We start from the raw sequence: 144179 nt of genomic DNA on the forward strand, positions 1-144179 counted from the left end.
TTTCAAAAAAGTTGTCTTTTGAAACATATAGTTTGTTATTTTTGAAATCAAAGCATCTGTAGCCTTTTTTATTTTCCCTATAGCAAAAAAAAAAATCAAATTCAATCGCCTTTGGGGATAACTTATCTCTCTTATGTACGAGGACAAAACATTTACAACCAAAGATGCGAAGGCGATTGAAGTCGGGAGGAAATTTGAAAAGTTTTTCATATGGAGACATTCTTTAGTTTAAAAGAAGGCATTCTATTGATTAAATATATTGAGGTCAAGACGACTTCGGCCCATTTTTTTTTTTGAAATATTTTTAGAGATAAACAATGTTCTAGCACTTTCGATAATATGTCTATGTTTTCTTTCTGCTAGTTCATTTTGTTGTGGAGTTCTAGTGTACGATTTTTGATAACAAATTCCATTTTGTTTTAAATAATTTTGAAATTCGGTAGACAAATATTCTCCATCGGAATCAGATCTAAGAATGGATATATTACTTTGAAATTGATTTTGTATTTTCATATGAAACTCTTTAAAGAAGGAAAACACTTCCAATTTATGCCAAAAAAAATAGATCTAAACATATCTAGTGAAGTCATCGATGAAAGTGACATAGTAAGAGTAACCACCTTTAGACATAACCGGAGATGGACCCCAAACATCCGAGTGCACTAATTCAAAAGGTCTTGTAGAAAGAAATGTTCTAGTTGGAAATGGAATAGACTTTATTTTTCAAAAAATGCAATACAACAACAACAACAACAACTACGCCTTCATCCCAAAACAATTGGGGTCGGTGATATGAACCAAAAAAGAAAATCATTTTGGGTCTTCCACATGAATCCTTCTCCTCCAATCATTTCTATCCAATGCCATGTCCTCGGTGAGGTTCAAAGCATTCATATCCTTTCTTATCACCTCCATCCATGTCTTCCTAGGCCTACCTCGACCTCTTTTAACTAATATATTTTCTCATTTCTCCATCCTTCTAACTGGAGCATCATTAGGCCTTCGCCGAATATATCCAAACCACCGTAAACGATTCTCTTTCATCTTATTTTCAATGGGTGCAACGCCTACCTTTTTACGTATCTCCTCGTTCCAAAAACTGCAATCTTTGCAATTAATGTCTTTATCCTTACAAAATTTGTTTCCAAATGGAAAAAGATACATTTTTGAATAACTTGGATGTCCAAGTCCTTTATGCCAAATTTTAATGCTTTTATCTTGGACATAAGTACAAAAAGAGTTTGTAGGAAGGTTTAGATGATCCATATGGTAGATATCTCCCTTTCTATGGCCTTACCCAATCCGCTTCACGGACTTGAGATCCTGCACAAAGCAACCATTAGATGAAAAAGATATTTCACATCCATGGTCGACAATTTGGGAAACCGAAAAAAGATTCAAATTTAGCTTTGGAACAACTTTTACTTTTGAAACAAAAAGGTTTTGAGAATTTTTAGAGTTAAGTGTTCCAGTACTTGTGATTTTTAAAAAAGTCCCATCGGCCGTAGAAACACATGAACCTTTTGAATTGATGCATATATCGGTTAAAGCATTTTCATGAGGGGTCATATGAAAGGATGCTCCAGAGTCTAAGATCCAAGAATACGTACTGGGTGATGAAGTAGACACAATGGCCGCACCCAATGTGGAGGAAGTGGCTTTGAGAATTTGTTGTAGAGCCATAGATATTTGACCAAGTGTTTCTTTGAGGTCTCCACTCTTGCTTTTATCTTCTTTGTTGGTGGTAGATTCTTCAAGAGAAGCCACCTTAGCCTTGAATGTTCTATTTAGCTTTGGGCAAACGGGTTTGATGTGACCCGGTTCATGACAATGATGACATACAATAATCTTTCTTCCTCCACTATAGTTTTCTTGTTTTCCAAAGTGTGGTGGTTTATAAGTTTTGACATTGTTGCCGGGTTTGGATACGGCAAGCACTTCATCAATGTTCTTACTCATGCCAAGCCTAGCTTCCTCGTGTGTGATTTCGGCTATGGCATCTTCTATTGGAGGAAAAATAGATCTAGGGAGAAGTGATGACCTAACTTGCTTAAATTCGGGACGTGGTCTAAACAAAAATTGGAATAATCAATCTTGTTCTATTTGTTTTTGTCTTAGTTCAACATCCTCCATAGCAACCCATTTTGGCTCTAAAAGAGCCAACTCATCCCATAGTGGGTTTAATGCACTATAGTAATCTTGTATACTTGAATCACCTTGTTTGGTGGTTCTAATTTTTTCTTGCAAAAAATATGCTCTTGCAAGGTCTTTTTGGGTATACATACCCTTCATAAAGAACCAAGCCTCATTGGCTCGACGGAATTTAGCTATATTTGCACATACCTTGAGTTCAACATTGTTCATGAACCAAGGATCTTGGCATGATTGCTTTCCCAATCTTCAATTTTCCTTTGGTGGTCTTCAATGGCTTTGAGCATAGCATCACCCTCAAGAGCCTTTTTTTGGTGTCCTTCAATCTTGGTGAGCTCTAATTGAGGTTCCAAAATAGAACCCATTACATAGCCCCAAAGTGTCTTACCTTTGAGGTTGTTCTCCATTACCGATGCCCACATCATGTAGTTATTTCCATTGAGTTTGAAGGATAGGTCGATTTTGGATTCCATGATGCCACCAAAGTGTGTAAAGAATAGAGACAATGAATGTAAAGATGAATATTACGCCTTTTCTTTTATGAACCGAATGGCTCTGATACCATGTAACGAAGTATGCGGAAAGATAAAGAATGCTAAAAAGGCATTCACAATGTCCAACAATAGACAAATACACAAAGGGGATAATAGCCAAGTCCACTAAGGGACAATACATACACACACTTTAAGAAAAGCACAAACTAAAATATAAAATCTCTTTATTGAGAGAGATAGAGCACTATGACTTAACAAATACAAGGGGATTCACCCCTATTTATTCAAAAGAAAAAGGGAGGCCAAAAGGGGGCTCCCAAAGAGTCGTTGGGAGCCTCCAACGGTCACGCCCCCAACGACTCTATTGTGGGCCCCCCTAAGGGCGTGTATTATAAACAAAACAAAAAAATAAAAAATAAAAAAGGAAAGTGGAAAATAAATAAAAATAAAAAAACAATTGTGAAAAGACTATAATACACCTATTGGGTATTATAGTATAATACATATATATATATATATATATATTTATCTATAAATATATATATATATATGTATTAATACATATAATTTAACAATAACTTCTTGTTAATGCTTTGTTAGATGTACTTTTCACTTATTGGTAGTCACTAATATGCTTATATTTTTATGTGCAAATTTGTTATTTGGTGGTGTGAGAAATGATTACCATTTATTTAACAAGGGGATCAAATATTCTTACTCTCTTAGGTATTAATATTGATCCAATATAGATGTCCACACTTGCAAAATGCTATGGTTGCACAACACGATGATATGAAATTTCAAAACTTATGAATAGAAAAGCTAGGCCTCTTGGAATTTCTGCTATGCCAATATATCTCATCTCACTTTCAAGATGCCTTGTTGTGTGGAAAAAATAATAAATTTTTTTTATAAAAGTTCTTTTGGAAAAAGAATGAACATATAACTGATATTCAGAACAAACTTACCATTTAAGCAGTTCAAGCATACAATCAACAATTTCATGCTAAATCAAACATTTAGGGATGCATGAAATCAATGCTAAACATTTATGGATACATGAATCAATGCAACACGCTTGCATAACTTTTTAAGTTAATTTATCAGAATTGCTTTTGCATGCATGTCTCTTTTTAATGTACACATTTAATTTTCAATTTCTTATGAACCCGCAAATACTCAAAACATACAAAGTTCTCGAGGTTCAAGGCAGTTCCCAGTCGTAGCTTAAGACACAATTTGTATTTTAATTTCTGAGTTCCACACTTGTTTCCCGACCGATATTAGGAATCATCACCATCAATCAGAACATTAAGAATCATCACTTAATGCGGGGACATCAAAAAAATTATCATTCATTGATGTCACTTTCTTGGTATACCAATAACTATAACTGAGTCAACAACACTACCCCAGGCAAAGTAGTTAGAAAGTTCTCTACAACCGTGGCCGGAAACATGAATCACACATCGGGTTCTTGGGAACAACAAATGCACACAGTGTTTAGTATCCTCACAGTTCCCCATGACTGCCATCGAAGGTTCCTACCCTTTTAGAAGAACACGAGAGAATAAAATTATTACTCTGGTCTCATTTATTAATTAATTAAGAGTTCTTTATACAAGAACAATTATGCAATAACAAATTCGGGCCTTTGCCTTATCAATTTAATAGTGTAATTAATTCAGAAATAATTTCAAACAAAATTATTTTGCAATGCATTTACAGTTTACTATCTCATGAGTAACACATGCTCTTGGCCTCCAAAGGCTCATAAGTGGTTCACACATAACTACTACGTGAATTAAATAGCATTTCCCATCTCACAGTAACAACAATCATCCATGAAAACAATTTAATGTTTACAGTTCACAAGACATGATATCAAAACATATTCATGGCCAGTGAGCGAATACAAACTTTATAAAGCACAATCAGATCTATCATGTTGGTCTAGAATCCAAACTTTTTGAGACCGACCAGTTTCGATACTCATTAGGTTCAGATTCAATAAAATATCCATGACCAACTAGATTTCATGATTCCAAAAGAAATCAGATTTTAGGGATAACATAAGTAAAATTTTAATTTTTCAAAAAAACCCTTCCTAATTTATTCAACAAAACTGTACTCATATTTAAGGAAGCAAACCCGATACATAAAACAAATCATCATGTATGCAATGCCACAATTACTATAGTCATATTTATAAAGGCATGACAGACACAAACACTAAAATCAGATTGCAACATAGTAATTCACATGATTGAATTTGTGCATGCCAAGACTAAAACAGGAAGTTAAACATGGTATGCATAACTAAATCATTGGAAAAAGAATCATACACCAAAAGATTTCCTGGATGTGCAGACTGCAGCACTATATATATATATATCGATCGATGGTTGCACTGATCGAAATATATATACATATACATATCTTGATCAATAAACATATATCCTGTTCAATATATGCATATATATATACATATATATTGAATGACCCATCTTAATGTAGAATGGATTGGGGACAGGTCAGCGGACTCATTCAGGAGTCCCCCATCAGCATACCAGTCAAACTTGAAATCCAGACCCATTGTTCCTTTGGATTTCAGTCGAACTCTTGGGCCCTGTCATACCCAACAAGAACTTGGTTCAAACTGATTCTTGTGCACAGCTGGGCATGTACCTACTAATCCATAAATCAGTTCGATCCAAACCCAGAAAGAGATCTGTCATGGGTCCTCAATGATAACATCAAAACATGTAGGTTTTAGAATCCAAAGTCAGAATCTAAAAAAAATTGTACCTGTTAAGGTATATGATCAGTTTTGTTTTACTAGATGGTGTGCGTATGATGCACACCAACATAATTCAGATTTTCTTTTGTGAGTGTGCACTGTAATGAAATGGTGATCATCTATAAAAGCACAAAAGCTTACAATAGGTGTCTATTGGAGACATTACAAGCACAACCCACAAAAAGGGTATAAATGGAAGAACACAAGATAAAATAATAATCTTTAGTTCATATGAAAAATGCTTAAGAAGCATTCATTACAAAGGAGAGGGAATCACCCCTATTTATACAAGCAGAGAGAGGGGGAGAACGACTCTTTTCAAAGAGTCGACCTAGTCCAACGACTCTATTTATAGCCGTTAGACTAGGTCCAACGATTATAAATCTAGTCAAGATCCAATGTGATCTTGACTAGATAAAATGTCTAGTTCAAAATGAACTAGACAAAAATAAAATAAAAAGAATAAAGAAAAATAAAATAAAATAAATAAAAATAAAAATAAATATTATATTATTATATTATATATATTACATTTTCTATATTTTTAACTCTCCCTCAAACTTGCAGTATAATGAGTGAAAGTTTGTTTAAGAGGAAATAATATCTAGGATCAGCGAGAGGTTTGGTGAAGTCGTCTGCTAATTGATATTTTGATGTAATATATGGCAGATCAATGATTCTATATAGATACTCCTCTCTGACATAGTGACAATCTATTTCAATATGTTTGGTGCGTTCATGAAATGTTCAGTTGCTAGCAATATAGATCGCACTCTTGTTGTCACAGCACATTCGTGAAACTTGTATCACTTCAACTCCTATGTCAGCTAACAGACGTCCGAGCCAACCTACTTCCATTGTCGTGGCGGCCATGGCTCGGTATTCAACTTCGGTGGACGAAAGAGAGACCTGCTGCTTTTTGCATCGCCACAAAATCAAACATTTACCTAAGAAAACACAAAAACCAGTGGTTGAGTGCTTATTATTGGGATCACTTCCCCAGTCAGCTTCAGTATAAGCAATGAAATTTAATGAAGATAAAACAAACAAAAAGAGGCCTCATGAAAGAGAGGACTTTATGTATCTAACAATACGCCAAACTGCTCCCATGTGAACAGAAGTAGGAGTGTGCTGAAACTGGCTAGCTATGTGTACAACTATGTCATAGGGATTCGACCAACCAGGTGCCGCACCCGCGTCGATGCGACATAATGAGACGTAGGTGCGGGACCCAGTGCAGTCAACCCGACCCTGGGTGCGGTCAGCGCACCCAAGGTCATATATGTCCAACTTTTGGACTTAAAAAAAATATCCCGATGGAATGGGCTTGAGGATTAGGGCAAAACGGTTTTTCCTTCTCCTTTGCTGAGCTGCGACACCCCGATGCCGGCGATGCCTACCAGCTACTTGTAATGAAAAGAGGCGGAAGCACCAATAGAGCAAATGTCACTCTTAAAGAGTGACCACTAAAGCCAAGAACACAAATACCAAATGTGCACACACAAAAACTCTCAAATATGAAAATGACTTAAAGTCATAAGTTGGATATTATTGAAGAAGAGAAGAGAGAGGGGTATAAAACCCATACATGAGAAGGAGAACACCTCCTCTATTTATAGAGGAGGGAGGCTCTAAAGAAGAGACTACAAGGGGGCTCCCTTGTAGTCGTTGGGAGCTCCAACGGTCAGAAATATGACCGTTGGGGCCCCAACGACTACAAGAGTGGGGCCCCTTGTGGTCATCCTAAAGTGAAAAAATAAAAAGACAAAAAAGTAAAAAGGAAAAAGAAAAAAGGAAAAAGATAAAAAAGAAAAGGAAAGGTACAATGACAGAATTACAATAATACCCCTATCGGGTATTTCAATAAATTAGAATATGTATATATATACATATATGTATACATATACTTGTATATATACGAATGTATATATATAAGTATATGTATATATATATATATATATATATATATATATATATATTTTAACACGCCCCCTCAAACTTTACGGGGAGAAGACCGAAAGTTTGCTAAGGAGAAACATGAATCGTGGAGTTGGGAGCGCCTTGGTGAAGAAGTCAGCTAGTTGATGCTCTGAAGTAACATATGGTAATGAGATAGTCCCTCTGAGGTATTCGTCTCGAACATAATGGCAGTCCATTTCAATATGCTTGGTCCGCTCATGAAAGGTGTGATTACTAGCAATGTAAATTGCACTTTTGTTGTCACAGCAGAGCTTGGTGGGAGTAGAAATGGGGACGCCCATGTCAGCAAGGAGACTTCTGAGCCATACGATTTCCATAGTTGTCATTGCCATGGCCCGATATTCAGCTTCAGTGGATGATAGTGAGACCTTCTGCTGTTTCTTGCATCTCCACGAAATGAGGGATTCACCTAAAAAAATACAAAGACCGGTTATTGAGATACGATCATTGGGATTTCCTCTCCAGTCAGCATCAGTAAAAGCAGTTAAGTCAAGAGAGGAGGAAGAGGATAAGAAGAGTCCTTTGGATATAGTATTTTTGATATATCTGACAATTCTCAATACGGCTGCCATATGAACTGAAGTAGGTGCATGCTGAAACTGGCTTACTGCATGAACCGCATGAGCAATGTCAGGACGTGTGATGGATAGATAGGTGAGAGATCCGATTAATTGACGGTAGGGGGTTGGATCCTCGAGAAGAACACCATCTTCAAGTCTCAGTTTTGCATTAATGACTTCAGGAGTCTCAACTTTCTTTTCATCAGATATTCTTGATTTGGCACAAATTTCAGCAGCTAATTTCATCTGAGATAAGATGTATCCTCGTGGGGAATAAGCCACTTCAATCCCTAAAAAATATCTCAAATAACCAAGGTCAGACATATCAAAAGTGTCTTTTAACATGGTCTTTACATTATCTACTCCCTTTATGTCATTCCCAGTGATGATCATATCATCAACATAAAGCAGAAGCATAATAATGGAGTCACCTGTCCTTTTAACAAAAAGAGCAGTGTCAGTATAACAAGAAGAAAAACCTAAATTTATTAATACATTACTAAACCTATCATACCAAGCTTTAGGAGCTTGCTTAAGACCATATAAGGCCTTTTTTAATTTCAAAATTTTTCCATTTAAATCCATACTCGGAGGCGGTTCCATATATACTTCTTCATTTAAATTACCATTCAAAAAGGCATTTTTGACATCTAGTTGAAATATTGGCCATTTTTTAACTGCGGCTATAGCAATGAGAGCTCGAACACTAGTCATTCGAGCAACGGGGGCAAAGGTTTCATCATAATCTACCCCATACTCTTGGGCATATCCCTTGGCTACCAACCTAGCCTTATATCTTTCCAATGAACCATCACTCTTAGTTTTCACTTTAAAAACCCATCTATATCCAATGGGTTTCTTGTCATTGGGAGGATCAATGATTTCCCAAGTTTGTGCCTTTTTAAGGGCATTAAGTTCAAGTTGCATAGCATCATTCCAATGAGCATATTGCTTAGCATCATTGTAATGAGATGGTTCATGAAAGGAGTGAAGAGCAAGTAGACATGCTCGAAAATTAGGCGAAAAAGAGTCATAAGAAACAAATCTATTTGGTATTTTAGAAATCCGATTTGACCTTCTTTGAGAAGTCTCTTCGATGGAGTCATTTTGGGAAAATCTTTCAAGGGCACAAGGAGGATTCCTTTCATTCCTTCTAGAGTAGACTTGTATTTGTCTTGAAACATTTTGTTCTAAGTTTTGATCATCGCTTGGATGTTCAACAAGATCTTCACTAAGGGATTCATTAGGATCAATATGATCATCTTTAGGCAATAAGTCAAATAAGAATGAATAATCAATATTTTCATTTGGTTGGTGCAAAAAACCACTTTCCTCTTCAAGGAATGTGACATCTTTAGAGATATAAAGCTTGTTTTTAAGTATGTTAAAACATCGATATCCTTTTTGTTTTTCGCCATATCCCAAAAAAATGCATTCAATAGCCCTAGGGGAAAGTTTATCATTCTTGTGGGTTAAAACAAAACATTTACATCCAAAAATTCTTAGTCTTTTATAATCGGGAGACATATTGTAAAGTTTTTCAAATGGAGAAAGATTTTTCAAGGAGGACGAAGGAGTTCTATTGATAAGATATGAAGATGTTAGAACCGCTTCGGCCAAAAAAGATTTTGGAATGTTTCTTGAGATTAATAACGTTCTTGTAGTCTCTATTATGTGCCTATGCTTTCTTTCCGCAAGGCCATTTTGTTGCGGAGTATTGGGACAAGAACGTTGGTGAAAAATTCCATTTTCTTTCAAATAGGTTTGAAAATCATTGGACATATATTCGCCTCCCGAATCGGATCTAAGAATAGATAGATTTCCCAAAAATTGGTTTTTGACCATTGCATGAAATTCTTTAAAAAAGGAAAAAACTTCGGATTTACGACTTAGGAAGTAAATCCATGTGAATCGAGTAAAATCATCAATAAATACCACGTAATACGAAAAACCACCTTTAGACAAAATAGGGGAAGGTCCCCACACATCGGAATGAATAAGTTCAAATGGCCGAGTGATAAAGTAACTTCTTTGTGGAAATGGAATAGCTTTAGATTTCCCAAAAATGCAATCTTTACAAGTCATGTGATTGTCTTTACAAGTATTGTTCAAAAACGAAAAAAGAGACATTTTTACAAAATTTGGATGGCCAAGTCTCTCATGCCATATTCCAATACTTTTGTCCTTTACAAGATTGCACGATGGCTTAGATGGAAGAGTAAAAAAATCCATAAAATAGAGGTCACCCCTTCTATGGCCTTGCACAATCAGCTTCCGTGACTGGAGATCCTGCACGGTGCAATCCTTGGGTGAGAAAGAGACTTGGCATCCATGATCGGTAATTTGAGATACGGAAAAAAGGTTTAAATTTATTTTAGGAACGATTCTTACTTTAGGAACAAAAAAGTTTTTAAAATTAAGGGATCCAATACTTTCAATTTTTAATGATGTGCCATCGGCCGTTGAAACACAAGAAGATATAGGTTCGGAAAAAACATTTGAAAGAGAATTTTTATGAGATGTCATATGAAAAGAAGCACCGGAGTCTAGTATCCACATACCTGGAGGAGATGAAGAGTAGGCAATGGCGGCCCCAGATGTTGAAGGAGAAGCCTTGAGTAGATGTTGGAGAACTTCGGAGATGTGATTTAGAGTTTCTTTGATATCTCCTTTGGTGCTTTCTTCCTTCTTTGGAGAATCTTCTCCAACCGCAACAACTTTTCCTTTAAGCTTTGGGCAAACCAGTTTTATGTGCCCCGGTTCATTACAATAATGACATATAATCCCCTTTCTAGGTCCATAGTTATTTTTGTTAAAGTGGGGAGGTCTATATGCTTTAACATTAGATCCGGGCCTAGTAACGGCCAAAACATCATCACCCTTAATGCTCAAACCAAGTCGAGTCTCTTCTTGACATATCTCGGCAAGGGCATCTTCAATAGGTAGGGCTTTGCTTCTATGGAGAAGAGATGCCCTTACTTGTTCAAATTCCGGGCGAAGGCCATGAAGGAATTGAAAAAAGTGCTCCTTTTCAATTTGTTCCCTTCTTAGCTCAATATCTTGTGGAGCAACCCACTTAGGCTCAAGAAGAGCAAGCTCATCCCAAAGGGGGGTTAGAGAGCTAAAGTAGTCCCGGACACTCATGTCCATTTGTTTGGTAGAACGGATTTTCTTTTGACAAAAAAATTGTCGAGCAAGATCCTTTTGGGTATACATACCCTTAAGGAAAAACCAAGCCTCATTGGCCCTTCTAAATTTGGCAATATTAGCACAATTTTTAAGATCTACATTGTTCATAAACCATGCCAAAATTTTGGCGTGGTTACTTTCCCAATCCTCAATTTTGGATTGATGTTCATTAATGGCTTTGATGCGCTCATCGCCATCTAAAGCCTTCTCAATCTCATTTTCAATTTTGGTGAGAACAAGAGAGGGTTCGGGAGTAGTTCCCATAACAAAACCCCAAAGTTTCTTACCTCTTAGGTGATTTTCCATAGCGGAGGCCCACATGAGGTAGTTGGACCCATTTAGCTTAAAAGAGAGCTCCACTTTAGAGTCACGTTCCATCGGCACCAAATATTCTTCTCTTCTTCAAAAGCTTTGAGAGGCACGCGTTCCAAGATGATAAAAGAGAAGCCCAATCACCAACCGAGCTTTGATACCATGTAATGAAAAGAGGCGGAAGCACCAATAGAGCAAATGTCACTCTTAAAGAGTGACCACTAAAGCCAAGAACACAAATACCAAATGTGCACACACAAAAACTCTCAAATATGGAAATGACTTAAAGTCATAAGTTGGATATTATTGAAGAAGAGAAGAGAGAGGGGTATAAAACCCATACATGAGAAGGAGAACACCTCCTCTATTTATAGAGGAGGGAGGCTCTAAAGAAGAGACTACAAGGGGGCTCCCTTGTAGTCGTTGGGAGCTCCAACGGTCAGAAATATGACCGTTGGGGCCCCAACGACTACAAGAGTGGGGCCCCTTGTGGTCATCCTAAAGTGAAAAAATAAAAAGACAAAAAAGTAAAAAGGAAAAAGAAAAAAGGAAAAAGATAAAAAAGAAAAGGAAAGGTACAATGACAGAATTACAATAATACCCCTATCGGGTATTTCAATAAATTAGAATATGTATATATATACATATATGTATACATATACTTGTATATATATATATATATATATATATATATATATATATATATATATATATATATATATTTTAACACTACTACCGTTCGACAAATGTGACGTCTTCATCTCCAAGGTACATATTCTCTCTCATTCTCTCCTTCTATCTCTCTCTTAATCTCTCTCTTAATCTCTCTCTCTCTACTGGTCTCTCAATCTCTCGGCAACCTCTCTCCCTCTATTTTTTTCCTATTTTCATACTGCATGCCTCTCTCAACTCAATCTGTTAAAAAATACTGGCAGCTGGCCGTATGACCCGTATGGGGGTCTGTTAATTTTTTTTTGCTGCTTTAAGCAGCCATTATGCAAAACATATTAAAAAGGGCTTTATCTTTATAGTAGAGGTAGAGAAAATATGCAATCTTCTCTTCCTTTAGCCATCTCCCATCTCTTCCTCTCTATGCCCACCCTTGCATCAGTCTAAGAAGCTCAGTAGTCGATTGCTCCGCCCCTTAACCTTCTGTCATGCTGGCCGAGCCGAATTGTAGATTGTTAATTTGATTTATTGCATGCATGATGATGAATTGTTTTAATGATATTATGATAATTGTTTTTCATTTCATTAGTGTTATTGTTGTTAACTGTTAAAACTTAAAAATTATCTCTCTCTCTCTCTCTCTCTCTATATATATATATATATATATATATATATATATATATATATATATAATTTTTTATATTTTTGCCCTCTCGCACCCCCACACCCAAGTTTTTTTAAAGTGCCGCATCGCCGCACCCGCACCCATGTGACATAGGTGTACAACTTGTGCTATATCAGGTCTAGTAATGAAAAGATAGGAAAGTGCTCCAATAAGTTGTCTGTAAGGAGTGAGATCATCAAAAGGTTCTCCATCATCGATTTTCATTTTGATGTTGACAACTTCTGCAGTATCCACTTTCTTATCGTTTGTAAATCCAGACCTGAAAACAATATCAAAAACAAATTTAGATTGAGATAATAAATACCCACGAGGGGAATAAGCAACTTCAATTCCTAAGAAATATCTCAATAAACCTAAATCATTCATTTCAAAATGAGTTTTAAGAAGCTTTTTAATGTTTTCAACTCCCTCTTTGTCGCCTCCGGTGATGATCATGTCATCTATATAGAAAAGGAGAATAATAATCCCTGCATCAGAAATCTTAATAAATAAAGCATCGTCAGTCAAATAGGATCAAAATCCTATATCAAGCATAACATGACTAAACCTGTCATACCAGACTTTTGGTGCCTGTTTAAGACCGTAAAGAGCCTTTTCTAAAGGATACTAATACCAGGTGGTGCTTCCATATAAACTTCTTCAATTAGATTTTCATTGAGAAAAACATTTTTGACATCCATTTGAAATATCTGACATTTTCTAATAGAGGCTAAGGCTATTAGTGTCATGACAGTGGTCATTTGAGCAACTGGAGCAAAAGTTTCTTCGTAGTCGGTTCCATACTCTTGGGCATACCCCTTGGCCACTAATCTAACTTTATACCTTTCAAGAGTTTCATCACTCTTGGTTTTAACTTTGTAAACTCATTGACAATGTATATGTTTCTTGCCTAGAAGAATATCTTGAATAGTCCAAGTGTTAGCCTTTTCTAATGCTTTCAATTCTGCCTTCATGGCTTCTACCCATTCTGTATAGTTTTTGGCTTGCGTATAGGATGACAGTTCTACATATGACTGTATTAATGCAATAAATGCCTTATATATGGGTGAAAAAGATTCGTAGGACACAAATTTTTTGGGAGGTTTAGAAATTTTGGATGACCTTCTGGTTTGTACTTCAGACTATTTTTCTAATGCACATGGAAGATTGGATTCTCTACGTCTTGAATATTGTAAACTGATGTCCCTATGGGTTTGCTCTTCATTATCAACATTATGTTTAGAATCAATAGTACCTTGATCATTGTCTAAATCGTATTCATGGTCACATTCATCAGATTTCAAAGTCAAATTTGTCAAAAAAGAATATTCGGTTACTTTCTTGGTCTTTTCAAATTCAAAGAAACTTTCTTTTTCCAAGAATGATACATTTCTTGATATATACAATTTTTCATTTTTAAAATCAAAACATCTATAACCTTTTTTATTATCTGCATAACCTAAGAAGGCACAAGAAATGACACGTGGGGAAAGTTTATCATTTTTGTTGGTGAAAACAAAACATTTGCATCGAAAGACTCTTAATCTAGAGTAATAAGGAGATAATTTAACTAAATTTTCAATTGGAGTTATATTTTTCAAAGAAGATGACATTCGATTAATGAGATAGGTAGCAGTTAGGAAAGCTTCTACCCAAAACTCTTTTGAAACTTGATTTGCTATTAATAAAGTCTTAGTGGTTTCCATAATGTATCAATGTTTTCGTTCTACTTGACCATTTTGTTGTGGTGTGTTGTTAAGATCTTTGATGTGTGATGCCATGTAAATTTAGATAGTTTTTAAATTTTTTTGACATAAATTCTTCCCATGAATCAATGTGAAAAATGAAAATATCATTTTGAAATTTATTTTTAGCCATTTTGTGAAGTGTTTGAAAATGTGAAAAAACCTCATATTTATGCTTAAGTAAATCCAAGTATGCCTAGAGAAGTCATCGACAAAAATTACATAATATGCATATGTGCCTTTTGATATGACCGGTGCAAGGCCCTAAACATCTGAATGTATTAACTCAAGTGGTTTACATGAACCAAAAGTTCTATCATAAAATGATAATCTTTTTATTTTGCCAAGAAAAGTAAAACTTTCAGAATTATAAAATTTTCCTAAACTTGGAAAGTATTGGATTTTAGATATATGAGGTTGACTAAGTCTTTTGTGCCATCGATCCAACTCTAGTTTCTGAACATTATAATAGAAGGCATTATTGGGTAATTCCAAAAAGTCCATATAATAGAGTCTTTCTCTATGACCTTCCCAATCAGCTTCCGTGACTAGCGATCCTGTACCCAACAACCATGAGAAAAGAAGGAGATATTGCACCCATAATCAAATATTTAAGAAACAGATAAAAGGTTTAGATTTAGTTTATGAATATATCTAACTTCTGGAATAAAGAATTTTTTGAATTTTTGATTTTTTTCAAAATTACCTATTCCTTTTATTTCAAGAGATGTACCATTAGCTTTGAAAACTTTTGACACACTTGAGTTATCGTTAAGACATTAAGACAAACTATTGATATTTGGGGTCATATGAAAAGAAGCACCAGAGTCAAGGAGCCAATGAAAGTTACCGAGATTGGAGAAGGATGAAACAACTGCTCCGGTTGAGCCTTTAGTTGAGGAGGATACTTCTTTATGAAGAGGTTGAAGGATCTCCATTAATTGAGCCATAGATACATCTTAATTGATTTGATTTTTTGATTCCGAACCAACAAATGCAACTTTCTTTTTTTCTTTTCTCTTTAACTTAGGACATTGAGGCCTATAGTGCCCCAGTTCATGACACTGGTGGCAAATGACTTTTCTCTTGTCAAAATCACTATTTTGTCTACCAAAGTGAAGCGGCCTATAAGTACGTACATAATTTCCTGGTCTAAATATACCTAGAACGGAATCGTCTTCATGCTTTGGAGTATTCTTCTTGAGTCTATTTTCCTCTATAGTTAGTTCCTTTATAGTGTCAATGATAGAGGGGACCTTTCCTCAATGCAAAAGTGCCGATTTGGTTGTTTCAAATTCCGGCCTTAAAGCATTTATAAATTGCTAAAAGTGTTCCATATCGAGTTGCTTTTTGCGAAGCTCGATATCTTCGAGACAATGCCATTTTGCCTCAAGAAAAGCCAACTCTTCTCAAAGTTTGGATAATTCATTATAATATTTCTTAATACTTTTTGTCCTTTTGAGTTAAAGTTCGTTCTTTGTCTTGCAAACTGCACACACGTGCAATATCTTTAAGGGAATACATATTCTTAAGATATTCCCAAGCTTTATCGGCATGCTCAAATTTGGCTAGACTAGAGCATTTCTTGATGTAACACTATTAATTGGCAATGACATACTTTTGACATACCTTATCCTCCATTCTTTTCATTTTTTATCATATGTAGCCAAAAGCCTTATTTTTCTCTCCTTCTGTGAGAGGTACTTCTTTCTCATTCTCAATTTTTGTGAGAACTAGTTTTGGTTCCGAATCGTAACCATTTACTATACCCTACAACCCTTTTCCCCAAATCACTTGAATCACGAACAAGAGGATGAATCACTCTTTGCTAAGGAGGCATAAAAACCGAGGTGAAAACTCTCCAAGATCTAGAAGCTTCTAAGATTTGATACCATGTAATGAAATGGTGATCTTCCACAAAAGAACAAAAGCTTACAATAGGTGTCTATTGGAGACACTATAAGCACAACTTACAAAAAGGGTATAAATGAAAGAATACAAGATAAAATAATAATCTTTATTTCATATGAAAAATGCTTAAGACACATTCATTACAAAGGAGAGGGGATCACCCCTATTTATACAAGTAGAGAGAGGGGGAGAAGAACTCTTATCAAAGAGTAGCCATTGGACTAGGTCCAACGACTATAAATCTAGTCAAGATCCAATGTGATCTTGACTAGATAAAAAGTCTAGTTCAAAATGAACTAGACAAAAATAAAATAAAAAGAATAAAGAAAAAATAAATAAATAAAAATATAAATAAATATTACATTATTATATTATATATATTACATTTTTTATATTTTTAACATGCACAACACCCTCCACTAACCTGGTTTGCATGTGTGTGCACAACACACACCACAAACCTGTTTTTTTTTTTTGCACATGTGCGTACAGCACACATACCTCCAAGGATCAGAGTCATCAGACCTTGATGACTGAACACGCAGATCAAAAAGAAAATATCACAGGTTTAATTTATACAGTACCTGAAATAAATCTGGACAGGAGCATTATGTATAAAATTCTATATAATCTAAAAATCTATTTACGCTACAAGCATCAAGAACTTATATCCAGCCTCAACCATCAGCCAACTCCCACACGCATGTAAATTTCATGCTAAGATGTATTTTAAAAACATAACCAGCTTAGGTTATTAAAGCCCTAACCAAGAAAATAAAACGCAAGTTCAGATTTTGAGATTCAAACAAAAAATAAATAAAAATAAAACAACTATAATAAAATTGAACCCGATTCAATAACACACAGACTAAAAAACAAATCATGTTTATGCTAACTGAAAAGAAATCGTCAGTTTAGAACTAACAACACACACACATACACACACACACACACACACACACACACACACACACACACACACACACATATATATATATATATGCTGAAAAGAAAGATCAACTCAATCAACATAGTTTCATATTTGATAAAATTGATAAATCTGTATAAACATATACATATTTGATTTCTCTCTCAAACCCATACTTGATTCAGTCCACGCAAATCCCTCCACTCATCAGAATAGAGAGAGAATCCCGTACCTTGCTCTTCGGATTGTGAAAACATAAAGTAAGGAGGAAACATAAAAGATACTCTTCTCTCTCTATTTTTTTTTTCAGCTTAACATTTTTTAGAGGGGTTTAACCTCTCTTCTTATAGTGAGGGAGGCTTCCTCATTAGGGGGTGGCGCCCCCTCTAGAAGGATATGCTCGGGGTAGAGTTCTACCCAAGGTAGAACTCTACCCTATCATAACCTCTATTATTATATATATATATATATATTTTACTTATATATATATGTTTCTTAAAGTTTTAAATTTATTTTGTTTTAAAAAGGTATAAATGGATTATGGGTATGGGATGGACCCATGATCCAAATCTATATCCATTTGGATTTCAGACCATTCATGGCACTAGTCAATATGGATCCTGGACTAGATCCAAATCCATATTGACGTCAACCCAATTGTATATAGGCCGGTCGACTCCGATCCAAATTGAAAAAGACCCAAAATAGAGGCTGGTCTAATTAGAAAAACGCATTTTTTGGACCAACCCATATCCAAAATCGCCAAATCAGATCTCCTACGAGATCTACGGTTCATAACAGATCTAAACGGATCTAATTAGGGTCCTAGTTCCATTTAACTCTTGAATTTAACTTTATTTTAACCTGAATTTTGCTCGAATTTAAAAGTTAAAAACAAATAAAATTTCACAGGTATTACATATCATATATAGTTATCTTCAATGGGCCCTGGACCAGGTCTGATCCCCCATTGACGTAAGCCATATTTATTATTTTGAACATTTTTGACATATTAATTATAATTATTTAATTAAAAATTGTATTTTCGAGCTTAAAAATATAGGAAAAATTCTGAGATATTACATATACTACATGGGTTTTTTGAAAATATCCAAGAATACCTTTTGTTATAATCTTCAAAAACTAAATTTGGATTTATGACGTAAAAGGCTTGGCCATCCTAATGTATCCAAAATTCAGTATTTTTCAAAGATAATTTTTTTTTGTAATTCTGAAAATTTTACATGTGGAGATTGTATTCTTAACAATCTTGACAAAATGAAGAGATTGCTATTTCAAGAAAGAACCTGTCTTTACACGACTGCTTGAATTAATATATTCGGATGTTTGGGGCCCAACACCTGTTATATCTAAGGGTGAGTTTTCATATTATGTAATCTTTGTTGATGATTTTACTAAACATACTTGGATTTATTTTCTTAAACACAAATATGAAGTTTTCACATTTTCAAATATTTCACAATTTGGTCAAAAATAAATTTAAAAATGATATCTCTATCTTTCGCACTAATTCAGGGGAAGAATTTTTATCAAAAGAATTCAAAGATTACTTAGATTTAAAAGGTATCACACATCAAAAATCTTATCTTTGCACTCCACAACAAAATGATTTAGCTGAAAAAAAACATAGGCATATCATAGAAACTACAAGAACTTTGCTTATTGCGAACCAAGTACCTAAAGATTTTTGAGCTGAAGACACATTAACTGTAGTTTATCTCATTAATAGAATGCCATCCGCTTCTTTAAAAAATGTATCACCAATTGATTTTTTTTTAAACTAATTCTTGATTATTCTAGATTAAGAGTCTTTGGGTGTAAATGTTTTGTTTTTACTGATAAGAATGATAAGATTTCTCCTTGTGCTATTCCTTGTGTCTTTTTTGGGATATGCGAATAACCAAAAAAACTATAGATGTTTTGTTTTAGAAATAAAAAGTTTTATGTTTCAAGAAATTTGTCTTTCTTAGAAAAAAGGTTTTTTGAAATTAAAAAATCTAAGAAAATAACTAAGTATTCTTTCTTATTGGATCTAATTCCAAAGTATGACGATTGTGATGTTGATCTTGATGAAGATCAGGAAGTTAGAAATGATATAGTGAGTGAAGAACAATCCATGATAATGAGATTAGAGAAGGGCAACTTCATAAGGATCACAGTTGTATCCAATATTCCAGATGTAGTGATTCTGAACATCCTTGTGCCCTTTAAAAATACACTGATAGTGAAAACCATATAGAAATACAAACTAGAAGGTCATCTAGAGTATCAAAACCTCCCGATAAATTTGTGTCTTATAATTCATTTTCACCTAAGTACCAAGTCTACATTGCATTAATATTTTCCTATATAGAATTCTCGACCTATGTTCAAGCAAAAGAATATTTTGAATGGGTAGAAGCCATGAGGGTAGAGCTAGACGCCTTAGAAAAGGCAAATACTTGGACTATCCAAGATATTTTCCCAGAAAAATACCTATAGGTTGTAGATGGGTGTATAAGGTAAAAACCAAGAGTGATGAAACTCTTGAACGATACAAAGCTAGATTAGTTGTTAAGAGATATTACCAAGAGTATGAAGTAGATTATGAAGAAACATTTGCCCCAGTTGCTAGGATGACCACTGTTAGAACCTTAGTAGCCCTAACATTTGTGAGAAGATGACTAATATATCCGATAGATGTTAAGAATGCATTTTTTAATAGGAATTTAGTTAAAAAAGTTTATATGGAAGCACCACCTGGTAAAACTATTCCTAGAGAAAAAACTCTTTGTTTGGATAAATCCCTTTATGGTCTTAAACAAGCACCAAAGGCATGGTATGACATGTATACTCAAGTTATGTTTGATATTGGGTTTCATTCTTTTCTGACTCACACAACTTTATTTATTAAGATTTCTGATGCAGGTATTATTATTCTCCTCTTTGTGGACGACATAATTATCACCAGAGGGGACAAGTAGGAAGTTGAACACATTAAAAAACTTCTCAAAACACATTTTGAAATAACTGATTTGAGTTTTTTAAAATATTTTCTTGGTATTAAAATTGCTTATTCTTCTAGAGGTTATCTGTTGACTCAATCTAAATTTGCTCTAGATATTGTTGCTAGGTCTAAAATCTCAGATGATAAGAAGGTTGACACTCCCGAAGTTGCCAATACTAAAATGAGAATTAATGATGAACCACTTGAGAATCCAACATCATGCAGACAGCTTATCGGGGGACTTTCTTATCTTTCAATTATAAGACCTGAAATAGAGCATGCAGTTCACACAACTAGCCAGTTTCAACATGCTTCCACCCCTGTTCATATGAGAGCAGTTTTGCATATTATTAGATATATTAAAACTTCTATTTATCAAGGCCTTTTCTTATCTGCTTCTTCTCGTTGATTTCATGGCAATGTAAGAAACAACAGAAGGTCTTTCTCTCTTCAACTGAAGCAGAATACCGAGCTATGGCTACAACCACTATGGAGGTGGTCTGGCTAAGAAGATTGCTGGCTGATATGGGCATCCAGATTAAAGGAGCATCACGAATGTATTGTGATAACAAAAGTTTTATCTACATTGCCAGCAACCAGACCTTTCACGAACGAATCAAACATATTGAGATGAACTGTCATTATGTACGAGAGAAGTATCTACATGACACTATTGATCTTCTCTATGTTACCTCCGAATACCTACTGGTAGATTTCTTCACCAAACCTCTTGCTACTCCTAGGTTTCACTTTCTCTTAGGCAAACGTTCGATTATCCAACCGTAAGTTTGAGGAGTATTAAAAATGTATATACATTGTAAAAATACATATGTATATATATACATATATGTATTTCTATATATATATATATGTATGTAACTGGGATAAAACTAGGTTAGTTTATTTTTAACTAGGTTAGTTCTTATTGGATTAGTCAACAATTGGTTGACTAGTCAATAGAGCCGTTGGACCAGCTCCAACGACTCTATGGAGCTCCCATAATTGTCTATAAATATGGGATGAATCCTCTCTTCATGTAATGCTTCTTGCATGGATTCCTATTAAATAAAATTAATATTTTTTTATTTATGAGTGTTTCTTGTGTGCCCATTGAGTGGGTTTTGTGTGTGAGCCTATTTTATGGTTCTTTATGATATTTTTGGTGGATCTTATTGTGGCTCTTTTGTGTATCCACTTTGGTGATTTGGAGAACATTGTTGGATGTTCTCAATTCCTTATACGTGGAACGTTGTTTGTGTTTTGATGCTTGAATTCTTTGGACTAGTAATGGTGCTGATCACATTCACCAGTCTGTTCTTTTTAATTTTATTGTGGTAAAAGGTCAAATTAGGAGAAAGCAAAGTTCCACATGAGGTAATAATAGAGATTTACCTCTAAATCCAGAGTAGATGAAAAAGCGGCAAAGCAGATACAATCTTTTGATAAATGAGGTAGAGATTAAAGTTTTTGAGAAGGAAGGTAGTAAAAATTGAGCAAATAAGAGCACTTTGGTCAAAGGTGGCATAAGCAATCACAGCTGAGAATCCAGAAGTTGTGATTGTTGGTTACAAGGTCAGTCTTTGAACAATGTTCACAGGAATCAAGGGAGAAGTATTCACAAATGAGAATCACAATCTGAGCTTGCACTTTCTCATGTTTCACTAAACTTCAGAAAGTAGTCTGTTGTGATTTGCATTCACAGGAAGTTGAAAAAATTGATGAACGACAGGCACCACAAACGTGCCATAAGAAAATATAAGAATAGAGCACTTGAATGAATTCCTTGAACAATTACATATATAACTTTGTCAAAACCTGGTTCCAAGTATGAGGTGGTTGTTTTTTGAAGAATTTTTGCCTTTTTTATTCATTCCATATTCTTGGGTAATATAACTAGTGTTTTAGTTGGATTTGCATCAGCAAGACTCTCTCACCAACTTGGTGTAATCTTAATTTTTAAAGCATTCTTGGTTTTCTTTGTTGGGAAAACCTATCTAGTGTTTTTTTCTCCCATTTGTAGAGAACAGTAAAGCCTTTTATCTCTATAATTCATCTGTTAGTGCATGTTTTTTTTGAAAGGCAAGCTGGGGTTAGGCGGCCGCCCCATGTGGCAGAGGGATTCAATCCTGGGCCTTCAACTTGACATAGGATCCCGCTTACCACATGGGATACCACCTTGGTGGTCTGTTAATGCATGTCGCTGCAGTTTATAGTCAAAGAATGTTAATCAACTAATCCTGGTGGTTTAAGTGTAAATTCTGTTCTATTTTTGTCATTGACTATGAATCTGCTGCTAAAGTCAAATTGTTGTGGGTGATTTGCTGCTGTACAAATTTTATGTTATCTCAATAATTCTGATTCTGTTTATGCACTCTTATTACAGTTTTGTTGAGTTGGATTTTTCATCTAAATTAATTTTTCCAGGAACCATTATATTCGAGAACACATGGAGATCGAATTCCTGTTTGAGAGTGCGCAGATTCTTTATGATAAACTGGAAGATTTAAGCTTTGACAATGATCAATATGAAAGTCTTATATCACGCTTTATACAGCTGGTAGGACATTAGATTTTTCTTGAATATAAATAAACATAAAAACACTTATTACAGTGTTTGAGATTTATTTGAAGCCTCTGGATGCAGGTTGATTTTGGATCTGATATGGAGTACCATTTGAACTTTTTAGTTGATTGCCGAGCTGCTTTTGGTAGAACAGATCAGCTATTGGTTTGTCTTTCTATCGTGAGAAAATTTTATTATATATGTCATAATATCTTAAAGTTCTGTCTTGTAAAACCCATCATGCAATTCAGTTGGCACAGAGTACGTGCTAGATTAATCTAAATATGTTCTGCGTATTTTTTTTCAAGATCTTGTCTTGTACATGAATGTGGTTGATGAATTATATATTTGGTCACTCTTGCTGATTTTAGTTTTGCAAATATTATAGAAAAAATGAATCTTTTCCCTTCCCGTTTTCACTTAAAACCTAGTAAATTGTATTCATATCTCTTACATATTGATCTTTCTGATACACACTACTGAGAAGAGGTTCACACAATATAGGATACATAATCACTTTTAAATGTGTTCCATATTTTTTGGGATACATCTCTTCCTTGGCCATTCTATCTAATTTGATATTATTCGAAAGTATTCCCTGCATCAATGATATGATACACTTGTTTTTGTTACTAAGGCTTTGTCAACTATTCCACACCATTTACAGACACGTTGTCCACATAGATAACACACTTGTGTGTTTACCAATTGTAACCTCACTGAATATAGTGATCCATCCTATTGTTGATAATTTCAAGCCATAAAATGCTTTGTTGAGCTTGTAAACTATTTCTTCTTGCTTAGTTATGAATCTGGGTGGTCATGCCATGTTGTTTATCCTGATGATGCTGTACACTTCAGGATCCTTTATGATGATGAATGGAAATAATATTTATAGAATTAATAAATGTTAGAAACTGAAATTTAACAGAATCCTTTAATGATGACACATGTGAAAAGAAGTCGTTTCTGGGTCTTGAACCCAAGTCGGGTCTGTGCATGACCCGATTTATGTACTGGATCGGATCCAGATCCAAATGATGAAAGTCTGTTGTGATTATGTATATTGTTAGAGGGTAGTTTAGTACCCTAAAATTATGTATTAGTTATATACTCAATCTCTAATACAATGAAAACACGCTGGAACCATTTGACGTGTTTTGCAGCCTCTTCTTCAATTTTCGTTTTCTTCTTTCCTACACAGGTGAATGTGGAGGTCTTCACGTTTTAACATGGTATCACAGCGGTGTTGAAAGCTGGGCCTGAGATTGCTTTCCATAAGGAATGCCCAAAGAGATAATTTGAGTTCTTCAAGTCAGGAAAAATATCTCTATCCAACCCGATTTCTGCGTGCATCTTCTTCCCCTTCTCTTTCTATTCTATTTCGGTTCTGGTAAGAACCCGATTTCTGGGTACGTCTCCTCCCTCATTTCTTTTCATTTTGGATTCGGTAAGAACCCTTTCAGCGTGCGTCCTCTTCTTTTTCTTTTCTGTTTCGGTTCGGGTAAGAACCCTAACGTCTCTCCTTTCTGTTTATCTTCTTCTTTTCTCGTTTTGACGTCAACATGTCCTTATCTTCTTCAGATCTGATTCTCTCATAATCAGTTAACTGATCCCAGAGGCGATTCTCGTTTTTGGATACCTCGATCTGCATATTCAGTCGTTAAGATTAATGCTTGTGGTATTTCCTGTTTTCGAATTATTAATACCCCTGTTTCATGATTTATCAGATCTGGAACCACTTCTGCGTTGATATTCATTATTGAGCTGTTTAAGTCTGAATACTATACACTCTGAAATCAATATTGTGCTGCCTCAGTTTGCAAGATCCTGTTTCACGTTTTCACATTGACACTGATTCATTTTTTGATATTCAGGTTTTGTTTTGAAAACTGTTTAATCAGTGACTTGACTTTTCTGATCATGCCCGAATATAATACATTTGCCTAAATAAAAAAAAGGCAGGATATTCGAGTGATTGAATTTCTGTTTGATTCAGACTTTTCCTTTATCTTTCTTTCTCTTCTTTTCCACTATCTTTGCAAATGGACTCACCCTTCCCACAACCAGGCCTTTCCTCTAACTTTCTTAGCCAATTGGTCTCTGAAAAGCTGAATAATTCTAACTTCTTGACTTGGAAAAGGCAGATTGTTCCTTTTATAAGGAGCTAGGATCTCTCTGGTCATCTGGATGGATCAGTCTCAACACCTCCAGAATTCACGTCGCAGGAAAAGACGGACGATAAAGGGGCACAATCCATTGTTCTCAAAAATCCATATTATGTTGCTTGGATGAAAAGAGATCAAGCATTAGTGGCTTACATCACCTCAACACTCTCACAGGAAGTTCTTGTTGCCATTCCCGATGATTGTTCAACCAAAGAGCTGTGGGACAAGTTAGTTCAGACATATTCGCAGATCTCTGAAGCAAGAATTGTAATAACCTGAAAAAAAAATTGTATTGATTTGGGCCGGATTCGGACCCGACCCGAGACCACCGCCTCTCACTGTCATTAAAAGACAACGAGGCAGGCAGGAGGAGGGTTACGAAACCCCCCTCACCGCCTCTCGCCCTCTCGTCTCTCCCGACTCCCATCTCTCCTCTGCGTTGCCGAGCACCGCCACCGACGTCGGTGACCTCCCTTCTCCGGCAGCCTTCCCAGGTACGCACCCTCGCCCCTCCTCTTCTTCTCCTCCTTCGTCCGTCTCTCTCTCTCTCCCTCTCTTTTCCCCTTGTTTCTCCGTTCCGTAGGGAGGGGGGGGGAGCCACCTCCCTGCTGCCCTAGATCGCAGGGGAGGGGCAAAGCTCCCTCCCTGCGACCCCTTTTAGCGAGGGAGGGGCGGAGCCCCTCCCTGTGTCGTGCAGGGTAAGGGAGGGGCCGATTCCCCTCCTGGTGCGCTTTGGTTGCAGGGGTGGGGCCGAGCCCCCTCCCTGCATCTTTGTACGACAGGGGAGGGGCCGAGCCCTCTCCCTGCTACCTTTTACGGCAGGGGAGGGGTTGAGCCCCCTCCCTGCTTTTTGTTAAGGCAGGGGAGGGGCTGAGCCTCCTCCCTGCTCTCTGTTCCTCTAAGAAACCGACAGGGGCCTTTGGTCCCTGTCTCGTTTCCCTGTTTAGCAAGCCGACCGGGGCGGGCCTTTGGCCCCTGCCTCCGCTCCCAAAAGCTGCAGGGGGGCTGTTGGCCCCTGCACATCTCTCTTCCTCTGCTCATTTCCTGGCAGGGGCCATCGGCCCCTGCCCCTTTTTGCTGTTCCAGCAGGGGCCATCAGCCCCTGCCCTGTTTATTTCAGCAGGGACCGAAGTTCCCTGCCCTTTTTATCTTTTCCAGCAGGGGCTGATGACCCCCTGCCCTTTGTACTTTTCCAGCAAGGGCCGAAGGCCCCTGCCTTTTTAAATAACCAGCGGGGGCCGATGGCCCCTGCACCTGTTCTTTTGGCGGCAAGAGTCGTTCGGCCCTGCCCCAGCCCTATGTATCAGAGAAGTTGAGTCTTTTCCTTGTTTTTGCTTTTGTCTTGGTTGCATGTTAATATCGTATATTTGCAGCTACAACGGATTCCGCTCGCGCTCCGCGACCCGAGCCGTCAATCGTTTATACCCGCAGACGCCAGCAAACTTGCAACTCTTCGAGATAAGGGAAGATTGCACATAAGACTTGGACAATTGAATTGAGTTCAATTAACTAAAAAGGACAATTAAATAAATATATATGCATATATATATATATAATATATATATTTATACGAGTACGCATTTAACTCAAGGACGCGGTTTCGCGATCCTTGTCTTTTATTTTGCCGTTGCGCATCACGCAAAGGTTTTGCGTTGCACTCCTGCTTACAGTCCTTTACTTTGCCGTCGCGCATCGCGCAAAAGTTTTGCGTTGCACTTCTGCTTACAGCCTTTACTTTGTCGTCGCGCATCGCGCATCGCGCAAAGGTTTTGCATTACACTCCTGCTTACAGTCCTTTACTTTGCCGTCGCGCATCACGCAAAGGTTTTGCGTTGCACTCCTGCTTACAGCCTTTACTTTGCCGTCGTGCATCGCGCAAAGGTTTTGCGTTGCACTCCTTCTTACAGTCCTTTACTTTGCCATCGTGCATCGCGCAAAGGTTTTGCGTTGCACTCCTGCTTACAGTCCTTTACTTTGCTGTCGCGCATCGCGCAAAGGTTTTGTGTTGCACTGTTGCTTACAGTCATTTACTTTGTCGTCGCGCATTACGCAAAGTCTTTGCGTTGCACTCCTGCTTACAGTCCTTTACTTTGCTGTCGCGCATCACGCAAAAGTTTTGCATTGCACTCCTGCTTACAACCTTTACTTTGCTGTCGCGCTTTGCGCCCAGGCTTTTGCTTTTGCATATGTGTTACTGTCTTGCTATTGCAGATGATGCTCTGGTTTTCGCTCATTGCATAAGCGTTTGAGGCATCCTCGTCGTGGATGCAAGAGACATCTACCACACTCCCTCTTGCGATAAGAGTTCAGTTGGGAGCGAGCGATACATCCTCGTTTAAGGAGAGGGATACTTCACAAGGATCCTGGCTCTTCGTGTACGCAGTCCTGCAGAGTCGACTTGAGATTTTAGGGAGCTGCGCAAAAGCATCAAAGACTGCCCAAATCAAAGCATTTGGAAGGAGGTGATTGACTTTTGTTGAGAAATCCGTATCCCATCTATCGAGGCCGGTATCGAGTCATGCGAGGCATGTAGATACTGTAAGTTTTCTCCAAAGCCTGCGAATGAGAAATTAAGAGAAGGAAGAGAGAGAGGCTGTAATGAGTCACGGTTTCTCATAATTAGAAACCGTAACCTATTTCATTAATATATAGGCAAAGACCCTAATACATAGCCTTCACAATAACCCTGATAAGTTGGGGTTATTTACAAATATGCCATTATGTTGTGGACATGGTACATACAAGTAGTTTGGATTCGGATCCGGATCCAAACTGTAAATACAAAACATGTATACTACACTGTCTAATAGATATCCCGATAGCGGATGAGATTCGAGATAATCACATTGCCAAATGTTGGCACAAGCTGCTGGTTGTTTCAAAAGACAAAGAATGCCAAAGTATAGTTTGAGAAGCATTACATCTTTGTGAAACACTTCTGATGAGGCTCTTATTGAGGAGCTATACCCCTTTCATCCTAGAGTACTTGTAGTCGTGCACTACACGCTAGTACTGCGATGATCGGATGAGACGGTCGTGCGACCTCGAACAGTGCTAAATACACAATGCTGTAATCACATAAAATGGCCTCACATTCGCCTTCACAGACAAGATGCTCGAGTGGTTTAAAGACCACAACATAGAATGAGTCGTTAGTTAAACAACCCCTAACGCACCCATTCGCTTCTTGTTGTCTGTCAAAAGAGAGGACAGCGGTACAAAACTCCAATGGACAGGTTGTTAACAACCACCCCTACCTCCCTAGTCATTGGAGTTAGGGGAAAGGGGCTACAATAGTTAGTTCAACACTTCTGCAGAAGTTGGATGCATCACTGACACTGTTTACATGCCTTTGAGGAATCCTCTCTCGGCTAAAGTCGTCCCTTTAGGAGCGGACTCAACTAGCTATTCGGGTTATTGAAAATACATAGAATAACAGACGCCCGAACTAGTCTCAGTTGTTTCTACGTTTTTCCTGCGCGTACCCGCAGTCCAGTAATATCGAAACATAAAGTCTGTTCACACTGGTTAATTACTTGCTTTACCCCTTGGTCGAACTGCTTGGTGCTTATTGTAACGTAGCACTTATTGGCTTGCATCTCTTATGATTAATGTAATTGCATACAACTCGTAATCTACGAACTGGTGGCAACTAGGATTGATGTGACCACTTGTCTTATAAGTTGCTTATATATTGTGATATAACTGCTGTCGTATGATTGCTTATGAATTGCTTGCGATGCAATGGTTTATGCCTTACGATTAATTTAATTACTTGCTGATGGACTGAGCCATTTGATGGTAATTGTATGTATTACGAACATTGTTATGAGTGCTTGTCTTATTCAGTTGTTTTGTTTGGCTGTCAGATAGAGTTAGTTACTCTTCGCCTATAGAATCAACTAGATTGCCATATCTGCGTGTTTTCATGTGTCGTTTACGTATGCTTTGAGGTTCTATTTGAGGATTGTAATGTTTCTTGTGGCAATAATACGGTGCGTAGGATTATATGCTTCTGTGTGATGTGATTGTTATGCCACGTGATAAGAAATGTTGGAAGTATGCGATAATATGTTCATGGTTCATGGAACCTTATTAGAGGAATGGGTGATCGTGTGTTTTGTTTTACTATGTGAAGTGATACGATGCATATTGCTGATATACATGCTTGTGCCCATATTGTGGCTACTGACCCCAAGAGCGGTCAGTTGTTCGGAGTAGTCGATTGTATAGATGCATGTATCACTGAGTATGGTATTTGTTGAAGACCTGATCTTCAAAGGATTATCTGCGAGGGCGTGTATGATCAAGACCAGGGAACCAACTAGAGTGGTAGATTCTCTGTGAGGATGTACACTGTCCACGAACGGGTAGCCGCAAAGACGGTGAACTCCTGTGAGGAAGTGTATGGTCCAAGACCAGGAATACCGTCTAGGGCGGAATTCCTTGTGAGGTTATACATTTCCCAGACCAGGTGATCCGACGTTGATCTTGTTGATTGTAATAGTGGCTATCGACCCTGAGAGCGGTTATTTGTGTTGATGCGTGTATTACAATGATTTTCATTGTATATGACATTTGTTGGGGACCGACTTTCCAAAGGTTTCGCTGTGAGGGTATGTATGATCAAGACCAGGTGACCCGACTAGACTGGTAGATTCTCTATGAGGATGTACACTGTCCACGAACGGGTAACCGCAAAGACGGTGAACTCCTGTGAAGAAGTGTATGGTCCAAGACCAGGTATACCATCTAGGGCGGTAATTCTTGTGAGGTTTTACATTTCCCAGATCGAGTAATCCGGCTAGAGCGGTAGATTCTCTGTGAGGATGTACACTGTCCACGAACGGGTAGCCGCAAAGACGAGGAAGTGTATGGTCCAAGACCAGGTATACCCTCTAGGGCGGTAATTCCTTGTCAGGTCGTATATCTCCCGGACTGAGCGATTCGACGTGGATCTTGTGTTTTTGCTTACCATAAAAAGTTATGGTGAGCTGTGATGATCTTCTAAGATTGTTTGAGATAGTCAGTTATAAATCTATAGTTTTGGCTTTCTGTTTTAGCATGATTACATGCAGGACTCGGATGTGAGAATCAGATCGTTAGCGATTTTAGATAGTGATCGTGTCTTGGACCTTCTATGGAAGGGTGGGTTTTTCTGAGAAGTATGACGCCTTAGGTGAGTCATAACAGGTGACAGTTGGCCGCGTAAGGCCTTGAGAGATGGGAATAGATAAAGGTTGTTCAGGACAAAGCGTTTGTTAGAAGTAGTGAGAGCGACAAACGATGACTTGATAATGATAAGATGCAAAGACCCCGTTCTAGGAACGAGAACAAGCTTGTTACGTGGTAGTTCACAGCTTACGATCAAATGAATCGTCTTGCTACGTTTTGACAGTTGCACTGCTTACCGCTTGCACTGCTTGCCCGCTTGTACTGCTTACTGCTTGCACTACTTACCCGTTTGTGCTGCTTACCTGTTTAACTGCATATCTGCTTTAAACTGCATAACCTGCTGAATTAAATGTACTTAATTTGGTTTCCTGTAGTCTCTCTTGCGCACCTACTAGTTTTTCGCAAAACTAACCCATTCTATGGGTACAGGTGATGATTAGGTACACCATGGGCGATGGCGTGATTGCAAGATGGCTTCAGGATTTCTTCTTCCTGCTCTTAGCTCGCGTCCTGGACGTTTTGGGTTTGTAACGGATTTTCCTTGGGATATCCGAATTTTGTGAGTTTTGGTTCTTTTAGCTAACGTGCCAAAAGTTGTCAATTTGCCTTATGAATTAACAAAAGAATAGTCTTCCGCTGATTTTATGAACAAACTCTGGAGGAAAGAGATTTTTTTCTAGTCTCTTGCCTGTTTTCTGAAAGGTTCGCAAGTTTGAAATTTTGAGGCGTTACAAGAATTGTGTTTCTCAAGCGAGGATTTTAAATGATGAAGAAAGATTCGATGTCTATTATGGAGTACCTGAATAAAATGAAAGGCATTACAGATCAGCTGGCTATTGTGGGATGTGTCGTCAGTGATAAAGACAAAGTGCAACAGACCTTGAGTGGATTGGGGCCGGACTATCATGTTCTGGTGACATCTTTGTTGTGTCTTCCAAAGCTTTCAAAATTTGAAGATCTTTGTGCAAAGCTACTACAGTATGAAATGACCCTGAAAGAGTTTTCTGAGGACACCCATGTTCATTCAGGAACTCAAGATGTGCTGGCCACGAGACTGACTTATGGTAGAGGCAGATGAGGAAATTCTTTTCGAGGAAAGGGAGGACAAGGGAGAAATGTCTTTGGTGGTCGTGGTATACTTTCGACGCCCAATATACAGGGACAAAGGCCTATTCCTACCTGCTTCCTATGCAATAAGAAAGGGCATATTAAGGCAAATTGTTGGTTCAACCTTCAAAATAAGGGAAAAACTCTACAAACAGAGGCTAAGAAGGATGGAGAAGTAAAATAGTTGCTATTGGCAGCCTTAGCAGACTTAAATATGAAACAAAATGATAAAGGCATTTGGTACGTCGATTTCGGAGCAGCGACACACGTCTCAGGTGATGCAGTTAAACTCTTGAATCTTACTCCTTATGTTGGTAAGAATAGCATAGTCACAAGAGATGGTTCTCATCACTCCATCTCACATATTGGAAATGCCATTATACCCATGCCAAAATCTCCTCTTAATCTTTCAAATGTTATTCATGCACCTAATATCCAGAAGAACATTGTTTCTATCTCAAAACTTGTTGATGATGTTAATGCTTCAGTTGAATTTACTCCCTCTTCTGTTTATGTCAAGGATCTTCGCACGAGGGAGACATTCGCTAAGGGAAAGAGACAAGGCAACATGTACATCTTCCAAGAAGATCCCTCATTCTCTATTCATTCTGCTGATTCACCCTTGAAGCCTCATCAACATTCATCTTTTGTTCCTTCTAAATATGTGTTCGCCATTTCTGAATGTAATAATCCAACTCTTTGGCATAGTCGTTTGGGTCATTGTGGTCGTCATTTTATTGAAAAACTTATCTCAAATAATTTCATTCCTAAGTCCAGTCTAGGTTCAGAAGCCAGTGAAATAAAGTGTCCTAGTTGTCATTTATGTAAGAGTCATGTTTTGTCTTTCAATTCAATTAATAAGAGAGCTTCAAGGCCTTTTGAGATCATATGTTCTGATGTCTGAGGCCCCGCCCCAATTGCTTCTGTTTTTGGTAGCAAATATTACCTCATTTTCATTGATAGTTATTCACGCTATACTTGGATATTCTTCATGAAACACAAATCAGAATTTTTTGGATTGTTTCAAAATTTTCATTCCTTTGTCAAAAATCATTTCTCTACCAACATTCTCAATTTCCAATGTGATGAAGGAGGTGAATTCTCTTTCGGTGATTTTGTTAGTTTCCTTCTACATAATGGGATAAAGAGAAGAGTGTCTTGCCCACATACACCTCAACAAAATGGAATTGCAAAGATAAAGCATCGACATATTGTTGAGAGTGCAATGAGCATGATGCACGAGACTAATTTACCTATCACTCTATGGACAGAAGCTTTCCACTCCACAGTCCATGTGATAAATCGATTGCCCATGACCATTTTAGAAAATAAGTCACAATTTTTCTCTCTATTTGGGATACACCCTGACTATCATGAATTACGTGTGTTTGGATGTGTTTGCTATGTTCACGTTGACAACTCATTAAGAAATAAGTTTCAGGACAAAGCATTGAAGTGCAGGTTTGTGGGATATGCTGACGACTATAAGGGGTATAGGTGTTATGATTCATTGAGCAAACACGCCAAAATATCGAGGAATGCCGTTTTTGACGAGATGAACTTTGACGATCAGCCCGTTAATCCAAGTTTTCATATTGCTAGTTCAAGTCCCAGTGTTGAGGTGTACTATATATGGTTAAATTCAGAACTCTTCTCCAATGCTAAAGAAGATTGTCCTACAGATTGCAGCCAGAAGGAGATATGTCAGGAGTCATCAAATGTATCCTAACCAGAAGAGGTTACCACACAAAACTTGGAGCCAGTAAGGTATAAGGGTGTTGTATACACCCGGCGAGAGAAAGAGCAAGAGCCCTTATCCATTTCTTGTGATAACGATTTTGGTCCTTCTACTTCCGCTCCACAGATGTTGGACATCAAAAGATCCACCTGGACCTGACACCCACTTGACAGGTGGGTAAGCTATAAAAATTTTTCATTGGATTTTCAACTGTTCCTAACATCCATAAATAAAGAGAATGAGCCTCTCACATTTTATCAAGCTGCAAATTCTAGAAGATGGATCGAAGCAATGAATGAAGCAATGGAAGCTTTACATGAATGTGGTACATGGGAAGTTGTGCCTAGACCACTAGATAGAAATATAGTTAGGTCAAAATGGGTGTACTATTGGGTCAAAATGGGTGTACAAGATAAAATATAAACCAGATAGGAGCATTGAAAGGTATAAAGCTAGACTTGTAGCCAAAGGATTCACACAAGAATAAGGACAAGATTTTGATGAAACTTTTAGTCCTGTTGTTAAGATGAGAACCATTCGTATTGTGTTGGGTCTAGCCATTGAACATGGATGGACGTTGAGTAAGTTAGATGTAAAAAATGCATTTTTACATGGGGACCTAAAAGAAGAAGTCTATATGGAACAACCCACCGGGTATGCAGAACAAGATGCCAATCACTATGTATGCAAGTTGAAAAGAGCTCTCTATGGATTGAAACAAGCTTCTCGGTCCTGGTTCGAGAGTTTTTCGTTGGAAATACAAAAGTACGGTTTCTCTCGGTCTCTTCTAGATCACTCATTATTCATCTACAATGAATGAGATGTGACCACTCTTCCATTAATATACGTCGATGATATTATTATCACAGGGAACTACAGAAGCCATATTGAGGAAGTAAAGAAGCTATTAAATCAAAGATTTAAAATGAAAGATCTCGGTGATCTGCGATATTTTCTTGGGTGGAAGTTGATAAATCATGTGATGCACTTACTCTTACTCAACACAAATACACGATGGATATTCTTAGTAGAGCAGGCATGAAAGATTGTAATCCATTGGCAACTCCAAGCATCGTCCATCAAAAATTGAGTTCTAAAGAAGGGGATTTATATGAAGATCCCACTAGATATCGTAGCATTGTGGGCATGTTACAATATCTGACTTTTACTAGACCCGACATAGTCTATTTGGTAAATCAAGTATCTCAGTTTATGCATGAACCTCATACATCGCACATGGAGGCAGTTAAGCGAACACTTTGTTATCTAAAGGGTACAATTGGTGATGGGTTGGTATACAGGAAAAGTGAATTAAATAAAGGTGGCCATGAAATCATTATCTATGCTAATGCTGATTGGGCGGGTGACCCAAATAAACGATGGTCGGTTATTATAGTTTCATTGGATCGAACATGGTCTCTTGGAGTAGTAGAAAGCAAAAGGCAGTTGCTAGGTCAAGTACAGAGGCTGAATCCAGATCGATGACTGTTGTCACTGCTGAAGCTACGTGGATAAGACATCTCTTAACAGAGATGGGATAACCGATTGTTCGATCACTTCTGTTGTGTGATAATCAAAGTGTCATCAATATGTTCTTTAACCCCATTTATCATAGTCGAGCAAAGCATATTGAGATAAATCAGCATTTCGTCAGGAAAAAGGTTGAAGAAAAGGAGATTGAGCCTATGTTTGTGCGAACTGAAGAGCAAGTTGCAGATATATTCACCAAAGGACTGACAAAGGACATATTCTGGTTTCTAAAAGGCAAGTTGTTCATGGTCCAGGTTCATGCACAACTTGAAGGAGGCTGAAAAGAAGTCGTTTCTGGGTCTTGAACCCAAGTCGGGTATGTGCATGACCTGATTTCTGTAATGGATCGGATCCAGATCCAAATGATGAAAGTCTGTTGTAATTATGTATATTGTTAGAGGGTAATTTAGTACCCTAAAATTATATATTAGTTATATACTCAATCTCTAATACAATGAAAACACGCTGGAACCATTCGACGTGTTTTGCAGCCTCTTCTTCAATTTTCGTTTTCTTCTTTCCTGCACAGGTGAATGTGGAGGTCTTCACGTTTTAACAACATGGTCTATAAGGCATAAAATATGTGATCATTCTTTTTTGTTGCCCAAGTAACTTGAACTGAAGCTTTCTTCTTCTTTTTTTTATATTAAAACCACCCCGACTATTAGAGACCTAGCTGCGCTGGCTCTGCCTGCCGTACTTATGGTCACTGTCCTGGCAGCATAAACCTCTGTGGGCTTATCCCTTGCCCCCAGGGAGTCGCCATGCTTCGGCTTGCACAGGGGGTGACATTCATGGGATTTGAACCTAGACCACCTGCCTAGCGGCCTAGGTCCGATCCCACTATGCCAAAACCATTTCAGGTGAACTGAAGCTTTCTTATCTATGTTTTTTTTCTGCTTTCTCTAGAAAACTAAAATAGTATTTGTGATCCTTATTGGGATTACTTGCAGGTGTTTTCCTTTTCTGTGTTTATCCATTTGTGGCAGGGCCACATTTGTGGTCATGTCTTGAACTACAAAGGAAATCTGCACACCATATGGGAAGTCTGAGGATCAGTTGGCTGAGGCCCCGTACTCTAGGAGTCTTACGTTAATTGCAAAATTAAAGCCATTTTTTCTTGTCTTCCTTTTTTGCAGAATTTATGTATAAAATGAACTCATCTTCTTTGTTGCTTTCTTGAGGCTATGATTATCAGCTGATATGACTATGAGCTTTTATCAAACATCGCATAGTTAGTTTGACATATACTATTTTCTAATGTAGATTATATTCTAGAGAGTGCTCCATTAGCATGTTTGTGTCTTCTCTATTACTAATAGTGAGCCATTTAAAACATTGAAAATGCAGTGTACTTTACCCAGAGTTTTCTCTTTACACTGCTGATGTTTTAATTTGCTTTATAATTTAATTTGACAGGATACTATTGTACACTCCAGCAATTATTTGGCTGTCAGGGTTATGAAAGCATCAGGAAACCGTTCTGATGGTTTTATAAAAGCATGTCTTGCTTTCACTGAGGTCACTATCCTTTCAATTATGGACAATATTAGGCGTGTCAATCTCTCTATTGAAACAGCAGAGGTGCTTATCTACTTTTTGATTTTCATTTTTGGTGTTTGTGCATGTTTGCACCTATGTCACATGGATACTTCATTTTGGCCCCTCGCGTCCCCTCATATACTAGTCATATTGAAAACCTAGTACAGCCGTATCCATGTGACATAGGTCTGCATTCACACAAGTATGTGTATTTATTGCTTTTTTCTTTGGAAGATCTGTATCATTCCTGTTTCTGCATTATCCTTCTTTTGCTATGTCAGATTGCATTGCAGCATGGCTTACTATCTCATACTGAAGGTCTTATTGGTGTTGCAATAAGCAGTTTTGAAAGCATAGACCAGAAAAGTGGTGTGTGTTCTGAACATATTTCAATTGCTTTTGTTTATTTGAATGGTTTGCATGATAAGTGATTAGAGCTCTGAACGACAATTATCCCATATTTTATCTGCATCTGGATTACTACAAATTGGATCCCATGAAATTTCTGATTCCAATAAAACCATTTCAATAGCCAGTTGCTAGAGCTTAATGCTAGAACTGTTATTTGCAAATATTATTGTGAGATTGGGATCAGAATAAGTGACTGAATCAGATGACTGCTAGTCTCATTTTGTGGCATGCTTAATATACTTTTGTATTACTCAATGCTGCAAAAGAGAAAACCTTGTTCTATGCTATCAATTTATGAATAATGATTTCAAGACATTATGATTCATAAATCTTAAATGAAGAAGGAATTAATCGCAAGATACAATACCTATTCTTAGTTAGGCAATTTTTTTGGCTTGATGTGTATGTGTCCCCTTATGTCGTGAAGTGACTCGTGTTTGTGCTGATGTCCTGAAGTGGCTCGTGTTTGTGCTCCATATATTCAGTTGTACAAATATTAGAAAGGTAAATGAGGAGAATCTAAACTTTCTCCAAGTAAGATTTGAGAGATCAACTGTGCTGCATTGTCTTTTATGTGAAAGCCTCCAAAAAACTTGCACTTTTTCTGCATGGCTGTTTAGTTAATTAAACTGTCTTTATCTGTTCTGAATATTATGCACTCCCATGTTTTCAGTTAGCATAGCTTTTGTCTCCTTACATCTTGCTTGGATTTCCTGATTTTAATAGAACATTGAGTATGTTGGTTTTTGCAGGTTCTATTTCCAACTTTGATGCTGAAAGAGTTATCTCCTCAATTCAAAACTTGTGTAGCTTCTTAATCATGGTTCCAGGTTCTTATTCACATGAAGATCCTTCACATAAATTGATGAAGCAGAATAAGTTAAATGTGAAATAGATATTAATATTATTCAAATGCTAAATTAGCAATATAGATATCAGTCTTTCCAATATGTTAATTTTATGATGTTTTCCATAACTAAGTAGAAATGATTCTAAGATTGTTCAAATAGATGGCCTCCAGATGTCGACTCATTACATTTGTCTCCAAGTGATTGAGGATTAATTTGGTGGAAAAAATGAAATTGAAACCCTAAACTTTTGATTATTGAAAACCCTAAAGACTGTGGGGGTGGGGGGTGGGGCACAGTGAGGTGGGTGTTTGGGAAGAACTTTAGGGTGGAACATTTTTGAAGTACAAGTTCACCAAAAATGTCCAAAAGACTTAAATGAAGAAGTCCTTGGGAAACTTTTTTGAAAGTGAAAAGGCAATCTGCTTAAATGGCACAAAGATTATTGCATGATACAGTGTGGGGTAATTTCCAAATGGGTACTTACGTTTTCATCATAATTCAAAAATGTACTTATGTTTTGAAAATTTTCAAAAGTGCACCTAAACTTTCTTATGGTTAATCAAGAAAAACAATGGGCAGTTTTGGTATTAAATTTATAGCAAAATTTTTATCACCTTTAAAAGTTTATTAATCACTTCTCCAAATTTTGTACAATAAAAATGTTTTCACTGTACTGAACTTGATTTGTCTGCTCTTTTAGTTGATATTTTGTGTGATTTGCAAACTATTGTTCATAATGTACTCTTATCACTTATGCCCTTTTTAGTTCTCTGTGCCCTGATTGTTCTCTCTCTCTCTCTCTCTATCAGCTGATTCAGAACATGGTGTATGTAATTTTTTGAGGAGGTTGTTGGACTTCGCTAATTGTATGTTATGGTAAGCTTATCTTTGCATTGGTTAGAGGCCTATTGTTATGAACACCTTTAAATGTTGCAATTTGTTCCAAATCTTGTTGCTGCAGGATGACTCCTAGATTGATAGGCAAACTACTTTGTGCCGTTATCTCAGTTGCTGCAGCAATTTCTCAGAGAAGCCTTCCATACCATGTATTTAGTGATGGGGTATGGCATTTACACATATTTTTCATTTATTCTTTCATATTCAGATGCAAAGAGAGTTAGTGGATGATCAGTTTTTCCTCACATCCAGACATTGATATTGTGATATTTTTAAATAGGTAAGATTGGAAGATATCTTCACATTTTCTATTTTAGACTATTATTCTTTTTATTCTGGAAAAGTCACATGTAACCTTATAATAGTAGCACTTCTTAGTCTTATGTATTCTTTTATGTCCATTTTGTGCCTTGCCCTCCTTTTTGTGTTTGATTCATACAACAAACAACAACAACAACAACTACGCCTTCATCCCAAAACAATTGGGGTCAGCGATATGAACCAAAAAAGAAATTCATTTTGGGTCTTCCACATGAATCCTTTTCCTCCAATCATTTCTATCCAACGCCATGTCCTCGGTGAGGTTCAAAGCATTCATATCCTTTCCTATCATCTCCATCCAAGTCTTCCTAGGCCTACCCCGACCTCTTTTAACTAATATATTTTCCCATTTCTCCAACCTTCTAACTGGAGCATCATTAGGCCTTCGCCAAATATGTCCAAACCATCGTAAACGATTCTCTCGCATCTTATTTTCAATGGGTGCAACACCTACTTTCTTACGTATCTCTTCGTTCCGAATCTTATCTTTTATTGTATTTCCACACATCCATCTAAGCATCCGCATCTCAGCTACACTCATATTTTGAATATGATGTCTCTTGGCAGCCCAACATTCCGTACCATATAGTAAAGCGGGTCTAATAGTCGTCCTATAAAACTTTCCCTTCAACCGCAATGGCATTCTACGATCGCACAGCACTCCAGTAGCACTTTTCCATTTCATCCACCCAACCTTTATCCTATGATTTACATCTCCATCAATTTCTCCATACTTTTGAATGATGGATCCCAAATATTTGAAATAATCATTCACCGGTATATCTTGCTCACCAAGCTTCACTACACTCCCATCACTACTCCGTTGCTTACTAAACCGACATTCCATATATTCAGTCTTACTCTTACTCAACTTAAAACCTCTAGCTTCCAATGTCTGTCTCCATAATTCTAACTTAGCATTAACCCCAGCTCTAGACTCATCAATCAAAACAATATCATCAACAAACAACATACACCACGGTACATTTTCTTGAATTGATCTCGTAAGCTCATCCATCACAATCGCAAATAGGAAAGGGCTTAAAGCAGATCCTTGATGTAACCCAACCGTTATCGGAAACTTGGTTGTCACCCCTCCACAAGTGCGGACATTGGTTACTACTCCTTCATACATATCTTTAATTATACTAATGTACTTGAGAGAAACACCTTTCTTCATCATTGTCCACCAGAGAGCGTCCCTAGGTACTCTATCGTATGCCTTCTCTAAATCAATAAAAACCATATGCAAATCTTTGTTCCTCTCTCTATATCTTTCAATAAGTTGTCTAAGAAGATGTATAGCTTCCATAGTTGATCTTCCAGGCATAAAACCAAATTGATTCTCCGATATCATGACAACCTTCCTCAACCTAGACTCAATCACCCTCTCCCAAAGTTTCATAGTATGACTCATGAGTTTTATACCACGATAGTTTGTGCAATCTTGTATATCACCCTTATTCTTATATAAAGGCACCAAAGTACTCTTCCTCCACTCATTAGGCATCTTATTTGTTCTCCAAATCAAGTTAAAAAGATTTGTCAACCATTCTAAACCTTTCTCTCCCAAGCATTTCCAAGCCTCGATAGGTATACCATCTGGGCCAACTGCCCTTCTTGATTTCATTTTCTTCAAAGCCTCTGCAATTTCTTTCTTTTGAATCTTGCGCATGAAGTCACGATTTATCTCATGAAAAGGAATGGAGAAGTCTCCAAGATCTTGAGCATGACTATCATTAAATAGCTTATCAAAATAATCTTTCCATCTCTCCTTAATCTCCTCATCTTTGACTAAAACCATTTGCGTTTCATCTTTGATACATCTAACCATACCCAAATCCCTCGATTTCCTATCTCTCATTTTTGCAATCCTATAAATATCCTTCTCACCCTCTTTGGTATCCAACTTGTCATAAACCTCCTTATATACCTTATCCCTTGCGTTCCGAACTACTTTTTTAGCTTCCTTCTTTGCTATCATATACTTCTCCAAATTCTCATTATCACGACTTTTACTTAGATTTCTATAACACTCTCTTTTAACCTTAATAGCTAATTTGACATCTTCGTTCCACCACAATGTATCCTTACCTAGCGGTGCACCGCCTTTAGACTCACCCAATACCTCCTTAGCCACCTTTCTCATGCCACCCGCTATCTTATTCCACATAGATTTTGAATCCTCCTCGAGACACCAATCAACTTCTTTAACTACCCGCTCTACAAACATTCCTTGTTTAGCTCATTTCAGTGCCCACCACTTAATTCTAGGATCTATCCTATGTCTATCCCTTTTGCGGCATTGTCTAATTGTAAGATCTAAAATTAAGACTCTATGTTGTGTAGCTACACTTTCTCTCGGTATAACCTTACAATCGATGCAACAACCCCTATCTCTCTTTCTAAGTAGGAAAAAATCTATCTGACTCGTATTAACCCCACTTTTAAATGTTACTAGGTGAGACTCTCTTCCTAAACCAAGTGTTTGCTAAGATCATATCATAGGACAAACAAAAATCTAAAATCCTTTCTCCACTATCGTTTCTTTCTCCTATACCATAGCCTCCATGGATACTCTCAAATCCATCCCTACTAATGCCTACATGTCCATTAAGGTCACCGCCGATGAAAAGCTTTTCTCCATAAGATGTCTCTTGTATTACTCCATCTAAATCTTCCCAAAATTGATGCTTAATGGAATCATCTAAACCTACTTGAGGTGCATAAACACTAATAATATTAATAATATCCGTACCTAATACTAATTTAATAAGTAAAATTCTATCACCCTTCCTACGGACCTCAACTACATTATCTATAAACTGACGACTCATAACAATCCCTACTCCATTCCTATTCCTATTTATTCCTGTATACCAAATCTTATATCCCCAAGGTTCTATCACTTTAGCTTTCTCACCTACCCATTTGGTCTCTTGAAGACATAAAATATCAATCTTTCTCCTACACATAACATCTACTAACTCTACCAACTTACCAGTTAAAGACCCTATGTTCCAAGTGGCTAACCTAATTTTATGGTCTTGGACTAACTTCTTTACCCCCACCCGTCCAACAAAGTGAGGGAACCCTTGCCTATTTGACACCACACCCGGGCGCCGGTGTGACGCGTCGCTTCTGGGCGACGACCTAGCAACCCTTGCACATTTATCACTGCCTCCGGGCCTAGAGAGTACAGCGCGTCGCTCAGTAGGGAACGCCCCCAACGAAATTCTCATATTGGTTCATTTTCATAGGATATGACAAAGTGTTTGATTCATGTATGCATAAAATATGGCCTTGCATATTTTGAGTGAAAATCTACACCTCTTGCTGCTCTCTTTTCTATCATTGTCTGATAGCAAAGATTTTCCATCCTTGTTTTCTCTTGTAGGCTAATTAGTTCATCACCCTCTTAACACCATATAAGTGTAGCGAAATAATGTGCACAAATATAATTATGAATGTGCACAAATACAAATTCACCTAGGGCAATACACAATAAGCCACACAAGGCTCAGAAGAGTCAGAACAAGAGCTTAATAGCACAAGCACACATGCCACTAATGGGCTGAACAGCACACTTAAAAAAATGCTCAAAGCAAGCATAAAGAATATGGGAGAGCTTCCCATATTTATATACAAGGGAGGCTCAACTAGCCATTCAGCTAGTCCACCAGCTACTCAAACTATCCGTTAGACTAGCCCAACAGCTAGTTGGGCTAGTCGCGATGGCTATTGCAGCTTGGACAGAAATGCCCCTAATGGGCAATACTTATTACAAAAATAAGAAAATACAAATAAAAAACCCAGGATACAATCTATAAAACTAAAATACATATATATATATATATATATATATATATATATATAGAGAGAGAGAGAGAGAGAGAGAGAGAGAGAGAGCTGCCTACCTCCCTAGCCTAACCAAAACACACTTTTTGTGGCCGTTGTATCTAAATGAGCCACAAAATGAGGTATTTAATGCCCCTTTTTGACCCAACCCCATGCCTTTCCCCCATTTCGCATGGTCCTCTCTCTATGCATGCTGCACCATTCTGCTAAAGCAGGGGGTCTCCCCGCATGCACACCCTCTCCTTCTCTTCTCTATCCCCGATTGCCGAATGAAATCCATAGAGAGTCTCGCTGGAGATGTGGGTAGTGTGCAGAGGTGAGGCTCCGGGCATGCGTGTGAGAGGCAACCGGACACCAGCCTCCCATCAACAGCTGCAGCCGTAGCCCATTGCCCCTCTCCCTCTCTCTCCCTTTTGCACGCCAAGCTGGAGAGAGCGTCCTCGCCGGTAGGTTTCCCCATGTTTGAGTCGTCTCTCTCGCTCGGGATTTCTATTTTTTTTATTTTGTTTTCTTCTTCGTCATATTCTTCTTCTCCATTTGCCACAATCACCTCTCTTCATGCTGATGACGAACATCGGCGGAGACAAGGGGGTAGCTGTATCATGCATTGCCAGAGAAATCCCTGTTAGAATATACATATCTTATATATATTCACACACACACACACACACACACACACATATATATATATATATATATATATATATATGTTTTTCTTCTTTGTAATAGGTAATACCCTCTAGGGTTATTGTGGTAATTTTGTACATGTAATAGGCTCTCCCCTTTAGGGGCAGAACTGACCACTTTTTTATTTTATTTTTATTCTATCCTTTACACTTTTGTAAAGGTCAGTTTTGTCTTTAAGTAAATATAGCTGTTAGGAATCTCCAACAGTTATATTTCTAGCTGTTGGGGCCTTTCCCAACATATATGGGTCCTGTTGACCCTCTTGTTTGTATATAAATAAGGACCTCTTGTCCCATTAGATTGTATGCATTTTCCTAATGCATATTTGATAAGTAAAGATTATTTTTTAAAGATTGTGTTCTTGTGTTGGCTTTGTTAGTGCTCCTTTGTGGGTTGTTTTTGTGCTCTTGCCTATAATAGGCATTCTATATTTGAATATTTGAGGATTCATTACATGACATCATTCTTGTGAAACTTTTGTGCGTGTGGACGTGAGATCATGGATTGTGGGCTCGTGGTGTCCAAAAGAAGTCCGCTTCTATTATCTTACTCTCTCTCTCTCTCTATATATATATATATATATATATATATATATATATATATATACATTTTTTTTTTCTGTGGAGGAACGAAAAACCATCATCACCATTCCCATGAGACTCAATGACACCAACTATGTGATATGGGCATCCATAGTTAAGCATCAATTTTGGAAAAATGGTCAATGGGGCTTGGTGGATGGCATCGAGAAGGAGCCAAAGCTAGTGCTTACAAAGAACGACAATGGCAAGGAGTGACGCTTCAAGGAGATGATATGACTAGAGCCGTTGTCGTTTACGAGAAGAGATAAAAAGATTCATTCCAAAACTATGGGGTAACTCATTAATATTGTTGACATAAAGAAGTGTTGTAGTTTGACAAAATTTGATTTTGCTAATGATGCTTGAAAATATCTCAAAGATATATATTCTTTAAAAGATATAGCTCATAGATGTAACCTTCAAAATAAAGTGAGAACCATGACCCAAGGAGACATGAGCATAAGATAATATTACAATGTTCTTTCTCTCCTTTGGGACGAGTTAGCCCTTTTAGAGCCTAAGTGGTATTGTCCCCTAGACATAGAGTTCCGTAAAAACAAATTAAAACATGACATTTTTACCAATTTATTAATGGGCTTAGACCTGAGTTTGAGGGGTCAAGTCAGTCCTCCTTCCATAGTTGAAACTAAAAAAATTAATTATGGAAGAGAATAGATTGAAGAAACCTTCCTCCACCAAAGATGAAAAATCGGTGCTTGCTATGTCAATGTCCGAAAATTACACAAAAGTCTACAAGCCTTCTCACCTTGGGATGAATGCAAATAACTATGATTCCAAAAAGAAAATCATGTCATTTTTGCAATGAACCAGGCCACATCAAGCCTTTTTGCCCAAAAAGGAAGAGAGAAGATAGAAGAGAAGAAAAGAGAGTGGCTTCCATGGGGCCATCATTTGAGAAAGGTGGTGTAGATGAAAGCTCCAAAAGTATTGAAGCTATGTCATTTGCTCCTCTTGTAGAGGCATTACAACTACTAAAAAATCAATCATCTTCCTTTTCCAGTGCGGCTATTTGTACATGTGTAGACCTCGGTAAGACTTCTTGGATTCTTGATTCCGGTACTTCCTTCCATATGACTCCTAATGAACCCATACTATCCGAATGTCATATTAACCCCAATGATTCCTATGTTTCAACTGTCGATGGGACATCTTTAAAAATCAAAAGTTTTGTTATTTTGAAAAACTTATAAAAATAATCAAAATTTTTATGTACCAAACATTATAGTACCAAAAATTGAATTTAAATCTCTATCCGTTTCACGTATTGCCAACCATAGATGTAGGATCTCTTTTTCATCTAGTGGTTGCTTGGTACAGGATCTTCAGTTCGAGAAGCCTATTGGGCGATGCCATTGAAGAGGAAATCTCTACTACATAGACAATTTAAAATTATCTAATCAAGCTTTTTTGTAATTTTGTTGAAAAGAAGGATATAGAAAATTGGCATAGAAGATTAGGATATCCAAGTATGTCAAAATTGTATGTTTTCTTGAAAATTATAATGGAAAAGACTTGGTTTGTGAATATTGTATTCTTGGAAAAATAAAATCTTTACCTTTTAGATCTAGTCATTTTGTCTCTAAAAAACTGCTTGAGCTAATACATTCGGATGTATGGGGCCGACACCAATTATGTCTAAAGGACGAGTATCATATTATGTCATATTTTTGGATGATTATAATAGACACACATGGATTTACTTTCTTCGACTCAAATCCAAAGTATTTGATTGTTTTAAAAAATTTCATAGTTATGCTAAAAATCAATTTAAAGCTATTATTAAAATTCTTAGATCCGATTTCGGAGTAGAATTCTTATCAAATGATTGCAAAGATTATCTTGACTAGAGCTACCAGAAGCTTCTTAGATAAGTGGGAAGCCTGCTTCCCCAAAATTCACTTCGGAAGCGTGATACTCCTTGCTTCCGAAACTTGATGAGAATATCGATTCTTCCACACTTCTCATATGCTTTTCACACGCGTCATCTATTCTTCTTATATGTTCTCTCACTCTACTTTTCATGTTTTTTATGTGTTTCCTGTCACGCTTCTTACTCACTTTCATGTGCTCTCTCAATTGGCAGTCATCATTTTTACATTTTGTTAAAAAATTAATTCTTACTCTAAAAAATCATGAAATTTAAGAATAATCACTTTTATTTTAGTTTTTATTTGCTTTCTATTTTGATTCTCATTTAATTCTTATAGTGTTGTTTTTTTATTCATCGCTTCCCTTCCTATACATTAGGGACTGAAATACCTTTTTTGTTGTTTATTTATTTTATGCTTTTTCAATGTAAACTCTTTTGACTGTTGGAGTGTCGGTCCAACTAGTCGTTGGACTGCACTCCAACAGTCATAAATATGACTGTTCCCTTAATGCCTTGTGAGGCTCTATAAATAGAGCCTCACCCCATATGTGATCTCATGCTTTTTCAAAAGCATTTTGTGAGTAAATACAATCTCTTTTATTCTTGTGAGCTTTGTGCCTTTTATTCTATTGTGAATTCATATTTTTTTGTCTCTTTTGTGCGATTTTTGTTGGTCCATTAGAGACCATTTTATATTTGTGCACTTGTGTAGCCTCTCATTGGCATTGTAATTGTGCACTCTCGTTTCATTACATGGTATCAGAGCATGGCTCTTGAAGAAGTAAAAGCTATCTTAGGATTATTCTACTTGTGGTGGTGCTCTTCAACTCGTGGTCATCTTCCAACTCTACTCAAAAATTCTTGTAACCATTATGGGAGAAAGAGATTCCGCCTTCGTCATCTCCTACAAGCTCAATGAAAACAATTATTTGATCTGGGCAACGACAATGGAGATTCACATCAAGGGAAAAAAGCTATTGGACTTTGTTAGTGATACCACTAATGAACCACAATTCAAATTGACTAGAAGAGAAGGAGATCAAGTCAAAGTTTTGTTTGAAGAAGAAAATGAAAAAGCTTTGCAAGAATATCAAAACAAATTGGAGGATTGGTGTAACGCCCCGAAATCTTAACCCAATTTTTGATGATTTTTTTTTCAATACAACGGAAACCAATCATACCATAGGGCTAAGCATTCCAGAACATTACAGGTGGAGTAAGACCAAAACATTCTTTTCATTTCAATATCAATGAAAATTAAGATCAGAGTCCTCACACTATTCTTGGAATAGTAAATTCAAAATCCTGATCGAAGCCTCATCCTGCAGCCGCTTCTAACTCCAATTCCTCACCTGAAAATTTATAGGAATTAGACTACAACTGTCTAAGTAGGAAATCTGTAACTTTTAATGTGGTATATCATGAATCTAGTATGTAATATGAGTGTCATGTATGATTTTCGGCACATACAAGGATAAGTAAAGATCTATGCTACGACCGTCAATAATTTATCAGAAGTTAACTGACAGGTAACATAAATAGCAACATTTATATATCCCACAACTACAATATGAATCCACACAATTATTCATAAAAATGAAATTATGACAATTCATAATTCAGGTACACATTCATACCACAAGGTACATCCATTATGCATAAAGAAACATTAAACATTCCATGATGCATAATTTTAGTATAACAAGACATTTAACATACATTGAAAGTTAAACATCACGCATCCGCCAAACATATAACAATTAAGGAAACAAATAACATATGCGTGTTCTAATGCATAACAGAAAAAATGCACGACTTATGTGTAATGCATGAATCCTTTTGTTATCTTTCATTTAAGTTTCCCTTTCTATATGCATGCCCTATTAAATGCATACAATTTAAGTTCCTCTTTTTAATTACTGTTGCCCGCGGATACACCAAACGAGTACAAACCCCGAGGTCAAGAAGGTTCCCAGGGTAGCTTAACACACAATTTGTATTTTATTACTGGGTTCCAACTTAGCCCTCGACCGAATCACCTTCGGAACATTAGACCTCCACATCTAATGTTGGGGACACAAGGGATACCCCACGCCCACAAGTGTCACTTCTTTGGTACCAAACAAACTCACAGCTATGACCAACACACTACCCCAAGTAAAGTGGTAGACTCTCCCTAAAAGCGTAGCCAGAAGAAGAAACCTCAATATCGGGTTCAGTGGACAAAATTACAACACACGGAGTTTTTGTATCCTCACAGTCTCCCCAAGACCGGAACTCTAAGATCCTCATTCTCCAGATGGAAGATCCCAGAAAGTATATTACATTGTTCTTAATTATTATCCTTTTATTTAAAAGTCAATTCTTTAAGTTTTGCAACACCATATGCAAAAGTAAGGGTAAAGGCTCGCATCTACCCCTGCGAGAACCATCACGGGACTCCCGCCCGTGAAAACACATAGAACAGTGCAATAAAGATAAAATGTGATTTTTGCGATGCATTTAAACAATTGAATAAAGAGCAACCCAAAGCCCAAGGCTCTTCAGGCCCAACGATGATTCATTTAGATCATCGATGCATCATATGCAAAAATCATAACAATATGCAATTTATGCAATGATACCAACATGATTCAAAATGCACATTCATTCATACCAATTTAACAATGTGCATGAGCTACCGTAATCATATGCATGTGTTCACCATTCATGTGCAAGTGCTTTCATGAAATCACTTAACACACATGCATTCATACAAAATTCACAAGTACATGACAACATTTATGCATGATTGTACATGCTAAGCACACATCGATTTCATGTATGCACATGCACTTGAAACCAATCCATAAATGCACGATAAATAAACATGTCCCATAAATGTAGGCACATGAAACTTTTCATTCATAACTGTGATCATCGCAAAAATTTTCCTCTCGTAATATTCTCTCTCTTCCTCATCTTTTTCCTTTCTAACCTCTATTTTCCTCCTTTTTGAAGGGAGAAAAATAAAAGAGAGAAAAGAAGAGAGAAGAGAAAAAGAAAGAAGAAGAGAGAGAGAGAGAGGAACTCTTTTGCGAATGTCTCACTTGACCTTGATTTTTGAAAAAGATTTTAAAAGATTACTCGCCTTCGTCTTTAAAAAATTGCGGGAAAACTGGGAGACGGGATCCGCTCGTTGGTACGAGGTTCGACCGTTCTTGGCGCCTTTACCAGGGGTAATCGAACCAAGGATCGAATCTATGCCTTTTGCTTTGCCTAAATATAATCTAAGAATTTATTCTAACTCTAAATGCACAAAGAATCATGCTTGTGCGATGCAAGGATGTATGCTCTTTTGAAAAGAATGTTTTGGAAGTTTCCAAGTATTCTGAGATGAACTTGGTAAAGGAGTGAAGAAATGATTGAATCTAGCTTAAAACTTGAGATAGATTAGAGAAGTTCTAAGTCTTTGAAGTAATTTAGAGTTTGGAAGAATAAATGAGAGAGAATGACTTGAAGCTTTGAAAGGAAAAGTGAATTAAGTTTCAAAGTCAGAAATGGACTTTTGAATTTTGAACTTGGATTTAGGAAAGGAAATGAATACTTGAGATGGAATTGAATTTGGATTTTTAAGTTTGGAATGGATCTGAGATAATCAAATGGTATTTAAGAATAGAAATGGATTTATGGAGTTTTGGATGAGATCTGAAAATGGAATTGGATTTGAAATCTAGAATTGGGAATGGAATTGGATCTAAAGATGGATTTAAAATCTGAAATCTGAGATCCGATATAAAATTGATTCTGGATCCTAAGATGGATTTGGATCTGAAGTCTGAGATCCAAATGTAGAATTGGGTTTTGGATCCTAAGATGGATTTGGGTCTGAAGTCTGAGATTCAAGGTGAAATAGGATTCTGGATCCTATAAGGAAATTGGATCTGAAGTCTGAGATCCAAGAGTGGAATTGGATTCTAGATCCTAAAATGGAATTGGATCTGAAGTCTGAGATCCAAATATGAGTGTTGAATCTTGGATCCTAAAATGAATTTGGACTTTGTTAATTTCAGAAGATGAATCAAGAACTTCTAGAAAAAAAAACGAAATTTAAAATATAAATGGATTTCAAAGTCAAATTAGACCTTGAATTTTGGAGTTTGAATTTTGAAATTTAGAAAATAAAGGGGATCTCAAAGTTAAATTGAACTTTGGATTTGATTTGGTGTTTTGAATATAAATTGAATTTCAAAGTCAATTTGGACTTTGAATTTGAAGTTAGAATTTGAATTTTGGATATAGGTTGATTCTAAGGTTTTCAAAGTCAAATGGGACCTTGAAGTTGAATTGAATAGAGTTGAATTTGAATTTATGAATATGATTTGATCTGAGAAATGAATGAAAGAATCACTTGGATTTATGAAAAAGAATTTTAAAATATGATGCAATTTTATCTAAATGATGAATGAATTTAACTTTTTGAAATTGGATTTTGAACAGCTATTCTATTCCTTAAATGAATTAAAATAAGATTGAAGATATAATACATCCTTGACTATGGTCATTGAATGTATTATATAGTAATCTATATTTAAATTCAGATGAAGAATGAAACACATTTGGTGCTTTTATAGAATTTAAAATGAAATTAACTCTCAATATACCCTGACTATGGTCATTGGTATATGTTTTGAGTCAATTTCAAGTTAAATTCTAATAAAAGAAGAAAATATTTAAGGAAGATATGATGAATTTTGAAAACGGATCCAGTGTGGATCCAGTGTTATTTCGTAAAAGACAAAAATCCTAAATTTTGTCCACATCCTGACTATGGCCATTGATGTGGATCATCAACTTAGGATTGATTTACCTATTACGAAATGGTGCACGTGTTATTCGTGTTTCACCATTTGTGAAATTTTAGAAAGACAAAGGAGAAAATATGAGAACAAGTAATTTATAATGTTCGTTCATTCTGATTTAATACAGAAAATGTAAAGAGTTTCATTATATCTAGCTTGTAAAATATCGGAATTAAATGTAATACTATGGAATCTCTATTTTAGAGTGAAAGAATAAAACCTTCCATGTATTTTCTACCAAACAGGGTTAGCACAAAATATGGGAAGATATAGCAAAGATCATATTTGAATTTGGAATGCGAATGATGAAATGAGCCTATATATGCCTTATGCTATTGCATCATGCTTGATGAGACAATACATTGAAATGCATATTTAATATACTACACCAATGGGGAAATGGATATTGAAACGGTTATATGATATATTGAACTTAGTGAGAGAGAGTGTATGTATATGACAATGTTTAAAATGTATTAAGTAAATGCTGAAGGCTAAAACCCATGTTAAGAATCGATGTGAGGGTATGCTACAAAATATTGAAACCGCCACTACATATATTTGGCAGGAAACATTAAGAAAATACAGTAAAACACTTACCATGGAAAGCATCAATTAATGAGAATGGCAAGCGCTGAGCATCGCTACTCAACAATAAGAAGAAACAAGGTAAAACTCATATACAAATAAACAATTTAACTTGATTGTAAGACTCGGATGTAAAACTCAAATATAAAGCATGCAACTACAACATGCTACCTAACATACTCAGTCACTGCTAATTATACCCATACTGATACAAACTATGCTAATCTGTAGCTAGTACTAATATGTGCATAAACAGTGCTAACTAACACACTCTATTAGCTCTCAATACCCAACATTTACACTGATTCATTCATTGCTTAAAGGCTAACCTACACTAACAATTGATGCATATACTAACTATCAACAACCTATACTAACCTACATAGAGATGTTATTACACTCAATACTAACACTAGTGTAAAGAATTACAGAGAACCAATGCTAAGCAGCTAATATACTAACTACAAACTAAGTCAAACAACTAACAATTATTAACAGTTAAGCTAAACAATTTAGAAATTAAAAGAATAACTAAGAATCATAAACTGAAATAATGAAATATAAAGAAAACAAGAATATGAAATCTCAATCAGGAAATGAGCGGATATGAGATCAGAAAATGAGTATGCCATTATGATATGAATATAACAAGATGGTGAAATGATGTACGATGTGCAAAATACACAAGAAATGTGCATGTCGAGATAACCATGAAGGTATGTGAGTGCTGGAGAGAAGGCGATAATGCTGAAGGGTACACAGTGTTGGGTTTATACATTGCTGGACCTACACAGGTTTAGCAAAATGTAACAGGCACAGGCGCTGTACATTTTGTGCAGGGGTAACGATGTGGAGTGGGAAGAAAAAAATAAAACATGGTTGTACTGGGGAGTTGAGTGCAGTAATGGGAAGCTATGAGGATGCTGGTGGCTGGGATGTACTGTTACAACAGGTAAGGATGTGCTACTAAGTGTGGAAATGCATTGTAACAACACAAAACAAAAAAAAAAAAAGAAGAAAAGCTGACCTGCACTCCCAGGTTTCACGCTATCAGATTTTTTTATGTGCAGCTATCCTCTGCACTCTTATGACAATTGCCCTGAGAATCCGTACGATCCACTACTTCTTCTTCAATTACTTGTCAAAATTCTACCAAACTTTAGTTATACAGATAACATCCAGAAGTCACACCCCCTATCAATAGGAGACTGGTTACACCTTTTACACAATAAAGGAAAATATCAATTCAGTGTAAATCAGCAGATTTTAACAGTATCATGACACAAATTCTTGAATTCACCCACTCAAATCTACTGTTTTACCCAGATTTCATAACTCATATTTATTTGCCCCACTCGATCACCGAAAAATGGGGTTGCAAGAATTGATGCACCAAATTGATGTAACTCCAGCATTGAGTATCTGATGTTAGCATGAATACTTGATGCTAGGGTTCTAAACGAAAAAGGGGAAGTTACAGATGTTAAGGAAATATGTAATAATACGAGAATGAACAAGCGAATCAGCAGATGCAATGATATATTACAAATAAACAAAATGTTATTGAGCCAAGGAAATCGGTGAATGAGATTTAATCAAAAGCATTCTTAACATTATCCACAGTAAATAACTTGAATCAAACAAAAAAAAAGAATGATCTAGACAACTAGATTTAACGAAAGGAGACTAACGAATGAACTAAATAAAGGGATGGAGGTGTTAATATTAAGAACATGGAATATACAAGATGAGAAAGAAATATCATAGCAACATATACTGAATGAAACCCGAACATATCGTCACTATACAAACAATTTCAAAATATATAAGAGATAAAACAAATTCTGCCCAACTTTAGCTGAGATAAAATTAATTTGTAAGGCTGTGGGATGCGATCTTACTCTCTGGACTGGGCAGGGCCTTCATGTTCAGATCTTATTAAGAAAACGTAGTGAAGGATCACCTTCAATTTTATAATATACTCCATTGGGACAGTCGTTGGCAGTCACCGCGACAGAGAGCATGAATGTTATAGCCATGGTGGTTATGGTGGCATAGAACCACAGCAGGTATGTGAATTGTTCTGACCTGGATGTCAAGGCTAAAGGGAACAGGGGACTAAAATTTTAAAACAGGAAACTAAGAACATGACAGCAAGTATAAATAAAATACAGGTAAAGATGCAATTAACAAGAACATAACGAGAAGTTAATCCAACATCAGGAATGTAACAGAGCCTTAATCAAATAATCGAAATGTTAATACAGAGTGAAAGACGCTGACACCAGCAATCACATTGAAATTATATACAGGATATAAACCTAAGATAATGAAACGTTGAATCCATGGGATGGTTTTATGAAGCCAAAGTGGATAGGAGCACTGATTTTCAGTGGGACATCTTTTAGTGGAATGTACCAGGCTTTGCTGCAGATCACACAATGATCTCATAATAAGACCGATATCAACTTCAGTCCCACTATGAGTTTATTGGGGAACCTTCGTAGCAGACAAACAAGAACATAACACCTTGATATATCCTTCACAGGACATAGCGAAGCCCCAGAAGGGTCAGGTGTCATAAAAAAAATGTGCATATAGAAAGAATGGAATCAATCATCAAGGAAAACATGTCTACCGCCGATCTATATCATGATACGATCGCCGACGATGCTCAGACCCAAAGACACGTCTAGATCAAATTACCTCAACAGATTGATGTGTCAAATGAAACAAGGAATCCGATCAGAATAAATATGTGAAATGGATAAATAAAAAAAAGAGGAAAACAAAAATGTGTTGGAATGGGACATTCCATTGATTTTGCACGATACAGGTGGATCGGTGTTTGCTATATGCAAAACCGACACCGCAATGGTGCTCTAATGGTGTGATTTAAACTGAAGATACTGAAAAAAAGAAAGAAAAAAAAAAAACGGAAGGAAAAGGGGAATATTTACCGTGCCTTATAGAAATTCTGAAAGAGAGGGGGATGGGGGAAGAGTTTTCTCTTCATAAGCTTTAGGAGGGTAGATCTTCCTGTAGCAACTCCGAAAAGAACATATTCGTTTGGTTGTGCTGGAAATCGTAGATTGACGAAAGTTGAGATGAGAAAGGATCCCTTGCTATCACAGGATCGGATTTCTGCGATGCTGCTGAAGCTCTGGAACTGGAAGGCACTTGGAGATGAGGGGCTTCAAATGTAGGATCGACCTTCCTTCATTGGTGGGGAAGAGAACCCAAAAGAAAGGAAATAGGCAGAATCGGGAGAAGAAAGAACCGAGATGCATGAAGAATAGAAGGGTGCTGGGGTGAAGACGGGTCCCTTGAGGAGAGACCTGCGTGGTCTTTTTAAAGGGAGGGAAGGAAGGATCGAGAGGGTCGTTTGTTGAAGATGAGCGGCTGGAGGAGGAGGGTGCCGTTAGGCATCGATGGCGAAGGATGGTCGCACATGGAGGTTTTTTTTTTGCCATCGAGCGTTTGGGCGAGAGAGGGAGATGAAGGAATGGAGAGAGGGCGGTTGAGGGTTTTGGCCTTCTTTTTCTTACAAAAAACCCTAAACAGCGATTTTGTGGAGGACCCCCCTTCTGATTTTCGGGTATTTACAAAGAGGGGGCTGCCGAGGCTTTTAGCAAAAAAATTTGATTTTTTCAAGAGATTGAACCCATTCGTTTTCCTTGAAATTTTTCCATTTTTTTGGTTTTTGTTTTATTTTTCTATTTTTTGTATAAAAATCCTAAGATTTACGAGAAATAAAGATTTTAAAACTGATTTTTTTGTAGTTTTGCAAAAACATTTACAAAAGAGTCTTTTGAGAATTCGGGTTCTTATTTTTTTGAAATTTTTCTCAAAGCGGGAGATCGGATCCGATTTGGATCAAAATTGGGTCAGAGCTAATACTTTGGGTCCGAATTCTAACGAATCCAGGGGATGAATGAAATTTTTGGTTTAAAAATTTACCCGATTATTCAGAGGATGGAGGTCAGGGGCAAAAAGGTCATTTTTGGATTTTTTGGAAAATTTGGGGTGTTCACAATAACATGTGTTAACATCTACACACATGAACATAACCCGGATCTAGAAATTGAGTTTTTCAGGGTTGCACACATTCATATCATGTATGCACTTCCTAAAACAAACTTTGCAATAACATGATAACAGGCATGCATTCATATCCAACATGCTAAAATCAAACTAAAACATGAGAAGAACTCCATTCATGAGATTAAGTCCACCGTTTCTTATGTCACACGAAAGTTTACATCCATGGTTTTCCTTAAACATATGCCCCCTTGTGCAACTGCAACATGTCCCAACATTTCATATTGGTACATATTTACAAAATACCCATGTAGTTAACATTGCCTTTGAATATCGATCACGCAAAACGTGTTAATCATAAGCAGGTAAGAATCTGGAATCTACAACGGGCAACACACAATGCAAATGATATGTGCATATTTTTTTTTCCTAAAGAAACTTGTACCCAAGTTAACAGCCCCAAGAATCTGTATCAGTTAATCAACTCATATTTCCCATTGGGCAAGATGTCACAACCCGTGTTGTACCAACTATATATATATATATATATATATATATATATATATATATATATATATATATATATATATATATATATATAATCGTGTGTGTGTGTTGGGCTTTTGTCAGAACCCTTAACAAACTTCCTATGACACAACAACTTATCTCAATCATAACACAGCAGCTAGAGTAGGCATGATACAAGTGAAAAACATAACTCATTTAATACCAATGACTGCATGACTGCATGATCCAACCTTATACTCAAACATCAAACAAAAAGGAAAGGAAACCAGAATCATGTCATTTAACAAGAGCATACAGTCCCCCCCCTGTGTCATACTTGTGAATTATACTTAGTGGTCCTTAAGTTATCACCAACAATACCCCAATCATTTTCATTTGTCACTAGAATCAAAATCAGTTAATAGTTGATGTTGTCAGATTATTTCTAGGTAATGTTTATGAACATGGCTTCCAGATATAAGCAATTTACACATACACCCATCATTCTATCAATAAGGCCTAAAACCCAATGTTTCCCAAATGTGTAGCATCACATATTTCCCACTACAAATAGAATGCCTAAACAATATCAAACTGCAAAGGTGTTGAGGTTGAATAACCTGTGTTTGGTTAGTTACGCTCATTTACCAGCCCTAATCCAATAATCATGTGCATACTGTAATGAAATGGTGGTCTTCAACAAATGCACAAATAACTCACAAACAAGTGTCTATTGGAGACACTACAAGCATGACCCTTGAAAGGGTATAAAGGGAAGAACACTTGAAAAATAAATAATACTTTATTCATGAACAAAATGCTTAAGAAGCATGGTTATATACATTGAAGGGGTTCACCCCTATATATACAAAACAATGGGAGAGAGAGGAGAGTTCATTTTGAGCTCTCCAAAAAGAGACGTTGGATTCCAACGTCTCTTAATATAGTTGTTGGACTACAGTCCAACAGCATTTATTATTATAGCTGTTGGACTATAGTCCAACAACATTTATTATAGCTGTTGGACTACAGTCCAACAGCTACTTGCACAATCAAGTTCCAACAGGAACTTGACTGGATCAAAATATCTAGTTTCTATTGAACTAGATGCTAAAAAAGAAAATAAAAAAATAGAAAAAGAAAATAATAAAAGAAAATATAATAATATTAAATAATATATATATATATATATATATATATATATATATATATATATTGCAGTTTACATTTTAACACTCCCCTTCAAACTTACGGTACAATGAGCGAAAGTTTGTCTAAGAGGAAGTGAAATCTGAGAGCAGCGAGAGGCTTGGTGAAGAAGTCTGCTAATTGATATTCTGATGTAACATATGGCAGATCAATGGTTCCATGTAAGTATTCCTCTCTGACATAGTGACAGTCCATCTCAATGTGTTTAGTGCGCTCATGGAATGTCCGGTTGCTTGCAATGTAGATCGCACTTTTGTTGTCACAGCACATCTTTGAAGCTTGTGTTGCTTTAGCTCCCATATCTGCTAGCAATCGTCTGAGCCAAACAACCTCCATAGTGGTGGTTGTCATGGCTCTGTATTTAGCTTCGGTGGAGGAAAGAGAGACTTTCTGTTGCTTCTTGCACCTCCACGAAATTAAGGTTTCACCTAGGAACACACAAAAACCAGTAGTTGAGTGTCTATTATTGGGATCACCTCCCCAGTCAGCATCAGTATATGCAATTAAATTTAATGAAGATGAAGCAGACAAGAAGAGTCCTCGTGAAAGAGAGGATTTTAAGTATCTAATAATACGCAAAATCGCTCCCATGTGCACGGAGGTGGGAGCATGCTGAAACTGACTGACTGTATGAACCGCATGAGTTATATCTGGCCTAGTAATGGAAAGATAAGAAAGAGCTCCAACAAGCTGTCTATAAGGAGTAGGATCATCAAGAAGTTCTCCATCATCAATTTTCATTTTAACATTGACAACTTCTGGAGTGTCTACTTTCTTATCATCTGTAATTCCAGACCTGGAAACGATATCAAGAGCAAATTTAGATTGAGATATCAAATACCCCCGAGGGGAATAAGCAACTTCAATGCCTAAAAAATATCTTAATAAACCTAAGTCAGTCATTTTAAAGTGAGTTTTAAGAAGAGATTTGATATTTGCAACTCCCTGTTTGTCGCCTCCGGTGATGATCATATCGTCCACATAGAGAAGAAGAATAATGATGCCTGCATCAGATTTCTTAACAAACAAAGCAGTGTCAGTTAAACAAGGTTGAAAACCAATATCAAGCATAACATGACTAAATCGGTCATACCAGGCTTTTGGAGCCTGTTTAAGACCATAAAGAGCTTTTTCTAGACGAAGAGCTTTACCCTTAGGGATACTAATACCAGGTGGGGCTTCCATGTATACTTCTTCAACGAGATTCCCATTCAGGAAAGCATTTTTGACATCTAATTGAAAGATAGGCAATGTTCTAATGGAGGCCAAGGCTATTAAAGTTCTAACAGTGGTCATACGGGCCACAGGAGCAAATGTTTCTTCATAATCGATGCCATACTCTTGGGCATATCCTTTTGCTACTAAACGGGCCTTATATCTTTCCAGGGTCCCATCACTTTTGGTTTTGACTTTGTATACCCACCTACAACCTATAGGTTTCTTACCCGGAGGAATATCTTGTATCGTCCAAGTATTGGCCTTTTCTAGTGCATCCAATTCTATTTTCATGGCTTCTATCCATTCTATATGATTTTTTGCTTGAGAATAGGATGATGGTTCAACATATGATTGTATTAATGTAATGGCGGCCCTATACGTGAGTGAAAAAGATTCATAAGACACAAATTTTTCTGGAGGTTTAGAGATTCTAGACGTTCTTCTAGGTGGGACTTCAGAGTATTTTTGTAATGCACATGGAAGATTTTGCTCTCTACGTCTTGAATATTGTAGACTAACATCCCTATGGATTTGCTCTTCATTATCATCATTTTCAACAACAATAGGACTTTGATCATTGTCAAGGTCATATCCAACATCACATTCATTGGATTTTGAAGTTAGATCAATTAAAAACGAGTATTCAGTGACATCCTTGGATTTTTCAAATTCAAAGAAGCTTTCTTTTTCCAAAAAAGATACATTTCTTGACACATAATTTGTCATTTTGAAAATCGAAACACCTGTAGCCTTTTTGATTATCAGCATATCCTAAAAAGGCACATGGGATTGCACGAGGAGAGAGTTTATCATTTCTGTTGGTGAAAACAAAACATTTGCATCCAAAGACTCTTAATCTAGAATAATCTGGAGTTAAATTAACAAGCTTTTCTATTGGAGTTGTATTCTTTAATGAGGAAGATGACATCCTATTAATGAGGTAGGTGGCAGTTAGGACCGCTTCAGCCCAAAAACTTTTTGGAACTTGATTTGCAATTAGCAATGTCCTAGTAGTTTCCATAATGTGCCGATGTTTGCGTTCGGCTAGGCCATTCTGTTGTGGAGTGTGTGAACATGATCTTTGATGTGTAATACCATGTAAATTGAGATAGTCTTTGAATTCGTTGGACATAAATTCTTCCCCTGAATCAGTGCGAAAAACAGAAATATCATTTTGAAACTTATTTTTAACCATTTTATGAAATATTTGGAAGTTAGCAAAGACATCAGATTTATGTTTAAGAAAATAAATCCAAGTATGTCTAGAAAAGTCATCAACAAAAATGACATAATATGTATAACCACCTTTGGAAATAACTGGTGCGGGGCCCCAAACATCCGAATGTATTAACTCAAGTGGTCGTGAGGAAACAAAAGTTCTACTAAGAAATGGTAACCTTTTCATTTTGCCAAGAATGCAGTCTTTACAAGAAAAATTTTCAGAATTACAAAATTTTTCCAAACTTGGAAAATATTGAATTTTAGACATATGAGGATGGCCAAGCCTTTTGTGCCATAAATCCAATTCTAATTTCTGAATATTATAACAAAATGCATTCTTGGGTAATTCCAAAAAGTCCATGTAATAAAGTCCTCCTTCTCTATGGCCTTCCCCAATCAGCTTCCCTGACTGGCGATCCTGTACCCAACAACCATGAGAAGAGAAGGAGATATTACATCCATAATCAGATATTTGCGAGACAGATACGAGATTCAAATTAAGTTTAGGGATATATCTAACTTCTGGGATAAAAAATCTTTTGGATTTTTGAAGATTTTTAAAACATCCTATTCCTTTTACTTCGAGAGATGTGCCATCGGCTGTAAAAACCTTTGACACACTTGAGTCATTTTTAAGACATTCGGATAGACTATTAACATTTGGGGTCATATGAAAAGAAGCACCAGAATCTAAAAGCCAAGGAAAGTTACCTGGACCGGAGAAAGATGCAACTGCCGCTCCAGTTGAGGCTTCGGTTGAGGAGAATACCCCTTTGAGAAGAGGTTGAAGGATTTCCATCAGTTGAGCCATAGACACAGGTGCATCTTGATCTTTTGACTCAGATTCAACAGATGCAACTCTTTTTTCTTATCTTCTTTTTAACTTTGGACATTGAGGCCTATAGTGCCCCGGTTCATGACAATGATGACAAATAACTTTTCTTTTATCAAAGTCGCCATTTTGCCTTCCAAAATGAGGCGGCTTGTAAGTACGAGTATGATTCTCCGGTCTAGATACAACTAAAACGGAGTCATCATCAACTTTTGGAGTACTTTTTCTAAGTCTATTTTCCTCCATAGTGAGCTCTTCTATAGTATCAACAATAGAAGGAATTTTTTCACGATGTAAAAGGGCCGATTTGGTGGATTCAAACTCCGGCCTTAGACCATTCACAAATTGATAGAAATGTTCCATACCGAGTTGCTTTTGGCGAAGCTCGATGTCTTCGGCACAATGTCATTTGGGCTCAAGAAGAGCCAACTCTTCCCAAAGTTCGGACAACTCATTATAATATTCTCGAATAGTTTTATCTTTTTGAGTCATTGTCCGAACTTTATCTTGTAAATTGCATACATGTGCAATATCTTTAAGGGAATACATGTTTTTGAGGTATTCCCAAGCCTTATCGGCATGCTCAAACTTAGCTAGACTAGAGCATTTTTTAATGTCTATGCTATTGATGAGCCATGACATAATTTTTGCATGCCCTATCCTCCATTCTTTCCATTTCTTTTCATAAGTGGCTAACGCCTTACTCTTCTCTTCTTCCGTTAGAGGAACCTCTTTATCACCCTCTTTCTTGGTAAGAGATAGTTTAGGTTCCAAATCGGAACCATCCACTATACCCCATAAACCTTTTCCCCAAATGTGGTGCTTCATAATCGAAGCCCACATTACATAGTTAGTATCATTTAGCTTCATAGGAATGATGGTGATCTTATCATTGTCATCCATCTTTTACAAGGGTAAGAGAGGAATAAATAGGAGGAGAGAGAGAGAAAAAGAAAAAGAAAAGAAAAAGAGTAGACAAAGGAATAAGAGAGGATACAAAACCAAATTTTTTTGTAGCACAAGTTCGCCTTTCTTCAAACAAATCTTCTTGAGCCAAGAACAAGGTGATGAAACACCTTTTGTAAATGTGGCACGGAAATCGAGGCGGAAGCACTTCAAGATCTAAGGATTTCGTAGCTTTGATACCATGCAATGAAATGGTGGTCTTCAACAAATGCACAAATAACTCACAAACAAGTGTCTATTGGAGACACTACAAGCATGACCCTTGAAAGGGTATAAAGGGAAGAACACTTGAAAAATAAATAATACTTTATTCATGAACAAAATGCTTAAGAAGCATGGTTATATACATTGAAGGGGTTCACCCCTATATATACAAAACAATGGGAGAGAGAGGAGAGTTCATTTTGAGCTCTCCAAAAAGAGACGTTGGATTCCAACGTCTCTTAATATAGTTGTTGGACTACAGTCCAACAGCATTTATTATTATAGCTGTTGGACTACAGTCCAACAGCTACTTGCACAGTCAAGTTCCAACAGGAACTTGACTGGATCAAAATATCTAGTTTCTATTGAACTAGATGCTAAAAAAGAAAATAAAAAAATAGAAAAAGAAAATAATAAAAGAAAATATAATAATATTAAATAATATATATATATATATTGCAGTTTACATTTTAACACATACTCATGGGAAAGTATATCCGCACTACAACAAACATGCAATGTCAATGTGCAAAAGCATTGACATGGATCCAAGTGTCCATAGTATACAAGCATCTTTGTCTTGCCTGAACAATGAAATAGCATTCGAGCACCACACAACAACCAGGCAATTAAAAACCAATATAACAGCATGGTACACGAAAAATGCATGGCACATTATTTAAACATGAAAGGTAAACTCTTATCAGAAACATTAACTAATCAATTAATTAAAAATAGAAAAAGCTGGATGAAACACGTGTAGATTGCCTAGATGGGCTAGCCGTTGAGTAAGCATACAAAGCATGAAATGAACCTTAGCATCTTGAACTATGATCGGCATCTCAAATCTTTAATTAATATAGGAATTATACGAAGGCAACCTTTCTTTTTGTCTTTGTTTTTTTTTTCTTTTGTTTTTTTTTTTCATGGCAGTCGAAACCATAGCAAAAATCGAAACCCTTCCCCTTTTCCAGAAATCCAACAAAAACAAAAACAGTCCTCATAAGGAAAATCCGAAACCCCAAATCGTAGATTTGGGGTTTTAGGTTTAGGGTTGACAGAACCCCCAAATCGTGGATTTCTTTTGGTTTCCCACACGCACACACCCGACACACTCGATACCCCAAAAAAATTTACAGAATCCTACCTCTTCTGGCGTGATGGTGGCTGCCGCCGCGAGAGGAGAGGTCCCTGGGCTTCGGTAGCTCCATTGTCGAGTTCCCCTGTCGTCGGGCGTTCTTCCTCAAGCCATGCGACAGAGAGAGAAGGAAGGTAACGAGTGAGAGCGAAATAGAGAGGGTGGAGGTCTGCCGGTGTCGCCACTGCCGAGCTCGGGCCGAGAGGGAAATAGGGAGAGACCGAGCGTGAGGAAGAGAGGAGAGTGGGAGGAAGAGAGAAACGGGAGGGCCTTTGTAGAAGGTTGCCCGAAAAGGGAGGGCTGTTACCCTCACCTGCGGCGGCTGCGCATCCCCCCTCCTTTGCCCCTTTGCGATTTCCCCCTTACGAGGGTTAGGGTTCACTCTGAACCCTAACCACCTTCGTTTTAACGGGCAACCCGTATCAAGTTGCCTTATATTACGTTATATATTTTTTTTCCTTACGTATGCGGGGCGGGGCTTGGGTTCGGGTCCAAGACTCGAGATCCAACCATGAGTTGGATCCGCGACTCACCTATGGTGCAGATCCACAACTTGCCCGATATATGGATTCGCATGTTGGATCCAGATGGATCCAACTGTGGATCCATTTATTAACTTGGGTATATATATATAAGTTATGTTTATTATTATTTTATTTTATTTTTATGATATTATACACAAATATGGACCCTTTATGGATCCTGAATCTGAAACTTTTCTCTTTATTACACGATTGAAACTATGGATCCAAATGATATAATTTGGATCCAAACCTTCACTAGATGAATATGGCTCCAAAATAAACTATTATGGATCTTATATAAAGTTTTCTCCTTTAAGATCTGATTATAAATTGGCAGATCCACATAATAAGTTTTGGATCCATTATCAAATCTAACCATGATATCGAGATTCCAATATCAAGGATCTGAACCAAAAATTAAAATCTACTATTAGGTATTTGTCTGGATCCAATTATCGAAGATCCAAATAGTATTTTAAGGACCCGACATCGAAGATCCGAGCAGGATATCCAAGATCCAATTAGATATAAAAAATAAAACAATGAAAGTATCTGTGTAGCAGCTTCTGAATATGAAATTCAAGTTTATTTGTCTGATAAAATTCACAGTTATTATAATTGGGAAGCGACCAATGCTCAAATTCTCTCATGGTTTATGAATACCATGGAGTTCAAAATCGTCACCAACATCATCAAGTTTAAGAAGGCATCTGATGCATGGATCTTTTTAAAGAGTACATTCATCCAAAAAGATATGGCTAGACTATGTTATCTTCAAGACAAGGTACATAATGCAAAACAAGGAGATAAAAGTGTAAGAGACTTTTACGGTATTTTATCTCCTATTAGGATGAACTAGCCATGTTAGAACAAAAATGGGAAGGTTTGGCTATTGAAATGAGAATATCTCAAATAGAAAGAGAAAATATTTTTTCTTTCCTTTATAGCCTCCGGCCGGTATTTGAGCAAGTTAGGTCATCTTTGCTTCATAGGACCTCAACTCCTTTTATAAGTGAGGCTCTTGCTTAAATTTACCAAGAGGAAACAAGATTTGGAATGCACAAGTCTAATGATGAGGTCCTTGTCATGGCAAGACCCGAAAATTTTGTAAAAACATATAAACCACCTCACTTTGAGAGGAAATTCAATGGGGAAGAACATAATGGAGGAGGATAAAAAGGCAAAATCATTTGTCATCGTTGTAAGGAACTGGGGCATATATGACCGGATTGTCCCAAATTTAAAAAAGTGGCCGCCGTAAGTGAAGAACCTCAAAAATCTAAGAAAAGGGGCAACTTCAATGATTTAATAATTGCCCAAATAGCAGAGGTCGTTTCACAGATTCTTAAAGTCACTCATTCTACATCCGGCGCCGTCATTTTTTCCTCTTATCTTCCGGGTAAGTCTTCTTGGATTTTGGATTCAGGAGTTTCTTTTCACATGACTTATAATGAGTCTCTATTATTCGATTGCACTAATTCATACTTTTCATGTGTATCAACCGTCGATGGTACTTTTTTAAAAGTCAAAAGTAAAGAAAACCTCAACAATATTTCATTTTTTTTTGTTCCAAATGTGAGGGTTATTCCAAAATTAGACTTAAATCTTTTTTCAGTTTCTCAATTTTTTTATTATGGGTGTAAAGTCTTCTTCTCATCTAAGGCTTGTTGGGTGCAGGATCTCCAATCAGGGAAGCTGATCATGCAAGGCCATAGAAGAGAAGATCTTTACTATATGGATTCTTTATGTTTACTCAAAAACTCTTTTTGTAATCATGTCAAAGACATTAATTTAGATCTTTGGCATAAAAGATTAGGGCACCCAAGTATATCCAAATTATCTCATTTTCCATTTTTGGAAAAAATTTATAAAGATAAAGATTTTGTATGTGAAGATTGTATACTTGGAAAAATGCAAACGACCCTTTTTGAATTTAGAACCTCCTTCTCTAATGAAAATTTTGAATTAGTGCATTCAGATGTATGGGGTCTCACACCCGTTATGTCAAAAGGTGGATATTTATATTATGTTACATTCATAGATGATTTTAGTAGACATACTTGGATTTACTTCTTCAAACTCAAATCCGAAGTCTTTTCGTGTTTTAAAAATTTTCATAATCTTGTTAAAAATCAATTTGAAACAAATATTAAAGTCTTTCGCTCCGACTCAGGGGGAGAGTTTCTTTCAAATGAATTTCAATCATATTTAAAAACTCATGGTACTGTATACCAACGATCTTGTCTTAAGACCCCTCAACAAAATGGTATTTTCAAAAGTAAGCATTGCCACGTTATTGAAATTACTAGGACTACTTATTTAAAAAGAAGTTCCAAAAAAATTTTTGGGTCAAAGCTGCCCTCACCGCAATATATCTAATAAATAAAATGCCTTCTCAAATATTGGAAAACAAATCTCCCATTGAAAAACTTTTTAAAACTTCTCCCGACTTAGAAAGGGCTAAGGGTATTTGGATGTAAATGTTTTGTGCTTCTTGAAAAATATAACAAACTCTCTCCTAAAGCTATAAAATATGTTTTTCTTGGATATGCCGAAAATAAAAAAGGTTATTGATGTTATGATCAAACAAATAATAAACTTTATGTTTTTAGAAATGTTACTTTTCTTGAAAATGAAAATGGATTTGATTTTGAAAAACCTAAGGAAGAATCCGAGTATGTTTTCTTATTTGATTTGTTACCTGAATCAAATAATGAAATTGTTGATGATAATGACATTGGTAATTTCGAGTCTATTAATGACTCTAGTGAAGAAAAAGAACCATCTTATAATCTCTTATAATACTCTAGACGAGATAATGGGGAGCATCCATGTGCTTTTGAAAGATATAATCAATCAACAAATATTGAAGAAACTAAAGTTAGAAGATATGAACGAACACATAGGCCCCTAACTAGATTTGTCTCTTATGAATAATTTTCTCCAAGCTATAGGATTTGTCCTCTAGCTATTCATTGATATCATGAACCATCTAACTACAATAAAGCTAAAAACATAAAAGAGTGGGTTGAAGCTATGAAAATAAAATTAGATGCATTACACAAGGCTCATACCTGGTCAATTCAATCTCTCCCCAAGGGAAAGAAGACTATAGGGTGTAGATGAGTCCTTAAAATCAAAACAAAAGTGATGGATCCCTAGAAAGATATAAAACAAGATTAGTTGCAAAAGGATACTCTCAGGAACATGAAATAAATTATGAGAAAACATTTGCCTCAGTAGCCCGTATGACCACAGTTAGGGCTCTAGTTGCAGTAGTATCCATTAGAAAATGACCTATATATCAGCTAGACGTTAAAAATGCATTCCTAAATAGAAATTTAAATAAAGAAGTGTACATGGATCCTCCTCCTGGTTTGACTATTGAAAATGATATGGTTCTTTGTTTTCAAAAGGCTTTATATGGGCTTAAACAAGCTCTTAAAGTATGGTATGATCGGTTTAGTGGTACTGTTTTGAACCTTGATTTTAAATCTTGTTACACTGACACTGCTTTTTTTGTAAGATCTATAGGTACCTCATTTATTATTCTCCTTTTGTATGGTGATAATATGATTATCACTGAGAATGATCAGAAGGAAATTGAAGAAAACAAAATTATGCTTAAAAAATCTTTTGATATGACTGACCTTGATTTTTTGAGATATTTCTTAGGAATTGAAGCAGTTTACTCGCCAAGAGGGTACATTTTGTCTCAAATCAAGTTTGCAGCTGATATTGTTGCGCGTTCGGGAACCACTGACATAAAATATTTCGATACTCCTGAAGTGATAAATGCAAAAATGAGAGCTTAAGACAGAGTATTATTAGATGATCCAACTCCTTATAGGCAACTTATCAGATAATTAATGTATCTATCTATTACCAGGCCAGACATTGCTTATGCAGTACACAATACAAGTCAATTTCAACATGCACCCACATCGATTCATATGAGTGCAATATTAAGAATAGTTCAATACATCAAGAAAACTATATCTAAAACGCTATTCTTATTCTCTTCATCATCTTTAAATCTTATTTCTTATACTGATTCTAACTGGGGAGGAGATCCCAATAACCGTCACTCAACTACTGGTTTTTTTGTGTTTGTAGGTGATTCCCTCATATCTTGGCGATGTAAAAAACAACAGAAAGTGTCCTTATCCTCTACGGAAGTCGAGTATAGAGCGATGACTATAACAACCACTAAGGTCATATGGATGAGAGCACTACTTTCAGATATGGGTGTTGATGTTTCAGAACCTTCAAAATTATGCTGTGATAACAAAAGTACCATATATATAGCCAACAATCACACATTTCATGAGCGAACAAAACATATTGAGATGGATTGTCACTATGTTCACGAAGAATGTTTGAAGGGAACGATTACTTTGCCCTATGTTCAGTCCAAGTTTCAGATTGCAGACTTTCACCAAAGCTCTTCTTCTATCAAGATTTTTGTATCTTCTCAGCAAACGGTGATTTCACCATAAGTTTGAGGGAGAGTATTAAAATATTGTGTATAGATCAAGGGTATTTTAGATATTTTTTTGTATGTTTTTTTAGTACAGTACATTAGGAACTGAAATACCTTTTTTGTTGTTTTTTTGTTTATTTATTTTATGCTTTTTAAATGTAAACTCTTTTGCATTGGACTGACACTCCAACGGTCATAAATATGACCGTTGGAGGCCGTCCAACGACTGTTGGACTGCCTCCCTTAATGCCTTGTGAGGCTATATAAATAGAGCCTCACGTAAATACAATCTCTTTTATTCTTGTGGGCTTTGTGCCTTTTATTCTATTGTGAATTCATATTTTTTCTCTTTTGTGATATTGTTGTTGGTCCATTAGAGACCATTTTATATTTGTGCACTTCTGTAGCCTCTCATTGGCATTGTAATTGTGCACTTTTGTTTCGTTACACTGATTGCACAAGCAGTTTGGGGAATGTGATCTATTAATTAATCTGCCATAATTATCTCTTTTTATATTGATATTTTGCATCTTCACTGAAGACCTATGTCACATGGATACCAATGCGGGAGCAGGACACAATGCAGATACACTTAGGACATAGGGACACGGCCGTTTACATACATAGATGTGTATATGTGTGTGTCAATGTATAAAAAAACAATTTTAAATAACTACATTTAGGAACATCAAATAATGAAACTAAGTTGGAATTGAAATGTAATGTAATTGGTCGCAAATTTTAAAAGAAAAATAACTCAAGTGAATATGAAATAAGTAAATAAGATCATAAAAGAAAATAAATAAAGTTAATGACACAATGTTGACTGTGTGAAACTGATTTCACTTTGTTGATGAAGTATCTTATCATGTCCGTGAAGTGTCCAAGTGTCTTGTCTTGCCAATACAGGATACATATGCTAAGTGAAGTGTTCACGTGACAGCTGAAGACAATATATTTGAAACTCTTGTATTATAAGGCCATATAGATCATGTTTGTGAGCTCATTTCTTATTTAATTCTTATGAGGAAGTTGCTGATGTAATTTATTGAGGTAAAAAAGGTGCACAGGGCTGCACAATGCCAATGTAGTCTCATGCTTCTTTTTTGCTGAAAGGTGACTTTTAAAGTGATTGTAATGCATGTTGTTGCTGCTGCTATTAACTTCATTCTATTCAGGAGCCTATCTTCTTTTTCAAAAGCTGTTTAGACTCATAATAACGTGAAAGCCTTACATAATGTTCATTTTACAACAATATCATGATTCTCTCTTTTAATTTCACTTTTGCATTCTTGCATAACTACTTTCATATGGTTCATTTTGTTTTTCAATGGTTCTAATTTTGTAATTGTTCAGTTCTATGGTCATTTTCCTTTTAGCATGTTAAACATTCTCTTTGGCCCATAGTTCTGCCTTGAAGATTTTTTTTTATGGCAACCAAATTATTTGGATATTTGCACATAGTTCTTATTTTGTGCTTACACATTTAGGTATTGGGAGATGACCTTCTATATATTGGAGAGCCATCTCTTCTTGATGAGCTACTTGAAATCTGCAACTCTGTTGTGCATTACATTGTCAATAGCCTGCAAAAAGAAAGCAACCCTGTAAGTTTTCTTGTTCACACTTTCTTTTAAATTGGTCCCTTTCCCTTTGACATGTAGGCTCTAGTGTTGGTTCAGGTTGCCAGAGGTTCTAATGCACTTGAAGTTTGTTATTGCCTGCTTTCTACTTTTCAGGTATTCTTCTTATAAGAATCATGAGCCATTTGTTATCTTGAATCTGCATCTCATGTCTAGTTTTCTTGAGATTGATTTTTCCTTTTGATGATTATATGTTAAATAATTGCTGATTTCAGGTAGCTGATGTATCTCACATTTGCTACCAACTAATTGATATGTCAAAGTCGAGTTTGCCAGAGAACAATACCTATCTGCAGTCAGCTGTAAGCATGTTAGACAAGTCGTTGGCTAGTTCTGAGCGGACTCTGGCTTGTGGTTCATGAAATGTGTCTCAACAACTGCTTACGGCTGTTTAGTGTAGGTAAATTCTTTTGTGACCGTTGAGGTGCAACCAATAGTGTATATATTGATTGCTTGTTATGATTTTTTTGTTGGTAGTTAATTCCATTTTCTAATGTTTTAATGTGCACATAATGTGTCATGTTCCATGCTGCAGAAAAGTCTAACATGGGATACTTTTTGTATATAAACTGAACACTAAAATGGCAGCGTTTTCTGAAAAGAGAATGCTTAATAAGATTTGGTGGATTCAGTCTAATTCATTTGAGTTATTTACACTTTGTCTTGGTTAAGTTTTTTTTTTCTTTTAAATTAAGTGGTTTTGACAAGCATAATAGACTTTAAATGACGCAGAAAAGTGTCAGATCCTTAAGCCAGGATCAAGGAAACAAATCAAACAGTGGAGAAGTGAATAAAACAGAATCTGGTAGGCCCTATTTCTGAACATATCTAATTCAAAAAAGAATGTTCTTAAGGAACTCAGATGTTTACTCTAGTGCATTTCGGCTATGAGGTAATGCATGCTGTACTTTGGGATGACATACACCGTGTAGACTAACATATTTGATGCTTAAGACCCCACATCCTGAAAGAATATTCATGCATGAAAAAGTCAATAAGAACACCCACAATGGCTCCGCCTAGGGTGAACAACGAGTTCGGGCTCGGCTTGTTTAAGCTCGTCTCGAGCTTGTTTGTGGACATAAATGAGCCGAGTTTGAACATTTGATCAGGCTTGGCCTAGATTAATGAGCCGAGCTTGATCAAGGCACTAAGCTCGAAAAAACTAGATTAGGCTTGGTCGGTCTGGTATTTGTTTGACATGTGATACAGAAAACGATTTTTGCCTTAATGGGCCGAGTTATTGCTTTTTATCAAAAAGTGAATGCAGCTTTGCACTTGATATTCATACTTTTTTTCTGTTGTATCGGAATAGGACGGCCTACCTTTTATACTTTTGCAGTAGAAAAGGATGGCCTACTTTAGTGGGGAGGCTTTGTACCTGCCTCGTATGAGGTGGCGGGTTCAAATCTCGCCCTTTCAAAACCTTAAAATAACTTTTTTATGAAATACGGTTAAACTCGGCTCGGCCGAGATCAATCCTATGTATTTCTGGCTGAGCCGAGCTACTCGTGTGTACCCCTAGCTCTTAAGATTTCAAGCTGAAGGACGTTGCAGAGTTTGACACCTGGGGCATGTCTCTTGCCGCAAGGCTGAAGCAGCTGGCCCTTTGTTGGATGAGGGTGCCATTGGGTGTGTCTACTGTAGCTCGGTAGGACTTTCCAGTGCAGCAGTTCTCCTGACCCGATGCCGGTTTCCCCATGTAATGAATAACAATTTCATACAACTTGTACGTCTGTGGTGTTAAAAAGGGTCAAAATTCGCGATAGAGTAACTCCGCTTGGTCAATGAGATGACGATTCACCAATGTTTTAGCAAATTGGGATTGCTCCCCAATCTGGCATGTTTAAATCACGATTTTTTGCTGACGAATCAACCATTACAGCTACAATGCCATTCCTATTCTTTATGAGGAAGCACATCAAAGTGGTGGTGTCCCCATTTCCTTCAACATCCACTTGTCTACTGTCGATCCAACTCAGGTTTTCATGGTGTTAAGAAACATGTTAGAGCCACTGATGCTTCCGGTAGGATTTTGATTTGGGTAGTCCAGTTCTGAAATATACCTGAAATCCATCCCATTCTGCACCTGAACAGATCTCACCCATTTCGTGCCCCTGCTCTTACCATTCTAGTTATGGCTGGTAACCAAATCATCTTTCTCTCTAGATTTCTTTCTAATTAGTGTCATGGTGAAAGCATAATCGGGTTCCATGTCCACTGCCAAAGAGAAGAGAAAAGAGCTGCCAGCAAAAAATCGAGCAGGTTTTACATGAAGAAAATCTTGTTCAGCATGTTCTATTCGATACTGGTAGGAGAAGAACCTGACTCAGTATTGTTAAAATAGAAAAAGAAATAAAAAAAGAGAGCAAAACGGAGTCAAGATGATTCGGATCAACCCTTTTTTCAATTTCCATTCAAGAGTTCGTGTTTCCATGCCCTTTTGATTTTGAGAGCTCGAGAAATTTCTCTCATGTGTGTGTGTGTGTGTGTGTGTGGTGGGTGGGTGGGAGGGGGGGGGGAGTTGAGATCAAAGGAGCGGTTAAGTAATTTACAATCAGTTCTGATCTTTGAAAAAAAATACAGTAATTTACGGAAGGCCTCTAACTTATTAATTATTTACAAGAAGCGCTACATTTACATTATTACATTCAGCCATCTACTATTTTTAATGCATTTCTAGTACATACCTGAGGTAAAAAATGACGTTTTATCCTTTTTTATCACACAACTAATCTCATGGTCTTTTATCTAATCAGAAATGACGTACATACCAGGCCTGGGTCTGTTTTATCTAATCCTAATCGGACCCAGGTATAGTTTTACCTATGGTAGGTCCAGTCGGACCTGAGTTCAGATCAGGTACTGACTCCTCTTAGTCGGATATGGGTCCGGACCCATCTATTTCTGCCAGAGATCCGATCCATTGACACCCTTAACCAGTGACCAACATCACCTATTCTGATAGCCACTAGGGGATATTTTGATCTCCAACGCATTCATGTGAACTTCCTTGAAGCATTAAACATCAATGGCTTCCCTCCAATCTGACCGTTTAGTCTCGACTAGAGCACCTCCCTCTCTCTCTCTCTCTCTCTCTCTCTCTCTCTCTCTCTCTGTATATGTGCAGCTAATGTATAGTTCTTTTTTTTTTGTGACGAGGAACCCTCACCAAAGTGAAAAATCCTGAGTGAGGCCCCACGACCACCATGCTGCCTTGCGTGGCCCACCTCTGAAAGCTATGGACACACCTGTGTGCCAGCAGGCTTTGATCCAGTGTCTTCATCTCAATGCCCTCACAACCACCACGCTGGCCTCGCGGGCGACCCCCACAGTGGCAGCTAATGCATAGTTATTCCCCTACAGATTTGCAAGTTTTATCCCGAGATACTTGTGGATGTCACCTTAAAGTTCATGTTTTTTCTTCAAATTCTCCACCTTTGCTGTAACTCCAAATATAATCCTGAGTTAATGCAACTGGCAACTCCAATATGGATCGCTATACTTAACCTGCCTATATAACATATCCAATAGGGAAAATACCCTCTGTATATCATACACATTGTACAACTGACTGATTGCCAGATGTTTTATAGCTACTTCTTGGTATGAAGACTCATGATATGGAGAATCTTGCTCTCACCTAAGACCTGACAGAAGAAGTGGATTAAACGTGGATACACCGAGTTTAATTTGACCTGGTGAATGGCCGAGTCGAGCCGAGTCACAGAGTTGACTCAGCAAGTTTCTAAACACTGCTATCAGGAACTTCTTAGCGGTAATGGAAGAGTTCATATGTAAAGGGTAATGCATTGGTATTTATCCAGTTTATCACATGCTCAATAGTATGATCCCTCAAGTACGAACTAGATTCAAGGTATGCTTCCTCTCTCAAATTTTGGATTACCTATTTTTAAAGGCACTTTGAAGGGCAAGTCTACGTGAGTCATCATTAACCAACTCAAGAAAAAAGATTTTAGAGTTGAAATGTGCAAATTTATGTTTGGCTAGTAGGCTTGTCCTCTTTTTCATTACACTAGATGATGTGCTTCAAGCTGCCAAGTTTGATGATTCAAGAGATAGAGATATACAAATTTCTTTGGATTGATGTAAATTATGAGGGGCGTACACACCAGTTGGCATGGGACCGTATAAACCTAGAGAGGAAGATGGTTTGGGGTGCAAGAGCAAAGATTTTACAAAACATTAACTTGGTGTGCTTGTCTAAACCTGCATGGGCTATAGTTAAGGAGACTAATGTCATTGGGCCAAGTTGTTAAAGGTTTAAGTATCTAGATAAGGATTCCGGATTGCTTCTTCAAGATAGTACTTGGCCAGGGGGCTGGAAAAGCATAAAGGCAGGAATGGAAATTATAAATAAAGGTTCTAACTGGATAATGGGCATAAGAAGAAAACAGAATTTTGGTTCAACCCATGGTTGGGCCATTACTCACTAATTTTATTATGATCAGGGGATGACCAATCAGATTTATGAAAGATTATGCTGCATTTTTGTGGTTTACATGCTTGGCCAGTTTGTTTTTCCATTTTGCAGGTCAAGTGATGCCAACCTGAATTTTCCTATCGGCATTGTTGAGACTCTCAACGATTAGTTGGTTTGGAGGGGGTAGGATTCCCTATCAAACAGGCATAGCAACTGCTTGGAGAAGAGCTTTGGTTCCACAAACTGATTTGGTGCAAACATCATATGCCACATGATTTTTTTTTTAACAAAAGAAAAATCATTACACGTAAAAGATTACAAATGTGTTGATGACCACATGATATTTCAGGAGATATTCTCAAGTTATCATGATCTTATTTCATTTTTAACTTATGTGAAAATATCTCTCTTTTTCACGAAAATGTCAGAGAGGACTTTAACCATATCTACCCCCCCCAATACAAAGGTTTATTTTAGTTGTAAATACGTCCATAGCCCACATAATGAATCCTCTAATATGCTTCTCAATGTGATGGCATTTATTACTTTTGATAAGCCTTGTTGCAAGATTTCAAAAGCAAACGTGATGAAATCAATGATCATTTTTAGCCACTCAAAGATTTTTCTTGCCCATAATGTCTCTTGCTCCTAGAACCCAGACCACAAGCCAATCTTTGGCGGCATAAATGCACGAAGTTGCAAGTTCTTCACAGCTTGAGTTCAGTTAGGCATGGTTGGAATTTAGTGAAGAATTCCACTAAAAGCCTGTCAAGTTGTGCTACAACTGGTGATTTAATGAAAGAGTATCTTAACTGCTCATACAATATTAAGCTCATGTCTCTTCATATGCCATCTTTAATGGAAAAGTACACAATCCCCCAGCTTTTTTCAGACGCGTCCATGTGATGTAAACCATCAAGTGACACTTAAGCTATTCATACCATTTTACTAGTCACAGTAGATAGAACCATTGCTTTAAAATCCAGTGATGTATGTAAAATATTGTACATTTTCCTCTACATTACATGGATACCAGTGCAGGAACAAGAAATGATGTGGATACTCTTGGTAGGACATGGTAGTTCTCAAAAATAAAGATTTGGAGACATGGCCGTACACATACAAATATGTGGAGAGAGAGAGAGAGTTTATGCCCTATACTGTAACAATTGCATGTGTTTTTTGCTTAATCCAGACATATAGTTACTTGTTTTGTATACGCTTGCATTCTTGTTCTTCTAAAATCTCATCAATTATGATAGATTTCTATTTTGACTTAGTTTTATTATTTGATGTTTTTAATTATAGTGATTTCCAATTGGTATTCAAGAATTTGCACTTGAGATAATATTCAAGCTTTATTTCTTTGGAACTATATATATATATATATATATATAGAGAGAGAGAGAGAGAGAGGATGGGTTAGACGAACTGTCACTATTGTTTTTTTGCGCTAAACAGATATTTAGCGGCTATCTTGACCGCTGCTAAATGTTGTTTTTTTTTAAGAAAAACAGATCGCGTAGTGTTCAAAGGAAAACCCATTTGAAGATACAGATTTTCCTATATATATATATATATATATATATAACGTGAGAGAGAGTAGCTCTTAGACAGTTTACATCCCAGACACCTCTAAAAGATAGTTGCATGTGCTTTTTGCTTATTCCAGACCTATAGGTGCTTTCATTTCATTAAAAACCATGCATTGAATTGATTTTGGTACAATATGAGCCAGTGATTTTCGATCACTCTAAACATGAAATGTGTTGGACACTAATTTGACGGCGTTCATCAAGTATCCTGGTGTGTCCGAGTGCAATGTCATGTCAACATAGGATACGCTTGTTAAGTGAAGTGCCTATGTAACATACATTTTCATGTTCACTGAACAGCAGTTGGTTTTCTTTTCATAAAACCATGTTGATCAACATAGTGCAACAACACATAATATCAAAGATAAGCACTGATAGATGGTTAATTTCTCCTTCCTTTACTCTTCCTTTTCCAAGTTCAAGTTGATCACTCTATGAACAAAGCCACAAAACCCTCATAAATTAAGAAAAGGAAAAAGAAACATTAGCATAGAATAGGAGAGCCATTATCAGAAGACTGTCAAGGTCAAATATAACCCTTTAACAATTTGACATCATTGAAGCTTGAGACCAAGAAGTGTACACCTATCAAAATATAGAAAAAGAACCAATGTGAAACATAAAACAATAGGGAAAATGTGTGCTTTGCACTACTTTTTTTTCTTCACACGGGAAACAATTTAATTACAGAATCCTACACAATAGATTGGTTAGGCGTATAAACCAAAATGACATGTATTAACATCCCTCCTCACAAATCCATGGCTGACTTTCTAAGAACATGCATGGGATATCTCCCGTGGCAGATGATCAAAGGGATTCAGGGCGACAAACACCTGTAAACAATCCAATAAATAGGGAACAATTGTGAATTTAGCAGCTATTGGCTAGGAGCATGTTCCACAGGTCACCAAGTTGGATAAGTGCTTGCAACTGTTTTCAAGTTGATAATCAACTCGGCTGTCTGAAAGATTGAGAACCTAGTTCTCCACACTGCTTCCTAATGATTACACTGTGCTGGGCAATGTATGCTTATAATGCCTATAGCAATTAAGAGAGCACCTTTTATCTTACAAGATGGCCGCTGTTATCAAGGAACACTTGTTCTACTCATGAAATCTGGCCTATTGCCGAGAATCCATACGACAAAAGACTGTTTTACATATAGCAGTAGGAATGCCAAAAGTTAACAAAAACTTCATTGGTATTATGGCGCTAACATGAAATTATGAAGCATGAGGAATAACAGGTAAAGACCAGACTAATATGAAAAGCTAACCTTAAATGAAGAGGCTGATGATCACCTTGATATTCAAGCAGATTTTGAATAGCAGTGACTTATCAAAACCTACAGGAATACCAATGAAGGTTCTCTCTTTACAGTCAGAACTGAATGAAGCTGAGGTGAGTGCCTGCTGCAGAGAGAGAGAGAGAGAGAGAGAGAGAGAGAGAGAGAGAGAGAGAGAGAGACTCACTTTAAGTTCAGGTCACTTGAAGGTTCAGGATGCTAGTATGCTCCCATAAACAGTCTCAAAATTGTCTAGCACGATGGATTACTCTCAAACTTGAAGTTATACATAAACATGATCGAACTTTAGTGAGACAGCCGATGTACAAGGAGTCCCACCATTGGAAAAATACTTGGTACTGCTGGCTAATGTTAAATCATCACCATTTGTTCTTAGGTCTGCTGATACCTAGTGAAATAAACCAGCAAGTAGGACAATCTTGCAACAGATCCCGAAAGAATTAGTGATCCTATTGAAACAAATGTTTTGGGCCTATTATGTCATATCCTCAGAATGCTTATCACCTATCACTGCAACATCAACAGTCATGATATCAGTGGCTTCCTCAACATCGTTACACATATCATCTCTGACTTCTACATTGTCAATAATCATTTGTTCTGCACCCGACTTGTCTACATGACCATTGGAACTTTCTGTGCCTAATTTGTCTATATGACCATTTGATCCCATGGTACCATTTGCCAAAACTTCATCTGCCCTACTTTTACCAGCTTCCTCAGTAAGATCAACGCAAGCCCCATGGCCATTCCTGATGCCCATACTCCGACCAGCTTCCTCCACTTCATTATTATCTACAATTGCAGAAGTGACATCACCATTTTTGCAGATAGGCTCATATCTCTCTGAATGATCAAAGGAACCTTCATCTCCACTAACTAAAGAACTAAGCATCTCACCTTTCCTGTTTCCCCGTCTGACATCATTGGATGCTTCTCCAACATCACAACTTTGATTTCTATCTAATATCATACTATTGGTCACTTCAGCTGTGGTTTCCTCTGAAAAATCAACAAATGGGAGACCATCAACTTCATTAACATTCTCAGCATTTACCTGGTTACCAGTTTCCAGTATATCATTCCTAGGTGTTTCTTTCTCAATTAGATCTTGTTGGCCTTCTTTTGCCAAGTCTCTGTCTCCAGTTTCCATGACATCGGTGACGGAATGAACCCCATCAGCTTGCACGTCAGTTTTTAATTTGGTAGGGGGCGTTTTGCTACATGCTGGATAATCCATAACATTTAACTGTGCTTGTACATTGACAGCTAAGGAACCAGCATGGTCGAGGATCAGAGAATCATAAGGTGGACAGTTGAGTGCACCAGTCAATATCTGGTTATAACAGGAGAGGCTGATTGATGGTGTGACCGCTACCTGACTGCGACAAACTCTTGCAACTTTGATAACATGCTTACACAGGTTGCCCATTCTTGACCAGTTACAATCACACAATGCATATTCAGACCCAGGATTGAGAATTAAATGGACTCTTTCCTGGTCAGTCTGACCGATTATTTTGGCATATTGATCTTCCAGGATGACATCAGTATTTAGAATTAACAATGCTTGACGCCAAGATGTTAGACCGCCATCCCACTCAAGTTTTCTGTATCGAATAAAATCACTCCTCCCAGCATACTCATCAAGCCAAAAGTACGAATGCACCTTACTTGCCAACTTATCAGCTAACCAATCAGCACGCTGGTACACATTTGGCTGTTTCTCATTTAATAATCTAAGTTTCAATCTATAGTGGTAATTTTCCATTGCAGAACAAGTCTCCTGGCTTGAGAATGGAAAGCTCTTTAATGCTCTAACCCACGTTCCTATCATAAATCAGACAAAGAAGATCATCAAATAAATATTCCAATCTAGAAATCAGTCTTTGCAGAAAGAATAGTACGAACCCATTCTAGGCAACCATGTGGCTGTAAAGTATTCCAAGAAGTCTGTACTGTCAACAAAATCTTCTAAAAAATCCTCGAAAGAATCATCATCACCATGTTTCCTGCATAAGCTATAAACCGCTTGCCCCAACCGTTTAAATATCTCAACCTGTGTTTCAGTTTCAGAACATCTTTTGATGATGTTTTTGTGCCATGCATGTCGAACACGCCAAAAGGAGACCAAAATAGAGCACTGAAACACCTCCCTGCATAAGCACATCAAAATTAGTGCAACTCAGATTGTAAGAGAGAAAATCATCACAGGAACCATAAAAGGATAAACAAGGGGACTGCAGGCCTACTTGATTGTAGGAATATCAGCTCTTGGATCATCTGTTATAAACCCAGCCAGTTTCCATGACTGATCCTTCGCTTGAACCCTATTATAGAGAGCTCTGATCCACTTGTATGAATCAACACCGGCAAACCGTGTTGTTATAATCCAGGCAACAGGGATTAGAATTTTTTCTGGGTTGAAGACAAGAAGGCTATGGATGGAATACTGCACAAAAAGAGACATATCATAGCTATAAACAATATGCAATCAAAGCTAATGCAACCCAGTGGAATAGCACATGATCAAGTTCATGGCTACAAACCAAATCCAAGGCATATTACTGGACATGGAAAACCCAAATCTGCATCATTGGTAATGAAAGAACAATTAAATCACCACAATGTGCCAACTCAATCTGAAGTATCAATTAGGATGGCCACATGTAACGACTCACGGAAGCATGTCAGATCCCTACCAATTTTAATCAGGCCCCATCCCGGGGTCTAAAATAAATCTAGAATGAGACTAGAGGACAGCCAGTTTCAATCACACATTTTCGAAGGCACTTGATTAAGTAGAACAAAGCTGAAAAAGACACATGAAATAAAAAAATTGCAAGAAAAAAGAAATTAAACCTTCGGCTTGTTAGTCCCAAATCTTGCACTGTATGCAATAAGGCTGCGATTGCCAAACTGAATCATCTGCTGAAGTTGCCACTCTGTTTGAAGGCCCAACACGAAAGGTCCCGTATCAGAAAAATCTTCATAAAAGAACACACTGTTCTGATGACTCTGAACCCACAATCCCAGACTAACTACATCATCTGCATCCAATTTGTAAGTAGAACGCCTGATATTTCTCTCCAACGTGCGGACGTATCTATGCGTGAGCATGTCATCTCGGTTACAAGGACCTCCTTGTTTCTCTACCATCTCCGAATGCCTCTGCATTATGCTCTCCACAGGCACCCCGACGTGCAATAAAGACACAATTCGGAGCCGCAGCTCCTCGGAGAAGTCGGGCGCATACATCGCACGAGTACCAGCAGATTTTGCATCCAGCGGACCATGGCAAGGCAACCCTTTCTGATCAACATGCTTCCGCTTGTTGTAGATGATAAGCGCAACCGACGGGTCGTCTACTAACTTCTTCACTATGAAATGGCAGACGCAACCCCTCTTCGTATTCGGTCGCCCGACGGTCTTCTTCTTATGTTTGATGAAGCTCCTACTGGGCCTTGAAACCCCTCCCTTTCTATAATCATCCGGACCAAATGAACACCAATACAGTATGTATTCAAGATATGCATCAACTCTGGGCTTGAAAACCGCATCTTTAGGTCTTTTTCTTCTAGCTTCGACATGGAATCTAGTTGGGCATTCAGGGTTGGAGGATTCTCCCCTTACAAAGTCCTCCACTCTGGAGAAGGGAATGCGGGCAACCCTGTCAACCTCTTGTTTCCATCCTTCCACGTTAGACCACACAAGGTCGGCAGCAGAGAAGTCTAGACTCGGCGGGTTTTGCACAGGAAGCGTGAGGATGTCATCCCACCTAGCCATCTCAGACCACCGATAAAACACCCAACGACCTTCAAACTCCTCCTCTACAAATTAATAACAAGTAAAACATCCAAATGCAATAGGGACGACGAACCAATACTGCAACCCTATCTCAGCCCACCTTTTTTGGATGAATGGGTGTTTCCAAACAGACTTATCCTGAAAGTACAAACAATTTTCGAGTATTGCAAGTTCAGAAAGAGAGACCGATTTCTTCCACTCTCTTCAACGCTGAGCGCTACCCGCTTTCAAATTCTCAAGTTTCATATAAACCGTGATAAAAGAAACAAAAAAGGCAAACCCAATTGGAAACGGAAGCTTACAGATGTGAAGGGTGCTTCTCTCCGCCGCTGAGCAGATTCAAATAGAGAAAAAGCCTCTTCTGTCTGCCCCACAATATCTTCCTCTTTCGTTTCCGCTGCTTGTATCGAGACGAGCAGGAAGGTTGAGGTGTAAGGCCCCGTGTTTTTAGGATAAACGGGAACCAATTTTTTTTCTAGTTCCTGCTCATTCAGGTATCCACTGGGTTAACAAAGTTTTGGGTTTTTTTATATATAATTTTAAAAAGTCTCATTTTGCTATTCAAACAGTAAAAACAATATATATCTTTCCGTTTTTTTTTGTTTCTTCAGCATCTTATATATCTGATGTTTTGTACCAACCAAACAGGTCCTAAGTTTTCTCATGAACATTTTGTGGATTTTGAAATTTTGCACGGATTTTTAATTTTAATAGATTTTTTAGAACTTTTTTGTGAATTTTGAAAATTTTAAGAATTTACATAATTTTGAAAGAACTCCTGAAATATTCCATGAACTTACTAAAAAACTTATCATAAAATCAATGAGAAATCAACCTTCTAAGGCACTGAAGAGTGTGGTGAGGGAAGAACGTGTGGGTGGGAAGAGAGAGAAAGTGTATTAGAGACACAAATGAGAAAATGAAAATGGAAGATACTCCTCTTCTAAGGAGAAAGTTCCTCCAAAGCTCTTTCTTTTATAAGCTTCTCCAATGTTCTATTCAAGTATTTCAAGCTAATCTGTAGTATATGGTAAAGATATTTCTCACACTTACCCTGCTAGTTGCAGGCTGCAACAAATACAAAATCCCTATCTAGCTCACCCCATGATCTCATTATCTCATTTATTAAAAAAACGTCATACCCACAATCTGGAAATTCTTACTGCTGTCATTTACAAAGAAGTTCTAAAACATTCTGAAAAGTTTGAGGCAGTTTTCAGAAAATACACTGAAAACTAAGGAAATTTTGAAAAACTCACACTTCAAAAAATCTCAAAATTTTGAAAAAATCACAAAGAAATTCTTAAAATTCAATGAAAATGAAAGGAATTGTTAAAAAACTATGAAATTCTAAAATTTCGGCAAAATTATAGAGAAGTGTTTGTGCGGTGATCGAAAGACTATCAGAGAGCCTTGCTCTTCGCATAAAAAAGCAGCAAATTTCCTGTTTCTTCAATCATGATGCCTGCTGCAGACATGCCTGATGTGCCTATTGACCAAGCCATGCTACTTTGCATCAATTAACTCTAAGCCTCCATCCTGAGTGAATTTGAGTGTTGAATCTTTTTTTTCGTAGGCTTGTCTCTGTTTGCCGTCTAGACCACCTGAGGATCATCAAATGAGCGATCTAGTGATATAAAGATAGAGAAATAGTACATATGAGGTTTCAGTCATGTGGAAGCCACAAGCAAATGTGGGCACAGATCTTTGAGTATGAAGGATGGGACTATATTTCCCATTGGTGACAATCCATGTTGAGTAGTTTCCACCCAGCAAGATGGCAGAAGGACGAGTAGAAGAAGGCAGAAACAACGAGCAGAGCGCCAGGAAGAAGAAGATGGCGCAGTTTGTCATTGAGTATAGTTTTTGCTCTAGCTTGCCTCTATAGTAAAACAGAAACTAATGTCATGAATGGTCCTCACTTCCACTGATGGCCTGATTGTGGCCGTATGAAAGTAAGAAATTGCTCATTTTTTTTATTGTATTGGGGCAATTAGAGCTCCACCCTCATTGGGTCCTTGTTATTCTCTTTTTAGTTCCCGTAATTATGGGGATTGGTGGGTTTACTTCGTAGGGGTTGAGCCCATTAAGTGTCCCGTGTCCCAAGGAAGGTTCTTCTAAAAAGAAAATGAATGTTTTCACCCCCAAGAAAGAGTCAAAGGAGGTTAAGGTCTGCCTGAGAGTAGGCCTGTGCAAAGCTCAGCACGGGCTCAGCTCTTTTAAGCATGGCCTGGGTTCATCTATGACTGTAAATGAGCCTAGCTGAAACACCAAGCCTAGTCACGATTACTTCACGAACCATGCTTGATTGAGCAAGTGAGCGTGATTTGTTTCTTTGTTGGCACTTGCTTTCTCTCAGTTAGGTCCATGTAAGATACAATTACTATAACACGTATCTATAGAGAATTACTTTATTTATAGAGATTTATTTTACATGAATATTAGTAGGATTGGGACTACTTCAAATGCTTGCCATTGATGGTGTCCAAACTTTTGCCGCAGCAATAGTTTGACAAAAAATATGGTCTTGCAGATTGACGTTCCAAAATGAATTCATATGATGCAGTCAATGTAACCCGCACTTTGTTGGAATTCTCTTTCTGCTCATCTCAAAGTTTCTTGCTTCTGTTATATGATTTGATTAATATGAAGTTGTAACTGCATCAATATATGGGGCTAATTTTGTGAAAATTCTATGCACTCCATTCATGCTAGAATATTTTTTGACTAAAACTTTACTGGTAGTAAGCTCATGATTCTTGGGGTTGAATGAGATAGCTGGATGACTAGGTCACATTATCATAACTAGGGTTCTTGGGTTCAAAATCCATGAGGCTCATTCCCTTAGCTTGCCTAGCAAAAAACGAGTAGAAGAAGAAGAGGCTCATGATTCTCATTTCTTCATTTGTGCAAGTATCCTGTAGGTGCAATAAACAAGTAAAACTTTTCTTCATTCCTTCGTTTCTTTTCTGAAAAAATACAGGTCAGTTTACCAATTGGTGCACCTCACCTTGTGTTGGGACGTTGTAAGTTCAAAAACCAATGGTACGGTTGTATAACTGGTTGGGGTCTGCCTAACCCCAGCTTTCCTATCAAAAAAATTTTTTTTTGACAAGTCAGTTAGCAAGTAGTCTCCGGGGGTTTGCATGACCTCTGATTTAGAGATGACTGCATTGGTTCACAGAGGTCTTTTTCTTGGATTATGCATTTTCTCTTCGCAGAAGTGCTGATCTAGTTGCGGGTAAGATAAGTATATATTCTCCTCTACTAACTTGTACTCATTTTGTTATTTTGGATTTCTCACTTGTCTCTCCTCGGTTATGCTCAGTTCTATACATCTTGAGCAGGAACAGCAGCTTCTGTTTCAGTTGGTGATGGCATTTCAAGAAAGTGAAGAACAAATAGACGGTGGCATGTGGGGTTCACAGCAATGTAAACCAGATTTTGTAAATTTGCCCATTTTTGTTCGTTGTGCCCATTTAAGAGGATCTACGTGCGGTTGTAAGGGTTGTACTCTGCACTCTATTTCACAGAGCATAGCAAAGGTTTAGGCATTTGGCTTTTGGAACTTACGAGATTTCAGGAGGAGCAGTTACCATCTTTTCTCTAAAACCAAGGGATTCTCAGCTCGTTTGCACCATTTTAGGAGGAAAGTAATCTTATCAGATTGGTGATCATAATCAGCTGAATGGTGATTGATATCGTTGTCTTTTTTTTTTTTTCTTTCCTTCTTGTGGGTGTAGCTGTATGAGTATGTATATGTGTTCCTCCTTGATGAAAAAAAATAGAAAAAGAGTGTGCTCCTTCTTCACCGTGGATGTAAGCCTAGTGGCTGAACCACGTAAATTTTGTGCTTCCCTTTGTTCTTTGCTCCTTAAGTTTGTTTTTTAACATGGTATCAAAGCTTAGCTCGTCCTGATGCGTGCCTGTTCAGAATCTAGTCGTTGCCTGTCCTTGTGTTATGGCTGAGTCTCAAGGCAACCAAAACCCAACTGGAAGTAGTTCCAGCAACTTTAAAGGCATCGACAATGATCAAAATCTTACATTGAAGATCACCATTGTGCCTCTCAATGGAGCAAATTATCTGAGTTGGGCCAAAGCCGCACGTCTGTTCTTGAGCGGACGATCTAAGATCGGTTACATAAATGGCAAAATTACTCCTCCGGAGAAATCAGACTCCAAGTATGAACAATGAGAATCAGAAAATGATCTGGTAATGTCTTGGTTGTTAAACTCTATGAAACCTCATATTTCCAATACTTTTCAGTTTCAAGAAACGGCTAAAGAGGTATGGGACTCCTTAGCGGAATGATATGCAAAGCAAAATAATTTGGCACGAGTTTATCAGATCCAACTTGAAATAGCCAATCTCTCAAGAGGAGATAAGCCCATACATGTCTATCTTAGCCAGCTTCGAAGCCTTTGGGACGAACTTATGCAGTATCATCCTGCCACCTCAGATCCAAACACTTACAAACAACGTATGGAGGAGGATAAAGTGTTTAAAGTTCTTGCGTGACTCAGAAATGATTATGAAGCTTCCGAACTTCAACAGTGTTTGTCAAGCCATTCAAAGAGAAGATGCCCGCCACAAAGTTATGAATTCATCTAAAAAAAATATGAGTGACGATAATGCTGAAAAAATGGCTTATCAAACTCAGTCTACACCAGAACACAAGAGCCATGAAAGAGGTAATAATTTTCAAAAAGGATTAAAGCAAATAAGATGCTCTTATTACAGAAAATTAGATCATGTTCATGAAAAATGTTGGGACTTGGTTGAATGACCTCTAAAGGAGAAGTCGACTACTTCAAAACCCATTGATACAGTCAACTTTGTCACAAAGGAGGACTTGGATTTTTTTTTTCAACATTTTTCAAAGACAAATTTGGTGTCCACACAGTCCATCAATAACATGTCTGAAGGTAAAAATCTTGCTCTCCTTACTCATAAAAGTAATTCTGAATGGATTACTGATTCAAGTGCTACATATCATATGACAAACAATCCATCTAATTTAGTCAATCTAGACAAAGTAAGGAAGAAGCCTGTATTCATTGTTGATGGATCCCCTTTAGCAGTCGAAGGCTATAGAATGAAGTTGTTCCTTGACATCAAAAACTCTAGAGTTTTATATGTGCCAAATATTTCTGCAAATCTGATGTCCATAAGTAAGATTACAAACTCTCACAATTGTATGCCAATTTTTTTGTCAAAGGATGTGATTTTTCAGGACAAGGAAACGAAGAAGGAGATTGGTAGAGGGCGTGAATAGAACGGGTTGTATATCTTGGATTCCCACAGCTTGAGTTTACTCATGGCAACTAAGAAGAGAACTTATTATCAAATGTGGCACTCACGCTTCAGACATATTGTTGATCGTACTCTAAAAATGCTGGTTCCCAATGTTTCTCCATATGGTTATGCATGCAATGCCTGTGAGTTATCAAAATCCACCAAGCTGCCTTTCCAAACATCTACCAGAAGCTCTAGTGAATTTTTTGAAGTTGTGCACTCCGATGTCTGGGGTCCTGCCCCAGTGAAATCAATTTTTGACTACAGGTATTATGTCTCTTTTATTGAAGATAAAACTCGGGTGGTGTGGTTGTTCTTTATGAGAAATAAAAATGAAGTGTCAAAACTCTTCAAAGAATTTTACAACCTCATCTACACCCAATATGAAGCCAAAATAAAGAAACTTCACTCAGACAATGGGGGAGAATACATCAATGATGCTCTCCAAGATTTTATGAAAAAAAAGGAATTTAGCCCCAAAATTCTTGCATAGGAACTCCACAACAAAATGGAGTGGATGAGCGCAAAAATCGGCAACTTCTTAACGTTGCAAGGTCACTTATGATTCACATGAGTGTACCTCAAAATTTTTGGGCCGAGGTTATAGGAATTGCCTGCTATATTATCAACAGAATAACAAGTACTATTCCTATAGAAATGCTCCTTCAAAAACATGTGTCCATACGACACCTAAAAGTTTTTAGATGCAAATGCTATGCTCATATTCAAGCTAAATTTAGAAACAAACTTGAAAAAAGGGCAATGAAATGCATCTTTCTTGGTTATTCTAGTAGAAAAAAGGGTTATAAATGCTATGAGCCACTTTCAAAAAAATTGTTTGTCACTCGTGATGTTAAATTCTTTGAGCAAGAGTCGTACTTTGAAGAACAAAATTAGGGGGAGTCATTCAGAAAAAGAGTTGACTTTAAAAAGAGTCCATCCCTTCCTATTATCAGTGCTTATGATGATAATGCTGAAAATAAGCATCACAGTTCCACAGAAAGCTCCCATCCAATTGAAACCTTACAACCTTCCAGTGAGTTAGGACAACTACAAGCAAATGAAAATCAAAATGAAAACAATACTCAGCCCCAAGTTCTTGAACCTGGACAAATTAGAAATATTGAATTACCTACTAGACAATCATCCCGTCCTACCAAACTTCCATCCAAACTAAGTGATTTTTACATGTATTTGTCTGTTGACAATGTCCACTCCATAGAGAAGTACTTCACCCTCGAAAATCTGTCTAAAACCTACAAGATGTATGTCTTGAAAACTCAACTACTTCATGAACCAAAAAACTTTGAAGAAGCCAACAATGACCCAAGCTGGAAAAACGCTATGAAAGAAGAAATTTCTGCTCTAGAGAAAAACCATACCGGGGATTTTGTGCCTCTACTAGATGATAAAAAGGTTGTGGGATGTAAATGAATATATCGAATAAAATGCCATAGTGATGGGACTGTTGAACGATTCAAAGCGCAATTGGTAGCAAAGGGATTTATTCAAACTGAAGGAATCAACTACAATGAAACCTTCACACCTATTGCTAAAATGAGCTCGGTTAGAACTCTTCTCTTAGTGGCGTCAAATAGAAGGTGGGAACTTATGCATCTGGATGCTAAAAATGCTTTCTTACATGAAGAACTTAATGAAGAAGTGTACATGGCATTGATAATGAAAAATGATACATATGTAAGTTAAAAAAGGCTCTGTATGGCTTAAAACAATCTACATGAGCCTGGTTTTCTCGTCTCAGTGAAGCCCTTGTAAAAATAGGATTCAAAAGAAGCACAACCGATTACACTTTGTTTACATCGGTTCGTGACTCTAAAATCACTATTTTACTTGTTTACGCCGATGATATCATAATGACAGGTGATGATACTAACTTCATGCCCCGAGTAAAGGAATATCTCAACAAACTATTTGAGATAAAAGACTTGGGAAAATTGAGGTATTTTTTGGGCATAGAAGTTGCTCACTCAGACAAAGGTGTGTTCTTATGTCAAAGAAAATATGTGTTAGACCTCTTAAAAGAAACTAACTATCTGGGTGCCAAGGTCACTGACACTCCCATGGAGTCAAATTACAAACTAAGAATAGATGGTGGTGATATGGTAGACAATCACTACAAGAAAATATGGAATTAGCGGCGAAAGTTAGCAACGCTAACTAGCGACAGATTAACGAGAGAAACAAATTCATCGCTAAAATGAATACTATTTACGAAAATAGCGACGACATAGGTTATGTCACAAACGTTGTCGCTATTTAGCGACAGATTTGGCGACGAAATAGATTGCATCACTATTTTCGTATTTTGTTGTAATAGTTGTGCCATTCAACGACGGATTTGGCGACGTACGACGACGTAGCGACAGAATAATTCTGTCGCTAAGTCGTCGCTAAATATCGCGTAAATCCCTAATCCCAGCCATCTTTCTCTTTTCCTGTTTCGCTGCCTCTTCCACTGCTCCCACTCACCACCCTGTCCCTCCCGCCGCCCTCTTCCTCCCGCCGCCCATCGGCCTCTCTCCGGCCCCCACCGTCCACCGCTCGCTGGCCGCCGCTCTCCGTCAGCCTCCCACCGCCGCTCAACGATGCACAGGTATACCTTTTCGTCGGCAGGGGGTCGACCCCCCCTGCATTTCCGACAGAGGGTCGATGCCCCTACGTATCTGGTAGGGGGTCGACCCCTGTGTTTCTGGCAGGGGGTTGCCCCTTCGTTTTCGACAGCAGGGGGTCAACCCCCTTGCGTTTCCGGCAGCAGGGGTCGACCCCCCTACGTTTCCGGCAGCAGGGGTTCGACCCCCCTGCATTTTCGGCAGCAGGGGTTCGACCCCCCTGTATTTCCGGCAACAGGGGGTCGACTCCCTACGTTTCTGGCAGCAGGGCGCAGGGGGTCGCCCCCCTGCGTTTTCGGCAGCAGGGCGCTGTGGGTCCCCCCCCCTGCATTTCCGGTAGGAAGGGGGTCGCCCCACATGCGTTTCCGGCAGGTAGGGGGTCACCCCCCCTGCGTTTCCGACAGGGGGGTCGCCCCCCTGCGTTCTGTGAAACAGCATCATTCTGTGAAACTGTGAATGACTCATTGAATCAGTTGTAGTTTGTTTGATGGTTCCTGCTACTCGGATAACTCTAGTAAAGCTAGAGCTAATACGTGCACCAAAGCCCGACTTCTGGAAGGACCGCATTTTTTAGATAAAAGGCATATGCAAGATTTTTTCATTTGACTCGGTTTTTTTTTTCGGCAGGTGGTGACTTCATTTTAACACAGTGTTTTTTGTAGATTTCTCAATGGAACTCGCTTGTGCCCCGCCACCCGTGGTAAGTAAGTGACAAAGACAATGTAAATCGAGTAAATACCCATGGTGAGTAAGTGATGCAAGCGCATCACATGTTATTTAATTTATTGGATGTAACACTTTATTGTTCACACACTCACTTAGTTGTTGATATCTAGGACTGCTTTGTTGGAGTTCGGAGATCATGCTGAGCATGATTTTAATGTATGAGAATAAAAGTATTCTTATTTTTGGAGTACGGATTTCATGTTAGGCATGATAGTAGTTAGCGGGATATTGAAGTGTGTTTGTTGCAGGTACATGTTTGACATTTGTTTGATATGAATGATTTCGATGTATTGCAATGTTTGATGTGATTGTATCCATGCTTGCATGTAGTTACTTTCAATTTGATTATGGCTTCCATGTAAAATTGTATAATGAAAGCATGCTTCAAATGAATGTATCGTGTCATAAATAGTTTGCACATGAAAATATTAAATTATTAATGCATGCATCATAATTCTTGTTATTATATGACATCATATATTGCATGATAAATTTGATATTTTCTTCATCATAGCATTTTGATGATTCTTTTTTAATTGGTTAGGATACTATTCATAACATCATATGACAAAATGACTGCAAACCGTGAATGGATGTACCGTAGGATAGTGGACAATGAGTTATCGCATGAATATATGGATGGTGTTAACAGTTTTATTGAATTTGCAACGGCAAGTGTCAGTACAGTGGATCTCACAGGTCGGATTAGGTTTCCCTGTAAGATTTGTAAGAATAATCGATTTGTAGTACCTCATGGTGTTAGACATCACCTATACAGGAAGGGTTTTGTGAGTGATTATCAGATTTAAATTATTTGAATGTATTATAATACTTAATGTGAATCATTTGTATGTATTGCAATACTTGATGCAAATGATTTGAATGTATTGTAATACTTGATGCAAATGATTTGAATGTATTGCAATACTTGATGTGAATGATTTGAATTATTTGAATATATTGTAATACTTGATGCGAATCATTTGAATGTATTGCAATACTTGATGCGAATGATTTGAATGTATTGTAATACTTGATGCGAATGCTTTGAATGTATTGCAATACTTGATGTGATTGATTTGAATTATTTGAATGTATTGTAATACTTGATGCGAATGATTTGAATGTATTGCAATACTTGATGTGAATGATTTGAATATATTGTAATACTTGATGCGAATCATTTGAATGTATTGTAATACTTGATGCGAATGATTTGAATGTATTGTAATACTTGATGCGAATGATTTTAATGTATTGCAATACTTGATGTGAATGATTTGAATGTATTGTAATACTTGATGCGAATCATTTGAATGTATTGTAATACTTGATGCGAATGATTTGAATGTATTGTAATACTTTATGCGAATCATTTGAATGTATTGCAATACTTGATGTGAATGATTTGAATTATTTGAATGTATTGTAATACTTGATGCAAATTATTTGAATGTATTGTATGTCATTTTTTATTTGTTAGAATATGGTTCGTGGAGCTTACAGTGGTCGTTTATCCAGTAGTATCCAAGCCTAGCCTTCATCTTCACGGGCTTTTGTGATAGGTATATCATTTAACTAATTGGATGCTTGATTAGTTGAAATGTGCATTCTGAGAATTTCTAACGTATTTTTTTACAGATGATGTTTTGCCTGTATATGACCCACCCACACCAGTTGATCACACAAGTCAGGAGCCAACACAGGATGCAGGGTCTTCTCAGTCTGGCACAAGAAGACTCATTCAAATAGTGTATATCGATAATCGACCGTAAGTATTTCGTTTTCACTTATTGCATATCTTATAAATATTTTATATTGATATTTACTGTGTAACAATTCATGTGCAGCACGAGGTTTGAGCCACAAGAAGTAGTACGCGAGATTAGGATTTCACTTCTTCAACATCTACCAGGACCGGTCGCTCAATGGAAAGAGTATCCAAAAGAGGTGATAGACAAATTGTGGTCCTCATTCACGGTATACAGTTATTTGTCATAGTTAATGTGTTTCATATTTAATTTTTTTTATAGTCATGTCTACTAACTTTTTGAAAATCTATATAGGCTTCAAATTGCTTCGCGACTACGGTGGAGAAACATGATGCAAGGAAGGTGTGACAGAAGGTGGCTGCCAATCGATTTGCAGACATGCTGCACAATATGAAGACTGCAGCAAAAAAAACATCTGGCGGAATAGATGGTCCACTACAGTGGAAGGGCCATGGCCGTATTACTATCATGAGAGATTATTGAGAGGGAATGTGCGACAAGTGGGTGAGAGATGCATTTCAAAATCACTCTGCGAAAGCTGCACAAAATCGAGCAAAAATGCCTGAAGCCCATCTACACACAGATGGATCTAAGACTTTTGGGAGCCATCTGAAGAAAATGGTAACTCATCAATATATAATATCAATTTTATAAGTACTGTTGCAAACCTGTTAACTAAATCTTTTATCATTTAACTTCGCAGAAAGCAGAAAAAGGAGACATTATACCATATAAGGATGTGTTTGTTGAAACACATAAACGGAAGATCACGGGAGACTTCGTATAAGAGAAGGCGAGAACGACAATGGTATGTATTTATTCTATTAATAATCATTGCAATATACAAGTTACCATTTTCTTTGTAATTCTTAATTATTAATGCATACTGTAAACATTATTTTGTAGGAGACATATGAGCAACATATGGTAGAGCGATATGGTGATGACTCTACTCAGCATCCATCATTTGATCCTGCAGCATGGGTGACTGCAGTAGGTGAACCCAAGAAGAGTCGTGTGTTCGGGTTTGGGAGTAATATAAACACCTCACCTGTCATTGCTTCCTCCAGTCACGGCTCACAAACTTCTTCTGTTGACATAAGCTCCAAGCAACATCATATTTTTTTCGGTGATGATGTACGCCAGATCGTTAAGGACATAATGTGTGACTACTTCCATGAAACCATCGTCGACGTTCTTCGATCTGAGTTCAACAATTTTTTGCTGAACAGGAGAACTTCGATTGCAGGTGCCTCTCAGGTATGAAAGTTTCATGCAATATATTGCATGTCGTTAGATTTCATGTAACTTTGATTGCCTTAACTTAGGTGTATTGGATATAATTTATTTTAGTATATTTTGTTTATCAGTACTGACCTTTTATATAATATTTCAGTATAATATTTTGACTGCCTTAGAACACATATTAGCATGCTAAAATCACATATATAGCTTTTTGCCTGCCTTAGAGCATATATGAGCATGATATAATCACATATAGAGTTTTTTTTACTGCCTTAGAACACATATGAGCATGATATAATCACATATAGAGTTTTTTACTGCCTTAGAACACATATCATTCATGATAGAATCACATATAAAGCTTTTTGCCTGCCTTAGAGTACATATCATTCATGATAGAATCACATATAGAGTTTTTTGCCTGCCTTAGAGCATATATGAGCATGATAGAATCACATATACATTTTTTTTACTGCCTTAGAACACATATGAGCATGCTATAATCACATATTCAGTTTTTTGACTGCCTTAGAACACATATGAGCATAATAGAATCACATATAGAGTTTTTATGACTGCCTTAGAGCACATATGAGCATGGTAGAATCACATATAAAGTTTTTCTAACTGCCTTAGAACACATATGAGCATGATAGAATCACATATAAAGTTTTTTGCCTGCCTTAGAGCACATATGAACATGATAAAATCACATATAGAGTTTTTCTAACTGCCTTAGAACACATATGAGCATGATAAAATCACATATAAAGTTTTTTGTCTGCCTTAGAGCACATATGAGCATGATAGAATCATATATAGAGTTTTTTTTACTGCTTTAGAACACATATGAGTATGCTATAATCACATATTCAGTTTTTTGACTACCTTAGAACACATATGAGCATGCTATAATCACATATTCAGTTTTTTGACTGCCTTAGAACACATATGAGCATGATAAAATCACATATACAGCTTTTTGTCTGCCTTAGAGCACATATGAGCATGGTAGAATCACATATAGAGTTTTTCTGACTGCCTTAGAACACATATGAGCATGCTATAATCATATATTCAGTTTTTTTACTGCCTTAGAACACATTATTCGTGATAGAATCACATATAGAGTTTTTTGCCTTCCTTAGAGGACATATGAGCATGATAGAATCACATATAGAGTTTTTTTTATTTCAATACATTTTGTTTATCAATACTAACCTTTTTTTTCTTATGTAGGTTGCTGGCGATAATCAGCGTAGCGGAGCTGAAGGGACAGATCAAGGCAATGAACAAAAAGACACACAAAATCTTGGCGATGATTAGATTAATGTGTTGAATTTGTTCTACTTTTTTTTTTGTTTCGAAAATGTAATTGTTGAATTGTAAATAATTAAAACTTGTGAATTTTAAAGTGGAACGATTAATTGTTTTAGTTTTCTTTTATATGTAATTTTATGTGTACTTTGTTTTTTATTCACAGGAAATATAAATTATAGCGCGAGAAATTTTTTCTCGATATTTAATTTTCAAATATTTTTTTTAAATTTTTTTCCTTGTTTGCAACAGATTAGCGGATATATCCGTCGCTAGATATATAAGTTAGCGACGGCTGTAAAGTCGTTGCCAAATTGAGGTCACCGTTTAGTAACGACGGCTTTGTGACGGACGTTGTCGTTCGTTATTCCGTCGCAACTTAGAGACGGAACTGGCGACGGATATACGCTGTCGCTTATTAGCGTCAAAAAATTTGTGATAGAAGATATCTGTCGCTAATCCATCGCTAAGCCGGTTAGCGACGGATTAGCTATGGATTAGCGACAGAATTAAGTTGTCGCTAATCCACTGATTTGTTGTAGTGAATATCCAAAGTTTCCATAAACTTGTTGGGAAACTGATATGCCTAATAGTAAAAAGACCATATATCACTCATGCCGTTAGCGTCATAAGTTAGTTCATTTATAAACCGATGTCCACTCATGTTAAAGCAACCTATAGAATCCTAAGATATCTAAAGGGAACACCTGGAATGGGAATTTTAATAAAGCGTGATCAGCCTATTGAAGTCATCGGGTATGTTGACGCTGATTGGGCGTGTTACCCAAATGATAGACGATCTACATCCGGATATTGTACATTTGTGAGAGGTAACCTTGTGACATGAAAAAGCAAAAAAAAACCTATTGTTGCTCGCTCGAGTGTTGAGGCTGAGTATAGGGCCATGGCAGCATGTACATGTGAACTTGTATGGATGAAATCTTTGTTGAAAGACATAAATATTGAGATTGAAGGTCCTATGAAGCTAATGTGTGACAACATGGCAGCCATTCACATCAGAACTAATCCAGTCTTTCATGAAAGAACCAAGCACATAGAAGTTGATTGTCATTTTGTGAGAGACAAAATTCAAGATGAAACCATTGAAACCTCCCACGTCAAAAGTAACAGACATCTTTACAAAAGCTCTTGGAAAAGATCGACACAAGCACATAACAAACAAGTTGGGGCAGCTTAATATCTGCAGTCCAACTTGAGGGGGAGATTGTTACGAGATTTCAGGAGGAGCAGTTACCAACTTTTCTCTAAAATCAAGAGATTCTCAGCCGTTTGCACCATTTTAGGAGAAAAGTAATCTTATCAGATTGGCGATCATAATCAGCTGAATGGTGATTGATATCGTTGCCTTTTTTTTTCTTTTCTTTCTTTCTCAGGCGTGTAGCTGTATGAGTATGTATATGCGTTCCTCCTTGGTGAAAAGAAATAGAAAAAGAGTGTGCTCCTTCTTCACCGTGGATGTAGGTAAATTCTGTGCTTTCCTTTGTTCTTTGCTCCTTAAGTTTGTTTTTTAACAGAACTCTAGTTTATGTACATCAATGTCAAGGGATCATCTTCAATGCAGGTGTGGACTCTGTGTGTGTGCACGCAGCAGCCAACCCAGAGTTATTCCCTAATAGAATTGCAAATTCTATTTAGATGATTTTGGCCTTCTATGCCTCTAAAAATTAAATGAATAATGCTTGACCACGTTTTGCGTTTGTAAAGTAGAGATATTTTTGGATGTCAACTTAAAGTCATAGGGGAACTTATCTCGGACTCCATTATGGGTCACTATATGATAAACCAACCTATAAGTTATCCAATAGGGAAAATATATCATATGTAGTGTACACCTGACTGATTATCATATGCTTTGTTGCCACTTCATGGTGTCACCTAGAACCTGACAAAAGAAGTGAACTTACGGCAGATACACTTTGCATTTCAGTCCGGGGTTGAGGCGTCATCATATCTAATGATCCAAACTCAATGCAGGTCTCCAATTCCAGGGTTCCCTCCAAAACCTTTACCACCAAAGACATTGGAGGCCTCTTTGTGTAATCGTTCTGCAAGCACCACATTGAAATCCTCATCATTTGCAGTGCTTCTTCTCCATAGCATGACCTTTCCTCACTCGTCATGTCAACAAGGCCCAACAGTTGGTTCTCTTGTGCCATGCCTTGCACCAATCTTAGTAAATGCCTGCTTGGTTCTGGCAATGAAGGGTCCAAGTTCCTCCTTCCACACACAACTTCTATGACCACTACCCCAAAGCTGTAGATATCAGCCTTCTCTGAGATGCTCGCACTCAACCACTCTGGTGCAAGGTAACCTGGAGTCCCTCTCATGGTGGTCACCACTTGACTCTCGTCTCTGTTAATCAGTTTTGACAAACCAAAATCTGAGAGTTTAGCATTGAAATTATCATCCAAGAGTATGTTCTGTGGCTTGATGTCCAAGTGAGCAATTCTCTGTCTGCACTCCTCATGAAGATAGGACAACCCCTTGGCTGTGCCAAGGATGATGTGATGCCTGGTTTTCCAGTTGAGATTTGGCCTATCATCTTCATGAAAAATCCATTTGTCCAATGAGCCATTGCACATATACTCATAAACCAGGAGCTTGTGTGATTTCTTGGCGCAGAAACCTATCAGCCTTACAAGATTCAGATGGTTGATGTGGCCAATAGTTTGAACCTCTGCGATGAACTCCTTAGTTCCCTGCCCCATGTTGTCCAATCTCTTCGCTGCAATTCGTGTGCCATCATTCAGGGCCCCCTCGAAAACGGAACCGAACCCTCCCCTGCCCAGGGTCATTTGGAAATCCTTCGTAGCCATCTTCAGCTCTTCATAAGAGAACCTCCTAGGCATAATTCCAGGCACTTGGTCGAATTCTTCCTTTTCATCCTCTTCTTTTTTCCTATGTCTGATAACCAGAAAAACAAGAGTTCCGGCAATGAAAACACCAATCGTAGAAGATCCAACGGCAATTCCCATGATGGTTACAGCACGCATGTTCTTCCTTTTGTGACGACTATCATTTACCTGCCCGTTTTCATGTTGAGGTGGAGATGCTGGCTGGTCTGCTGCTTTGATAAATACCCACGAAATGTAGGTCCGTCTAGGTAAGGGATCTTTCCTTATTGTGAATACTTGGTTTAACATGTAGCAGTTACCTCCGGTACCATTGTTCTCAGAATTGAAGAAGATGGCCTTACAGGAGCAGTTGTTCAGGCAAGCTTCACGGCACCCATTAAGACTTATGATATTGTGAGCTGATGCACTGGAGTCTATGTAATTGAAATAAGAATAGTTGCCAAAATTCACAAGGCTCTTGTTGGTGGTGTCACTGCAGGAGGTGGGACTGATTTCCTTGCACCCCAAGTCTGGTAGTTCATCATCCAAGTGCTTGAAGTACTTGAATTGATCCTCATCAATAGGTCGAGGACAACTGCATTGCCCTCTTTTGCAAACACCAAAATTGCCACACTTGAGGGGATACAGACATTCATCTGAGTCTGAATTCCCCAACTCAGATGATACCCATTGTCTCTCCTCAGGACTCCAATCATAGATTTTCAACCGGCCATCGGTCTCCAACTTCATGAAATGGCTTGGTGATTTGGTGTCAGTGATGGGGGTGCCACCAGAAGGGGAGGCTGTGATCAAGAACTGGGTGCGGTTGGGGTTGGCGCAGCTAGGAGCATAAAGAAGGTGAAATGGCCCAACTAGGATATTGACAGTGTTTCTATTAGGATATCCACATTTTTTGACGCGTTTGTAAAAATGGTTGAGCTGGAGATACATCTGTGGCGGGTCAGCTTTGATGAATGCACTTAAAGTGTCATTTGTCATGGAAAGATAGTATAAGCCTCTGGATGGGTTTGATGCAGAGGAATTGGAAGTAAGTCTCTGTCCATCTTGCAGCCAATGGCCTGCAACCAGAGTGTCTGTAGGGCGATCAAAAGACTGCCACAAAGTCTTGTTCTTTGCATCAAAGAGCACCAAGTTTCCTGTTTCTTCAATCCTGATGCCTGCTGCAGACATACCTGATGTGCCTGTAGACCAAGCAATGCCACTCTCTGCATCAACCAACTCTAGGCCTCCATCCTGAGTGAGTCTGAGGGTCGAATTTTTTCCCACAGGCTTGTCTCTGTTTGCCATCCAAACCACCTGAGCTTGAGGCTTAACCAGTGAGCCATCTGGTGATATAAAGACAGAGAAGTAGTAGGAGGTTTCAGCCATGTAGAAGCCACAAGCAAATGTGGGGTCAGATCTTTGAGTCTGGAGGATGTAATTATATTTCCCACTGGTGACATTCCATGCTGTTGAGTAGCTCCGACCCAGCAAGATGGCTGAAGGCTGAGCAGAAGAAAACAGAAACAACGAGCAGAGTGTCAGGAAGAAGAAGATGGTGCACTTTGCCATTGAGTATAGTTTTTGCTCCAACTTGCCTCTATGGTAAATCAGAAACCAATGTGAATGTTGGCTGTAGGCATGAACCCATTTTGACAGCTAAGCTGCCTTTTTCACTTTTATTATGTAGGTCCCACCACATACTTCTCATCGACATAGTTGTTTCACCTTTTTTTTTTTGAAAGATACTATTTTTTAAGAAAAGGAGTTTTTTTCATAAGGGTATGAAACAAACGCCTTTTTGCCCCATGTCCCTAGGAAGGTTCCTCATCATCAAAAAAAAAAAAAAACAGGAAGAAGAAGAAAATGAATGTTTTCACCACCAAAGAAAGAGTCAATGAGGCTAAGGTGTGGATGAGGCCTGTACAAAGCTTAGCTCGTCTCGGTTCTTTTAGGCATGGCCTGGGCTCATGTATGACTCTAAATGAGCCGAGCAGCAGGACAAGCCCAGGCTGGTTACTCAACGGACCACGCTTGATCAAGCAAGTGAGCTCGATTTAGCTCTTTGTTGGTGCTTTGCTTTCTCTCAGTTAGTTTCATATAGGATACAATTGTTATAACAGGTATCTATTAGAGAATTGTTTTGTCTTGGAAATACTAGAATTGATGGGTTTAGGACCTTGGGTGACTTGAATGGTGTGTGCCAGTTTAAAAGGGTTTGTGTTTGCAAAAACATCCCTGCAAGATAGCATTAAAGAAAATACAATGAAATATTACAATAAATTATTTCAAATTTTATCATTCTTGTTTATATAATAATACTCAAAGAAATTCTGAAATATCTGTGTAGCTTCGTGTTCCCACAACTTTTTCCCTTTATTTTCCCTCTTTTATAAGCAAGCTGGAGAATAAACCACCAAAAATAAACCGACAATCCGGTTCAAATTTGACGCCATACAAACAAAATATAATAAAATATAAAACAATGTCAAAATAACGTAGGCATTATGAGTGACACCCAATTCTTTAAATCAAAGTCTATATACATATTTGGAAATCCATAACTTCACTAGTATAAGTAGTATATTTCTGGCATTAATAGCGCATTATTGTGGGTCATTTGTGGCAATTGAGGTAAGGATGGTAGTGGAGGCCCCAGTCTCGTCTGAAAATTCTGCCCTTCATCTCTGCACGGGTTTTGATTTTAACCTCTATCCTCTTTTCATGTCCTCCATCCTTGGTCCAAACGAGATGAGGCGGGGCAGGTCTCTGTTTCTCCCTGGTCCACTGCCATCCCTAAATGTATTTTAGTTATTTTACTAACGGGGATCGAGGACGGGGTGGGGCGGGGAAAAGCGTAAGTCTATCCCTGCCTCCATCGATCCCGCACGAGTTTTGATTTTAACCTTCATCCTCGACTCCATACCTGTTCCATGTCCTCCATCTGCAGTTCAAACGGAGCGAGGCGGGCAGGGCGGGTTCCCATTTTCCCAGTCCACTGCCATCCCTACATTGAGGTGCAAAGTTGAGATGTGGGATATATGGGATACGAACGACGCACCTGCACGCGGATTTAAAAAATAAACCCTGTGATAACATGCGCTGTTCACGCTGATATTGATACCAAACATGGAAAAGCAGCATATATGTGCCATCTATGAACTAAAAAAGAAATCGGTGCACACTAAAACCATCACCGGTTATATGCTTTTTACCAAGTTTATGTTGGAAAACGTGGTAGTTTTGGATTGACAAGTAACCTATAAATCTTATTTAATTAAACTAAATAATTTTATTTTATAGTTAAATCAAATTTTAAACATGGTTAATCATAAAATTTATTTTTAATAAATCTGGTCATGACACAATACACTTTTCATTTTTTAACATAATGCAAATTTTACAAAATATAAAAAATAAGTTCTGCACTTTTAAGGAGACCACCATGCACACATCCTAATGGCTACGTAACCTAAACTTCTTTTAATAATGAAAGTAATCCTTATGCATTAAAAAAATATCATTAATATTCAATGGGTATCTTTACGATGCTATGACTAACAAAAAAAAAAAGGCAAAACCTACTATTTGGTAATTGTAGCATGACAAAAAAATTACTAAAGACTCATATGCTTCTGACTTCAACTATCAGCCCTACCCATAAAGCTAAATCCAGGGTGAGCATGTAGCTCACCAGATTGCACATATAATCCGCCTAGCAATTTGGCCATAAAAGAAATGATATTCATACTGGCAAGATTCAAAATGCTAAATCGACAACTAACATGCTAAAAAATAATAACAATAATAAATTGAGTAAAGATCATATGATGTACCTTTTACCTGTACAAGTCCAAGGAAGAAGGAAAAGAAGCACAAGATAAGAACCAACTTACTTTTACCACCGTCAAGAATTGAACGGGCCTCAAAATTTTGTGTTCTTTGGTTTGGGAACAAACCGAATGGGGGTGGACCTTAGGTTTGCCTCTTAGCTCAATTGCACTAGGCTACCCAAAAAGATTTTTTTCAATGTTCCTCCAAAGGGTGAGAACCTTATTTATAGTCAGGAACCCCTTCTCCTATTAAGAGAGAGAGTTCTAGTTGGCTTTATCTCCAACAACACTTTTCAAAACAAAGTTAAACTCTTATTAAGTAATTTTAATTAATAAATTAAGACACTTAAAAAAAATTTGTAGAAATTTCAAAAATACCAAAATAATATCTAACAATTTTGGTTTTTATGAACATGCCCCAAAAAGCATGATTTATAAAAACTTGTTTGGTAAATCATGATTTTGACTCTAAAATTAATTATTATTATTATATATTAATATAATTGACATTAAAAGACATGAGGTTTGGTTTGGTTGGTGTGCTCACACTTAATATTGTAATGGGTATTGGAAAAGCTCTGCTCCAACTTCAACTCAAACAAATAATTGGTGTATTTATTGTCCAAGACCAAAGTTTGCTTAGCTAACTCTAACTCGAAGGTCACCAACAATGTGGTTCTTAACCATTGTCTCTCCAGAGGGCTACCTGCCTTTCACACACTGAAATGTCTAACCGACCTAGAGAGGCAATGGGGGTATAAGCATGTGTGTTGCATACTCCATGGTTTTCTGTCAGGTCTTTGGGCGATTTTCTCATACTGACACCATGAGTAGGTTTATCGTCTGAAGGTCTCTTCTTTAGAAGACCTTACTGCAGAAAAAGTAAAAGAAGACACACATCATTACCTCAACTCACTCAGGATTTATCCCTAACTTGATATTTGAGACATCAAAGGTAGTGCATCCAAAAAATTCTATAGCCAGGGTGCATGTTATAATGACATAATTCATATTTTATTTTAATACAAGCCATAATTATATGAAATAATACAAAATTATTCATGAACATAACATAAATTTATTTATTTAAATATCCATTATGCAAGGCCATACAAAAGATCCAACATCTCCCATTTAGCCTAAATAATTTTTTTAGGAGAGTACAATTTTACACCCATGTCAAAAACACGTTTTACAAATGATCTTAGGTTCAGTGCTTTGGTTAATGGATCTGTAAGCATAACCGAAGTAGGCAAATATGATAGCACAACCTGTCACTTTTCAACTTCATTTTCAATGAATAAATAACGATCAATTATGTGCTTTGCTCTCCCATAAAATTTTGAATCTTTCAACAATACAATGGCATATTGATTATCACAAAATATGGTGACAGACAAATATATGTCCATATTAATCATAAATTTTTTTATCCATATGGCTTTTTTAACTACTTCTATAGCTACATGAAATTCTGCCTCCATAGTAGATAATGCAATACTAGATTGTTTCTTTTAGCACCAAGAGACAACACTGCCACCATATGTGAAAACATAATGAGAAGTGAAAAATCTTTTGTCTAGGTCACTTTGTCAATTTACACTTGTATATCCTTAAACAGAAGGATTTGTACCTTCGTATATAAGAGAATGGGATTTGGTACCTTTAATATAGTGCAATATCTGCTTTATTGCAATCCAATATTGTGGTCCTGGATCACTTTGATATCGACACACAAGACCCAAATTGCAAATTGTCAACTTGTTTGCTTGGCAAGCAAGTTGACTAGTCAAGGTTTGTATTTTTTTTCTTCCTTTTCTTTTTTTTTCACCTTATTTCTATTTTTTTCCTCTTGGTCCAGCCATTCCTCCTCCTAGAATCCTTTAGGAAGGGATGCCCCTCTCATAGAAGGCCTAACTTTCCAAAAGGCAAGTTTTGACTTTCAAGACTTGCCTTAAAATTTGACAAGCTTTGTTTTAAACTTTATTTTAAAGTTTTAAATTGGAGTGCCACATAGGATGGGATGACCCACCTATGGACTCTTACCCTTTCATTAAATTTAATAAATTTGCAAGTTTCATTCTACTAAATAAATTCCAAATTAATTTACTTGAAATTTAAATTCAATTCTTTCAAAACAAAAATATAGGATGAAATGAAATGACACTAAATGAAATTTAATTAGGGTCAAATGTAAATGCATGTCATCTTTTGAATTTCAAAAATACATGTATTTAAATTATTTATTATATATATTCCTCCTAATGATAATTCAGATTCTTCAAAAATAATTTTTGAAGAAAAAGAATTCAATAGGGTCGATGAAACCCTTGGGGCATGTAGGTGTATTTTTTATACTTAGATTTTTTTTCTAGGCCATATAAACCCTATAGTATAAAGCTTAACTTGAATTATCAGTTTTGATTTATTACATAAAAATAAGAATTGCAAAAATTCATGAAAATTCCTCAAAAAATTGCAGGTATTACATAAAGATTATTAACAATCGAGCCAATAATGACATATAAATCATTAGTTGACTTATATCACAGATACACATGATCATAAAAAAAAGTAACAATAAATTCAGCTGCAATAAGAAGCTTAACTAAAAGGGTGTTCTTCTTAATGTCCTGGGCATATAGAGCATTTCTATGTTCAATGGTCATATTCTTTATTTGTAAGAGATATGTATCAACTCTCAACACCTTAACCTTAGAGTTATTGCCCATATAACAGTAATGTTTTCCTGTCACAAAGGATGATATGAGACAATCCTTCATCAAATTTAAAATGATATAAACAACCATATGATTATCTTTTCTCTACTTGTTCTACTAAATGTAAGCTAACGGTCAAGAGTATCCAAAACATACTTCAAATCTTTAAAATTAAGGAGAAACAGGATCTTGAAATGTCACATACAAAAGTTCCCTCAATTCAACTTATCCTCTTTTGGTAAACCGAGTAGGTTACTAGAATTACTACCAGATACAATGACGTATATGAGATAATTATCTATAGGTTATTAATGTAAGCTTTAATACTAATTTTGAAAAATATGGTAGGTTAGGATCAACAAATAGATTATAAAAATATTCGATGCTTTTGTCTTGATGTAATGGGTCTAAGGTTGACTGCACACAAGCATTCAATTAGTGTGATAGGATTGGGGTTGACTATGCACAATTATTGAATACAGGTTAAGGGTTATTGTGGGTAGTTGTTTTTTAGAGAGGTTGTTGCAATAGTTTTGTTAAATGAATGTATGAAAGATATATATATATATAGCCTTTTTTCACATGTTATTTTCATTAGATGAATGCTATGCTATGTGGTTGATGTAGGCAGTTAATGATGACCTCTAAAAGGGTTAAAGTATATCGTCGTAATACAGATCACCATACTTGAAGATGTATATTGGTCTCCCAAAATAGTAGCATTAAAAATTTATACTTTCATATATTGTAAAACCGAATATGTGAAAGAGTTATTGAACTTCTGCTATAGTTATTCTCCTAAAGTAGGTAACTAAAATATATGGATAGATGTTTTGAATGATGATGAAGTAGAGTCAATATTATTTAGCAGCTATATTTACTTAGTTGCTTGCAAAGTTAAACAAGAAGCAGTTGAAAATAATGTACAAGAAGTTGTTGATGAATGGAATGATGATAATCTTGTAGAGAATGTGCATCTATCTATGATACCATATATTGAACTCAATCCTTTGGTAAACATCAAACTATCCTAAATAGTGAGTGATATTAATGTTTCAAACATTGAGCTCAAGCACGTGGATGACATGTAGTTACCCAAACCAATTTGGGATATAGATGTTTGATGTTCAGACAATGAAAAACTTTTACAAACAATTAATGTTCTACATGATCAGAGCAAAAAAAAAAAAACAAAAAAAGACACACTTCATCACCCTAACTCACTCAGGATTGACCCCTAACCTAATATGCGAGACATCAAAGGCAATACATCCAAAAAATTCTAAAGTTGGGGTTTTCACACGTTATAGCAATATAATTTATATTTTATTTTTAAGTAAGTTCATCTTAGTGAGGAAGAATACACATGCCTTTGTGATACATATGTCAACATTTGCTAACAATATTAGATTAGACTACACGGTACAAAATTGAGTCATACAAGAACAATATTAAATTTGATATATATTAAGAAGAACTGATTCACAAATTTTATGTATATCAAATGAATGGCAGCAACAAGTTCATGGAGTTAAGATAGCACACAATTATGAAATATAAATAAGGGCTATACACATTTTCTAACTCGTTTTAAAGAGAGAAAAAGAATACAAAGGCAGAAAATCGAACAATAATACATGCACTTACATTACACTTTCTTTATGACCTGAGATGCTTTGTTAACTCTTCAATAGGTAGTTGTTCAATTGCACTTATATCAATTTCTGGGTCTAGGCATGAGTCCTCCAACCAATTTGAACTTTCTAACACAAGGTCTTCCTTTTTTGCTTGTGATGGAGATATGCTGTAGTGTTTATGAATTCCAAAACAACGCACGTGACCTACTAAGGCCCACATATCAAATTTAATACCAAATTCATCCTAAAGTAACAAATCACATAGACATTTATTTCAAAAAATATATTTTTGAACTTAATCACTTAGGCATTCATTTCAAAAAATATATTAACTAATCACGTAGGCATATAAGCATTCATTTCAAAACATATATTTCAAAACTTAATCACATTGGCACATAAGCATTCATTTCCAAAAATATATTTCAGAATCTAATCTCATAGGCATTTATTTAAAAAAATATATTTCAGAATCTAATCACATAGGCACATAAGCATTCATTTCAAGACATATATTTCAAAACCTAATCACTTATTTGAGTATATTCGCAAAACTTTGATATACGTTGTTTTACAAAGAATTAAAGCATACTTTTCCAATATAAAATTGAAATTGAAAATGCATTTTTTATGTTACAAAAATAGAACTTTATTTCAGTGTTAGTGCATCAATTCAATAAGGATAAATGCAGCTCAAGTATATTTAATGTGTAAGGACATCAATTTAGAAGGGTTGACAATAATCAATATACCATAGCAAAAGCCATTTGCAGGTTCACTTGTCAAGGTGGCAACTTCAAGTTTTAAAGAGAGATTCAAATCCATATCATGCAAAACTCCAATATTTGACAGGCCTTCCCCACAATTGGACATAACCCTCAATGATTGATTCTATATTAAACGAAGGTGCCTAACAACATTTGAGGGAATTAAACATTTGAGGTGCACCAAAATTGCTTGTTATGCCAGCCACGCTATACCAGAATGCAATTTCATCAAATATCAGTCAAGCCAACCATGTTATACCAGAATGCAGTTTCTTGAAAAGAAAACCTTTGAATTATTCAAGAGATTATAGTAGATTAAAGTTTTTGAAAGATCACGAGATCATGCCGCATGAAATTTAAAAGGGTAAATATTTGTAACTAAGTCTTAATAGGCTAATTCACGAACAAGTCAACTTATATTTTTGTGGATATAAGCCTAAGCAATAATGGGTATAACCTACAAATGGAAAAATAAAAAATAGTTCCTTGTCTCATAAGGCCTAGTTAACCACGAAAAAGTAATTGAAGCTGCAATTGTCTCTATATCCAACATTCTCAAATTTTAAGTATTTTCAACATTTTTGAGTAACTTAAAGTTTCTCATTTCTTTTAACTATTTACTTTTAGGCGCTGTTTGGAGAAAATTGATAGGAAAATATGGAAATGAGTTGGAGGAAAACAAATTTAGAAGAAATTGAATGAAATTCACTAGTTTGGCAGCACATAAAACAAAACTTTTGGCATGTGCTTTATAAGAATCAATTCTGGCATCCATCACTATCATCAGACAGATAATGGACAAATTGAAACATTTCTGATAAGAAGAAAGGAGATGCATTAAAACCCAATGCTATCCATATCATATTTCAACTTGAAAAATACAAAGAAATCAATAATCTCAAAATCAAGGCTCACAAGAAATAGGAGAAAAAAAACAATAAGAAAACATCATAAATAAATCCTACCCACATCAAAATTCGATAAGAAAAACCAAGAACACCCCAAAACCATCCCAAAATCAAGATGCCTAGTAAGGTGGATAAGGAAAACAAAGAAGAATTGATAGAAACAAATTCAACCCATAACATGATTAAATTATATATAGTCCAAAAACCAAGAAGCCCAAGAAAGAGTAGAGAAACAAAGAGATGGTATTCTCTACCTTCTTCGCTGCTATTCACAATATCTACAAGGTCAGTGTCTGGCCAATATTTCTTGTCTTCTGATTCTTTAGCCTGTTTTGAGCCTAAGCCATATAAAGAGAGAAAATAAACAATACTTTTGAGAGAGAGAGAGAGAGCAATGCAGCAGCTTCGTGAAAATGCATAACGAAAAACAATTAAGAATACAAGGAAAGGAAAAAGAAGAATCTAATTACCAACCTTTAGCTAATTTCCAAGAGTGAATAAATGACGGGGAATAAATGTTTTGTGTTGAAACCCTAGAAAATCTGATAGCACAAATGAATAATTTATTGTGGTCATCATCAGTGTCACCCGAGCAGGGAGGAGGATCAGGATGTCTGTGATGATGATGTCACCCAAGCAGAGAAGAGGATTGGTGGTGATCCGGCGAGAGAGATAAGGGCGCTTCAAGCCCATTTTAAATACAACTCTATAACAATGACACAACTCATGTCGTTATATAGTAAAATCTTATAACAATGCGATCCAGATCTTGTCGTTATTGATATATAACAGTGAGATTCTATGGCCGTTAAAGATTATCGTCAAAGTGTTTTAATGACAGAGAATCTCATCATTATACATATATCTCTAACAGTGATCTAACTCTCATCGTTATAGATTTAAACTCTATAACAACTAGATTCAGATCTTGCCATTATTGATTTATAACAACGAGATCTTCTGCTCATTAAATATAGTTGTTAAAGTGTTTTAGCGATAATATTTAATGGTCAGATAATCTCACCGTTATAAAGAAATCTTTAATGGTGACACCCTAATGTCACTGTTATAGATATAAACAATAATGATGAGATGTGTGCAGGGGCAAGACATTCAAGGCCCAATCCAGAATGTTATTATTGATGAAACAATAACGACGAGATGCATGATCGTAGTAGAGTAATAATGATACAATATTTATGTTACCGCTATTACCTATCAATTAAGGAGGACAAAACTTTCGCTCTTATTGCTTGATCAATAACACCAAGTTTTTTTCTCACCGTTAAAGAGTTGCCACTATTGACCTTCATTCTTGTAGTGTCGGTTGATACATAATATAATCTTAAGCCACAATTTCATGCAATAATTCATGAACATAACATAAATGTATTTATTCAAATATTCATAGATTTCATTAAAAATTATGCAAGGACATACATAAAAAGCAACAATTTAAAATGTCATGACTGGCCCACAAGGGTGCCGCTCATCTGGTAATGTCACCCAGTTGATGAGGGACACCCATAGGTGGCATCCCTTGCCACAAGGTTGAAGCTAAGTAAAGGACCTCAAGGATTTTAACAACCAGAGGCCTGCCATTGTTCGCTGGGTGATGAAGGGGCTTTTCCCTTGGATTATCTGAAGAAAGTTATATATGACTAGATCGAGCCTCAAATTATTATCCTTTTAAAGTTTGATATTTATTAACATAATATCAATGTCAAATGTGATTAATGGTGATTCTTTCTGCCTTTTTTCTTTAGTTTTTTAAGAGAGATTGAGAATTTAAATATTTATTCTTATTTATATAAAGTGCACGGACTGCCAGTAAGGAACCAAAGGTTCTGAGTACTAGGGAAGTTGTAATAACCATAAATTTTCTCCAGTTATTAAACATATAAATGATAAAAACAAATCATTCATAATCTCGTTGATGAATAAGCCTAGTTAAATTTTGAGGACGAAATTTCTTTGAGGGAAGGATGCAAAACCCACCAATTTTAGATATTTTACAAAAAATAACATTGAATTAAGGCTAAAATTTTAATTGAGATTAAGATAGGATTCAATTTATAATTCAAACATTTATAAGGATTTAGAATAAATTTCTAGTGGAGAATTTATTCTAAATCAGGGTTTTGATTTTTAACTAGATTTAATTCGGGTTTAAGTTGAATTTAACTAAAATTTTGATTTCAATTTTTGAAGTTTTATCAGTTTGGATTTGAACTCAAATTTAATAAATATGTTTGAATATTATAATTAGATTCGAGTTTGATTCAAATCTAAATTAAGACTTAATTAAATGTTAATTCAAGTTTAAAATAAACAATAATTTATATTTTCTGTTGAAATTAAATTTTGAACCTTCGGTTGAATCTAGAAATAATACCTATAAATTCTTCAGGACATTTCTAGTAAATAAAATAATAACTTTTATGAGAAAGAAATATAAATTTATAAATTATTCTAAAATGAAATACAAGAAACATCATATAAAAAATTAAAGTTGATTCAAGTTGATTTAAGTGAAATTCACATTTAGAATCGAATTTCTAAAAAAGATAAAATTGAATAAAATAACTAATAAATTTTATCAAAATGAAATGGAAGGAGATTTCAAACGAATTTAGGATAACTTGATATGTATGCAATGTGAATTCAATAAATTTGAATTTTAGTTTGAAATCTAATGTACAAAACCAAAATGAAATCAAATATTCAAAGCAACAACAAGTCCTGCCAACCCTAGTAAAAATCATTTTTGAGAAAATGATATTTTTAGAAGAGAAACTCCATAATGATAATTTGACTTAAGTATTGTATTAGAGGGTCTGTAGGACTTAGAAAAAAATTTAAATATGAGAAAATAACCCCTACATGCCCAAGGGTCTCATCGACCGTATAGAATTCAAATTTGTCAAAAATTGTTTCTGAGAAATTTGAATTAACCCTTAAAGGCTAATTAAGAAAAAATAATTTAAATCTATGGAAATTCAAAAATTTAGGAATGGATTTTAAGTATGTGTAGGCTTAACTTAAATTTCATTTATTAACATTTCATGTGGATTTACATTTTTAATTTGTGAAAGATTTTATTTGATTTTAATTTGAATTACATTGGAATTTCATTTCATGGAATAGAGTTTAAATACTTAACTAAATTTGATAAAATGGTAGGAGTCCATACGTGGGCCATCCCATCCTATTCGACATCCAATTTAAAACTCTAAATTGTAAAAAGAAAATAAAACTTTAAAATAAAGTTAAATTGAAAGCTTACCAAAAATTTAAATGAAGGACCAAAAAGTCAAAAGTTTTCTTCTTTTAAAAATCAAGCCCCATAAGGGGAGGCATCTAGCCTAGATGGATCTAAAAGGGTCTAGCAAGGGCTGGACCAAGGAAAGAAGAAGGAAACAAAGGAAAAAGGAAAGAAAGAAAGAAAAAAGAAAAAAAAAACTATTTAGTCAACTTGCTTGCCAAGCAAGAAAGTTGATTTTTTTTAAAATGGAAAGGGGGCCAACCCATGGGGGTCGACCCACCCTTCTCTACTTCATATAGTATGAAATATATATCATACTATGTAATAAACATCTAACATATATGATATATAGTATGCTTGCAAAAAAAAAGAGAAAAGAAATATAAAAAAAGTAAAACACTTAGAGATTTGGAAACTTTGCCTAGATTAGATCAAGGGCTGAGATTAGCCCCAACCCTTAACCCTTTACTATTTTTCCCAAGTCTCTCTCTCTCTCTCTATCTCTCCCAATTTTTCCTTCTCTTCTCTCTCATCTCCCTACACCAAGTCTTTGGTGTTTCACCCTTGGCTCAACAATGAAGGCTTTTACGTGCATGAATAGAGCGTAGGGAGGTCATATTCAAGGCTACTGGATGTTTGGAATGGCTGGTTCTTGTGAAAAGAACAACCTAAGCTCGTAAGACCAAATTTTGCCAAAATAAATAGAGGGATCTATGCTCTACTTATGAAACAAAATTTATGGCACGAATTCCATTAATTTTTCATAAGTGTAGACTCTAAACCATGCCTCCCACAAGTGGGTTTGGCTCAAGGCTATCAAAGAATGAAAATAGAATGGGTTTTCGAGAGAAAACCTCTTTAGAAATTGTATTTTTCCTAAAAATTAGTTTCTCAGAAAATAAAACTATAAAATTTCAAATTACTTAGGTTATTCAATAATTTTTTCATAAATCTTGATTTGTGTTAGTAGATCATGTTAGTATAGATGCTCTGTAAAAATTTGAAGGATTTTCATGATCAAATTCCTTAGATATCACATATATGGTTTTATCGGGTTTCTCATAAAAAAATTGGTAAATTTAGTGAAAACTGTGATATGCCTAATTAAGTTCATGCAAAATTTAATTGTAAATTGCAGTGTATGTGAATATTGATATTATAAAATTATTACATGATTTATTGATTTTTATTCATAGGAAAATTACATGATTTACTTATTATATTATGAAATTTACCAAAATTATTTTTGAGAAATTAAGCCCTATGTGAGATGGGTCTATTTTTTCGGTCAAACGACTGAGAAAAATAGATTTGTCCATTGTAGATTATTCTAGTTTAGTGTAGTATGAATTTTATAATTTTTTTAATTTAATTCATATAAAAAAATTTAGAAATATAGATTTGGGTGACCCATTTTTGCCCCACCTGAATATATATATATATATATATATATATATATATATATATATATATATATATCCGGTATTACATATTTTTGACTTGACACCCGATCGATAAATCTCTCATATCTCTCTCGTCCAAATATGTTTTGATGAGTGGTTTATTGCATTAAAAATCTAACAAAATTTTACATCTATTATAAAATTTTGAGCTCTATTCATAGATTGAGCACTATTTTGTGACCGTCAGAACATAAAAGTATAGGTCTATAGTAAAACATTCATAACTTTCTCATACAAATGAATTTTTATGAACAGTTTATGGCTTTGAAAAGCTGACAATTTTTTTTTCAAACTTTAAAAAGTTCAGCTTTGTTCATCAAATGGAATTTTTTTTGTAACCTCTATAATCGTTGGATAGAGTTGGACTTTTTGCAAGTTTGGAACCAGTTTGAGAACAAATCCTCGAATACTTGTGTAATTTATTCATTGATATGCATGACATTATGAATAATTTTCAGACTATATATATGCTTCAAAAGTATGTTTTTATGTAGGAAATGATATGCCCAATATTGAGGCATGATGAAATGTCTAATTAATAAATGTGTTTGCCTATATAGCTATGCGCTAACGGACCGAAAGGACCGACTTGCGAATATATTTATAAATATTTTAATGCTATCTTTATTGTATGTTTATGCATGTTCCTATGATGATGATAATGTGAATATGTGGATGCATGCAAGTTATGAAAGTTATCGCCTTGCTTATGTATATGCACATGTGTTTGCAAAGCATAAAAATGAACATGTTATCGAATGCAATGCTCTAATATATAAATTCATTGCCCTAAAGTGGTTAAATCCTCTTTGATGGATTCAATTATGATGTTACGTGTAAAACATTTAATTTAAATAAGTAAAACATGTGACATTAAAGTAAGAGTTTGCAAGGAAAGGGCAAACAATATATCTGACTTCGTGAAATTCTATTTTGAGCACGAAAGATTGCTCCTCCTCACCCACGAAGATAGGAGAAACCCTCTACAATAGACTGCAACGTAGGGAGAAAAAACTCTGAGTGAAATTCTGATGCATCGGGATGGTGGTATTGAGAGTCTCTCTCGCGTTTGTCATCCTTCAACCAGGACTGGTGAAAGGTGCCCGGCCAGGCTAAAGCCACCCCTGTATGAAAATACTGCCTATGTCATAACCCTGATCTAGGTGTCTGCATGTGTTTGTACCCACAGAGCTAAGAAGTGAATCTTAAATGTATGTGTATTATATAGGCATGACATGTATTATATAAGAAAGAAAAGATAATTAAAGATAAGAATTGGTTCATGCATATGAATGACTTCTGCATTGGTAAGTACATACATTTTTAATTATTCATGCATTTTACTTGCTTAAGTTAAAATAAATGATGCATATTTGGTATTTTTGTAAATAGTATGCTTACTTGAATTATTGAAATGCATGTTGAATTATTTTAGATTTAATTTGATTTAGTGTATAAAAAGTTAGATAAAATTTTTACTTTCGTATTTCTGATTTACTTGTTTAGTATAGCTCTACCCTATTGAGATATTGTATGTGTGACCCTTTGATTTTAATATTTTTCAGGAAGTGAGTAGACTTACATGTGATGGCGGGAGGTTACGACGGGGACCGAGCCATACCTTTCCCACACCTATGATGTTTTGGATTGAGACTGAGATATTTTAATTAGATTTATTTATTGATTAGATAATTATAATTAGTTTTAGATTATTATGAACTTTTAAATTTAATTCATGAATGTTTGAATTTCTAATTCCATTGTTGTATGGTTATGAATGTATACGAGAAGTAGCACGTCAAGTTTTAGTCCTAATAGATTTTTTATTGCTATTTTTATTAAAGTATTTCAAAATAAAAAACTTTTTTTCCATCATTTTCGAGATTTAAAAATTGGGATGGTACAAAAATTATTCAAATTTTGACAAAGCAACTATACTAACATGATCTACTAACCCAAATTGAGATTTATGAAAATCATTGAATAACCTAAGTAATTTAAAATTTTAAAATTTTATTTTTTGAGAAACCAATTTTTAGGAAAAATATAATTTCTAAAGAAGTTTTCTCTCAAAAACCCGTTCTATTTTCATTCTTTGATAGCCTTAAGCCAAACCCATGTGTGGGGGGCATGGTTTAGAGTCTACACTTATGAAAAATTGATGAAATTCATGCCACGAATTTTGTTTCACAAGTAGAGCATAGATCTCCCTACCTCTTTTGGAGAAATTCGGTCCTACAAGCTTAGGTCCCCCTACTTCATTTATATGTTTAATAACTAAAAAAAAATTATGATTATTACATAAGTGACTTCTTGAAAAAACCAGAAGATTAGAATGTGTCCTCCTTAGTCTGCCCCTCCCAAGCACCCCAAAGTACTGGACCACTCTAGGTATCACCTTAAGAAAAATCTTGCCCAAACCCCATTCAAAAAACAAAACTCTCAAATTTTTCCCTAAGTCGTGCATGCATACAAGTTAGTGTAGAGGAACCACTGACATTGATACGTTGAGAGAGAGAGAAGGGTCAAGTTAGGTGGGGGCTTCACTTTTCTTTTTTCTTTTCTCTTTAAAACTTGTTTGTGGTGTTTCAGACATTGTTGTTGGGGGGTGAGAGGTAGGGATGGTAGTGGACCGGCGAAAGATAGCGCCCTACTCCGCCTCACCCTATTTAGACTAGGGATGGAGAACATGAAATGGGGATAGAGGTTAAAATCAAAACCCATGTTAGGATGGAGGCAGGGATGGACTTACACTTTCACCTCATGTCCCGTCAGAATCAGGTTGCCAAAACCAATATACAACCTACATTAGGTGAGATTATAGTAATCAACAAAGTCACTGTGAACAACCACTTGACTAGAAAAGGTAAGACGTAAGAAAGCACAAAGAGGAACAAATTTCTTTGTCTAAAAGACAACTAGATAGAAAGAAAGAGAGAGTGAGAGTTTATAGATTAGAGAGAACTAAGAAGAAGAGAATGAAAGAGCTTGAAGTTGAGAGTACAAGTGAGAAATGGTGTTGGGCATGAGTATTTATAGTCCCAAGCCCACCATCCAAGAGAAAGCTAACTGAATCCTAGTAGGTGGTGACCATCCAAAAAGGCCAATATGAATGGGAGGTGGCCACCCATGAAGGCCAATAAGAGATGACCTGTCACCATGCCAATATAAGTAGGAGGTAGCCATCCAACATGTCCAATAAGAAAAGCCACTTAAGAAGACAAGAACTGACCACCCAACAAGGCCAATATGAATGACATTTCAATATGACCAATAGAAAGGAAAATGGTCACCAACCAGGATATATAAGATGAATGACCTCTCAATAATACTAATAGAAAAGGAAATGACCACCCAACATGGTCAATAGGAATGAAGAGGTAATCAAGACCAATAAGAGGAAAAGTGGCCATCCAATAAGGTTAATAGGACTTGAACAATTTTTTTTCAAATTACTTATTTTCCTCCAAACCCCAATCTTAGAAAAATAGACATAAGCTTACATAATTTTGAGCCAAAAATAATAGTTCCCATGTGTATTAAAATTATAAAATAGGAAATAAGAGATTGTTTATAAAGATCCATTGCATAAATGAATATACTTTTGGGGTTTGAACGTTTACATTAGTGTTACTTAGTCAAGTCAACTTGGGACTTCGATAGTGTTAGCCTTGAATTGAGAGTTCAAAATAACTTACCAAACACTACTAACATACACTTTCACTTCAGATGATTATAGTGTGTCTACTAATTTGTAAAAACCCCACATTAATGATCATGTGCAGTATTCTAGATTCATGAATACTCTACGAACAAACCTAAGTCTCATAGAAGGTTTTCCTCACCTTCACACTCACATAGGTGAGTCCGTCAAAGGTGACAGACCTGTTTAAACACCACATGTATATGACCTATGGATCTCATTACGAGTTCAAACAAACTCAACTTTTAACTTGTAGGTTTCGAGCACTAGTCATCAAGAATGAGATAAAGATTATCTTTATCCTTATATTTATTAGTGCTCATCTAATTACTCTAGTGACTTGTTCTTCTCATTGAACTACTACACTTAGTTTGACCCATATCAATTGGTTGTGTTTCCTTCATAAAGTAATTGTTTATATATGTTGTATACTTATATGTATTAATTTTTTACCAGAAATATTACTACATGCCTTTGTTTGACTATCACAATGCATAGTTATTGAAGTTATTGAAGTTATTGATTTATCTCCTATTGGTATTTTAATTTATGAGATTCCTTAGCCATTCAACTTTTATACTAGCAACAACTAGTACTATTAGTTCTGCTTCCATGGTCGAGTGGCTTATCACAATTTTCTTCTTGGATCCCCAAGTGATAGCTCCAAACCCAAGGGTAAAAATCTATATGCTCATGGACAAAGTTTTGTTGGAATCAAAATTCTACTTTATGTCACTGTATCTTTCTAGTACTGTATGCTCTCTACCGTAGAATATCCCATAGTTCAATGTTCTTAAATATCTCAAGACCCAGTATATAGCATTCTAATGATCTTGTCCTAGATTACTTTCATATCAACTAAAATTGCTTATGTTAAATGCTATGTCTGACCTACTTTCATTCAAAACATATGTAAGATTGCCGATAATACTTAGAATACTCTAACTAGGATATACTACTTTTAATGTTAATTGATAGTTTAACACTATGATTGTACGAAGTTAATACATGTTTACAGTCAAAGTGATTATATTTTTTCAAAATTTTCTCAATGCAATGAGATTATGCCAACGCATAACCATTGTCATGTCAAACTAATTTATCCCTATGAATTACATTAGCAAGTCCCATATCTTTCATATCAAAGTTTAGCAAAAAAAAACTTTTCATAAAATTAATGCAATTCACGCAATTGCATATAGAGTTAATGCATGTTTACAATCAAAGTGATTATATATTTACTCAAAATTTTCTTAATACAATGAGATTGTGTCAACTCATAACCATTTTCATGTCTAACTAATTTAATCACAAGAATTACATCAACAAATCCATGTCTTACATATCACAGTTTAGAGAGAAAACTTTTCATAAAATTAATGCAATTCACACTATTGCTCATAATCAACATATCATCTACACACAAACAAGTGATAATAACATTGTCATAGTCTACTTTGTTATATACACACTTGACAAAAACATGAATCTTAAATCTATATGACAAAATTATATTATCAATTTTTTATGCCATTGTTTTGATGATTGTTTAAGATTATATAGATATTTAAGCAATTTACAAACTTTATTTTCTTGGTTTGTTACTACATAACCTTCAGGTTTTTCCGTATATATCTCTTTATCTAGAACCTCATTTAAAAATACAATTTTGACATCCATTTGAAGGATATAAAGATTGAAAATTGATGCCAAATCAATCAAAGTTCTAATAGTTTCAATTATGCTAACATGGGCATAAATATCAAGATAATCAATTTTAGGTTTTTGCTTAAAATTTTTAGTAACAAGACGAGCATTAAATTTCTTAATAAAACCATCAATTCTAAGTTTTCTTTGTTTGAAACTAAGGGTAGGTCTAACAAAATCCAAGTTTTGTTTTCAAAGATAGAATCGATTTCCCTTTCTACAACTTCTTTCAAAGCGACCATATCAGAAGAAGACATAGCATTAAAAAAAAGATAGATCCCTATCAATCATATAAAGATTAAAGTCTTTGGGTTTTCTCATTTTTTTTTTAACTTTTTTTAATTTAAAAAATTTCAGGTTCATCAATAGTTTCCCTTGAAATTTGGTTCATTTTCAATAATACTAGGAAATTCAAGGGATTTGTAAAACAAATTTTCTCTAAATTCAGCTTGGATAAATTCAAAGATTACTTCAGTTTCAAGATCTATAAATCTATAAGTTTTACTGTTTTGAGAGTAACCAATAAAAACACATGTAATGCAGTACAACCCCAAACTTTAATATACCTTAGGTTTGGTTTTCTTCCTTTTCAAAGCTCATAAAGTGTAATATTAATTTTAAAATAAAAAACTCTATTTAATATATAACAAGCACTAGGTAAAGCCTCACCCCAAATATTAAAACAGAGTCCGAAACTAATATAAGCATTGCATATTAACTATATCTATCAAAGTTCTATTTGATTCCAAATGCAGTTGTGCATCATGGATTTCACAACCTAGCTCCAATTGCATATCTCTCAAACACAGCCTTAGTAATGAACACTTGCCTACTACTATATATTTAATAAAAATGAAAAAGAAATTGTTTTTCATTTTTTAGAAGACAAAAAGAAAATGACATTCTGTATGATTCTTTTAACAGAAAAAGAGAAACAATACCACCAAGAAGATGACAAGGAGGCACCAAGACCAGCATTAAGCTACTAGTCAAATTATTTAAAAAAAATAGTAAAAAACTAGAGGAAAAAAGACACCAACACAAACAGAAAAGTAGTCCAATGCATTGCAGAGAACGACGCTCAATTCTCAAATTTCTATGCCTCTGAAATTTTCTTTGTGTATTCTGTAGTAAATCACTTGAGCTGATCATGAAACCTGCCTTAACTAAGATCTGAATTATAATTGTGCATTTCAAGCACTTTCAGTTCTTGCAACTTGAAATTTTTTTCTTATCCTCTTCAAATCGGCCACCACTTGCCTCATGGTAGTCCTCTCTTCTGGAGATTCCCTCGAACATGACAATCCAGGGTAAACCTGCTAATGAATTGATTGTGTGTTCTACCATCTAGCTATAACAAGAGATTATTGATCACTAGATATTCTGTATTTAGCAAGAGAGAGAGAGAGACACGAAAAGCGATCAACATTACTTAAAAGTGAAACTCAACAAAGAGTTAAATACCACAAGCACAAACACAACAACAAAACATGAAAACACCATTTACACATAAAACAAAAAAAAACCAAACAGAAAACATAAAACTCATCAAGGACCATAGACATCTAAATGAGGATCGGTTGGAGGCAGAGGCAAGTCTTTGAGATATATGCGTAAGATAGCATACACATCAGCCAAGACCCCATGAGTCAAACGATTAAGGTTGAATGGGACATCCCGAAAAGTAGCATCATTTCTAGCAATCCATATGAACCACCACACTGTAAATAACCAAACTCTCCAAATAGTCCACTTCTTTTCACGTCTAATTATAGCAGAGCCGAGGATAAGATCTAACGCAAAGCAGCCCTCCCGCACAACAACTGATGGAGCCCTCTAAGTTTTAGAAAACAATTCTTGAAACACTTTACACTACCAAAAAAGATGTTGTATGGTTTCTTCAACCTGTCAACAAAGCACACACCAACTAAAAAACTGAAACCCCATCCTTTTGATATTGCTATGGGTTTGTATCCGGTCATGAAGAATCAACCAAGTCAATACCTTGGTCCTCGAAGATGGTCTCTTCGCCCATAAAGCATTTTTGGGGATCCAGCCCAGACCTGGAGGTAAAAGAGAACAGTAAACCTTGTGTACTTGAAAAACTCCTGCATTTGAGATTGCGCATTGAAGCCAAGATTTGTCTACCCTCATGTCCAAATTTTTGTCAAAAAACAAACGCAATACCCTAAACCACATTTTTATCAAATGTGATGTGTATAGTTCACGAGGCCCCCGACGAACAGCAAGGAAAACAATTAGACCATATTTCAGTCGAAAGAAGTTTGCACATGCATCCTGTAAAGTATGAGTCAACCAACACTGCTTCACAGCCAATGCCACATTCCTTTTATGCAAAGCAATTTTTTTTAAGCCAGCCATAGTCCTTGGCATAATGATGGAGTCCCAAAGAGAGAGAGAGAGAGATTATGCTTTGATAGTGATTGTAATGTTAAGGAGGGCATCAAAGAAGAACTGAGAAGTCCCCCAAGAACAAAATGCATTTGAGTGTGTCCTATATCTGTGAAGGTGGTTCTTCCTTCAGCCCTTCCTCACTTGAGGTTTCGACTGTGTCCCCACTGGTTGGGGTTTTGCCTACTCCCAAAGTCACTTAAACATTGCCAGCCCGCCCTCTGTACCACCCAGATCAGCTTACCTTCTCCAGCAGCCACCCGCAATCCCTCGCCTGGAACCAACATGTGCCTCCCTTGTTTCTTTTCCATCGCCCAACCTCGCTGCCTTTTTTCCTCGTTGTCCACACCCCTTGCCATTCACAAAGTGATTTGCCTAAGTAGTTGAGATAGGTCGCAGCTTTTGGTCATGTTTGTCTAGTTTTTGCAACCTTTCTTCTGTGGGATTTATGCTAATGGGATGACTCCCAAACTTTAGTTGCTGTATGTTTTTCTTTTAATAAGATTTACTCTTTCAAAAAAAATGCATTCGTGTGTGGAAATGTAAAAGATAACTGATTTTTGGATTTGACTTGTTGACATGATGAGTGAGGGAAGGGCATGTAGGGATTGGCAATGGATTTGGGGCAGGAAGGGGGATAAGCTCTCCACCCTCAGCCCCGTCTCAAAATCTGAAACTCCATCCTCTCACAGCTTTGGATTTTAACCTTATCTCCGTTTCATGTCTTCCATTTTTCCTTGATTCATTGCCATCCCTTACAAGTATTTGGGATAGAGGGGGGCATCCTTGGTTCATTGTCATCCCTTACAAGGATTTGGGACAGGGCGGGGGAAAGCGTAAGTCCATCCCTGCCTCGCCCCGTTTGGACCGGGGATGAAGGGTATGAAACGGGGATGGAGGATAAAATCCATCCCCGCCGCGGAGGCGGGGCGGGGGTGGACGTGCACTTTTCCCCGCCCGCCCCGTCCCCGCCACGATCCCCGCCTAATCCCCGCCCCAACCCCGCCCCGACCACTTTTCCCCGCAATATCCCCGCCCCGCCCCGCCCCATCCCCGTTTGGACCGGGGATGAAGGGTATGAAACGGGGATGGAGGCGGGGGTGGAGGATAAAATCCATCCCCGCCGCGGAGGCGGGGCGGAGGATAAAATTTTGAGGCGGGGCGGGGGTGGAAACCTTGTCCCCCGCCCCGCCCCGCCCCACTGCCATCCCTATTCATGCCCTGTCCAAACAAGATGAGGTGGGGCAGGGCGGGCCCGTTTCCCCCGGTCCACTGTCATCCCTAAAAGAATGCTATGGAGAAGCACTATGGATGATGAGGGTTGTAACAATATCGTTACACCAAAAGGCCTCTTAGATGCATTGATGTCCCAACCAGACTGAAGTGAAAAGTGGATCTATGCCGGTCATCCATTGCCATGGATCTTTACAGTCCATCCCAAGAGGTGGCACACAACGTCAATCAATCAGACAGCTGTACAACCCAAATATAAGTGATAAACTCAAAATAGGTTTCATTCATCTCCAATGTCATCCCTATCTTCATACCCCTCTTTGGGATTTTATTTATGCAAGTTGTAATCAAATCAGCTAAGTCTTTCATTTAAATCAACATTTAAATAGCGGAAATATGACTTTTATGTAGGATTTTTTGGTGATTCAAAAATCAACAGTTGATAAAACACAATATTTTGTAATTTTAAAAATCATATTCTTCATAAAAAAATTATGATTCAATTCTAATTTTTAAATTAATCATGCTCTATAAGGTCACATTTGATCAAAACACCCTGCATCATAAGATTTAAGAGGAGTATGAAGATGAAGGATGACATAGGGGATGACTGAAACCGAACTCGACATACTCAAGATGCTTTTCCCTTTCATTTAATTGTTTCCTTTTATTATTATAGTTGTTTACAAATGCATTTTTCAATAATTACTTCGGCTTAGAAGCCTTAGATGAGCCTTTTTATTCTTAATTGACTTTTTTCTTCTCAAGGGTTTTACCAACCAAAGGCCAACCAATGTGCGGTCAGTGATGGGAGGGTTTTTCCCTTGGAAAATCCAAAAAAAACTTATTGCCCATGAGGGAAATTAAAGCAATATTGACCTAACCACCAAGAAACGGGTTCATATTTTGGAAACGGTTCTGGTGATGGGTTGGGCCTCAAACAATGGCTGAATATTGAGTTTTTTAAATATAGTCTTCCCTCTCACAGCAAACCAAAACCATCCTTCCTTTATCCCATTTTCCAAAATCATTCCACCTTTTTTTAGGAGTATCAATGGGTCAGGTATGGCCCAATCCCAACCCTTATCAGATCCATTAGGGTTAGGTTCTCCTAATTAACAAAAGAAGGGGTCTGATAATTAACTATTCATGTCAGACCCATGAAATTCATTAGGCACATATAGCCCGGTATGGTTTGAAATTCCATATTAAACCTGACCCCCACCTGAGATCCAAGTTAAGATCCGCAATTATTTTACCAGGTATGGACCAACTCTTGTCTACATAATCTTTACTGGCCCATTCTGGATTTTCTTATCAAGGATTTGGTCGTATTTGGATCCGAATCCGTTACCAGCAATCATAGTCGGATCCTCATTCGGACCCACCCATTTGTTGGCAGAGGTCCGACCCACTGACGCCTACTGTTTTTGCCAACTGCCATTTTGAAATATATGAACTTGGAAAAATCAAATAAGATCAGAATGTTTTTGGCTATCGCTCATAAGGCAGAGACAATTACGAATAAAGCCCTTGAATATTATGAAAAGACAACCCTTGAGCGGTTTTCTATGATTTTTTTTTGACCTATGCGAAAACTAGGTTTACAATGCTGAAATTTATATGAACCGAGAACTTTACAATAAATAAGATATTCATAGTAAACAAAAAAACAAAATCGACATTTTTGTGTGGATGAGCGGCACAATCATGGGGATATGATTTTCGGCATCTTTTTTTCCCTCTTCTAGAAAGTTCAATCTGGCTTGAGAGGAAGAGAGAGAAACTTTTATATGGTGATTACCACATCCACGCTCATTGGTTTTGTTTGTATGAAACAAGTTGCAATCCAAATCGAATTCTAAGGGTACTAGGCAAACTGCTCTCTCTCTCTCTTTAATATTTTTTTATTGCACCTTTTGTATGTTATGCGTACAAATAGTAGCATGACTACACACAAAATGTTGTCAGAATTTTTTTTTTTTTATCAAATTTGCTTTTCAAAAAGCAGCTTGAATCGGTACAAATCAATGTTCAGTATCGGCATATGTATCTTATTGGCAGAAAATCGGCATGCATCGTACCTGAATAGGCTATTTTTTAATAAATATAAAAAAAATACTTAAAATTATTTTTTAATAGTATTTTGATGGCTTTAACACGTGTTACGTTCTGATTAATATTTTTTATTTTATTTTTTAGTGGATTAAGAACGATTCACTTGAGTATCGATTCACCTGAAGTGTTGGCCAAACGATTCAGGGCTGATACCGATACTGACAACATTGGTCCAAATCTAAGCAGTCTTGATTGGCCTCTTAGCTCTCAGATTATTCACAACCTATGCCATCTCCCACCCTTAATTTAGTTGCATGTGGGTTTTGTTTAATTCACACTTGTAAATGTGTTTAACAATGCTTATTCTCTAAAAACCAAGTTTTGGATCAAATTGATTTGACAAGGAATTCTCGATTTAGTTAATGAAGTCTTTAGTGCAATATAAACTGTTGAATTTGTTAATATTCTAAAAACACGTTTACACATGAGAAATGTTTAATTTAATACATATTTGTTTATTAAATAAACTATATATATAACGGAAATAAGTTTGGATTAAGCTAAAAAAAACACACGGGAATAGAGAAGAGTTTCGTTCTAGAGAGTATACAAGAATTTGCCACGATCGATGGGCGTTGTCGCCAGAACTAACGGTCGTAAGTGAACGAAGCCCTCCTATTTATTCATCAGCATCAAATCTAGAGCCCTCTCGGCAGCCAGAATTAGAAATCCCCAAACAGAGACATGGCTTCTCTTCTTACCACCTGTCCCTCCTCTTGCACCACGTCTTCGTCTCTCAGATTCTCGTTCCTCCATTCATTTTCCTCTTCAAAATCACGCGACTCATTTCGTATTCGACCGAGTTCGAGCAAACCCACTTGCCTTTCGGCAGCCTCCAGTGGAAACAAGATCGCGTTGAGAGCCGTAGTGAATGAGACGTCTGTTTCTGAGCCACCTCGGGCGGTGGAAGAGCCCAAATCCGAGCTTGTTGCATCGTTGAAGCTGAAACTTCTTGTAAGCTTTTTGCCTTACAATCTATGATCCTCTGTCAAAACGAGTACCCATGTTCTGCTGTTGAAGTGTTTGAGCATATGTCAAGTTTAACTTGGCAAGTTAAGCTAGTGGAGTGCTTCTTAAAAATTCAATTGTTTGGTTGTCGTGGTAGAAATCTAAAAATGGGTTTCGTTTTTGGGGTACCCCATTGTTTCCATTAATGCTGTCATTTGAATTTTTCTTTCTTTTTTTCTTTCTTTTTCTTGTTGTAGTCTTCCTTGTTTTGTTTTCCTTTGATTTATCGCTCCCCAATTTGAGATTATCATCGTATGACCATTTTATAGAGGAAAACTGAGCTTAACATAATTGGTTTCAGTTTGTTTACCCATTGCTAGTTTATTTTCATAATTTTCTTTTGTCATTCTTGCTGATTTGGATATCTCTGTTTTAATTGGTTTTCCGGTTGACTTTGTTTGATTGTCATTCGGTTCAAGTTTTGTAGCTTCCTCGATTAATGCATATTTTTTTACACTTGCTCTCCCTTTTTTAATGTTTCAGTAGATAGAAATTTCTGCTCTTCGAAGAAATTGGCTTAAATTTGTACATGTTTCTATGTGTTGATGAATTCAAGCATGTGGTACAACAGTGTTGCAGTTTTATTTATTTCTTTATATTTTTTGTTTCTAACTTGCATCTTCATGTATGCTCCTCCACCTCAAGGATTGGCTTTTGTGTGGTGACGTTCATTTCATCTGATGTTGTCTTTTATTTCTTTTGTAATTCCTTTCATTTTTTTTCCTTATTCGATGTTGGAATCTGAGTTAGTTTGGAAATCAGAAGCCATCTTTTCAATCTTACTTCAAATGAAAACGATTGATTAATAACATCAGCAACTCTGTCTCTTCTTGTTTTTCGTGGAGCCTGTTGTTGAACTGTTTTATTTAGCAATCAAAATTTAGGAGTCTGATTTTCTGAATTTTATGAGGTGTGGAATGGCTTAAGCTAATTTCTATTCTTCAAAACTGCAATCTTTTTGGCTCTTATGCACCAACATATTTAAAGAGAGAACTATATAAAAAGAATTTAAACATTGATTTGCATCCTGCACCTTTATGTTTCTAAGGTAGCCATTTTGTTGCTTGACAAAAAAGATTATGTCATTTATTTATTTTGTGATGGGGATTGTGATGGTATCTATGGCATGGAAGGTGTGTGGAATTTTCTTTTCATCAATGCAAGAATTTTGAAACCTGAATTATGTATTTTGAATACTGCAGTAGAATCTACAAAATACTTTTGTTGGTTTTTTGTCCTCAATAACTTCCAAAATATTTTTTTTTCATGATAAGTGCAGAAAACATGAAAATGATGATAAAACTGCCATAAAATCAATTTATCATCTATTCTCGAGAAAACATGATTTGTAATTTTAACACAATCCTGAACTGATTATTTTCTTTATATATTTTCATATTTTTATTTACTTTATACCTATATTTTTATGATATTCCCAACAAAAGAAAATTAGGTCCATGATATTTTCCTTGCTGACAATCTTGAAAGTGTGATATAGCCTATCATATACGAAAACCCTGAGAACAATATCCAGGACTATGAAGTAAACCCGTTCAAGCAGCTCAATAAAGCGAATAGTAGTAAGTGGATAAGAGTGTGGATTTTCCTTGTTTAGCAAATGTGCTTAAACATTTGTGGTTCACATCAGTATTTTAAAGCTTGATGATGAAGCCAACCATCCTGAATCCAATTTGGTAGCTACCATACCAATTTGGATCAACTTTTGTTATCTTGCTTCTAATTGTTCTCCATCATTCCGCAACTGGGTCATATACTTGGTCTTATGTCAATGTCTAGAGATATTCTTCTTGTTATGTTTCTATGGACCTGAAGTCTAATACGATGGCATTATTGTTTGTCATTGTCATTGTCATTGGAGCATAATGATTGAACTCTTCATATGGTTGGTGGTGTAAGTTTTATGAAATAGATTTTTAAAAGATATTTTTGATAAAAACGTTTTATGCAAGCCAAACACCAAATAATAAAAACCGGCTCACACTAGGGTAGAGTTCGGGTCGAACTCAGGGAACGGAAAAAAACTTTGTATTTCACATAAATCTACTCTTTATTGCTTTTAAAATAAAAATAATTAATTAACTAATCACCTGAGAGTACGGCCCTCTGCGGAGGGCTTAAACAAATAATAATTAGTTACATGCCTTTTACAAATTCAAATTAATAAAACAAACAATCATAATCTAAAAGAAAAGAAAAATAGGGTCTTTAGTGCTTGAGCTTTGAAAAGACGTGTTTTGTTCATATTGGGTCACGGGTCAAGGGGTCCAGACCCGTAATCATGTCCTTTCATTAATGGCACATATGTAATTATTACATATTGTAAAAGGGTATTTTAGTACCCTAAAAATATGTATTAGCAATAGCATATAATGGAAAGATGAGCAGTTGACTCCTATAATCTGGAATCGGGTTTTCTCTGTAGCTCCTCTCTCTCTCTGTTCCTCACCCTTCACGCATGGTAAAACTCTGGATTTATAAAATTTAACATGGTATCAGAGCCACACTAGAGTTGGATCTGAGATTGATTTCAAAGGTATGTCTAAAAAGATCGCTCAGTCTCCCAAGTCAGAAAATTGATTTTCAATTTTTTTTCTCAATCTTGATCAGACCTGATCAAAATCAGATCTGATCAAAATCCGATCTGATCACGCCTTTCTGTCAAAACCAATTTTGTCTCGTCATCTTATTCCCAACATATTTCTTGGCATCACCATCTTGATCAGATCTGATCAGATTTCGATCTGATCACTGTTAGAATTGTATTTGTATCGGATATGGATCTGATATTGGATCCATATCCGAGCGTATGCTTTCCCCATGCTTGGGCGGTGGCATACTTGTAATCCTGTATATTTTTCATGTATTTTGTTCAGTAGTGTTAGATCCTATATATATCTTATTAAGAGAGGGTCACGATACTTTTAACGTGCCCTACTTTCCATTTGGCATCCTCCTCTTCTCCCCCTCTCCTCTCTTCTCTTTATTTTGTATTTTCAGATTGAAGGCTATTCTCCAAAGCTTGAAGGCGCACTATCTTGAAGCCCTATTCAGATTCTTTCATCTTGAAGCCCTATTCAGATTCTTTCATGGTATCAGAGCAACCCACGATCGACGCCTGTTTCTCCAGCCACGAGCGAGTCTTCTCCAGCCACGATCGACGAACTGCTGAGTTACGTCTGCCTTCTTCATCACGCCTGTCAACCAGGCCACGATCTGCTGAGTTTGATCTTCATTCTTCAGCCGAGTGCCTGATCCTCATCCTTCAGCCGAGTGCCTGATCCTTCAGCCGAGTACCTTTGGAAACGCAAATATTATATCAGCATAATCATGTCTACCCTCTCTTCGAGTTTTCTCTCCCAACTCATCTCCCAAAAGTTAACCCATTCCAACTATTTGACGTGGAAACGTCAGATAGTCCCTTTCATTAAAAGCCAGACTATATGATCCATGGTTATGTGCTAATATCTTAGGCGATGGGATTCAACCGACCACTTTTCCAGCCCCTTCTGACAGTACTCACATTGAAGCAGAAATGTCTGATGCCCAGATGGATAGTACTCACATTGAAGCAGACATGTCTGATACTCAGATGGCTGATCCTCCTTTAGACAGATTTTCTGGCTTGGTTTATTCTCGTCGCACTCCTGCCTCTACTACTGATTCTGTCATTGTTCCTTCTCATCCACGAAGGTCCACTCGAGCGAGACATCCCGTGGATAGATGGATAAGCTATAACACTTTCACTTTGGATTTTCAGCTTTTTATGACCAGTTTGCATAAACAGACTGAACCAAAGTGTTATTCTCAGGCCTCTCAAAATTCCCGTTGGATTGAAGCCATGAATGAAGAAATGGAAGCCTTGAATGAATGTCAAACATGGGAAGTCGTTCCACGGCCAAGGGATAAGAATGTTGTTGGGTCTAAATGGGTTTATAAAATCAAATATAAACCAGATGGCAGTATTGATAGGTATAAAGCTCATCTTGTGGCTAGAGGTTTCACTCAACAACATGGGGAAGATTATGATGAGACTTTCAGCCCTGTTGTTAAGATGAGTATCATTCGAGTTATTCTCTCTCTTGCTGTTACTTTTGGATGGTCATTACATCAACTTGATGTCAAAAATGCTTTTCTTCATGGTTTCCTCAAAGAGGACGTCTACATGGAACAGCCACCAGGATATGCTACTAATGATTCTAATCTATGGGTATGCAAGTTGCACAAGTCATTATATGGGTTAAAACAGGCTTCTCGTTCATGGTTTGAAAGGTTCTCCCTTCACATTCAAGAAGCTGGTTTTCAGAAGAGTGCTCTTGATCATTCTCTTTTTATCTATCACAAAGGAGGGATCACTACTTGGTTATTGATATATGTGGATGACATTGTTCTCACGGGAAATACTTCCTCTCATATCGTCCAAATCAAAGAAGTGTTAGAACAACACTTCAAAATGAAAGATCTCGGGGACCTCAGATATTTTTTGGGTGTTGAATTAGACAGGACTGAGGATTCCCTCACTCTTTCTCAACACAAGTATGCCCTTGATATTCTCACATCCTCTGGTATGTCTGATTGTAAGCCCATTAACACGCCCAGCGTTTTGCATGCAAAGTTGAACGTTTCAGATGGCAGTCCTGCATATCCTGTTCCAACCCTTTACCGCAGTATTGTTGGGAAACTTCAATATTTGACATTCACTCGGCCCGACATTGTATATGTTGTCAATCAAGTTTCCCAGTTTATGCATGCTCCCACAGACACTCATATGGAAGCTGTCAAGCGTATCTTACGTTATCTCAAGGGGACTATTGGCGATGGACTTACTTATAAACGCATGTCTCCTACTGTGGATGGTCATATTATCTCTACTTACACTGATGCTGATTGGGGAAGCGATCTTGATGAACGCCGATCTGTTTCTGGCTATTGTGTCTTTCTCAATTCTAATCTTGTCTGTTGGAGTAGTCGCAGACAACGCGCCATTGCAAAATCCAGCACAGAAGCTGAATATAGGGCCATGGCTGCTGGCACTGCCGATGCTACTTGGCTTCGTCACCTCCTTGGGGAATTATCTCTTCCTATTGCTCAATCTTCCATGCTGGTTGACAATCAAAGTGCCATTAAAATTTCATTCAATCCCATACTTCACAGTCGTACCAAGCACATTGAGATTGATCAACATTTCATTCGTCAGAAAATAGAAGATGAGGAAATCTCCCCTGCATATATACATACTTCTGAACAAGTTGCTGATCTTTTCACCAAAGGACTCACTGGATCACAGTTTTGGCATTTGAAGAACAAGTTGGGCATGATGAAAACTCATGCACAACTTGAGGGGGGATGTTAGAATTGTATTTGTATCGGATATGGATCCGATATTGGATCTATATCCGAGCGTATGCTTTCCCCATGCTTGGGCGGTGGCATACTTGTAATCCTGTATATTTTTCATGTATTTTGTTCAGTAGTGTTAGATCCTATATATATCTTATTAAGAGAGGGTCACGATACTTTTAACGTGCCCTACTTTCCATTTGGCATCCTCCTCTTCTCCCCCTCTCCTCTCTTCTCTTTATTTTGTATTTTCAGATTGAAGGCTATTCTCCAAAGCTTGAAGGCGCACTATCTTGAAGCCCTATTCAGATTCTTTCATCTTGAAGCCCTATTCAGATTCTTTCAATCACACTTCTCTGTTATTAATATATTCTGCATTGTTTTCTTAACTCTTAATCTGGTTCTAGCTTATCTTGTTGATTAGATTTGATCAGAATCAGATCTGATCACGTAATCGGTTGTCTATTATCTAGTTTTATCCTTCTTGATCAGATTCAGATCTGGCTTCATTGCCATTTGACATTTTCATCTCTTTTATTCTTAAATAGCTTTAAATCAATATCGAATTTGGGCTTTACTTATGTGTTCTTTTAAATTTTTGTACTCAATGCTTACCTGTTTATTCAAATCTGGATAATTACAGATCTGATCGGAATTCAATATCTAATCTAAATTAGATACCAGTTTTGGGATTTTGTTTCAGCTTTCCTTTATTTATTGTCTATTGTCTTTCACATAGCCTGATATAGTCTATTCTGCAAAAAAAAAAGGAGGTTCCAGTTACTTTTGTCATCTCTGTGACTATTCTGTCAGTAAAAAAAAAGAATAAGAGGCTGCATGAATTTCCTTGAAGTTGAAAGTTGTTTTTCGATATACTGATTTCTTTAGCTATTATCGGGCGGTGTGTTGGACACATTCTTCTTATTGTGAAACATGGATTCATTTCCTTCTTAGTCTGGTCTTTCTTCAAGCTTCCTTAGTCAACTCATGTCTGAAAAATTAAATAATTCCAATTTCCTGACTTGGAAGAGGCAGATGATTTCTTTCATTAGGAGTTAGGATCTTTTTGGACATCTGGATGGATCTGTTCCAGTCTCTCCAGAGTTTATATCACGAGAAGAAAATGACAGTAAAGGAGCATCTACCACAGTATATGTTAGAAATCCAGAATTTGTAGCTTGGATGAAAAGAGACCAGGCACTAGTTGCTTATATTACCTCTACGTTGTCACAAGAGGTGCTTGTGGCAATTCCAGACGACTGCACTGCTATGCAACTTTGGGACAGACTAATTTAGACATATTCACAGGTTTCTCAAGCTAAGATTGTATTTCTTAAAAGAGAATTTTAGATGTTAAGAAAGGATTCCATGACTATCATGGAGTACTTAAACAAAATGAAGATCATCTCAGATCAATTAACAGTTGTTGGGTGTGCAGTGACTGATAAAGATATGGTACAACAAACTCTGAGTGGATTGGGGCTTGACTATCATATGATTGTTACTTCCTTATTGTGTTTACTTGAGCTGCTCAGATTTGAAGACCTGCGTGCAAAATTACTTCAATATGAGATGAACTTAAAAGGGTTTTCTGAAGAATCGTATATGCATACAGGGACGCAAGATATTCTTGCCACAGGGGTCGCTTATGGACGAGGACGAGGAAGTTATGATGTTAAGGGAAGAGGATGACAAGGAAGAAGTGGACAAGGAGGTCGTGGACTATTACCTACACCCAACATATATCCCAACTCACAGCAACAGAGACCAATTCCTACTTGTTTTCTGTGTAATAAAAAGGGGCACATCAAAGCCAACTGTTGGTTTAATCCCCTAAATAAAGGCAAATCAACATAGGCTGAAGCAAAGAGAGGAACAAATAGCGCAAAGGTCAGCAGAGAAGTAAAAGAGTTATTATTGTCACCCTTAGCAGGATTAAAACTGAAACAGAATGAGAAAGGTACTTGGTATGTGGACTCTGGGGCAGCGACTCATGTTACTAGTGATGCTGGTAAGCTCCTAAACCTTGTTCCTTACATTGGTAGAAATAGTATAGTTACTGGTGATGGATCCCACCATTCTATCTCTCATATTGGAAATTTTGTTATACCTATGTCAAAGTCCTCTCTCAGTCTTTCAAAGGTTCTTTATGCTCCTAACATCAAGAAAAACATTGTTTCTGTTTCTAAACTTATTGATGATATCAATGCTTCAGTTGAATTTACTCCCTCTTCTGTTCTTATCAAGGATCTCTGCACGAGGAAGACGTTCGCTAAAGGAAAACGACAAGGCAATATGTATGTTTTTCAAGAAGATCTTTCTGCTCGTGTTCGCCCTGTTGACCCAAACTTGAAGCTCTCCTTATCGTTGTCCTTTGTGATTCCTATGTGTTTTTAGTGTCTCTGAATCCAATTAGCCAAATCTTTGGCATGGTCGTTTAGGTCATTGCAATAGTAGTTTCATTGAGAAGCTTGTCTCAAATAACCTCATTCCCAAGTCTAGTTTAGGAATAAATGTCAATGACAACAAATGTTCAAGTTGTCTCTTATTTAAGAGTTATGTTTTACCTTTTCATTCTATCAATAAAAGAGCTTCAAGACCTTTTGAGATTATTTGTTCTGATGTTTGGGGGCCTGCCTCAGTTGCTTCTATATCTGAAACTAGATATTATCTTATATTTGTTGACAGTTATTCTCATTATACTTGGATTTTCTTCATGAAATACAAATCTGAGACCTTTAAGTTCCAAAATTTTCACTCTTTTGTCAAGAATCAATTTTCTGAAAACATTCTTTGTTTTCAATATGATGGAGGAGGTAAATTCTCTTCAATTGACTTTACTAACTTTCTTCAAAGTAATAGAATAAGGAGAAGGGTGTCTTGCCCTCATACACCTCAGCAGAATGTGATTGTTGAAAGGAAGCATCGCCATATTGTTGAGAGTGCAATGAGTATGATACATGATAGTAATCTTTCGATTACTTTATGGACAAAAGCCTTTCATTTAGCAGTCCATGTGATAAATCGATTGCCCATGACTATTTTGGAGAACAAGTCTCCTTACTTTTCCCTGTTTGAAGTTCATCCCAACTATCATGATTTGCGCGTGTTTGGTTGTGTATGTTATATTCATATTGACAGTTCAATGAGACATAAGTTTCAGGACAAGGCTTTGAAGTGCAAGTTTGTGGGCTATGCAGATGGCTATAAAGGATACAGGTGTTATGATCCCATGAGCAAACACATCAAAATATCAAGAAATGTTATCTTCGATGAATTGAATTTTGATTGTCGACGCATTACTTCTTCTGAATCAAATTTCAAAGTTGAGGTCTATCATCTTTGGTTGAATTCTGAACTTTTCTCCATTACTAATGATATTTGTGCTTCAGACTGTGATCAAAAGGATAAAGAATCTATGCATGTTGATAAGTTGATTGCACAAAAGAGTACAGAGCTATCTTTGGACCCAAAAAGGTATAAATTTTGTTTATACACGACAAGGAAGAGAGGTGCCCACTATTGTTAATCAGGAAATGGATACATCCTCTACATCTACTTCTACCTTTGATGTTAGAAGATCGACCTACTCTCGTCATCCGATAGAGAGATGGGTCAGTTATGAAAAATTTTCACTGGACTTTCAACTTTTTATAACTGCTTTGAGCAAGGAAGATGAGCCCACAACATTTTCTCAAGCATCAAATTCTAAAAAACTGATTGAAGCAATGAATGAAGAAATGAAGGCTCTACATGAATGTGGTACCTAGGATGTTGTTCTGAGACCACCTGACAAAAATGTAGTTGGGTCGAAATGGGTGTACAAAATAAAGTATAAACCGGATGGGACTATAGAACGGTACTAGGTGAGACTTGTAGCCAAAGGATTCACACAGGAGCAAAGACAGGATTATGATGAGACCTTTAGTCCAGTTGTAAAAATGGGGACAATCAGAGTCACACTATCTTTAGCTATTGAACATCAGTGGACAATTAGTCAACTTAATATCAAAAATGCTTTTCTCCATGGAAATTTGAATGAGGAAGTATACATGGAACAACCCACTAGCTATGCAGAAGGTAATCCTACAAAATACAACAACAACAACAACTACGCCTTCATCCCAAAACAATTGGGGTCGGCGATATGAACCAAAAAAGAAAATCATTCTGGGTCTTCCACATGAATCCTTCTCCTCCAATCATTTTTATCCAATGCCATGTCCTCGGTGAGGTTCAAAGCATTCATATCCTTATCTATCATCTCCATCCAAGTCTTCTTAGGCCTACCCCGACCTCTTTTAACTAATATATTTTCCCATTTCTCCATCCTTCTAACTGGAGCATCATTAGGCCTTCGCCGAATATGTCCAAACCACTGTAAACGATTCTCTCTCGTCTTATTTTCAATGGATGCAACGCCTACCTTCTTACGTATCTCCTCTTTTTGAATCTTATCTTTTATTGTATTTCCATACGTCCATCTAAGTATACGCATCTCAGCTACACTCATTTTTTGAATATGATGTCTCTTGGCAGCTCAACATTCCGTACCATATAGTAAAACGGGCCTAATTGTCGTTCTATAAAACTTTCTCTTCAATCGCAATGGCATTCTACGATCGTACAACACTCCAGTTGCACTTTTTCATTTCATCCACCCAACCTTTATCCTATGATTTACATCTCCATCAATTTCTCCATACAAAATACATATGCAAATTAAAAATGGCGATATACGGGTTGAAGCAGGGATCTCGTTCTTGGTTTGATAGTTTCTCTCTTGAAATACACAAATATGGTTTTAAGCGATCTCTCCTTGACCATTCCTTGTTTATATTCAAGAACCAAGACATAGTTACTCTACTGTTGATATATGTAGATGATATTATCATCACAGGTAATTCCAAAGTTCATATTGAGGAGGTCAAACATCTCTTGAATCAGAGATTCAAAATGAAGGATCTTGGGAAAATACGATACTTTCTTGAAATTGAAGTTGATAGTACTTCTGAAGAAATGACTCTCACCCAACATAAGTACACTATTGATGTCATCAATAAGGCAGGTATGAAAGATTGCAAACCCTTAGGTTCTCCTAGTGTCCTTCACCAGAAACTCAGTTCACAAGATGAAGATCTATATGAGAATTCTACAAAATATCGTAGCATAGTAGGCATGTTGCAATACCTTACTTTCACTCGACCTAATATTGTTTACTTAGTAAATCAGGTATCTCAGTTTATGCATGAGCCATGTGAAGGGCATATGGAAGCAGTTAAACGGATACTTAGGTATTTGAAGAGAACTGTTGGGGATGGTCTTTTGTATAGGAAAAAGATAAATGAGCAAAATGCACATGAAATTACTGTCTATACTGTTGCAGACTAGGCAGGAGATCCAGACAAACGTAGATCAGTATCCGGCTATTGTGTGTTTGTTGGGATGAATTTGGTTTCCTGGAGTAGTAAGAAACAAAAGGTTGTTGCTAGATCAAGTACAAAAGCCGAATATAGGTCAATAGCAGCCGCTACTGCTGAAGCTACCTGGATCAGGCACTTACTGATAGAAGTGGGAGAATCGATCTCTCGATCTCTCCTTTTATGTGATAATCAAAGTGTCATCAATATGTCCTTTAATCTCATTTATCACAGTCATGCCAAACACATCAAAATAGATCAACATTTTATGAGACAAAAGGTAGAAGAAAAGGAGATTGAGCTTGAATTTGTACGAACTACAGATCAAGTGGCTGATATATTCACAAAAGGATTAACCAAAAACAAATTTGGGATGTTAAAAGGCAAGTTCATGGTTCAAAACCATGCACAACTTGAGGGAGGGTGAAAAGACGTGTTTTGTTCATATCGGGTCACGGGTCAAGGGGTCCTGACCCGTAATCATGTCCTTTCATTAATGGCACATATGTAATTATTACATATTGTAAACGGGTATTTTAGTACCCTAAAAAACTGTATTAGCAATAGCATATAATGGAAAGATGAGCAGTTGATTCCTATAATCTGGAATCGGGTTTTCTCTGCAGCTCCTTCTCTCTCTCTGTTCCTCACCCTTCACGCATGGTAAAACTCTAGATTTATAAAATCTAACAAGCTTCTAGTCCCTTAATTTGTTACTACTTCAGATGAACCCAGAGTTATAAGTGTATGACAGCAACCTGGATCTATAGGCTCATATACTCTTCCCTCACGTGATAAGGGCTATATTAAGGGGGCCCCTCTGAGGGGCTAAAAGGGCTCTTTTGAGGGCTCGAAGGGACCTTTTAGGGACCTCAGAGGGGTCTTCGAGGGCTCGTTTGAGGGCTCACCGCACGTATAACCAATTCCTTGCAAAACACCAACGCAAAACAAAAACGAAACAAAGAAAAACTAGACAAAAAATCAATGTTAGTTTAATCAAAAATCACAAAATAAGAATCTAACTAACCTATAACACACTAACTAACATGTAACAAACTAATTCACTAAAAGACAAAATAGCTAACTAACTAAATAACACTAAAGAAACTAACTAATGTAACAAACTAAAAACAAATTATGAAACTACTTAACAAACTAACTAGATTAATAGCAACTATGAACAAGTAACTAAATTGGAAACAACTAAAACTAACCATTCAACTAATTAATTAAAACTACAAAAACCGTGGATAGCACTAATGCCTAAAATAAACTAAAACTAATTAATGATTCTAGTTTAAGAAAAACATGAATTCAAAACTGGCTAAATAAAACATGAAATATAACTAAACCTAACCTAACTATTCAATCAAACAATTTTTAACCAATTAACTACTTAAACAAGAACACATGAATTTTACTAAAGCAAACTACTTACTAAAACAAGCAAAACGTAAAGTACATTAACCTAACTATTCAATCAAACAATTTTTATTCAAAGCATTAATTCTGCAACTAACTGCTTGGCTGGGAAACATTTAGTTGACTATTACTATAAAATCGTTAACACAGGTTGCTACTTTTAATGTAAACAATGGCATAACATCTCAACTAAGATGCATGTCATAATTTAAAAACCTAGAGCAACTAACTATCTACGAAGCACCCGCTACAAAAAAAAAAATTGATAACTGTTTCATTAATGAAAGCCACGCTGGGCATGATGGACATAAATATTAACTGTTCACGCATGAGTACATGTGCTTTGCGTGATCGGGTGATGCTGCACAAAAATTTTACTTAACCCAGCAAAGGAAACAATGTAACACGTGATTGTGCTGATGAACCAATTTGCAATATAGACCAGCCGTGATGGTTGATTCATGCAAGTGTTGTTGATCACATCAAAATGCGTGATTTGCAGCACTGTGATCAAGAACACAACGCTTTGCTGAGGGTGCACAATCTGAATTCCAGAAATCGCTGGGTCGGTAAAGACGGGATTAAACTTTGATCCGCCTGATATTGCGTCAATGTAATGAGCAACCAAATCTATCAACAATGACAGGCCCGGTTTTGCTCTCACGCAAATGGAACTACAACAGTGTGTACTCCAAAACAAGAAATAAAACAAAACTCAACACAGCCTATTCTACGCAGCGAAAGAAACAAACTACTTAATAAATCTAGCACTATGCTACTTGTAATGATGCAGCCAAACAAATTACTCTACGCTACATGTGAATCTGAAACGTGATTATAGGGATGCAACGGCTCAAGAATATATATAACCTAAATGCAGAAACGTAAATCAAAAGCAACCTATCCTATATGCTATGCGAGTAAAAATAAACAATATGATGTATGCAATGAAAGAAAACAAATATGATAATGTATGCAATGAGTGAACAAAAACATCTAATCTATGCACGTGAATGTAAAGAGAAGAGAGAGAAGAGGCAAACCTCACGATTCATCTCCGACGGAAGGGTTGAGAAGAAGAAGCGGTCTCTCTTCAGGTTGCACATACCTCCGACGATGGGGATAAGAAGAATTGGCCCCATAAAAGATTAGAAGCAAGACGAGAACGGAGGAGAAAAATGAAAAGAATAAGGAGAAGCGGTTGGGAACGAGGAGGAAGAGAAGAGAGGGAGGAAGGCAGATGCACGTTTTTTTATCAAGAGGGAGACGCCCTTCTATGGCTGGAAAAATACTTTTTATAATAGAATTCTAGGTTAAAACTAAAATTTCTAAAATGTCCAACTAAGTTTTAAAAATTCTAAAAACTACTCATCTAAACACGTGTTTCATAAAAAGATACTTCTAAACAAAGTAAAATACTAGTTAAATACTTCTAAACTAATTAGATTAATAATTAAAAAGTCCTAAACTAAACAAAACACTGAAAAACGCAGGGAAGATTTTGAAATATGTGACTTTACCTTTATTTTTGCATTTAAAGCAATTTCTCAAAAACACTGATAAGAATGAATTTTAATGCAATTTTTTGATGGATCATGTATAGAATAATATGAATAAAATACAAAATATATGCATGATCAGTTGGCTAAGAAATATGTTGGCTTTTTTTTCTTGGTCATTGAGTTAAGGAATATTGATCTCATCCTAAAGGCTAAAAAATGTTTATAACTTATGGTAGGCTGATAGCACCAGGCTCTCATGTTACACACATAAGTAATCTATTTTTCTATCTCATTCATGCTCTCTGTCAATTTTAAAATACGTAGTCTTTATCTTTCTCAAGCTACTGTTGATCCTTCCTTTTGATGCAATTGCCAATGTTACTTTTTTGAAGCCAATTGCAATTGTTCCTTATTTGTCTTGGTATTGCAACGTCAGTGATCAACAATATTTGGTTTTAGACTTTCTTTAGTATGATCTACTTTTCTCTATATACATTTAGACCAGAGTTATCAGAAATGCCTAGGAAAGTGGGGAAGCGTGCTTCCCCGAAGCACGTTTTGAAAGTGCGAAATGTCGCACTTACGAAATGCACTGGAAAGCACCATTTTTTTAGGAAGCGTATTTCTCTTTTATGGGAAGTGGGTTTCGCTTTTATGGGAAGCGTGCTTTCCCCTCGCTTCCCCCATGCTTCCCCCTCTTTCTTCTAGTATTTGTGAAAATTATTCTTTGAGTGTACTCTTACTATCTCTTTGTAGTGAGCAGGAGCAAGATTGGTATTGCATTTATATGGATGAGAGTTTAGCTAATAGCAGACTATTAGGAAGTAGATGCATAAAGTCAATAGCAGGTTGAGCTGATATATGATCATTTCTAAGCATTGATTACTTGATTCAAGTTAAAAACCTAATCAAAATCTTCTCTATTAGTTGAAACAACCTTTATTGTAACGACCCCAACTCATACCTCTTGAAAATGCAAATTTTTTTTTTTAAATCATTGCGGAAACGTTCCCAGAGACTCGGGGCCTTTACAGTTTCACTCACCATTGGATAACCCAACCAACCACAAGGGATCTTACATTTATCATTCATACCAAACCAAACCAAACTTTTATTGAATAATTGATGATAGGTTTCGAGATAATTCCATAAGGAAATTCAGAGTGCATGAACAATTAAATGTAAAAAGAAATAAGGAAAAACAGAGCCACGTTGTCCATCTGTGAAGTTGTCTAGCAAACGTGTAGCACTCGTAGCTCTCTCAAAAGCGAGTCACTTCACTGATCTTCTGAGGCTGTGAAAAACTACAGAAATAAGGTGTCAGAAATTCGAGGAATTCTGCGTACGAATCCCTCTAATGAATCAAATGAGCATAAAGAATACAGATAAAAATTCATGCAATATTTTAAAGGTACGTAATTATGACAAATTCGTAATTCGATTAAGTATTCATGCATTATAGACAATTATTAAGCATGAGAGAATATTTAATAAGTAACAGTGATCACAATTTAAGCAATACAATCATTTAACATGCATTAGGGAACAACATTAAGCATTCACCAACATTTAGCAGTTAAGAGAACAGGTAAGTATGCATGATTTAATGCATAGTAGGAATATGCATGGCTTCAGTGAAATGCATGAGTAAATTATTACATCTTATTAGAATTTTCTTTTCATATGCATATCTCTATTAAATACACACAATTTAAGTTTTTTTTTTTAATTACCGTTGTCCGCGAATACACCAAACGAGTAAAATTTCCGAGGTCAAGTTAGATTCTCAAGGTAGCTTAGCACACAATTTGTATTTTATTACTGGGTTCCAAACTTAGCTCTCGACCGAAACAGCCTTCGGAACATTAGACCATCCATCTAATGTCGGGGACACCAGGGACCACCCATCTACAAGTGTCACTTTTCTTGGTATACCAAAACAATAGTTGTGTCTACGCACCACCCATAGGCAAAGTGACGGAAACTCTTTAAAACCGTGGCCAAAAGTAAAAACCTCAATATCGGGTTCAGGAGTAATCAAATAGTGCATACGGAGTTTTTGTATCCTCGTGGTCTCCCAAAACCGAATCTCTAAGAGTCCCGTACTCTCGATGCGACATCTTAAAAAGTACATTACACTGTTCTTTTATTTTTATTAGATTGTTATCTCATTTCTTTAATTTGTAATTCAGCATGCAAACAAAGGCAATAACTCGCATTTACCCCTGCGAGAGCCATCACGGGACTCTCGCCCGTGGAAACACATAGAACAGTGCAATATATTAATGTGATTTTTGCGATGCATTTAAAATAAATAAATGAGCAAACCACAGCTCGAGGCCCACTCGACCCACGATGATTCTTTTCGATCATCGATGCACCATATGCAAAAACCATAACCACATGCCATATATGTAATAAGGTCACATGTTTTCCAAATGCACATTCATATAAGCCATTTTAACAATGAGCATACTAAGCATTTATATGCATATGTCCATGAATTCATGTCTTTCACATGTTTTCATTTATCAAGCAAGCAAGCATGAGAACGCACCCTCACTTAAAATTTTCTGTATGCACATGATAATCAAGCTCATTTAGAACAGAAGCAAGTATGTTAAGCATATTACAGACTCCACACGTATAGTTTAAGTTATACTGCACTAACAAGGAAAGCAGTGCAAACATTACATCTTCTGGAGAAAGAAATCATCAATTGAGAACTCCAAATAACAAATTTGAGTAAATTACTGCATAAAGAAAATTACACAATGCAACTACCTCATACAACAACAACAACAACAACAACTACAACTACGCCTTCATCCCAAAACCATTGGGGTCAGCGATATGAACCAAAAAAGAAATTTATTTTGGGTCTTCCACATGAATCCTTTTCCTCCAATCATTTCTATCCAATGCCATGTCCTCGGTGAGGTTCAAAGCATTCATATCTTTTCCTATCATCTCCATCCAAGTCTTCCTAGGCCTACCCCGACCTCTTTTAACTAATATATTTTCCCATTTCTCCAACCTTCTAACTGGAGCATCATTAGGCCTTCGCCGAATATGTCCAAACCACCGTAAACGATTCTCTCGCATCTTATTTTCAATGGGTGCAACACCTACCTTCTTACGTATCTCCTCGTTCCGAATCTTATCTTTTATTGTATTTCCACACATCCATCTAAGCATCCGCATCTCAGCTACACTCATTTTTTGAATATGATGTCTCTTGGCAGCCCAACATTCCGAACCATATAGTAAAGCGGGTCTAATAGTCGTCCTATAAAACTTTCCCTTCAACCGCAATGGCATTCTACGATCGCACAGCACTCCAGTTGCACTTTTCCATTTCATCCACCCAACCTTTATCCTATGATTTACATCCCCATCAATTTCTCCATACTTTTGAATGATGGATCCCAAATATTTGAAATAATCATTCACCGGTATTTCTTGCTCACCGAGCTTCACTACACTCCCATCACTACTTCGTTGCTTACTAAACCGACATTCCATATATTCCGTCTTACTCTTACTCAACTTAAAACCTCTAGCTTCCAATGTCTGTCTCCATAATTCTAACTTAGCATTAACCCCAGCTCTAGACTCATCAATCAAAACAATATCATCAGCAAACAACATACACCACGGTACATTTTCTTAAATTGATCTCGTAAGCTCATCCATCACTATCGCAAATAGGAAAGGGCTTAAAGCAGATCCTTGATGTAACCCAACCGTTATCGGAAAATTGGTTGTCACCCCTCCACAAGTGCGGACATTGGTTACTACTCCTTCATACATATCTTTAATTATACTAATGTACTTGAGAGAAACACCTTTCTTCATCATTGTCCACCAAAGAACGTCCCTAGGTACTCTATCGTATGCCTTTTCTAAATCAATAAAAACCATATGCAAATCTTTGTTCCTCTCTCTATATCTTTCAATAAGTTGTCTAAGAAGATGTATAGCTTCCATAGTTGATCTTTCAGGCATAAAACCAAACTGATTCTTCGATATCATGACAACCTTCCTCAACCTCGACTCAATCACCCTCTCCCAAAGTTTCATAGTATGACTCATGAGTTTTATACCACGATAGTTTGTGCAATCTTGTATATCACCCTTATTCTTATATAAAGGCACCAAAGTACTCTTCCTCCACTCATTAGGCATCTTATTTGTTCGCCAAATCAAGTTAAAAAGATTTGTCAACCATTCTAAACCTTTGTCTCCCAAGCATTTCCAAGCCTCGATAGGTATACCATCTGGGCCAACTGCCCTTCTTGATTTCATTTTCTTCAAAGCCTCTGCAATATAATTCAGCTACCTCATAATTCCAACAAAAGTTAAGGCATCACCATACTTTGCTGTCAGAAATATAATTCATATATATACCGAATTACATACAGCAACCCAATCTGGAAGTTAACATGCCTGTTAACTTAAAATTTCTGATTTAGGCCAACACAGAGTCTGCAAAAAGACTCCTTTTTTTATATAAAGTGGTCCTGCACACCCATTGTGTTCAATTTATATATATATATATATATATATATATATTATTAGTTTTTTTTTAAACAGTACAGGAACTAAGCATGGTCTTATAAATGGAAAGCATGTGTTTATACTTTATCAAGTTTGTGCTTGCATGCATTAACAAATCCGTGGCTCAGATGTGGAGGTGTATATCATGATCTCCTTCACATGTGCATACAAACAGATCAGAACATAGGTATATTCAGGAATATATGTAAATTGAACAGTAAGCTCATTTGTGAACACCTATTCAATGAAGCATATTTATTCGGTGTCTTCTATGAACACACCACTACCTACACGATTTCTGTAAAATATATGCCTGCAACATGATCTCAATGCATATTTGCATGCATGTATACAGCCCAAATCAAAGTCCATCACTGAAAATTTATATCTAGCAAAGAGGGTCCCTAAAATAACTAGTCCCACCATGAATAAAAATTCTGTTATACAAGTACAGAAATTTTTTCATGAAAAAGATAAAAGAAAAACAAGAAATTCAGCCATATACTCGTTTTTTCATGGATTTTCATCCAAAATATTGCGTAAAATCGAACCGGCATTCGATTTCTCACTTAGATTCAAAAGAGGAGACCCGTACATTTGCGTAGATCCAAAGAAACAAGAAAAACAATGGTGGAAAAGGGGTTGGGCTGGAGAAGAAGACTCTTCTTCTTCTTCTTCTTACATTTCTCTCTTTCTCTCTCTTTCCATTTCCCTCTTTCTTTCTCTTTTCCTTCTTTCTTTGTTTTTTTTTCTTTTATAAAGTGAGGGAGAGGAGCTGACGTTCCCCCTTCTCCAGCCCTCTCTAAGAGAGTTCCCAAAAAGGGGTTCCCTCTTTCCCTTTTGTTTTTTTTTTCCAAAATTTTAGAAACTCTTAAAGTTGACTTTTTTTTTCTTTTTTTAAACTTCCAAATCTTTTATAACTCTCTTTCTTAAGTAAGAATATGGACTCCTTTAAAGAGTCCCACTCAGCCCAAAAGAATAAAAATTCGGAATTGATATTATTTAATTAATTAATTAATTAATAATTATTAGTTAATTAAAATTATCTAAAAACTTTCAAAAATAACCAAATTAACCCAAAAGGCTTCTCAACCTTATTAAACTCCAAATTAAAGCTTTATATTGAATTCAAAGCTGGAAAAACGTTGAGCTTGGATTTGGATTTGGATCCAAGATCCAAACCCATACCCCAAATGAAAATGGATCAAGACCTGGATCAAATACAGATTTAAGTAGGACTTAAATATGACCCGAATCCATATTAGTTCAGATCGTAGGCCTTGGATCCAGTCTGATCCAAGTCCGGATCCATTTTGACAAACTGCTCAATTTTCAGAAAAATGCGATTTTTAGGCAAACCAAAACTCGAATTCAAGAAAAAAAAATATTGTTGCGCTTAGAATTTTGAGACGCATCCAACGACATATTACACGAATATCAAATTTCGAATTTCGCTAGAAAATAACCCGAATTTCGCTTGAATTTAAAGGTCGAAACTAAAACTCTTTCTCACGCTTCGTTTGGCTCGCCTCGACCTTGTCAATGAGACCTGGGTCAAGCCCAGACTCGAAGACTTCAGTCTAAAAATTGAGCCTCAAACGATTTTTCTCCCAGACTTAGCCAATTTTTTGTCAAAATTATAAAATGACTAAGTACCAAAATACGCGATATTACACTTATAGCTGGAGTAAGTGGTGATCCATACTTGTTAAGGTGAACCATTCATGTATTCTTTAGTTGTAGACTGGGAATCCTAGCTTAAGGCATACTCTTCATTGACTAGGTTATTGCCACAAGGTTTGATGTATTCTGCATATCGAGCATTCACAAATAACATGACCCCACTTCATTTTCTTGTAATGCTTGAACTTGTATCTTAGGTCAATTGGTGCTATAAAAACATATCCACTCTGCTATTCTAGTACCTAAGGCTGCTACTACTGGGAAAGTGAACATTTAATCACTGGCGTGATGAGTCAGAGTTGGAACAGAGATGTACGTAGCATATATATTGTGTTTGCTTTTATTTGCTAGTTTTTGTCACTTGGCTCGCTTTCCCTTCGCTTCCCCCATTTATGGTTCATTTTTTTTTGTATTTTTTATTTTTGTTTTTATTTTATTTTCTCTTTTCTTGCTTTCCTCTCGCTTCCTATGTCGCTTCCGAGACGATTTTTGATTCGCTTCTAAGTCGTCCCACGCTTCCCGCTTCCTAAAATTTTGAAAGTGCCTCGCTTCCCACTTTTGCTTCCCGTATCGCTTCCTGCCCCCGATTCCTCGACTGGCAACCATGATTTAGATTGTCACAATCATGATCATAGTAGACAGAAGGCAGGTTCTGTTAGGAAAATCCATAGCGAAGTGCAACAGTGCATCTCAAGTCTCAAAGTTTGAGTACTGATTGACTTGAGCCTGAGCTGGTTTAAGTCCATGAAATATCAAAGTTGCTTTGTTATGCCTTCATAACATCATATCTCAACCATATTGGTATTTTTGTGTAAAATTAAATAAGTTTCTTTTGAACCTCTATTTGCAAATTGCACTCGAAGTAGTCATGCGATCGGGTTTCCTACCTTCCCATGATGCAAGCTGTTGGATCGGCTCTCATCTACCACACAATGGAGGCACAAGAAAGACAAAGCAGAGCATATTCAACTCCACATAGCACACCACAAGGGCAAACCGTTGGGGTTCATGCGTAAGGCCGGAGCCTTCGCAACCCACCACCATCTTCCCTCCTTCCCCACTTTCTTCCTGTAACGCCCCGAAATTTTAACCCTAAATTTGAGGGGTTTTTTTTTGAAGCGGAAACCACAAACGATTCCAGGGTTAAGCATTTCAGAACGATACAAGAAGGTAAAAGCAAACCACACCATTTATTTTTATTTCAATAATAATAAAATCCAACATCAGAGTTTTTCACATTATGAATCTCAAACTAAAATTTCCAAACTGAAAGAAAGTAGGATCGCCAGGGAACAAATAGATCAAGTCTTGGTCAGCGC

At 36.6% G+C, this 144179-nt stretch overlaps 4 protein-coding genes across 5 annotated transcripts in view; 2 read left to right on the forward strand and 2 right to left on the reverse strand.

Moving 5' to 3' along the window:
• Positions 1 to 22839: 22839 nt before the first annotated feature.
• Positions 22840 to 69782, forward strand: LOC149834138 (uncharacterized). Of its 2 annotated transcripts, none has more exons than XM_090011242.1 (10): positions 22840 to 22967; positions 23055 to 23153; positions 36111 to 36275; positions 36515 to 36602; positions 37397 to 37474; positions 38305 to 38371; positions 38457 to 38556; positions 68993 to 69109; positions 69185 to 69241; positions 69361 to 69782. In XM_090011242.1, exons 1-10 carry the CDS (start codon positions 22857 to 22859, stop codon positions 69505 to 69507), a joined length of 1029 nt encoding a protein of 342 aa, XP_089867368.1. In that variant the 5' UTR covers positions 22840 to 22856; the 3' UTR covers positions 69508 to 69782. The 2 variants fall into 2 exon arrangements, with proteins under 2 accessions (XP_089867368.1, XP_089867369.1); XM_090011243.1 differs by having other exon boundaries at positions 23055 to 23138.
• Positions 69783 to 75638: 5856 nt separating this feature from the next.
• Positions 75639 to 80729, reverse strand: LOC149834139 (uncharacterized). The gene is made up of 6 exons (XM_090009991.1): positions 80603 to 80729; positions 79356 to 80438; positions 78746 to 78945; positions 78405 to 78649; positions 76660 to 78323; positions 75639 to 75769 (listed from the first exon to the last, which is right to left on the reverse strand). The coding sequence occupies exons 2-5, from the start codon at positions 80277 to 80279 to the stop codon at positions 76969 to 76971; spliced, it is 2724 nt and encodes a 907-aa protein (XP_089866117.1). The 5' UTR covers positions 80280 to 80438; positions 80603 to 80729; the 3' UTR covers positions 75639 to 75769; positions 76660 to 76968.
• Positions 80730 to 95178: 14449 nt separating this feature from the next.
• Positions 95179 to 118867, reverse strand: LOC149834140 (G-type lectin S-receptor-like serine/threonine-protein kinase SD2-5). Its single transcript, XM_090009289.1, has 4 exons — positions 118801 to 118867; positions 118149 to 118207; positions 99068 to 99148; positions 95179 to 97647 (listed from the first exon to the last, which is right to left on the reverse strand). Exons 1-4 carry the CDS (start codon positions 118865 to 118867, stop codon positions 95179 to 95181), a joined length of 2676 nt encoding a protein of 891 aa, XP_089865415.1.
• A 3532-nt stretch (positions 118868 to 122399) lies between these two features.
• FIB4 (Plastid-lipid associated protein PAP / fibrillin family protein) overlaps positions 122400 to 144179 on the forward strand; it is a 36329-nt gene continuing 14549 nt past the window's right edge. Inside the window, exon 1 of the mRNA XM_090011244.1 lies at positions 122400 to 122861. Coding sequence (XP_089867370.1) covers positions 122592 to 122861 — 270 coding nt within the window. The 5' untranslated portion in view covers positions 122400 to 122591. The remainder of the gene's footprint in view (positions 122862 to 144179) is intronic.

This window comes from Nuphar pumila, chromosome 6, assembly GCF_984573655.1.
Source record: "Nuphar pumila chromosome 6, dmNupPumi1.hap1.1, whole genome shotgun sequence".
Taxonomy (NCBI): domain Eukaryota; kingdom Viridiplantae; phylum Streptophyta; class Magnoliopsida; order Nymphaeales; family Nymphaeaceae; genus Nuphar; species Nuphar pumila.

Bases quoted from the DNA above. Each gene is read 5' to 3' on its own strand.
- LOC149834140 (XM_090009289.1), bottom strand. From the start codon at position 118,867: ATGGAAAAGAAACAAGGGAGGCACATGTTGGTTCCAGGCGAGGGATTG. The intron at 118,208-118,800 runs GTAAGCTGATCT...TTTTACCTCCAG, and splicing joins GCGGGTGGCTGCTGGAGAAG to GTCTGGGCTGGATCCCCAAA. The intron at 97,648-99,067 runs GTATGGAGTCGA...TCTTCTGCTCAG, and splicing joins AGATGGAGGACATGGAACAG to CCTTCAGCCATCTTGCTGGG.
- LOC149834138 (XM_090011242.1), top strand. From the start codon at position 22,857: ATGGAGATCGAATTCCTGTTTGAGAGTGCGCAGATTCTTTATGATAAA. The intron at 23,154-36,110 runs GTGAGAAAATTT...TTAATTTGACAG, and splicing joins TATTGGTTTGTCTTTCTATC to GATACTATTGTACACTCCAG. The intron at 36,603-37,396 runs GTGTGTGTTCTG...TGGTTTTTGCAG, and splicing joins AAGCATAGACCAGAAAAGTG to GTTCTATTTCCAACTTTGAT.
- LOC149834139 (XM_090009991.1), bottom strand. From the start codon at position 80,279: ATGGCTAGGTGGGATGACATCCTCACGCTTCCTGTGCAAAACCCGCCG. The intron at 78,650-78,745 runs GTAGGCCTGCAG...GTGCTTATGCAG, and splicing joins GCTGATATTCCTACAATCAA to GGAGGTGTTTCAGTGCTCTA. The intron at 78,324-78,404 runs GTTCGTACTATT...GATTTATGATAG, and splicing joins CACATGGTTGCCTAGAATGG to GAACGTGGGTTAGAGCATTA.